At 38.0% G+C, this 144,179-nt stretch overlaps 2 protein-coding genes and 3 pseudogenes across 15 annotated transcripts; 1 reads left to right on the forward strand and 4 right to left on the reverse strand.

The window, feature by feature from the left end:
• The first annotated feature begins 8,625 nt into the window (after positions 1 to 8,625).
• Positions 8,626 to 116,946, forward strand: LOC306637981 (uncharacterized protein). 11 transcript variants are annotated; one of them, XM_079100987.1, is made up of 5 exons: positions 73,614 to 73,765; positions 74,346 to 74,454; positions 74,718 to 74,875; positions 87,286 to 87,412; positions 99,940 to 101,642. In XM_079100987.1, exons 3-5 carry the CDS (start codon positions 74,842 to 74,844, stop codon positions 101,315 to 101,317), a joined length of 1,539 nt encoding a protein of 512 aa, XP_078957113.1. In that variant the 5' UTR covers positions 73,614 to 73,765; positions 74,346 to 74,454; positions 74,718 to 74,841; the 3' UTR covers positions 101,318 to 101,642. The 11 variants fall into 11 exon arrangements, 8 of the variants coding, with proteins under 8 accessions (XP_078957115.1, XP_078957113.1, XP_078957110.1 ...); XM_079100984.1 differs by lacking the exon at positions 74,718 to 74,875 and adding an exon at positions 99,177 to 99,255; XM_079100986.1 differs by lacking the exon at positions 74,718 to 74,875.
• LOC306670819 (polyadenylate-binding protein 4-like) lies at positions 20,148 to 23,351 on the reverse strand (annotated as a pseudogene). The gene is made up of 2 exons: positions 21,178 to 23,351; positions 20,148 to 20,726 (listed from the first exon to the last, which is right to left on the reverse strand). The product of its transcript is annotated as a polyadenylate-binding protein 4-like (transcript).
• On the reverse strand, positions 56,069 to 56,827 carry LOC306670439 (vomeronasal type-1 receptor 90-like; the record flags this gene model as incomplete). The annotated part of the gene is made up of 1 exon (XM_079155084.1): positions 56,069 to 56,827. The coding sequence occupies one exon, from the start codon at positions 56,825 to 56,827 to the stop codon at positions 56,069 to 56,071; it is 759 nt and encodes a 252-aa protein (XP_079011210.1).
• LOC306670440 (ankyrin repeat domain-containing protein 46-like) lies at positions 94,496 to 97,854 on the reverse strand (annotated as a pseudogene). Its single transcript has 3 exons — positions 97,841 to 97,854; positions 95,679 to 96,239; positions 94,496 to 95,437 (listed from the first exon to the last, which is right to left on the reverse strand). The product of its transcript is annotated as an ankyrin repeat domain-containing protein 46-like (transcript).
• Positions 116,947 to 136,038: 19,092 nt separating the features above from the next.
• On the reverse strand, positions 136,039 to 139,117 carry LOC306671144 (BTB/POZ domain-containing protein 1-like; annotated as a pseudogene). Its single transcript has one exon. The product of its transcript is annotated as a BTB/POZ domain-containing protein 1-like (transcript).
• Positions 139,118 to 144,179: the final 5,062 nt, after the last annotated feature.

Genomic DNA, 144,179 nt, shown 5'->3' on the forward strand with positions numbered 1-144,179 from the left:
CTGTATAGGCTCTATGGCCTGAATATCTTCTGTGGTCTCCATAGACTCTGTGAACTGAGTACTTTCTAAAACCTACATAGCCTGTGTAATCCGTGTACCCTTTTTTATTCCTGTATGTCCTAAAGTGCTTGCACAACCATCTTATCCTTTAATACTAGCATAGCCTCCATGAATTCCATAGAATTTGCAAGACCTGAGTAGCCAAAATGACCTGAGTATCTTCTATGGTGAGTGTTCTCTGTGGTGTGTGTATCCTCTATGTTCTGAGTAGGTTTTATGAATGTATACCTTTGACCTTTGCCAACACTGAAGTGCAGAGCTTATATGTTCTTCACAGACTCTGAGACCTGCAAACCAGTTATAGGCTTAGTAGCCTAAATGACATTAGTAGCACCTATAACCCAACTTGCTTCTATGAGCAATAGAGTCTATGGCTTATTAACCTCTAGTATTGCATATGTTATACGACCTCTGTAACCTCTGTGGGATGAGTATATTTGGTGGCCTCCATGCCATCCATGGCTTAGGTAAACTCTGTGACCACTCTAGTCTTTCATGTCCACATATAGTTTATGGCCTCAGGGGTGTAAATGACATGAGTAAGAAATGTGACCTTAGTAGGCCAAATGGCATTATTAGTCCCTATGATCTTCATTGCCTTTATGACCTAAATAAACACTATGGCTTTCATGACCTTAATAGCCTGAGTAGCCTCTTTGACCTGTGCAGTCTCTTATGACTACATATCCACAAGGACATGAATAATCCCATGATCTGAATATCACCTATATACTGACTAGCCCCTATTGCCCGCATATCCTCTGTGACCTGAATACCTTCTATAAACTGAGTAGTGTCTAAGGCTTGAGTGCCACCTATGAAATCTGAAACCTCTTTGACTTCTGTATTCATTATGACTTGGGTATCCTTTGTGACCTGCATGAACTCTATGACTTGAATAGACTGTCTGACCTGCAGAACATCTATGAACTCCAAAGTCTCAGGCCTCAGTCATCACTAAGATCCTCAAAGCCTATAGGCCTGAGTATCCCCTGTCTGAGTAGCATTAGTGACCTGCATAATCTCTGTGATCACATATCCCCATGACCTACCTATATTCTATGTTATTAGCCAACACTATGAACTTTTCAGTCTGTATGATCTGTATTGCCTGTGGTATCTGGTTTGTCTTGATGACATAAGTAGCCTCTATTGTATGAATAACCAAAATGACCTTAGTAATTCCTCTGAACTATGTAGTCTTTATGACTTTGTAGCTTCTGTGACCTACATATCTATGGACCTAGCTGACTCTTCTACCTGTAATTCCTCTGTGACCCAAGTAACCTCAATTAACTGAGTAACCTTTATGATCAGGGTGATGCTATGATCTGAGAAGCTTATATGTTCAGCAAAGCCTCTGTGGCCTATGTAGCCTCTAATACCTACAAAGAAGCTTTGAATTGAGCAGTTATTTGTTCTGCAGAGACTCTGTGTCCTGTGTAAAATTTGACATGAGTAACCCCAATGACATTAGTAGCCTTTGTGAACTCATGAGGCAATATGACCTGCATAGATTCTGTGACTGAGTACCCTCCATGAGTGATGCATTCTCTATGTCCTGAGTATATTCTATGGTCTGTGTATCAACTATTGACTTAGTAGCCTCTATGACATGTGTGATTGTTATGATCTTCATAGTATTTGTGGCCTGACGTTCTTAATTTACCTAACCTCTGTTATCATTGAGCTGAATGACCATGGTTTCATCTATCATCTTCACATCCTCTATTGCCTGAACAACATATAAGAACTGGGAAGCCTCTTATGCATGAGTATTCTCTTTGGCCTGTGTAAATGCCATGGTATAAGAGTGTCTATGAGTCGAGTAGCCTGTATGGATTGCACAGCCTCTATGGCCTGCATAACCTCTATGGCCTTGACAGCCTCATTTGACTGAGTGGACTTTATGACCATCTTATATTCTTGCACCTACGTGGCACAAATGGCCTGAGTATTGTAAATAACTTAAGTGGGTTCTATAACCTGTGAAGAGTCTATGACTGATATAGTCTTTATATCCTGATTTGCCAAAATTATGAGAACACTTTATGACCTAAGGTGTCTCCTACCTGCTGGGTCTTTATGACCTAGGTAGTGTCTATGTCCTATATAGCACCTATGACCTGGATAGCCTCTATTGGAAGAACAACCTCTAACAACTGCATTGACTCAATTACCTGAGTGATCTGTGTTACCTGCATAGACTCTATTGTCTGCACATGCTCTATTTTCTGAGTAACCTTATGGCCTGAGGCAATTGTATGATTTGAGTCTCCTGCTAGCAGCATAGACTCTGTGTCATGTATTGCCTTCTATCCTAAATAGATGAATAAATTGAGTAGCATATAATGGCTAAGCAACTTCTGTGGCCTGCATACCTCTTTTTCTTGAGTGAGTCTATGACCTGACTAGCAATCTTGGTGTAGTTTCTATTACTACACTGGACCTGAATAGCCACCATAATCTGTATAGCCTCTATGAACTGAGTAACTCTGATGTCCCTCATAGTATCTGTGTCCTGCAAAATGTGTCTTGCCTCTGTACTTTCTGTGATCTGAATGGCATCTTAGAACTGAGTAACTATGTGACCAGCAAAACCAGTGATCTCTCTAGCCTCCATGATCTCTGGTGCCACTCAGACCTGTAAAGAAGGTATGACCTGAGTAACAGCTCTGACCTGCATCTCATCTATAACATACATATCTTCTATGACTTGAGCATCTTCTAAGATCTGAGTAAACCTTCAAGTGGCATAAAGTACGTTGCCTGACTGGTCTCTATTTTCTGTGTACCATCTATACATTGAGTATCCTCATTGTACCGAGTAACTTCTCTGACCTTGATAGCCTCTATGAACTATAAAACTTAATGACCTTATCAACCTTTGTGACCTGCATAGCCTTTAGTTCTGAGCAGACCATATGACCTTTATAGCCTTTATGACCTTTCAAAGTTTCACCACCTGTATATTATGCTTAGTCTTTAAGTCTGGACACATCACCATCCCATGAATTATCAGGATGACCTCTATCACCTGTATAGGTTATATGACCTGCATGATCTCTTTGATCCCAGGAACTTCTACGACCTGCTCACCCTCTGTGATTGAGTAGGCTGTATCACCTGACTAGCCTCTAGGACATGTGTGATCTCTTTCCAAATCATTGCCTCTATTGTCTATATGCTCTCTATGGTCTGAGTAGTCCAAACTAACTTAGCTGATTTTTGACCTGAAAAATCTCCATGACCTAAGTAGTCTTTGGAACCTGTTTAGTTTATATGATCTGAGTTGATCCATTAAAATTCATAGACTCTATATTTTATTAAGCTTTTATGAATTTAGTAGTCTCTATGAACTCAATAACTCAATAACCTGTGTAGTATTTAAGAACTGTTTTATGTTTTATGGATATCTCTATGATCTGCAAAACACCGATAGAGAGTAGCCTTTATGATCATGATTACCGCGATGAGCTGAGTAATCTAAATGATTTCAGTATCCTATATTACCTCAGTAGCCACAATAAACTGACTAATATATATAATGAAGTAAATTCTGTGACGTGGATAGTACCTATGACCTGAGTAGCCTCTGTGGAGAGTTTGATCTTCATAATCTGCATAACCTTTATGGCCCTAAGTAATTTAAATCACTTAAGTAACACCTATGGCCTTATAGCCCCTATGACCTGTGAATAATTTATGAAATAAATATCTAACATTATTTGAGATTTTTTTTGATTTTCATAGATTATCCTTCATAAACATACCATAAACATACTGCATTCTATGATCTTTGTTGCTTCTGTAACCCTAGTACACTCTAAGACCCATACAGCCTGTATGGCTATAATAGTCAGTACAACTGACATAGCTTGTAACATTTGTGGTGCCTCTATGAACTGAATATCCTCTATAACCTGAAGACTCTTTAATGAGCCTAGTATGACCTTAGTAGCCTTGTTTCCTGTGAACTCTCAATGACTTGAGTTTCCTCTCTGAACTCTTTACACTTTATGATCAGTATGACTTATAAGACTTGCATAGATTTTTTGCCGTGAGTATGCTCCTATCTGCATATATTCTCATATATTCTATGGCCTACATAACTTCTATGTAATGAGTTATTTATGTGACATACATAGCATCTATCACTTAAGTTTCTTTCATGATGCTGTAGCATTGATAACATGTATAAACTACACACCCTGCACAGTATCAACAACCTTCATAGCATTTATGACTTGAGAATTTTTTTAATTTATTAGGCAGTATGATCCTTGTAAGTTCTCTTAGTTTCTACTGTCTATGAACTGAGCAGTGTAACTCCTATGACAACTAGATCATATATACCCTACCTTTTCTTTTCTTTTCATTTTTTTTATTAAAAATCATAAATTTACATAGGGCAATGTTGTTTGATTCATTCTGCTATTTTCCCTTCCCCCCACCACTCCCACGCCTCTTTTCCCTCTATTCAGTCCTTCCTTCCTCCATTCTTAGCACCCTCCTTATCCCTAACCCTAAACCTAACCCTAACCCTAACGCTAACCCCTCCTACCCCCCATTATATGCCCTCATCTGCTTATCAGAGAGGTCATTCGTCCTTCAGTTTTTTGAGATTGGCTTATCTCACTTAGCATGATATCCTCCAATTTCATCCATTTGCCTGCAAATGCCATAATTTTATCATTCTTCATGGCAGAGTAATATTCCATTGTGTATATGCGACAGTTTCTTTATCCATTCATCAACTGAAGGGCATCTAGGTTGGTTCCACAATCTGGCTATAGTGAATTGAGCATCTATGAACATTGATGTGGCTGTATCTCTATAGTATGCTGATTTTAAGTCCTTTGAGTATAGGCCAAGGAATGGGATAGCTGGGTCAAATGGTGGTTCCATTCCAAGCTTTCTGAGGAATCTCCATACTGCTTTTCAGAGTGGCTGCAATAACTTGCAATCCTCCAGCAATGTATGAGTGTACATTTTCTGCACATCCTCGCCAACACCTATTGTTGCTTGTGTTCTTGATAATCACCATTCTAAGTGGGGTGAGATGAAATCTTAGGGTAGTTTTGATTTGCATTTCTCTTATTACTAAAGATGTTGAACATTTTTTTCATATATCAGCTGATTGCTTGTACATCTTCTTCTGTGAAGTGTCTATTCATTTCCTTAGCCCATTTGTTCATTGGATTATTTGTATTCTTGGTGTAGAGTTTTTTGAGTTCTTTAAATATTCTGGAAATTAGCACTCTATCTGAAATATGAGTGGCAAAGATATTCTCCCACACTGTAGGCTCTCTCTTCACATTACTGATAGTTTCCTTTGCTGAGAGAAAGCTTTTTAGCTTGAATCTATCCCAGTTGTTGATTCTTGCTTTTATTTCTTGTGCTATGGGAGTCCTGTTAAGGAATCTGATCCTAAGCCAACAAGTTGAAGGTTTGGACCTACTTTTTCTTCTATAAGATGCGTGTCTCTGGTCTGATTCCGAGGTCCTTGATCCATTTTGAGTTGAGTTTTGTGCTGGGTGAGAGATAGATTCTTAGTTTCATTCTGTTGCATATGGATTTCCAGTTTTCCCAGCACCATTTGTTGAAGAGGCTATCTTTTCTCCATTGCATATTTTTGGCACCTTTGTCTAGTATGAGAAAATTGTATTTATTTGGGTTTGTGTCCATGTCCTATATTCTGTACCATTGATCTACCTTTCTATTTGGTACCAATACCATGCCATTTTTGTTACTATTGCTTTGTAGTAGAGTTGAAGATCTGGTATTGTGATACCCCCTGCTTCACTCTTTCTATTGAGGATTGCTTTAGCTATTCTGGGTTTCTTATTCTTCCAGATATATTTCATAATTGCTTGCTCTATTTCTGTACAGTACACCATTGGGATTTTAATTGGAATTGCATTGAATCTGTATAGCACTTTAGGTAGTATGACCATTTTGACAATATTAATTCTGCCTATCCAAGAACATGGGAGATCTTTACATCTTCTAAGGTTTTCTTTAATTTCTTTCTTTTGTGTTCTGTAATTCTCATTGTAGAGGTCTTTCACCTCTTTTGTGAGATTTATTCCCAAGTATTTTATTTTTTTCGATGCTATTGTGAATGGGGTAGTTTTCCTAATTTCTCTCTCTGAAGATTCATCACTTATGTATAAAAGTGCATTGGATTTATGAGCATTGATCTTGTAACCTGCTACTTTACTGAATTCACTTATGAGTTCTAAGAGTTTTCTGGTGGAATTTCCAGGTTCCTCTAAATATATTATCATGTCATCAGCAAACAGGGATAGTTTGAGTTCCTCTTTTCCAATTCATATCCCTTTAATTTCTTTGGTTTGTCTAATTGCTTTGGCTAGAGCCTCAAGAATGATGTTGAATAAAAGTGGTGAAAGAGGGCATCCCTGCCTTGTTCCAGTTTTTAAGGGGAATGCTTTCAGTTTTTCACCATTTAGAATGATATTGGCCATGGGCTTAGTGTAGATGGCCTTTACAATGTTAAGGAATGTTCCCACTACGCCAATTTTCTGTAGTGTTTTGAGCATGAATAGATACTGTATTTTATCGAATGCTTTCTCTGCATCTATTGAAATAATCATGTGATTCTTAACTTTTAGTCTGTTGATACGGTGAATGACATTCATTGACTTCCGGATGTTGAACCAACCTTGCATCCCTGGGATAAAACCCACTTGATCGTGGTGCACTATCTTTCTAATATATTTTTGTATGTGATTTGCTAAAATTTTGTTGAGAATTTTTGCATCAATGTTCATTAAGGATATTGGTGTGAAATTTTCTTTCCTTGATGTGTCTCTGTCTGGTTTAGGTATCAGGGTGATATTGGCTTCATAGAATGGGTGTGGGAGGGTTCCCTCCTCTTCTATTTTATGGAATACTTTGAGAAGTATTGGAATGAGCTCTTCTTTAAAGGTTTTGTAGAACTCGGCTGAGAACCTGTCTGGTCCTGGACTTTACTTTGTTGGTAGGCTTTTGATGACCTCTTCTATTTCATTGCTTGAAATTGATTTATTTAAGTTGTGTATGTCCTCCTCGTTCAGTTTAGGTAATTCATATGTCTCTAGAAACTTGTTGATGTCTTCGAGGTTTTCTGTTTTGCTGGAGTATAGATTTCCAAAATTGCTTCTAATTATGTTTTGTATTTTGTTCGTGTCTGTTGTGATATTTCCTTGTTCATTCCGAATTTTAGTAATTTGAGTTTTCTCCCTCTTTCTCTTTGTTAGTGTGGCTAAGGGTTTATCAATTTCGTTTATTTTTTCAAAGAACCAACTATTTATTTTATTAATGTTTCCAATTGTTTCTTTTGTTTCAATTTCGTTGATTTCGGCTCTGATTTTAACTATTTCCTGTCTTCTACTACTTTTGGTGTTGGTCTGCTCTTCTTTTTCTAGGGCTTTGAGCTGTAGTGTTACGTCGTTTATTTGTTGATTTCTACTTCTTTTGTTGAATGCACCCCATGAAATATTCTTCCTCTAAGTATGGCTTTCATAGTGTCCCAGAGATTTTGATATTATGTGTCTTTGTTCTCGTTTACTTCTAAAAATTTTTTTATTTCCCTCCTGATGTCTTCTGTTATCCATTCATCATATAACAGTGTATTATTAATCTCCAGGTATTGGAGAAGTCTCTGTTTTTTATTATGTCATTTATTTCTAATTTCAATCCATTATGATCTGATAGAGTACAAGGTAGTATCTCTATCTTCTTGTATTTGCTAACAGTAGCTTTGTGGAATAAGACATGGTCTATTTTAGAGATGGATCCATGTGCTGCTGAGAAGAAAGTGTATTCATTCTTTGTTGGATAGTATATTCTATATACGTCGGTTAAGTCTAAATTCTTGATTGTGTTATTGAGATCTATGGTTTCCTTATTCAATTTTTGTTTGGACGATCTATCCAGTGGTGAGAGAGGTGTGTTAAAATTGCCTAGTATTATTGTGTTGTGGTCTATTTGATTTCTGGAATTAAGAAGGATTTGTTTGACGTAAATGGATGAGCCAATGTTCAGGGCATAGATATTTATGGTTGCTATGTCTTGCTAATTTATGCTTCCATTAAGCAGTATGTAATGTCCTTGTTTATCCCTTCTGACTAGTTTTCACTTGAAGTCCACATTATCTGAAATGAGGATGGATACTCCAGCTTTTTTGCTGTGTCCGTGTGCATGGTATGTTTTTCCCATCCTTTCACCTTTAGTGTATGTTTATCTCTTTCTATGAGATGAGTCTCTTGCAGGCAGCAAATTGTTGGATTTTTCTTTCTAATCCATTCTGCCAGTCTATGTCTTTTGATTGATGAGTTCAGGCCATAAACATTCAGGGTTATTATTGTGATATGATTTGTATTCCCAGTCATTTGATTCATTTTTGTTTTTTGACATGATTTGGTTTCCCCTTTTTTCACTATTCCTTTAGACTAGTTCCTCCCTTTGCTGATTTGCATCGTTGTTTTTCATCTCTTCCTCATGGAATATTTTGCTGAGAATGTTCTGTAATGCCAGCTTTCTTTTCATAAGTTCCTTTAGCTTTTGTTTATCATGGAAGGATCTTATTTCATCGTCAGATCTGAAGGTAAGTTTTGCTGGGTATAAGATTCTTGGTTGGCATCCATTTTCTTTCAGGGCTTGGTAAATGTTGTTCCAGGTCCTTCTAGCTTTTAGGGTCTGGATTGAAAAATCTGCTGATATTCTTATTGGTTTCCCCCTGAATGTAATTTGATTCTTTTCTCTCACGGCCTTTAAAATTCTGTCTTTATTTTGTATGTTACATATTTTCATAACAATGTGCCTTGGTGTGGTGGGTCTGTTGTAATTTTGCATATTTGGAGTCCTATAAGCCTCTTGTACTTGGTTTTCCATTTCATTCTTCAGATTTGGGAAATTTTTTTTATTATTTCATTGAATAGATTGTTCATTCCTTTGGTTTGTTTCTCTAAACCTGCCTCAATCCCAATAATTCTCAAATTTGGCCTCTTCATGATATCCCATAGTTCTTGTAGATTCTGTTCATGGTTTCTTCCCATCTTTTCTGTTTGGTCAACTTTGTTTTCAAGATTAAATATTTTGTCTTCAATATCTGAGGTTCTGTCTTCCAGGTGTTTTATCCTATTGGTTATGCTTTCTATGGAGTTTTTAACTTGGGTTATTGTTTCCTTCATTTCAAGGATTTCTGTTTGGTTTTTTTTTTTTCAATATCTCTAACTCCTTATTGATATGATCTCTTGCTTCCCGTATTTGCTCCTTTAACTGTTGATTGGTGCGATCATTTAATGCGTGCATTTTCTCTTTCATCTCCTCGTTTGCTTTTAATTATGTACATTCTGAACTCCCTTTCTGACATTTCTTCTGCTGTGCTGTCATTGGGTTTTATTGATATAGTATCTAGGTTTGTTTGGGACATTTTCTTCCCTTGTTTTCTCATATTGGTCCGATGTCAGTGGGACTCTGTGATATTGCAGATTTCCTCTATTGGCTTATAGTTTCCCTGTAGATTTCCAGTGTATCACCTTCCTGCCTTCAGTAGCCTGAAGTCTTGGATTAACTTAATAATGCAGTGCTTCCAAAGAACACTGCCCCTAGCCCGCTACTTTTTCCAGGGAGAGAGACCTGGAGAGGTCTCTGGCTGCCCTACCCTGGTCCCAGAGGCTGCTTGCAGGTCAGAGGTCCCCTTGGCTTGAGGACTTGTAGCTGGCTCTGTTTAGAAAGGCTGTCACTGGGCGGTCTGCTCTGAGAAGCTAGCCTGGAAAGGCGCTTCCCGCCGGTGGGGGCCAGGCTGCTTGGGGAAGTCCCTGGCTGCCCTGTGCTAGTGTCTGAAGCAACCTGTGGGCAAGCCGGAGCTGGCCACAGGGTGGGCCGGAGCTGGCCGCCCACTGGTTCTGTGTAGAAAGGCTCTCACTGGGGGGCCTGCTCTGAGATGCTGGAGAATCTGGCCCTGTGGGAGAAGCCCACTGCCACAGTGCTCAGGGCTGCCTGGGGGAGACTCTATCTGCCCTGTCCTACTCTAATAAGCCGTCCAAATCTGGGTCTGCTGCCCAGCTGAACTTCACTGGGTGGGGGAGACTCACCCTGTGGTTCTATTTTAGTCTGAGTCTCTCATTGCCTCCCCTTCTTGAATCCTGGGTTCTGGAGTGTCTGGAGATGCAGTCACCCTCTAGTCTGCCAACTTAGATCGTCCCGTGGAAAAAGCCTGCAGCTGGAGAGGGGCAGGGCCCCCCTGGAGAGGTCTCTGGCTACCCAACCGTGGTCCCAGAAGCTGCTTGCAGGTCAGAGGTCTCTGCTGGCTTGGGGACTTGTGGCTGGCTCTGCATACAAAGGCTCTCACTGGGCGATCTACTCCGAGAAGCTAGCCTAGAAAGGTGCTTCCCACCAGAGGGGACCGGGCTGCTTGGGGAAGTCCCTGGCTGCCCTGTGCTGGTCTCTGAAGCAACTTGCGGGTCAGCTGGAGCTGGCCACGTGCTGGTTCTATGCAGAAAGGCTCTCACTGGGGGGCCTGCTCCAGGAAGCTGGAGAATCTGGCCCTGTGGGAGGAGCCCACTGCCAGAGTGCTCAGTGCTGCCTGGGGGAGACTCTATCTGCCCTGTCCTACTCTAATAAGCCGCCTGAATCCAGGCGTGACGCCCAGCTGACCTTCACTGGATGGGGGAGACTCACCCCGTGGTTCTATTTTAGTCTGATTCTCTCAATGCCTCCCCTTCTTGAATCCTGGGTTCTGGAGCGACTGGAGATGCAGTCACCCTCTAGTCTGCCATCTTGGATTACCCATATATACCCTACTTATTGCTATGAACTTTGTAGCCTCTTTGACTGACATGGCCTATGCTGCATTACTGTCCTTTGCATTGTCTTTAATCTGGGTCCCTCTACAATCAGCATAACCTCTATTATATTGAATAGCCTGATTGGCCTGAATAGCCACATGGCATTAGTAGCCTCAATTACAAGAGTAAATCCTATGGTCTGCTTAGCTTGCATGTCCTAATTAGTCTTTATGGCCTGAGTAACCAAAATGAACCTAGTAGGACCTAAGCACTGCATAGCCTCAATGCTCTGTGTAGACTACAAGGTCTAAGAATACCCTAAGATTTTCACAAATTCTGCATGCTAAATAGCCTCTGTGACCTGCATAGCTTATATGAATACTATAGACTTATTAACTGAGTATTCTGTCAATTTCCATACTCTACATAGCTTGAGGATACTGTATGACCTGTCTCACTTTTATGATTTATGTTTCCTTAATGATCTGAGTACCATCTAAAATGTTTGTAGCTTCATTGACCATAGTGGCACTTATGACAGTGTATTCTCTATGATTTTGGTAGCCTTTATAATTTAGTAGTCTCTAATGCATAAGAATCCTCTATGGAATTTGTAGACTCTATAACCTGATTACTCTATGGCATGAGTAGCCTTTATGACCTTCATAACCCCTATCACCTGCATAGATTCTATGGTCTGATTAGCTTCTATGTTAGCCTCTATGAACCAAGTAGACTCTAACATTTTCAAAGACTAAATGACTTGTATATCATCAATTTTATGATGTGTATATCTGTATTTGCAAACTGTAGAGCCTCTATGGCCTCCATAACCTCTCTAGACTGAGAAGCCTCTATTGTCTGCATACCCTCCAACAGTGGAGTACTCTCTGTGAACTGAATATCTTCTATCACTTCAGTAGAAATTATGGTCATATAGCCTCTATAAGTAAATGACTTCTGTAATCTGCTTAGCATCTATGATACGAGCATTCTCTATGACAAAGTAGCCTATATTATCTTAGTCACCCAATTATGTTTTTTATCTGTGTGAACTGAAGAGTTCCTTTGACCTAGTAGTTTCTATGCAACATGTACAACTTATGACCAGCATAGATTTTAAGAACTGTGTACCCTCTATGACTTATGTAGTCTCTCTGATCTGCATAAGCATTTATAAATTCATTAGCTTAAAAGATTTATTAATGACTTTGACTGGCATAGTCTATATAACTTGAGTGAACTCTATGTCCTAGGTGCCTCTATAACCTGAAGTTTTTATGAACTTAGTAGCATCTATGGTGTGAATCATCTATGTTTCTAAAAGTGCTAAAATTTCAGATAATAAAGGAAATATCACCATGGTCACCACTGAATTACAGATGAAAATCAAACTATTTTAAAAATTTATATGGTAAAAAAATAGAAAATTGTGAAGATATTGAATTTTCTAGAGACAGATAATCTACCCAAATTGAATCAGGAGGATATAGAAAATTCAACAGATCAAATTCAAGCAAATAACTTGAAGATACCACCAAGTGTGTCAACAAAGAAAAGTTGAGGACAAGAGTAAATCTCTACTGAGTTTCACCAATTATTCAAAGACGAAATAACACTAAATCTTCTTGTATTATTCCATAAAATTAAAAGGTAGGAAATCTTCCAAACTCATTCTATGAAGCTGGATTTACCTTGATGTCAAAAACAGACAAAAACCCATAAAAGATAGAAAACTTCAGAGCAAAATTCCTGATGAACATATATGCAAAAATTCTTAATAAATTACTGGCAGTATCTGCATAAAGAACTGCACCATGATCAAGTGGTTTCATCCCAGGGTTGCAAGGTTGTTTCAACCTATGGAAATCAATACATATAATTCATTACATCAATAAAATTTAAAAATTGAATCTTATGATTTTCACAAGATGCATTAGTAGCATTTGAAAGAAAAACAGAATCCATTCATTTTCAAACACTAGGAAAATTAGGGATAACAATAAACTTTGTAAAAGCTATATATTCTAAACCCAAAGCCAACATTATCCTAAGTGTAGAAATTTTCACAGCAGTTCCTCTCAAAACTGGAACAAGACAGGTATATCCTCTTTCACCATTTCTGCTCACCAGATTTCTGTAAAATCTAGCCAGAGCAATAAGACAAGAGAAATAAATTAAAGGGATATAAGTAGGAAAAGAAGAACTGAAACTTTTCCTATTTTCCTACAATATGATTCTATATTTAGAAAACCAAAAAACTAGAAAGCCTCTAGACATCATAGGTTATTTAAGCCATTTAGCAGAGTATAAAATTAACACCCATAAATTAATGAGTTTCTATACATCACTAATGAGTAATATGAAAGAGTAATTAGTGAAACTATCCCACTTATTATAGCCATCATAAAAATATTGGAAATCAATCTAACAAAAGAAGGGAAAGTCCTCTACATTAAAAACTGGAGAACACTAAAAGAAACTGAAGATTGGAAGGTACCCCTATGTTTTTGCATAGGCAGAATTAATATTGTCAAATTGGCCATAATGCTTAAAGTTTTAAAGCAATTCATATGAAATTTTAAATGACATGTTCCATATAAATAGAAAAAGAAGTCATTAAATTAACTTGGAAAAATAAACCCAGTGTAACAAAAGAAATAATTATTGGAAAAAGTGAAGTAGGATGCATCACAATACCAAAACTTAAATAATAATACAGACCTATAGTAACAAAGTAGCATGATATTGGTAACAAAGCAGACATGAAGTCCAATGATACTGAGTAGAAGACACAGAGGCAAATTCACATAAGCATGTTTATCTCATAATAGACAAAGATGTCAAAAACATATATTGGTGAAAAATAGCCTCTTCAGTAAATGGAGCTGGGAGAATTGGAAATTCATATATAATAAAGTAAATTATAACCCCTATATCACACCCTGCTCAAAACCAAATTTAAAGTGCATCAAGGATATAAGCATTAGAACAAAGACCATGGGCCTACTAGAATAAAAAGTAGGCTGAAATCTTCATCATGTTGGCCTAGGAACTGAATTCCCCAACAAAATGCTTAAAATTCAAGAATTAATATCATAAATAAATAAATATACTGTTATCAGACTAAAAACTTCCTCTCAACAACAAAAAAAAAATCAATATTATGTACATAGAACCTGCAGAATGGAAGAAAATCTTAACCTTCTTCACCTCATATGCAACATTAATTTCAGGATATAAGAAGAACTAAAAAACTTCCAAACAACTAATAGCCCAATAAATAAATGGATATAGGAACTCAAAATGTACTTCACAGAAATATGAATATAAAAATATATTAAAAACTATTCAAAATGTCTAGCAATTAGAGAAATAAAAATTAATAATACATTGAGATTCCAACTCATTTGAATCAGAATGGCAATTATAAAGAATACACATAAAAATAAGTGTCAATGATGTTGGGAAATGGTACGCACTTACGTTGCTGTTGGGATTGCAAATTTGTGTAAACACTCTTCAGTGTGGTGATTACTCAGGAAATATAATGGAAACTCTGTTTGACCAGGGTATTTCACTTCTTAGCATATACCCAAAGGACTTAAATCAGCATTCATAGTGACATGGCCACATCGATGTTTACAAAGTTATGGAACCAATATAAATGGCTTTCAGCAGATAAATAAAGAAAATGTGATACATTTACACTATGACAATTACCCATAAAGGAGAATAAAATTAGAGAGAGAGGGAGGAGTGAAGTTCTTGCAGATTGGACAGGAGGTAGTGAAGGGCAGGGGAAAGGGATGTGATTGGGGCACACAGTAGAATAAGTCATAAATAATTTAATTCTATTCATATAGGAATACTTGGCCAGTGTAACTCCATATCTTATAAAACTGTAAAAAATGGGAAGTCAAATTACACATATGTACTATATGCCAAAATACATTCTACTACCATGCATAACTAAAATAAATAAGTACAAAAATTTAAACAGAATGTATGGTGAGTATTCTCAATGGCCTGCTTAGCATCTAGTTCTTAATATTCTCTATGACATGCATAGCCTCTATGAGTGTCAAAGACCTGCATAGTCTTATGGTCTTCTAAAGTAAATGATGTTAATTTCCTGGAACCATTGTAGCTTCCATGGCATGAGTAAAAATTATGATGTCAGTATTCTTCATGACATTTTTTCCTCTGTGACCTGAGTAGCCCCTATGACTTTTATAGTATTTGTATCCTGACCCTCTTCTATCTGCACACCTTCTGTGATCTGTGTAGCCTCTATAAAATATGCACCACCTACAAACTTACTTCTATGACCTGCTAGAGTCAGTTGCCTCAGCAGCCTATAAAACCTGTGGAACACAGTGGATAAATAGCCTCTATTGCCCATGTATCTTCTGTGTCCTGAATAGCATTGATAAACTGATCATTCTTTATGGCCTGCTTACATTTTATGACCTCCATATCCTCTATGGTCTCAGAAAACTCTGATATATGTAAAAATTATGGACAGAATAACCTCTTTAACTTTACTATCTTCAACTTTAATATAACTTCTATAATCTGAGTATTCTCTGTGATTTACATACTTGTACTTCCTGCAGAATATTTCTGACCTAAATAGTCTCTATTACCTGAGTAGTCTAAAGGATTATAGTAAACCATATAAACTGCTTAGCCTCTAAGGTTTGAGTTGACTATATAAACTCTGTAGCCTCCATGACCTTAGTAGCCTCTGTTATCTATGTAATATCTATACCTGAGTGTTCTCTATTGCCTATATACACTCGGTGACCTGCATGACCTCTATTTTCTGTGTGTTCTCTCTGACATTCATAGAATCTATTACCTGTGTATTTTCAATAATTTGCACAGTTTCAATAAGAGTATCCTCTATGACCTACTCCACCACTATGACTCTCATAGTTTTTTATGGACTGAGTAGTTTAACAGTCCTATATTGACACCAGAGCCAGTGAACCCTCCATGACCTCTTAGCTTTTATCAACTATGTAACCTCCAAGACCTGCATATCTGATATGAACCACTTAGTCTCAGTGGCTTGTATTTCTCTATGAATTGCATAAACTTATTGCCTGAGTAGTCTTAATTACCTGAGTACTTCCTATTAATACCATACACTCTATGGCCTGTATAGTATTTAGGATAAATTATTCTATAGTCACTATATAGCCTCTATGATATTCATGTTCTTCAAATCCCCAGTGACCCACTCTCTTCAACCACATCTCAGTTTTCTACAGTTAACACAGGGTAAATCCATCAAGGCATTACACTACCACTCAGATTGCAACTATCATAATCTAATCATTTTATGACAGATCATTCTTATATCCTCACACGTGTGAGATTTTGGGGCACCTCATACCTAAACCATAACTTTCCCCTCTTGCACTCCTACAAGCTTATACCTATCTCACATTGCAAAGTACTTCTAGTTTATTTCCAGGAGTCTGCATATTCTTAAAATTTCCAGCATGCAAGTCCAAAGTTTCCTGAGGTACAGGTGTATTCTCAGCAGGCATTGCAGTAAAAACCAAAAGCCACTTACAAATGTCCAGTATATAATGACACAGGGTAAACATCTACATTCAATAAGGGAGATACCTCAATATATAAAGAAAGAAAGAGACTAAAACAAAACTAAGGAAGGGATGGGACCAAAATAATACTAAAACCTGGGCACAGTGGTGAATGCCTGTAATTTCAGAGACTCAGGGGACAGAGACAGGAGGATTGTGAGTTCAAATCCAGCCTCAGCAATGGCAACTTGCTAACCATCTCAGCAAGACCCTGTCTAAATAATACAAGATAGTGCTGCACATGTGGCTTAGTGATCGAGTGCCCCTGAGTTCAATCCCTGGTATCCCACCCCAAAAGGACTAAAATCCAGCTGGAGTAATAAGACTATAATTCCACATCCAGGATCTGGGACACATGACATTGTGTTGTTCTCCAAAGAACTGTGCAGCTTCTACACTATAGTTTTTCGGATTGCAACCCACAAGGTCTCTCCCCTGCCATGGTTCCTGTTCAATTTTTACAGCTTTCCTAAGGACACATTTTATATGATGAATATTTTTTAATCTTGGGCGTCCTCACCTAAGTTTCTGTTTTCTTTTCAAATCTTCATGCATCACCCTCTCAGAAGCATCCAGCAGAGTGTTTGACCCTGAATCACTTTTCCTGGTCTCCCAGGTTCCCCATTGAGACCTCAATGGAAGCCTCCATGACCCTGTAACTCCAGGATATTACATTCATGCAGTATCAGAACAGCAATGTTGATGTCAAGTTCTGCAGCATCTTTGCCAGAAGCAAATTCTCCTGGTACAAAAACTGTACCAACTTATGAATGTTGTGAATGGCCCAGCATGGTGTAAAAACATCCACAGTTCCCTCAGAAGCAGGGTCTCCATGGTGTCCCTTCAAAGAAATTTTGACATTAGAACTCTTGAGTGTGAGTTAAGTGTGATCTTGACAATTCATGAGATACCCTCATGCCACCTTTTCAACATGCACCAAATATTCTTTATGGCATGCACTTTGACCTTTTTCACCTTTATGGCTAAAATATCCTAAATGATATGTGCATTTCCTCTATGTACAAGGGGTCCAAAAATTTCAATTGTGCTTCAATTAGAGTCCTATAAATAACATAAAGTATTTCATCTTATTATATTTGAGTGATTTAATCTGAATTCAGAAATTATTTTCAGAATGTGAACAAAAAGAGGCCAACAGAGAGAAAAGAATATTGATTGTTTCAGGTATGGAAATATATTTAGTAGAAGGAAAAAGAAAATGTTTCTGGGAAGGCCTGGGGCCTAGCAGTTTGTGCTGTGTTCAATGTAGGCATGGAAGCACAACTGGTACTGTATGGCCTTGGCAGCAGTCACAACTGGATTCTCAATGTCAAGGTCTCAGGCTGGAGCTAGCTGGTGCCTTGGTGCAGACACTTGTAGCTGAGAGCCTGGCCCTGGGTGGCCCACAGCTGGGGAGGCCAGAACCAGCAGATGATATCTGCTCGTGACCTTTTGTCCACTACAAGCTCTCAGGAGGACCAGCCTGTGGTGCCAGTGGCAGTGGCAGTGGAGCAAATGTCACTGATGATCATGTTAAGCCAGTCAACAGAGTAGTGGCTCCCCACTGAACAGGAGAGGGCAAGTAGGTGGGGAGGGCTGCCACTGGCTTGGGTATACAGGAAGAGCCATCACTGGGACTGGTGATGAACCATAGCATTTGACAGGTGGCTGTGCCCATGTAGCTGCTGGCACTGCACTTGGCACACAAGGCACATGGACTCTGGTGGCCCCTTTGGTAGCGAGTCTCTGGCCAAGAATGTCTGGGAGCTGTTGGTCATGGCCCACCTGGGGAAGAAGCCACCCCCACCCAAGGAGAGCCCCTGGACCAAAAAACCTTACCAGCATGCATATCCTGCTGCCACTTATGCCAGACACCCTGCAGGTAGAGTTCAGTTCCCCCAAAATTAAAAAAGCAGAAAAACTCAAGACAAGAAAACCCAATAGGACCAGTGATTTCAGCAATATGGCAAACTGCCCGGCATCACAAGACATAGTGAACACTGAAAAAAATATTTTTGAAATTTCAGAGTGTCATTTGCCAAAAAAATGAAGCCACAAATTAGAAAAGAAATAGAAGAGAAGGTTGAAAAGAGGAGTAACTGTGAGAGCAAAGAAAACGAGGACAGAAAATTAGACTGTCCTATTGAAAAGTTAGTGATGTGAGGACAAGTCCAGCAGAAAGCAATGGCAGTTCACATATCCACCTCTGGGCTTTTTTGAAATAAAAAAATTTCAGTATCTGGTGGGCATATTTTTATAACAGAGGAAAAACTGATGCATTGGATATCTTCCATGTTCCAATTTTTGTTCATTGTCCTCAGGTTTGGAAAAAATCTGGGACAAGAGGAACAGCAATTTTTGTCAGTAATTTCTTTTTTAGGTCTCTGGGGATGGAATGGAGGTTCCACAGGAAACCTGTCCAGTCCCTAATCTAAGCCCTTGGGGCAGAGTCAGCTCTGAGTCCTGTCCAGGATCACTCACTTCACAGAAGGTTCACATAGAACAAGTCTCTTTCCTCTGGATACCAGCACTCAAGTCCAAAATGTCAGGGCCCAAGTGGCTCTCCTGAGCCCTCTCTCTATAACAGGTGAACACTGGTCCAAATCTCAATTCCTGCACTGATGGACCATGTGGAAAGTGACTTTGAGCAAGCTTTGCTTTTCCCATCTCTACAGTGGGGCTGTGCCAACTAATGACTTGAACCTAAATTAAGGCAGAAATAAAGAATTCAGGGTCCCAGGACTAGAAGTGAGTGATGCCTCCTCCTATGACTTGATGAAATATCCAAGGGAAGGGAGGTGGCAGGTAAATTTACAGATTTTGGACTGAAAACCACAACCTGAAGGCTAAATGGTGGGTGTGGGTATGAACAAATGTGTGATGGACTAACTTTCAGCCTCCTCCACAACAGAGAAAAACAAATGCTAAAATTGAAATTATGTAATTGAAGACAATAGATCCACAAGTTTTTTTGTTATGTTGTTTTATTTTCTTTTCCTTTTTTTTTTTTTTTTTGGTGCCAGGAACCCAAGGTGCTTCACCACTAAACCATATCTGAACATTTTCAAAAATATTTTTAAATTTATTTTGAGACAAAATATTAATCACAACATCGAGATGATCTTATATCAAATAGGTGTTTTGGACAAAAAAAGAAATGTGTGAAGTAAGAAAATGCTTCTTTTTTACCTGAATTCATTCTTCTTTTCTTAAATTCAGGTGATATGCTTTATATACAAAATTAAATAAATAATAATAAACATTTGACCTCATTTTAATCAAATTCTTTTCCTTCTTTCTACCCCTGGTCCCTCTCCCATTCTCCCCTCCCTCCCTCCCTTCTATGTGGCTAGAAGGGCTTCTGGGATTTTGTGGCTTAATGCTAATTCTGGTGTCTGGGACAATAATTTTCTTTTTCTTGCTTCCTGTCTCCTGCCCCATTTTGCAGTATTCTGCTGTATACTTTGAATTTTTTATGAGAATATTTAGCATTTTTAAAAAACAATGCATCCAGTTTTCAAAAAAAAGCACTATTTTTGAAGCATTTTGAGCATGAAGGACATGATGAGGAAAGCACCTGGAATAGTGTGGCAGCATGATTCCGAGAGGCCCCCAATGCCTTTGTGAGGACATACATGCTGTTCTTTTCTTTCTTTTTTTTTTTTTTTTTTTTTGTGGAGATTTTTTTTCTTTATTGAGAAACTTAAGACTTGCGTACATCAACTAAAACCAATTTCTGGGGTTGGGGATGGAGGGACACGACCAAATCCCACAATAGAAAAGAAAAATTAACACTGTCTGGGCTATAGCAGAACCCAGATAATATATTCTTATAATTGAAAAATTCTAGGTATTTTCATAATTGACCTTTTGATACAAAATGACCTAATAAATTTGCAACTTGTGGTTCTTGATGTTGAGGTCCATAGCACAAGCTAGGAAGTCTTCAAACCTTGAGCTGATTTCCATCAGGGGTTATTTGGCTTTTGAACCAGTTTTTCCTTGTCTAAGAGGTAGCAGCAGCAACAATGCCCACCTTCTGGGCAGCTTCTTTCTTGGCATGATGAGCCTGTAGAACCGCCACAGCTTCATCCACCTTGGAGTGGAGAGACTCAGGAGACTCCAGCATGTGTAGCAGTTCAGAGTTGTCAAACTCCAGCAGCATTCCTGTGATCTTTCCAGCCAGGTTTGAATGCATTGTTTGAATAAGCGGAAACAAATGTTCTCCCAGCATCTGCTTCTGTTCTTGGGGTAGTGTTGGAGGCCGCTGCCCTGTAGGGCCCGCAGTGATAGCTGGCATTGCCCTAAGATGGTGCCGAGAATCCCAACCGCAAAGAAAAACAACTTTAAGGAAGTGCTTTCTATTGGCTGACTGATCTCTTCCGCATCCGTGCTTAGCTCGTGATCAGTACATGTCCTCATTACCCACCAGTAAGTGTCCACGAGCCATACGCCTGACCTGTTAGGTGATTGGCTGTTACATCCTATAAAGCTGTGTATTTTCTCTGGCGAAGAGAGAGAGCTGTGCAGTGAGAAGAAGAAGAAGAGAGAGAGCTGTGCGGCGAGAAGAAGGAGAAGAAGAAGAAGACGGCGGCGGAGAGAGAAGAACCAGGCACTCGGCTCAGAGCTCTCCCATAAAAATAAAGACCTTAAAACTCCATCTGAAAGCCAAGTCTTCATTGTACTCGCTGGACGAGACAGTGTGGTGCTGCAGCAAGCATAGAGGCAGTTAGGGGCTCTTGCCCTTGCACATGGACTGCAGGCTGAGGTGCCTGCAGAGGCGGGGTGAGGGCTGCGGACACTGGAGGCATACTTGTATGGTGCCACAGCCCGAGGAGCAGCAGCAGCAACTGCAGCACACGGTGCAAGGTTTGGCACAGCTGTGGGAACACCTCCAGACTGGCAGCTGTCAGTCAGCCCTTGCTGGGTGGCACCAGCCCCACCAAAGTCCATAGCCAAGCAGTCCGGGCACTCAGACCCGACTCTCTGGTAGTAGGAAGGCCACGAGAGGCCGGAGCATCACCAGTTGGAGCCAGATGGTGAAGAGGTGGACGAGGCCCAGACTGGCGTATAGCACTTGGCATTCCTTGGAAGCCTTGAGGTCTCCCACCTTGCTGCCAGTGAGGATTAGGCCTCATCTGTGCTAACTGGTTAGGTGTATAATATGGAGGTCTTCCTTGAGCCTGTGGAACTGCTGGCACAAAGTAGCCACCAGCTGCAGGCTGGAACTGATTTAAGATGGCATTGGCAGGGAGTGCTCTCATCCCAGCCACCCGCTGCATATACTAGTTGGTCAGGTGAGCCTTTCTCTCTTCCTTCCTCTGGGCCAAGGCAATATACAGTGGCTTAGAGCCCACAATGTGTCCATTTATTTCAGTGACTGCTTTGGTTGCTTCTTCAGGAGATGAGAAGCAGATGAAGCCAAACCCTTTGCTTCTTCCATCCTCCAGCATTACCTTAGCACTGGTGATTGATCCAAAAGGAGAAAATTCTTTCCTTAATTTCTCATCATCAATGGTGTCATCCAAGTTCTTAATGTAGAGATTCACCCCCTGGTATCGACTTTGTCTCCTGTTTCAGTTGCTCAAATTTCCGTTTTAATTCAGCCTGGCGTTCTACTTCTGTGCACGGCCTACGAATATGACTTTCCCACTGATTTCTTTTTCATTCATCTCTTCCACCGCCTTATTGGCATCCTCATGTTTTTCATAACTCACAAAGCTAAAGCCTTTGGACTTCCCACTGGAATCTCTCATCACCTTGACACTTAGGGTCTTACCAAACTGGGTGAATAGTTCTTTCAGACTCTCATCATAGATCTCTTCCCCAAAGTTTTTGATATAAACATTGGTGGATTCCTTAGACTTGGCTCCAAGTTCAACTTCCGCTCTTTGCGGGACTTGAATCTGCACACAAACACTTTGCGGTCATTGAGGAGCATGCCATTCATCTTCTCCGTGGCGCTGTCGGCAGCCTCTTGGGTCTCGAAGTGGACAAAGGCATAACCCTTAGATCCGTTCTCATCGCACACTACCTTGCAGGACAGAATGTTCCCAAAAGCAGAGAAAGTATCATAAAGTGCCTTGTTATCTATAGATTTGTCCAGATTCTTGATGAAGACGTTTCCCACACCAGATTTTCTCAGAGTGATCCCTCTGAGACCACACGATATGGATTGGCTTTCCCTTAATCACATCAAAGTTCATGGTGTCCAAGGCCCTCTCAGCGTCGGGCAGGCTGCTGGAAGTTGACATAGGCATAACCCAGGGAGCTGCGGGTGATATCTCGGCAGACCCGGATGGACAGCACAGGCCCCGCAGAACTGAACTTTTCATACAGCATGGACTCGGTGATGTCGGAGTGCAGGTCACCCATGTACAGGGAGGCCATGGGATAGCTGCTGGCGGCAGCGTTCATCTCCCCGCCCCCCACCACCCCGAGCCCCTCCAGGAGAACTTCTTACAGGGCCCACCGCAGGACAAAAGGGGCTTCTCTCGGAGCCGTGGCCCACGCCCTGGCTCACAGGTGGCACAGAACGAGGCTGGGAAAAGCTGCAGTAGGGAGGCTCAGAGGCAGGACGGGAGAGTTCGGGCAGCTCACTCGGGACCGCAAAACCTCAGACAAAGGCTCTCAAAAACAATATGGCCCTTTCCAGGAGTTTGTAGTTTCCAGCTGTCCTGGCTCGAAGCTCCAAGTCTCAGAAATTAGGAAAAAAAAAAAAAAAAAGTGTGGAATCCCCTTTCTCAGGGACAAAAATTCTTTAAGAGGCAGCCAGATGCTACCCACGGCGGCCTTGGGGACACGCGTTTCTCAATAAATATAGGCCCCGGGCTCCCGGCGGTTTAAGATTACAGGGAAGGGGGAAACCGAATCTTTGCGGGTGCCCACTCGGCCAGCCCCGGGCGGGAGGCAGCCATAAGGGACAGCGCGGACACGTGGTGTGCCGCCGCTGGCGGGGGCGGGGGCGGGGGCGGGGGCGGGGGCGAGGGCGAGGGCGCGGGGTTGCCAGGCCGCGTGGACGGACGGACTGACGGACAGAGGCGCGCGGACGCGGCAGGCCAGCGCGCGGGGGGGGGGGGGGGGGGGGGGCGGGGGGGGCGGGGGGAGGCTGCTCACCACCTGACCGACGGACAGACACAGGCCGCCGCGAGCGGGCGGCAGCGGGCGCGGGCAGGCCAGAAGCGTGTGAAAGTGACTTCCCCGCAGGGCTTTCCGAGGAGGACTCGCTTTTTCTTTTCCTTTTTCTTTTCTTTTCTTTTCTTTTAGGTTTTGAAGCGTTTTCAGTTTTTTTTTTTTTTTTTATCTTTTTCTCTTTTTTGCTTCAGGTTACTGAGCCCAAAAGCGGCGCTGCCGGCGACCCGGGGCGGAGACTACATGCTGTTCTTACCTGGAATGTCCTTCCTTTGGTCTTTTATCAAGTTTCTGCTTATCCTTCAATACCAAATTGGATGGGAAGAATTTCAGATGCCTACACCCAGCCCATCAGGCCCTTTCTCTGGAGACTTTAAATCTGAGCAATGATAAAGGGACAACAGAAAGTCCTACAGGGTGCTCACCTTGCAGCAGCATCCAGGGAGGGCTGTGCAGAGTTTTGGGCACTGTGATCACCTGGCACAGCCCAGCTTCTCACTGAACTTTACCATCAGGTTCCCATCATGTCTCCAGTGTCCTCTAACTCGTTTTTATTTAAAGAACCCAGTTTATTTTCTGAAGCTTGTAACCCAAGTCCCCAAATACTGTCTCATCTCCGCAGCATTGAGTCAAGCCTTCAGAATGAAAGCTATTTACATGGTTATAAAGAAGCTCTCCCCCCAAGACCCAGTCTTGAGAAAGAGGCCATGGTCAGACACCTGGGCTTCCTTATTCTGAGATGTGTGGGGCTGGCTGGTCAGGAGAGCACAGATGACTCTTGTTTGCCAAGGAGCTGTGCCCATCTTGTGCTCAAATGCTGAAAGAAGGTGATGAACACCACAGAGCTGGTTCCACAGAGAGTAGCAGAAGGCCAGGTCCTGTGTAAACATGCTCCTTTAATCCCGCTGGACTTCTCCACATGCAGGGCAGGGGCCTTGCTCTTTTGCTCACTGGTCTTTTCTGCTTCCAGTATCTGCTTGACACACAGATGGCACTGAAAACGTCCTTGCTCTCATGCTCATCAAGAATTATCATCAGTTGCATTGTGTAAATGGAGAGGCCATGGCTCAGGTGAACAGAGTTGTCCAAGGGCATCATCCCCTGGGCTGTAGGGGTCCCAATGTGACCAGACCCAAAGTCCAGTTGTCTCTCAGCCTGAGAGTTATCTGCAACCATGGGCAACACTGTAGGACAACTTTCATTCATTTTGGAGGGAGTTCTTAAGGAGCAGTGGAGTGGCAGAGCAGCGAGGTGATGAGTGGGAGTAGGTGTAGGAGCGAGCTTGATTGAAAAGCATGGCTGATCAAGATGTGCAGAGCCATTTGGGATGCTGCTGGATGTAGGTGGAACTGACCAAGCCAGTCCACAAGAGGTCCAGGACTAGGGGAAAAGACTTTCAATCCCAGTGAGTTAAATAGGCCAGAAGAGGCTAAGCCACGTGGGTGGAATGCAGGGGAGCAAGTGAGTGGAGTGGGCGTGGTGCTGCAAAGCAGTACAGAGAGGAATCCAGATGTAGGGCAGAGCCTATGGGAGGAAGTTGAGATGGCCCAGTGGAACCAGAGTGGTGGGCAGAGCTGGTAGGCGAAGCCAGCTGAGCAAATGGAGTCAAAGGCTTAGAAGCAGTGGGCAAGGCAGGGCAAGGGGAAGCACGTGGGAGGGGCACCCCATCCAGAGCTCCTCAGTGAGATAAGCACTGGAACCAGGAGTCCTGCAGGTGAGTGGTGGGTATTGTGGGGATATCCACAGGAGGCAAGGGAGTCGTGAGAGGTGCATATGTCTGAAAATACTGTCAGAAGTCACTGTGAACCCAGCGAGGAAGCAGGCCCCTGACATCTTGGGCCGGGAATGTTATTTCAGGCTGTTCCACTGGGGCCTCAGTTTCCCCACTTATACAATTAGGCAATGGAGTGGGGCTCAAGACTCTGAGGCACAGCCTTCCTTAGTCCCTCCTTCTCATGGGATGCTGCGAACTTTCCATGTACTCAGTTGCGTTGGGGTCTGTGGGTTTCCTGGAATGGGTCCTGGGGATGTCGCCTTAGACACTTTGTTTTTTGGGAGCGACCATTGTCCCAGTGTACTCAGAGAGATTTCTGGTACCTGCTGTGTAGACGGTGAGACCTAGAGGTCCAGAGAGGGTAAGCCTGTGAAGCACCAGAATCTGGATGGAGTCTGGTCTGGATCCCACATTGTACCTCACTCAGCCACCTGCAGGGGCTTCCTGGCACCTGGGCAGTGAGAGAAGCATAGATGGGGAAGGTGGCCTTGACCCTTGCCAGGGGCCATCTTGTGGAACCCACTGCCTGTGTAAAGAAAGAGATCTTTGCCTGGCAAAGAAAGAGATCTGCCTCTCAGGCTGTTGTGAAGCCAAGCCCCAGCTTCATGATTCTCTAAAAGGCTATTTGGCATGGATGGGGTGGGAGATCTGTGTTTTGACAGTGCTATCATTTAGTTTTATATATGGAAACATACCTCTGTTGCATTTTTTTTAAAAAGAAGTATTTGGTATGAAGTTCTGCTCTAGGTGAGAGGATATAGATGTGAACAAAAGAGTCAGGAATCCCTGCTCCCACTCTGGTGTGGGCTGCTGTTCCACTGGTCTAGCCCAAGAATTCAGGCACTAAAATAACATGGAACACTGACCCCTTTAGGCATGTGATCTAATGTTACCATCCACAGCAAAGTTTCACCTGCTTCTTTATTCTAAAGTACACCCCACATGTCACTTAGCTACTCCTAATACTTCCTACCTGTAAGATGAAGGACTTCTAAGGAACTATCCCTTCACTAGGTTGCCAGAGCACCTGTCTCACCAATACCAGTACATACCTCTCTGGTTGATGTGGGTTTTCTCCTTGTTAGAAGTGCTAACTCCTGATTAGACGCTAGATGGTGCCAGAACTGCACATAAGACTTTTTCTAGATTCCACCAGAGCATCTGCCTACATATTCATTGGCTTGATTACTGGAAGTTTGAGAAAGCCCTTCAAAGCTGCTGTTTTAAAAACATCCTTTATTATACTTTATTTTTTATTTTTTGGGTATAACTCTTAATGAGTTTTTGTACAGAATTAACTGTCCAGCTGTGAAAGGGAGTATTATTACACTCAGTACCCACTGCAGTGTTCATTGTCATCAGGAGAAGACAATGCAGATAGATAGATGATAGATAGATAAATAGATAGATAGATATTCAGGTATTTTTTTTCTCGAAATTTTATTGAGAAGTGAGGAGGTTAGTGTCTCAATTCAGTCATGGCCTCTTCCACAGCTGCTGTTCCTGGGATGCTGCAGGAATCTTTGCTAATGTTGGAGGCATGTTGTGTTCTTTTCTAAGCTTTGATTATTATAAGACATTATATATATGCATATATATAGACATGTATTTACACACATGTATGTGTAATTATATATGAGAGATGCCAAGTTATTTTGTTTTTATTTACTCATTGGGCATCTGTAGACCCCAGTGAAGAATCAGAGGTTTTTGGCAAAAGCAGCCTTTAAGTCCCTCTGATATGAGAAGAATTTGTGGCATTTAGCAGAACTTGCCACCATGGGCATGTGTATAAATCACATATAAAATCATATTTTTTTCCCTCTGAGGCACCCTTTGGAGGTGAGCACTTGCCAAAATGAGTGATTTCTTCAGTCCCTAGAATATATATTATATAACATGATGGCATAACTATGTAAGGGAATGAGAGTGGTTGAACCTGATTTATTTATAACTACAGATATTTTATATACATATAACTACATGTAATTGCATAATTTATATGTATATAATTTTGTACATATACACATACACATGTGCTTATAATTTTGTCTCTAGAACAAGCAGGGATTGGTGATGGATTGGGGTGGGGGGAAAGGGCCAAAAGACCAATGACAATTTCTGAATTTTTTTCTTTAAGCAACCTAGGGGGTTGTTAACTTCCAGTACAGGATGGGTCTGAAAGATGATGTGAGTAGGAATAGAGCACTGGCTTTGAGGAAGGCTCTTGTGTTGTTTGCAATGACTCCTAGATATCCACATGGAGAGGTCTGCAGGTGAGAGCAGAGGGTTGGGAAGACAACGGACACTTGGGAGGCAGGAGAGGTGAATACTTCCTGCCATGAGACTGTGGTGACCTAGTGTGAGATGAAGATGGAGAAGCTCAGCAACCTTGCTCTGAGCTGGGGACATGCCTATATTTAGCAAAGGAGAAGAAGACCATGAAGGAGACAGAGAGCAGGGGCCTCCAGTTGCGGGGATGGAAAACCAGGGAAATGGAACAACCTGGATTTCTGGGAAGAGACAATTATAAAAAGAAAGGTGGGACCTCTTGTACTAAAGACCACTCAAAAGTGAACTAGTGGGCGACCAAGGAGGGACCATTAGATTTGGTGCCATAGATGTTTCTGATGCTCTCAGTGGCACCAGTGTCCACAGGTGGTGGGAACTAAAATCATCTGGATGACTTATGGAAGAATAGAAGGTGGCACAGTGAAGGCAACAGCTGAGGACATTTTTCTGATTTTGGGCAGTGAGCTGAAGGAAGACTCAGCCTGGCATTAGCATTGTTGTTCTCTGAGATGTGGGGAGGAGGTGATTCCAGAAAGTGCATTTTTCTCTTGTTTGTGGCTGCAGAAATCTCTTTCTGTTATTATATTTACCAACTGTATACTAGAGGTTTTTTCCTTTAAAATTTGGAAGGACAATAGTGAATACTAGTGTCTGAGATTGCTGCTGGGACAGGGTATGGGGCGAGAGTGGAAGATGGGTGATTAGATGTAATTTCTGTGTGCCATGCATTTGGAAATATCAAGCTTGATCCATTAACATGTGCAATTATTATGCATGAATTTAAGAACACATGGGACTAGCGATACTCTTCTATCACTGAGTGGTAGACCCTCAACACTAGGGGAGGATATTTTTATGCTCATACTTTAACTCCTGCTTGTGAAAGTGGTCACTGTCAGTCACCTGTGAAGAGAATTGTATCAGTCTTTTCTTATTTATTGAGATCTTCAAAATAATGGCCAATGCTGGCCATACATTATTTATCTTATGTGGTGTTTGGTGGTGGTGGTGGTGGTGGTGGTGGTTAAATAATTTAGGAAGGAATAGGACAGAGGTGAAGTGCCTTCTTGTCACAGCATGACAGGGTTACCTGATGTTCACTGAAATCCTTAAGATGCTACCATCCGCCCATGGTCAAAGTGGTTTTTGCCAGATTTATCATTTGAGAACTTCCTTCTCTTCTCTTTCTTCTATACTATCTTTTGTAATCAAGCCACCACTGAATCTGGCCACCCTGAAATGGAGAAGGAGAGTAAACTTGGTCTGAAGGTGGGGTGCTATCTACCTGTGTGGTTTTCAACTCTTCCATTAGATTTTTCTGTCCCCTCACTTATTATCTATGTAGCCATTTACTTATTTATGTCAGTAAACACATATTCAATTTTTACTTTCAGTTTTATTTCAGTATTAAAGCTATTTATTTTACCAATCATGTTCTTTGATGTTTGGCTCTTAAAACATCTTACAACTTTGTTCTCAGGTCATTTGTCAGATGTCCACACTTGGGACACTTTCCTCTCCTCCTCCCTCTCTTCTACCTCCTCATTCTGCTATGTTCAGGCTTATTTTTATTTCCTCACCAGATCCTAGAATCAGGCATTTCTCCAGGGAAAGACAGTCCTTGTTAATGGTAGCTATTAGGGCCAGCTGTGTAATTGACAGGTCCAGTGCAAAATGAAAACGCAGAGTCCTTGTTCACAAAGCAGGTAACTTGTGCCATTAACATCATGCAACAGAACTGTATTTCCTCAGTGGTGTCTTCATAGTTCCTGTGTATTTTATTTGTCCTTTAGAATCCTTCTGATTACAGAAAAATCAGGACTTTTAAATTATTAGCAAGACTTTTAACATTATCTTTAATTATGCAATGTCAATTCTAAATGCAAACTTAAAAGCAACTCATAGTTTGCACCTTGCACACCCATGTTGAGTTCATTCATACCAGAACAGTGAAAATGTTACACACAACCACTGTGATTCTTTTTCACTATACCTCAATAACAGCTAACACATTTTTCCACTGGTTTGTTAGTGACTTAGAAAGAACTGAAAGGAAGACCACTGTAGATTTCCCTGGTTTCCCTTTCCCTTCACATCCTCAGCTGGAGAGGTGGTTAACACAGTGAAGTACCATTAGTGACAAAGGACAAGGGAGGTGTTCTTGGCCTTAGGGAAAAAATTCACTGCCTTCTTTCTGCACTTGAATGTAATTCTGATTGGAAACCAAGGAGTGGCCTTCCTGGGCTTCAGTGCCCTCCCTCTGTGTACTTATATATGGATAGGACACATTTATTTTGTACCACCTCTCTCCCAGTTCCTATATTTGGTCACCCCTCCCACACACTTCTGTGCTGTTAGGAATTAAAACTCTTCAATGTGCATGAGGTGGCCATATGCAGTATACATGCAGATTTCATATGTGTGCTGTGTTCATACATGTGGTCCATATTCTTTTTGAAATTCACCTAGAAAACTTAAGTACTAAGATACAATTAAAAAATTTATGATAGCCAGAGCACAGTATTTAGCAAGGACAGGGCTACATTGAGCAGGAATTTGGACTGTGTTGGAGGAACACCCATGAAGCTAGTCCTTTTTTGACTGAATGCCTCCTCCTCCTCCTTCTCCTTTTGTCTCTGTCTCTATTTCACTCTCCCTCTCATACTTTCTTTCTCACTTTCTCTCTCTCTCCCTCCCTCCCTCCATCTCTCCATTTCTCTTTCCCATCTCTTTCTTTCTTCCATAGTTGTGAGAATGCTAAGAAGGATATCTTTACTCTTAAAAATTTTATAACTCTGCATTATAGTATTGTAAACAATAAGTACAGAATTGTGCAAAAATACTAGAATTTGTTTATCCACTGAATAAGTGCACCTCACTTTATTCTAACCCCATTTCTTGGCAAACCAACATGTTACTTTCTGTGTGTGTGTATGTGTGTACGTGTATGTGTATTTTCTGGTACCAGGAGTTGAACTCAGAGGAATTTAACCACTGGGTCATATCCTCAGTCCTTTTTTGTGTTTTATTTAGAGACAAAGTGTCATAAAGTTTCTTCAGGTCTTGCTAAGGTTCTGAGGTTGTCTTTGAGCACACCATTTTCCTGTCTCAGCTTCCCTGGCCACTAGAATATTTCACTGAATTTGACTATTCTAAATACCTCAGGTAATTAGTATCATACAGTATTTGTTCTTCACTTAGCATAATTCTAGACTTTTTAATATTGTCATAAATGCCAGGATTTATTTCTTTTTTTCAGGGCTAAATAATACACTCCTTTAATTATTCATGTGTCATGGGCATGAAGTGTTTCTATACCTTGGCTCATATACAGGATGCTGTTATGGGCATGCAAGTAGTGACATCTCCTAGAGATCTTGATTTCAGTTCCTTTGGATATGTACCCAGAAAAGGGGTGGTGGTAACATCTAGTTGTTCTGCTTTTCATTTTTGGTGCAAATTCCATGCTGGTTTCCATAATTGTAGTACCATTTTACATTCCCCTGATAACATGAGCATGGCAGTTTCTCCATATCTTCTATAGCCATTCTGTTTTCAATTTTGTTGATAATCATCATTTTTACAAGTGTGTGGCAATTGATCATATTGGCTTTCTTTTTAGTGTTTTTTATTGAGAAATTAACAGGTGTATATATTCATGGATAGGAGCCATGTACTTTTCAAATGCAGTGTGAAATTATTGAATTAATTGGAATGTTTATTGTGGTTTTGATTTGTATTTCTTTGATCATTAGTTGATAAAAATCATCTATTATTGCCTGTGGACCATTTGTATGTCTTCGTTGGAGAAATATGTTTGGATCCTTTGCTTGTTGTTTTGTTTTTGGCTTTGGTAGTGGGGGTTGAACCCAGGGCGCTTAACCACTGAGTCACATTCCCAGCAATTTTTATATTTGATTTTGAGACAGGGTCTCTCTCAGTTGCTTAGGATCTCACTAAATTGCTGAGACTGGCTTTGAACTTGTCATTTCCCACCTCAGGCTTTTGGACCACTGGATTCCAGGTGTGTGCCACTGTGCTTATGGGGATTGTGAAGATGAGCTAGAAGGAGCAGTGAGGAGAAGAGGTAGAAGATTCCTGGCTGGAGGGGCAAGCAGGGTCAAGAAGGATGGAGAGGCTCACCTACTAGTTTCTATGCACAGGGAGCAGAACCAGCTCAGTTGCAAGCTGGCATTTACCCACTCTGCAGAGATGGGAAGAAGCCACACAGGGGTCTGTGAATTTGGAACTGCAGTGTTATGAATAAAGTGGGCTGTGCTTTGTGGTACAGTAGAATGGAAACTTTAGAACTTCAGGTGCTGACAGGCTATGGCTTTTGGGGTTGACACACAGCAGCTTTGCTTATGGACATTTCACCATGGAGGCTTGCAGCAGATGCAGGTATCTGTGACAAGAGGATCACAGTAGAATAAGCATGTTACCCTCACTGTGATCTCTGACAATCAAACGCTATTGTCATTATGGCCCCTGTGTTGAAAAAAAAATATTCTAATTGTTGCTTCTGACACTCACATAATACCCTCATTCTGACCTCTGACACTCACATACTGTCCTCTTTGTGGCCTGTTATACACACACAAAACCTAATTCTTACCTCTGTAACCCATGTAACACCCTCATTATGGCCTCTGATGCTCACCTAACATCATCACTGAGTTATCTTACATTCATATAGATATCATCCTTACTGCAGCATCTCACACTCCCATAATACCCTCATTGTTACCTCTGATGTTCACACAATATATTAACTGTGCCCTCTGACCTTCATGTAATATCTTTACTCTGGCCTCTGAAATGCACATCATATCCCCAATATGGCCCATGACATTGACAAAATATCCATAGTGATGACTCTGTCACACATATACTATCTTGACTTGACCCCTAATAATCATTATATCTTCACTATGATACTCACATACTACCCTCACTTTGACCACTGACTCATAATGCTTTCACTGTGACCTCTGACACTCACATAGTACTCTCCTGTGACTCTGGCACTTAATATTATCACTGTGACCTATGATAGTCAAAAGTTACCCTCACTCTGACCTCTAATGCTAACATGCAATTTGTGTGACCTCTGACACCCACAAATACCCTCACTGTGGCCTGTGGTACAAAACACCCTAAATGTTTCCTTTTTAATTCACATGCTACCCTCATGATGTCACCTGACACTCACCAAATATCCTCACTGTTTTATCTGGCATTCACTTATTATACTCATTGTAGCTGCTGAAAATCACATAATACCATCACTCTGGACACTGACACTCACATAATATTCTGACTGTGGCACCTGACACTCTCATGATAACCCTGATATGACCTCCCATATTTACTCAATATCTTAAATGTGCACTCTGATCTTCACTTAATATCCTCACAGTGGCCTCTGATACACACATAATATCCCCCATATGACCTGGACATTGGCAAAATGTCCTAAGTGAGGCCTCTGTCACTCACATGATACCCTCACTGCAACCCCTATCAGTCACATAATATCCTCAATATTGCCTTTGATGCTCACATTATATGCTCCCTTGGCCTCTGACACTCACATACTATCTTCAAACTGTGGCCTTTTACATTCACATAATAGCCTCAGTGTGGCTTTGACACTCAGATAATACCCTCACTGTGAACTCGTAAACTCACATAATATCTGTACTGTGATGTCTGACACTAACTAAATATCCTCAGTGTGGCATTTGACCTTCATGTACTACCCTCAGAGTTAACCTGGTATTCACACAATACCACCACTGTATCCTCTTACTTTCCATTAATATTCTCACTGTTGCCCCTGAAATTCACAAAATATCATCACAAAACACTCACAAAGTACCTTATTGCAGTTCCAGTTTTGAAATAATATTCTCACTGTGCCCATAAACATTGACAAATATCCTGTGGCCCCTGACTGTCACATAATGCCCTAACTTTGTCTTCTAACACTTATATAACATTCTTTCTGGGCCTGTGACACTAGAAAATATTCTTACTGCATCCTCAGACACTCATATGATATCCTCACCCTAGCCTCCAATACTTACATGTCACTCATTGTAATATGTGATACACATTTCCTTGTCTGTGACCCCTGATGTTCACATAATATAATCACTATGCCTCTGGTGGTCAAGTAGTATTCACACATGACTCCTGATATTCAAATAGTATCCTCATTTTGCCTCTGACATTTACTTAATAGCCTCCACATGGCCTCTGACATTGACATATTATCCTCACCTGGCCTGTGACACTCTTATAATACCCTCACTGTGGTCTCTGAAACTCACATAATATCAATAATGGTCTCTGACACATTATATAATCACTTGGCCTCTTGCACTTATATAATATTTTTACTGTGGCTTTGGACATTAATCTAATAATATCATTAATGTATACTTTGTTCCTCACCTCATATCCTCATTGTGCCCCATGAGACTCACATAGAACCCTCACTGTGACCTCTGACATTGTCTTTATATCCTCAATGTGGCCTTGGTCACCAATATAATATCCTCACTCTAGCCTCTGACATTCACATATCCTCACTGTGGCCTCTGGCACTCACATATCTTCACCATTGTCCTGGATGTTGACAAAATATCCTAAATATGGCCTCTGACATTCATAGAAAATCCTCACTGTGGCCAACGATGTTGAAAGAATTTCATAAGTGTGACCTCTGACTCTCACATAATACCCTCACTCTGTCTTCTAACACACACGTAATATCCACAGTTGGCCTCTACTACTAACCTGATATCTACACTGTGTCCTCTGGCAATCACATAATATCCTCATTTTTACCTCTGATAGTCACATAAAATCCTGACTCTGACCTCTGAATCTCACATAATGTCTTCATTGGCATCTAACCCTTACATAATATCCTCACTTGGCCTCTGTCATTCACATACTATCAGCACTTTGGTCTCTGACACTTAATATATAGTCTCAATTACCTTTGTCACTCACAACAATGTCGTGTGGCCCACAACATTCACATAATATCCTCACTGGGACCTCTGAGACACTTAATAACCTCACTATGACCTCTTATACTGAATACCTTCTCTGTGGCCTGAAACACTAACATATTATTTTCACTGTAGCACAAGACATTGATGAAATATTGTAAATGTGGAATATGACATTCAGCTAATACCTTCACATTGACCACTGGCACATAATATTCTCACAGGGCATCTGACACATGATATTCTCACTAGGCCTCTTACAGTCTTGTAATAGCCTCATTTGGTCCCTGAAACTCACACAATCTTCTCATTGTGACCCCTGACACTCACATTATATCCTCATTATGATCTCCCTACTGAGTTCATATCTGCATTGTGGCCATTGACACTCATATAATCCCCTCACTGTCACCCCTGAAACTCATATAATATCTTCCTTGTGGTACTTGGCATTCACATAATAACCTCACTTGGCATCTTACATTCACATAATATCCTCAGTGTGGCCTGAATAGTGACAAAATATGCCATCTGTTGCCTCTGACTTTTATATTATACCATAACTGTGTTTTCTGACACACACATAATATCCAAACTTGGCATCTGACACTAACTTGATATTCTTACTGTGGCTTCAGACACTCATGTAATATACTCCATATGGCCTCTGACATTAACAAAATACCCTCACTGTGACCTCTGACACTCACACTATGTGTGCTCTGTGACCTCTGAAACTCATAATATCTTCAATGTGGCCTTTGACACTCATGGAATACCCTCAGAGTTGCCCCTAATATTCATAAAATATCCTCACTTGGTCTCTGACACTCACATAATATTATCTCTGTGGCCTTTGACACTCACATAATATCCTCACTGTGGCCTCTGATTCATATAATACCCCTACTCTAAACTCTGGAACTAACAAAATATCCTCATGGAGCCGTCTAACATGCTCATAATACCTACACTGTGATCACTGATTCCCACTGTGGAATTGAAATTCACACAGTATGCTCACTTGACCTCTGATACTCACATAATACTCTCACTTTGACTTCTGATACACAATATCTGAACTATGACCTATGACCTTCAGTGGCCTCTGACATTTATATCATGCCTTCACTGTGGTCCCAGAATTTGACAAAATACCCTAACTATAACCTCTGACACTCATAGAATATTCCATGTTGCTTCTGATGGCCTCATTTTGATCTGACATTCATATAATACCCTCATTGTGGCTCATGACACTCACAAAATGTCCTCACTTTTGCCTCTGACATTCATATACTATCATCAATGTGTCCCATGACATATATAATATCCTTGCTGTGACTTCTGATATTCACATAATGTCCTCATTTTGGCACCTGTCACTCACATAACACCCTTACGTGGTCTCATACTCATATTATCCAAATTGTGAACTCTGACACTAACTGTCCTCAATATTGCCTTTGACACTTATGAGAGACACTCACTGTTGTCCCTGACGTTCTTTCCAGCCAGGCATTACTATTGCCGAAGTCTGAGATGTGGAGAGGTGGTCATTCCAGAAAGTGCTTGTTTGTGACTTCAGAAATCTCTGTTCTATTACCATGTTTGCCACCCACAAACTAGAGTTGAATTCTTTTAAATCTAGAAGCACAATCATGATTCCTGGGGACTGGGAAGAGCGCTGGGGCAGGTCATTTGGTGAGAGTGAAAACAATGGATAATGAGAAAGTTCACCACTTACCATGCATTTGGAAATATCACATTGAATCACATTAACATGTGCAATTAATAAGTGTTAATTAAAAATACATAGAGCTAATCATTCTATTTGAACACTGAGAGGTAGGCCTTCAACACTGGGGGAGCACGTTTATATCCTTATGGTTTGTTTCTTGCTTGTGAAATTGGTCATTTTCAGTCTCCTGTGAAGATAACTGTAGCTTGCTCTTTTCTTATTTATCATGGTCTTCACAATAATGGCAAATGTTGGCCACACATTTTGTACCATGTGCCTTACATGTTTTTTGTTGGTTTTTTTTTTTTTTTTTTTTTTTTGGTGTGTATTTTAAGACAGTGGTGGTTAAATAGTTTGGAAGGAATAGGACAGAGATGGAGTGCTTTCTTGTCAAAGCATGATGGGGTTACTAGATGGCACTGAAATCCTTGAGGTGCTACTGTCCATACATGGTCAGTATGATTGAATTTGATGAATTTGACAGATTCATCATTGGGAAATCACTTGTTTTTTGCTTTTTTTCTACACTCTTCTTTGCAATCAAGTCACTGAATATGCCCACCCAGAAAAGGAGAAGGGTACCTGCAAGAGGGGATGCTGTCTACCTGCTTTGTTTTCAACTCTTCTGTTACAAATATTTGTCTGTTCCCCTCACTTATTGTCTAGGTAAATAATTATTTATGTGAGTAAACATATTCATTTTTGTTTTCAATTATATTTCACTATTAAAGCTATTTATTTTCCTGCTCATATTCTTCCAGCTTTGGTTCATTGAATATCTGGTACCTTTGTTCCTAGGTTATTTGTCAGACACCCATATTTGGGAGACTTTATACCTCCTCTCCTCTCCTGCTTTTCCTTCTCCTTTCTTGTTTCTTCCTTCTTCTTTTTCCTCTTCTGTTTCCTCCTCTTCTGCTTCCTCCTTCTCCTTTGCCTCCTCTTCCTCCTCTTTCATTCCTATTCCTCATTCTTTCTTCTTCCAGGTTCATTTGCATTCACTGTTCCAGATCCTAGAATCATCCATTTCTCCAGGGAAATAGGCCTCTTTTTACTGATATTTACCAGGGCCAGTTGTGTAATTTTTCAAGCCAAGGGCAAAATGGAAACAGAGTTCTTGTTCAAAAAGCAGGTAGCCGGTGACTTTAACATTATGCAACAGAAATCTATTTCTTTCTTCTGTGATCTCTTCACATGTCATGTGCATTTTATTTGTCCTTTAGTATTTTTCTCATCACAGAAAACTGAGCATTTTAAATTGTTAGGAAAACTTTTAAACATTCACCTTTAATTATGCAATGTCAATTCTAAAGGCAAATGTACAAGGTAGTCATATTTCATAGCCTGCATACCCACATTGAGTTTATCCATACCACAGTAGTGAAAATGTTATACACAATCAATGCAACTGTTTTCATTACACCTCAAAAACAATTTACAGTTTATCCCATTGATTTGTTAATGAGTTAGAACTTAAAAGAAAGTGACTAGATTGTCCTAGTTTCCTTTCCCTTCACATCCTCAGCTGGAGAGGTGGGCTAACAGTGAAGTACCATGAATGACAAAGGTTAAGACAGGGCTCCTTGGTCTTGGAGAAGAATACACTGCCTTCTTTCTGCATTTGAATAAAAAAAAACTTAAACAGAAATGTCAAGCATTTCTCAATATGAAAAAAATTTGAAAAATAAAGATCTTAAACAGTATACTATTGTAAACTAGGCACAAAGTTATTCTGAAAATATCTAGAAATTATATATCTTATGTAATAGAAAGTTTATATCCATTAAAGAACAGCACCCTACTTCCCCCAACCCCAAACAACATGCTATCCTTTTTTTCCAAGAATTTATACACATAAACACACACACACACACATATACACACACACATACATATATATTTCTTTTGTACTGGGAATTGAAGCTGGGGACATTTAACCACTGAACCACATCTCCAGTCCTTTTCTGTATCTTAAGAAGAGATACAGGGTCTCACTGTGTTGCTTAGGGCCTTGCTGAATTGCTGAGGCTGACTTTGAACTCTTCTTCCTCCTGCTTAAGCCTCCTGAGGCACTGGGATATTTTCATGTTTCACTATTTTAAAAAATTCACGTACATGATATGAAACAGTAATTGTCCTTTACTTAGTGTAATTTCAGACTTATTAATATTGTCACAATTGTCAGGATTTAGTTCTTTTTTAAAGACAAAATAACACACTCCTTTAGTTATCCATCTGTCATTGGCATGGAGTGTTTCTGTACCTTGGCTCTTGTGCGGGATGCTATAAAGAGTGTGCAAGTGTTGACATCTCCTAGAGAGCTTGATTTCAATTCATTTGGATCTACACTTACAGGAAGGGTGGCTGTAGCATAGTCATTCTGTTTTTGATTTTTAGAGCAAATTCCATACTGATTTCCATAATTGTGATAGCATTTTCCATTTCCAAAAATAACGTATGAGCATGACGTTTGTCCATATCATCTGTAGCAGTACCTTTTTCCTTTTCTGTTGATAATGACCATTCTGACAGGTGTGTGGCAACAGATTGTTTTCTTTTTAGTATTTGACAAATTACAGCTGTATATATTCATGGGTAGGAGGTGTTTAATTTTCAAATACAATAAAATTATTGAATTAAATTGATATGTGAAAAGCCAGGAGGAGAGAGCATGGGGGAAAAAATGGCGTGGGAGCTATCCTTAAGCAGTCAAATTCCACGGGGTAACAGGGGACCAATAAAGGAGAAGGATACTTGAAAGCTGACTGATGAACCAATAGCTAGCTAGGATGTTCACAGACTGACAAGAAGTTGGGAGGCGAGGAAATGACTGCAGCATAAAGGGCAGGGGAGCAGCTTTATAAAATAAACACGGTGTAGTGATCAAAGCAGAGTGATCATATTTGTACTCTTAGACTGATGGAGAGAGATTGGTAAATGGGGCCCCAGTATTTTCTTATAGGAATTTTAAAAATTCAAGTCTCACATTTGCATTTTTAGTTCCCTATGAGTTGATGTTTCAGTAAGGTGTAAGACAAGGTTATGATTTCTTTACTCCCTACATAGTTATCCAGTGTCCTCAACACCATTTGTTAGAGATTATCCTTTCTTCATTGTGTATTCTTGGCTCCCTTCTCAAAGATGAACTGACAGCATATGCATGGGCTTATTCTGGTTTTGTTTTCTGTGCATCGGTCTGTACATTGCTGCAATTTTACAAACACAGTTTTAATTCCTATAGGTCTATAATATATTTTAAAATCAAGGGGTGTGATTCTTTCAGCTATGCTGTCTTGAGGTTTCTTTGGCTGATCAGGGTCCTTCTTAGCCCATTTGTGCTGCTACACCAGTACAACACAGAATAGGTAACTTATGAAGAATAGAAATTAGTTTTCATAGTGTTCCAGATACTAGGATTCCCAAATCAAGGCACATTCATTCAATTATCAAGAGCACAAGTAACAATAAATGTTGGTAAGAATGTGGGGAAAAGGTTCACTCATGCATTGCTATTATGAGTGCAATGTGGTGCAAACCCTCTGGAAAGCAGTACAGAGATTCCTCAGAAAAAAATTGAAGTGGAATTACCATTTGACCCAGTTATCCCACTCCCTGGTATATATCTAAAAGACTTAAAATCAGCACACAACAGTGACACAGCCACACCAATGTTTATAGCAGCTCAGTTCCCAATAACTAAGCTATGGAACCAACCTAGGTGACCTTCAACAGAAGAATGGATAAAGGAAATGTGGTACATATATACAATGGAATATTAATAAACTACAAAAATAATAAGTTTATGACTTTTGCTGGTAAATGAATGGAAGTGGAGACTACCATGCTACTGGAAATAAGGCAATCCCCTCAAAATAAAGGCTGAAAGTTCTCTCTGAGATGCAGATGCTAACACACTATAAGATGGAGAGGGAAGAACAGATTCCAATGGATTAAACAAAAGGAAATGAAGGGAAGGGAGGGAGAATGTGAGTAGGAAAGACAATAGAAAGAATCAGACATAGCATTCCTATGGTCATATATGTATCAACGATCAGTAAAATTCCACATCATGTACAACCAGAAGAATGGGTTCCTAATTGTAATAACTTATTCTCTACTCATTCAAATCTCCTGATGGTATATATCAAAATACACTCTATTGTCAAATAAATAAATAAAATTAATAAAAAGATGCCACCATCTGGGGAGGGCTTTCTTGATGCAGCAAAAGACACACCCACTCAAGAGGAATACATCTTCATCTTCTGCAACTTCTTTCTTCTTCCACTTTTTCTTCCTAGTTCCTCATCCTACTGAATAGTACTTCCAATATTTAGGGTGTTTCCCCCTTCAGCCTGCTCTCCCACATGCCAATCATTTCTGCAAACACTCTCACAGTTGAACCCAAATTTATCCAATCCTAGGCATTTCCTAGGTTTCTATCAATCAAACTGGAAATTCAAGAAGTTGTAAACATTTGCATGGAGGTTTTTTGGTGGACATCAGCTTTCAACTCCACTAGACAAACACAGAATGTGTTTGCTAGAAATATGATTAGACTGTGTTCAGCTTTGTAAGAAATGCCCAACTCCTTTAAAGTAGCTGTACAATTTTTTGATCCTGCTGGCAATGAATGATAATTCCTATTAAATCTCTTCCTACACACAGGAATTTACATTGTCAAATTTTGGATTTAAGCCATTCTTATAGTGTAATTAATTGCCATTTCCTTATAAGCCATGATGTTGAGCATCTTTTTCTGTGTTTATTTGCCATCTTTATATATCCTTTTTTTTTTTTTTTTCACTTGGTTTGTCCATAGCACTATTTAACAGATCAGCTAATAGTTCTTGAGTATTTTTCTGCCAGGCATTGTTCTTGGTGATTAACTAATTTAATTTTCATTTTCCTCCACATTATCCCTATTAAGTGGTAGGATTATTGTCATCATTTTGTAAACATTTGCATGGAGGTTTCTCGGTGGACATGAGCTTTCAACTCCACTAGATAAACACATAGAAATGTGTTTGCTAGAAATATGATTTGAGATTTAGGAATGTGAAATATTTCACTCAAGGTCTCCCAGCTAGCAAATGTTCCAGATAGAATCAGAACCCATGGAATCTATGTCTAGTACAAATGTCCTAATTTTTATATTCTGTGTCACTTTGAGATAGAGTCTGCTTTTTTCCACATTTTTTATTGGTGCATATGGTTGTATATAAGGGTGGAATATGTTGTTATATATTCGTGCATACACACAATATAACAATATAATTTGGCCAGTATTATTCCCCACAGGCCCCTTCTCCCTCCCCTTACCCTGTTCCTTTCCACTCTTCTACTGATCTTCCTGTTTATGGGATGTCGCTGCAATTTTCATAACCTTCTTCCTTTCTAACTTTCACATATGAAGGAAAACACATGACCCTGACCTTCTTAGTTGGCTTACTTCATATAATGTTCTTATATTCCATCCATTTTCCTGAAAATGACATAATTTCATTCTTATTTATTGCAAAATGCTAATCTATTGTGTATAGATGTCACATTTTTATCCATTAATTTGTTGATGGACATCTAAACTCATTCCATAGTCTGCCTCTTGTGAATTGTGATCCCATAAGCATGGGTATGAGTGTACCACTATTGTATAATTTTAATTGTTTTGGATAAATACTGAGGATTTGTATAACTGGGTCATATGGTGGTCCCATGTCCAGGCTTTTAGGAAACCTCCATACTTATTTCCATAGTGGTTGTCTTAATTAACAATCCCACTAAGGAAACCTCCATACTTATTTCCATAGTGGTTGTCTTAATCAACAATCCCACTAACAGTGTAAAGTGTTTGATTTTATCCTCATCCTCTCCAGCATTTACTATTTTTTAAATTTATTTGTTCTTTTTAATTATATGTGACAGTAGAATTATTTAGATATATCATACATATATGGAGTGTAACTTCCCATTTTTGTGATTGTACATGATGTGGGGTTTCACTGATTTGTATTCATATATGAACATAGAAAAGTACTATGATTCATTATACCCTTCCCTCCTCCCTCTTCCCAATTTGGTGAGCCTGCCTTCTTCTCTGCCTGCATTTACTGTGAGTCAGCACCACATATCAGAACATTTGGCCTCTTGTTTCTTGGAATTGGCTTATTTCACTTAGCATGATAATCACCAGTTTCATCCATTTACCTGCACATGCCATAATTTTATTCATTGTCTGAATGATGTTCCATTGTGTATATATACACCACATTTTCTTTATCCATTCATCTACTTTTTAAATTTTAATTAAAAACAATAAATTTACATAGGGCAATATTGTTTGATTCATTTTGTTATTTTTTCCCTTCCTCCCACACCTCCAAACCCTCTTTTCCCTCTATACAATACATTCTTACCACCCTCCTTGTCCCTAACCCTAAACCTACCCCTAACCCTAACTCTAACCCCTCCTACCCTCCATTACATGTCCTCATCCACTTATCAGCGAGATCATTCATCCTTTAGTTTTTTGAGATTGACTTATCTCACTTAGCATGATATCCTCCAATTTCATCCATTTGCCTGCAAATGCCATAATTTTATCATTCTTCATGGCAGATAATATTCCATTGTGTATATATACCACAGATTCTTTATCCATTCATCAACTGAAGGGCATCTAGGTTGGTTCCACAATCTGGCTATTGTGAATTGAGCATCTATGAACATTGATGTGGCTGTATCTCTGTAGTATGCTGATTTTAAGTTCTTTGGGTATAGGCCAAGGAGTGGGATAGCTGGGTCAAATGGTGGTTACATTCCCAGCTTTCTGTTCCAGAGTGGCTGCAATAACTTGCAACCCCACCAGCAATGTATGAGTGTACCTTTTCCCCACATCCTCGCCAGCACCTATTGTTGCTTGTGTTCTTGATAATCACCATTCTAATTGGGGTGAGATGAAATCTTAGGGTAGTTTTGATTTGCATTTCTCTTATTACTAGAGATGTTGAACATTTTTTCATATATCTGTTGATTGCTTGTAGATCTTCTTCTGTGAAGTGTCTGTTCATTTCCTTAGCACATTTGTTGACTGGGTTATTTGTATTCTTGGTGTATAGTTTTTTGAGTTCTTTATAGATTCTGGAGATTAGTGCTCTATCTGAAGTATGATTGGCAAAGATATTCTTCCACTCTGTAGGCTCTTTCTTCGCTCTTTCTGATAGTTTCCTTTGCTGAGAGAAAGCTTTTTAGTTTGAATCTATCCCAGTGGTTGATTCTTGCTTTTATTTCTTGTGCTATGGGAGTCCTGTTAAGGAAGTCTGATCCTAAGCCAACAAGTTGAAGGTTTGGACCTACTTTTTCTTCTATAAGATGCGTGTCTCTGGTCTGATTCTGAGGTCCTTGATCCATTTTGAGTTGAGTTTTGTGCAGGGTGAGAGATAGATACTTAGTTTCATTCTGTTGCATATGGATTTCCAGTTTTCCCAGCACCATTTGTTGAAGAGGCTATCTTTTCTCCATTGCATATTTTTGGCACCTTTGTCTAGTATGAGAAAATTGTATTTATTTGGGTTTGTGTCCATGTCCTCTATTCTGTACAATTGATCTACCTGTCTATTTTGGTACCAATGCCATGCCATTTTTGTTACTATTGCTTTGTAGTAGAGTTGAAGATCTGGTATTGTGATACCCCTGCTTCGCTCTTTCTTCTGAGGATTGCTTTAGCTATTCTGCGTTTCTTATTCTTCCAGATGAATTTCATAATTGCTTGCTCTATTTCTGTACAGTACACCATTGGGATTTTAATTGGAATTACATTGAATCTGCATAGCACTTTTGGTAGTATGGCCATTTTGAGAATATTAATTCTGCCTATCCAAGAACATGGGAGATCTTTACATCTTCTAAGGTTTTCTTTAATTTCTCTCTTTTGTGTTCTGTAGTTCTCATTGTAGAGGTCTTTCACCTCTTTTGTGAGATTTATTCCCAAGTATTTTATTTTTTTGATGCTATTGTGAATGGGGTAGTTTTCCTAATTTCTCTCTCTGAAGATTCATCACTTATGTATAAAAATGCATTGGATTTAAGAGCATTGATCTTGTAACCTGCTACTTTACTGAATTCACTTATGAGTTCTAAGAGTTTTCTGGTGGAATTTCCAGGTTCCTCTAAATATATAATCATGTCATCAGCAAACAGGGATAGTTTGAGTTCCTCTTTTCCAATTCATATCCCTTTAATTTCTTTGGTTTGTCTAATTGCTTTGGCTAGAGTCTCAAGAACGATGTTGAATAAAAGTGGCATAAGAGGGCAACCCTGCTTTGTTCCAGTTTTTAGGGGTAATGCTTTCAGTTTTTCACCATTTAGAATGATATTGGCCATGGGCTTAGCGTAGATGGCCTTTACAATGTTAAGGAATGTTCCCACTACCCCAATTTTCTCTAGTGTTTTGAGCATGAATAGATACTGTATTTTATTGAATGCTTTTTCTGCATCTATTGAAATAATCATGTGATTCTTAACTTTTAGTCTGTTGATATGGTGAATGACATTCATTGATTTCCGGATGTTGAACCAACCTTGCATCCCTGGGATAAAACCCACTTGATCGTGGTGCACTATCTTTTTAATATATTTTTGTATGCAATTTGCTAAAATTTTGTTGAGAATTTTTGCATCAATGTTCATTAAGGATATTGGTCTGAAATTTTCTTTCCTTGATGTGTCTCTGTCTGGTTTAGGTATCAGGGTGATATTGGCTTCATAGAATGGGTGTGGGAGGGTTTCCTCCTCTTCTATTTTATGGAATACTTTGAGAAATATTGGAATGAGCTCCTCTTTAAAGGTTTTGTAGAACTCGGCTGAGAACCTGTCTGGTCCTGGACTTTACTTTGTTGGTAGGCTTTTGATGACCTCTTCTATTTCATTGCTTGAAATTGATTTATTTAAGTTGTGTATGTCCTCCTCGTTCAGTTTAGGTAATTCATATGTCTCTAGAAACTTGTTGATGTCTTCGAGGTTTTCTGTTTTGTTGGAGTATAGATTTCCAAAATTGCTTCTAATTATGTTTTGTATTTTACTCGTGTCTGTTGTGATATTTCCTTGTTCATTCCGAATTTTAGTAATTTGAGTTTTCTCCCTCTTTCTCTTTGTTAGTGTGGCTAAGGGTTTATCAATTTCGTTTATTTTTTCTAAGAACCAACTATTTATTTTGTTAATGTTTCCAATTGTTTCTTTTGTTTCAATTTCATTGATTTCGGCTCTGATTTTAACTATTTCCTGTCTTCTACTACTTTTGGTGTTGGTCTGCTCTTCCTTTTCTAGGGCGTTGAGTTGTAGTGTTAAGTCGTTTATTTGTTGATTTCTACTTCTTTTGTTGAATGCACCCCATGAAATATTCTTCCTCTAAGTATGGCTTTCATAGTGTCCCAGAGGTTTTGATATGATGTGTCTTTGTTCTCGTTTACTTCTAAAAATTTTTTTTATTTCCCTCCTGATGTCTTCTGTTATCCATTCATCATATAACAGTGTATTATTAATCTCCAGGTATTGGAGAAGTTTCTGTTTTTTATTATGTCATTTATTTCTAATTTCAATCCATTATGATCTGATAGAGTACAAAGTAGTATCTCTATCTTCTTGTATTTGCTAACAGTAGCTTTGTGGAATAAGACATGGTCTATTTTAGAGAAGGATCCATGTGCTGCTGAGAAGAAAGTGTATTCATTCTTTGTTGGATGGTATATTCTATATACGTCGGTTAAGTCTAAATTCTTGATTGTGTTATTGAGATCTATGGTTTCCTTATTCAATTTTTGTTTGGACAATCTATCCAGTGGTGAGAGAGGTGTGTTAAAATCGCCTAGTATTATTGTGTTGTGGTCTATTTGATTTCTGGAATTGAGAAGGATTTGTTTGACGTAAATGGATGAGCCAATGTTCGGGAAATAGATATTTATGATTGTTATGTCTTGCTAATTTATGCTTCCCTTAAGCAGTATGTAATGTCCTTGTTTATCCCTTCTGACTAGTTTTCACTTGAAGTCCACATTATCTGAAATGAGGATGGATACTCCAGCTTTTTTGCTGTGTCCGTGTGCATGGTATGTTTTTCCCATCCTTTCACCTTTAGTGTATGTTTATCTCTTTCTATGAGATGAGTCTCTTGCAGGCAGCAAATTGTTGGATTTTTCTTTTTAATCCATTCTGCCAGTCTATGTCTTTTGATTGATGAGTTCAGGCCATTAACATTCAGGGTTATTATTGTGATATGATTTGTATTCCCAGTCATTTGACTCATTTTTGTTTTTTGACATGATTTGGTTTCCCCTTTTTTTCACTATTCCTTTAGGCTAGTTCCTCCCTTTGCTGATTTGCATCGTTGTTTTTCATCTCTTCCTCATGGAATATTTTGCTGAGAATGTTCTGTAATGCCAGCTTTCTTTTCATAAGTTCCTTTAGCTTTTGTTTATCATGGAAGGATCATCCATGATCCTTATTTCATCGTCAGATCTGAAAGTAAGTTTTGCTGGGTATAAGATTCTTGGTTGGCATCCATTTTCTTTCAGGGCTTGGTAAATGTTGTTCCAGGTCCTTCTAGCTTTTAGGGTCTGGATTGAAAAATCTGCTGATATTCTTATTGGTTTCCCCCTGAATGTAATTTGATTCTTTTCTCTCACGGCCTTTAAAATTCTGTCTTTATTTTGTATGTTACATATTTTCATAATAATGTGCCTTGGTGTGGGTCTGTTGTAATTTTGTGCATATTTGGAGTCCTATAAGCCTCTTGTACTTGGTTTTCCATTTCATTCTTCAGATTTGGGAAATTTTCTTTTATTATTTCATTGAATAGATTGTTCATTCCTTTGGTTTGTTTCTCTAAGCCTGCCTCAATCCCAATAATTCTCAAATTTGACCTCTTCATGATATCCCATAGTTCTTGTAGATTCTGTTCATGGTTTCTTCCCATCTTTTCTGTTTGGTCAACTTTGTTTTCAAGATTAAATATTTTGTCTTCAATATCTGAGGTTCTGTCTTCCAGGTGTTTTATCCTATTCGTTACGCTTTCTATGGAGTTTTTAACTTGGGTCATTGTTTCCTTCATTTCAAGGATTTCTGTTTGTTTTTTTTTTTTTTTTTCAATATCTCTAACTCCTTATTGATATGATCTCTTGCTTCCCGTATTTGCTCCTTTAACTGTTGATTGGTGCGATCATTTAATGCCTGCATTTTCTCTTTCATCTCCTCATTTGCTTTTAATTATGTACTTTCTGAACTCCCTTTCTGACATTTCTTCTGCTGTGCTGTCATTGGGTTTTATTGATATAGTATCTAGGTTTGTTTGGGACATTTTCTTCCCTTGTTTTCTCATATTGGTCAGATATCGGTGGGACTTTGTGATATTGCAGAATTCTTCTATTGGCTTATAATGTCCCTGTAGATTTCCAGTGTATCACCTTCCTTCCTTCAGTAGCTTGAAGTCTTGGAGTAACTTGATAATGCAGTGCTTCCAAGGAAAGCTGCCCCTAACCTGCTACTGGTTCCTGGACTTGGAGCTGGCTCTGTGTGGAAAGGCTCTCACTGGGGGGGTCTGCTCCGAGAGGCTAGCCTGGAAAGGTGCTTCCCGCCTGAGGGGGCTGGGCTGCAGGCTGCGTGGAGAAGTTCCTGGCTGCCCTGTCCTGGTTCCTAAGCAATCTGTGGGCAGGAACTCACTGCCCTGGTTCAGGGACTTGAAGCTTGCTTCTGTGCAGACAGGCTCTCACTGGGGTGCCTGCCCCGAGATGCTGGAGAATCTGGCCCTGTGGGAAGAGCCCACTGCTGGAGTCCACAGAGCTGCCTGGGAAGACTCTAGCTCCCCTTGGCTACTCTAATAAGCCACCCGAATCCGGGCCTGCCACCCGGGCAGCGCTTCACTGGGTGGGGGATACTCACCCTGTGGCTCTATTTTAGTCTGAGTCTCTCAATGCCTCCCCTTTTTGAATCCTGGGTTCTGGAGCAACTGGAGATGCAGTCACCCTCTTGTCCGCCATCTTGGATCGCCCCATGGAAAAAGCCTGTGGCTGGGGGGGCCGGGGACAGGTCCGCATGGAGAGGTCTCTGGCTGCCTTGCTCTGGTGCCAGAGGCTGCTTGTGGGCCGGAGGTCTCCGCTGGCTTGTGGACTTGTGGCTGGCTCTCTCCATTCATCTATTGATGAATGGTTGTTCAATAATTTAGCTATTGTGTATTTAAGTGCTACAAACATTGATGTGACTGCATTACTGTAGTATGCTGATTTTTAAGTCCTTTGGGTATAGACCAAGAGTGATATAACTGGGTCAAATGGTAGTTCCATTCGAAGTTTTGTGAGGAATCTCCATACTGCTTCCCAAAGGGGTTTGTTGTCCCACCTGTGTTTACTCATTTTTACAAGCAAATATATAGTATTCTTGAGGGATTGTGAAAAAAAATATTGCTACAAGACAGTTCCCCAAGAAAAATGGAAGGACTGTGTGCCTCAGGTGCAGGGAGAAAAAATTGGTCAAACTTAAAACCTCTCCCAGCAAATCCTTTCCTAATAACAATGGGAACTAAAAGAAAGGGGCAGATACTGAGTTCTGGGCCCTGAACTTTGATCTTCCCCCATTGCAAATTATCCCTAAATGGAGGCACAGCAAATATTGAATCTCTGGGAAGCAGTAGATCCCAGAGAAAGTAAAACTATGGTCAAGATTGGAGTGCTCATCCCTCAGGATATGAGCTTCTCTACCCCCAGATAATAATGAGTTTCAACCTTTTGACTTTCTCAGTTAGTTTTAAACTGTACAGCTAGCCCCTGAATGTCAAAACTTCATGTTCACAGTCTCCAATGAAAATATAAAACCCAGAGTCCTTTTGTAACTCCTCCATATCCAGAAAATGGGCTCTCCTGTGCCTGACTGATGGACTTTGCTGCAGAATAAAGGAAAGCTTGCTGAACCAAGGTTTGCTTTGTATCTCCTGCCTCTGTCATTTGTGGGTCATGAACTTACAAAGTGGACCACTGTTACATCCTGGCCTAAGAGGTCATGCTGTCAGATCTTAAAAGGGGAGACTATTTTGTCCACAGGCCATTATTTAATACTAGTGGAACCCATTTCTGAGTTTTTTATGACTGGCAGCTTTGATCCCCACCCTCAATAAGATAGGCTACTTAATTGCTAGAAATGACTGTAATGGGCCCCAAAAATGTTTTTTTTTTTTTTAATGTAAAGGTAATCTGTGAGTTTAAGCATTTTATTTTACTCCTTTGTCCCAGAATGGCAGGAATATGGAAATGTGTGTGGACCCAATTGAAGGTTACCAAAAATTTAGACTTAAGGACTAAAAGCACACAGTCAAATATACAGTCATGGGCCTTGGTACCTTCACATCTGTACAGCATGGATTCCAACAATTAGCCCAATTAGCATCAAATGCTTTTTAATGTCTGTTCAGCAAGGACTCTGTTAAATGATTGTTGTATTAAAACATCATCTTTTTCTTAGGTTTATATCCATAGGTGGCCCATTCTCCTAGAATATTTCCCAAGAAAGAATCTATAAGATCAATACAGTATTACCCACATCTTAAAGATCCAGAAACAGATACAAGCAAAACATCATAGAGACAGACAAAGAAGATCCCACAAACTGTAGCTAATAGTTGGAGCCTTTAAAGCAGACCAGATAGGGGAAAATACCCCCAAGTTTCCAACTCCAAATTAGCCATAACTTTTACACCAGTAGTACCACAAATGTCCTGAGGAAGAAGGACCAAATGTGTAGAATCAGGGTCTTGATATGTATAAGAAAAACTTGGCTCAGTTCAGGTCCCATGGTAGCTCAGACCCTTGAATTCATGGGAGCAAGCACTCTGGGATGCCTGGTCTGAGTCACGGCCCCAATGGATGCACACAGAAAACCACTCCGGACACAGGAACTCATACAAGAGATTCTATTAGGTAGATGACCAGAGTGTCTGCTCTCAGGGCTGGGAGAGAGAGAGAGAGAAAGGTGGAAGCTTCTCTTAAGTGGTGGAATTTCATGGGCTAACAACAATTGGGCCAATTGCTGATGACAAAGTTCACAGGTTAATGATGGTCGGAGCAGTGGCTGCAGAGAATTTTTGCAGACTGACAATTTGGGTTGTAAAATGGTGTGTGTATGTGGGGGGAGCAGCATAATGGTGGCAGCAAAATGGTAGCTCTGATGCCAATAGTAGGTACACAGAGGAGCTTAGGAAATGGCCAAGCTGTGGAGACTTACTGTAAGGAATCTGGCTTCCCCCACCACCTGTCAATCTGTGTTCGCCCTCCTCTCCAGTTACAGGAATTTCCGGCCTCCCCATCACCTGTCAGTCTGCGTTCTTCCCACCTCTCATGTTACAGGAATTTCTGGCTTAGGCTGTCATAATCTTTCTGCCTCCCACGTTACATTCTAATATGTCATTGGTCCATCAGTCAGTCTGTAAGTATTCTCCTCCGTGATTGGTTCCTCTCAGCCCACGAAATTCCTATGTCTAAGAGAAACCTTGCACCATGCTCTCTCTTTCTTCCCTTTTCCCCCCTGAGCAGATGTGAATCATCTGCATAAAATAAAAGTTCCTTGTGTGAGACCTGTATCTGTGGAGCATTTTCTGGGAGCTAGCGATGAACCATAACTGCCCTTAACACTTACTGCTTTCAGTTTCATTTTTTTTTCAAATTAGACCACAATGGAACAATCCATAGGTTTTCAGGAAAGGAAGGTGGGTATTCCCTGTAGCAAAAGGGGCTCTGGAAGTTGCTGGGATGGTCTCTCTATATTTCCCTTTACTCCCAGAAGGATTCCCTCTGATTTAACTCAAGGCATACTAGCCTGTCTCCTAGCATTCCAGCAGTCTGCTCTCAAAAAATTAGCCTTACCTCCTCAGCATGGAAGTGTGATTGCATGAGGTGCCAGTCCTGCCCAAGAAAGCCAGAGTAGTGGCTGCTCTCAGGTCTCATCTTGGTCTCCAGTTTTGTTACTGAAAACTTGGTCCGTGTCACCAATGTCAATCCATTAAAAAGGACATGATTTTGAAGTTCTATTTATTTGTGAGCAAAGGGGAAACACAGGGACTCCTGACCCAGAGGCAGTAGTTCTACACTTCAGGAAAAACAGAGCTATTTTAGAGAAGGTATAGAACCACTGCATTCCAGGTGGGCCCTGGCAGAGGGTCTCAGGTGCACCCTGATGGTGTATTAAAATTCACTTATAATTTGGGATTCAGCCACTTCCTAGTTCTTCTGGTGACATTGCCTTCCAGTGGAGAATATAAAACTCAAGGAAATCTTGTTCCCTGCCCCAAGGTTAGGGAGGGGGAGAGAGAGAAGAGAAAGATACAAACAAGTCACTTTTAAAATAAGCAGCAAAGGTTTGTTTAAAAGTCACAGTGGACCTGTTATCCTCTCACTTCCATTTTGAAGTTTTTCTTTTATTTCCCCACATTAGAGTTCACTCTGTATAAAATGAATTCCACTGTTTTGAAATGTGGCAGGCATTAATTTATGTTTCAACCCAGCAGAGGATAGGAAAGTTCCTTCACCTTTAAAATAACCTAGGTGTGTGTGTGTGTGTGTGTGTGTGTGTGTGTGTGTGTGTGTCTGTCTGTCTGTCTGTCTGTTATTGTTGTCCTTTTTTGCTTTTTTGGGGAAAGAGTCTTGTTGGGATGCCCAGGCTGTACTCACTCTTTTGGGTTCATGCTGTCCTGCCTCAGCTTCCTAAGCAGCTGGGACTGCAGGCAGAGGATGCCATGTCACATCTACTTTTTATCTAAAGGGAGTATTTTTTGTCTAACCCTAAAACCCAGTAGTTTCCAGTCTACTCTATATTGTCTCCTTTTCAGGAATGTCATGTAAATGGAGTGAAATAAGTACCCTTTGTATTCTGGTATCTTTGACTTAGCAAAATGCATTTAAGTTTCATTCTTGTTGTAGAGCTAATCAGTAGGCTACTCTTTTTTGACGCATACACATTTCTTGGAAGAAGTACATTTTCTTCTCCATGAATTTGCAAAAGAATGCCTGCATTCTTTCCAACTTACCATGCCACTGAATGAAGCTGCTGTCAACACTTGCATATGCAGCAGTGGTCCACCTAGGGCTTTGGATATAGTCCATGCCAGGCTACCACTGAGGTTTCTTTTAAAATGAACAAGTTTTCTTTTCCTCTTCTCCTTCTCCTCCTCCTTCACTTGGGGGCAGGGAACAGAATTAAATTTTTTCCATTCTAGTCCCAATTATCTGTCTTTGAGCACTCACCCACCAATGGAAACAAGTAATTAAGACATCAAGGATGGCACCAGAAGATCTCAAGAATTGCTGTCTCCCAAAGTAACATGTGAATTCCACTTCCCCCACAGGGATTACCTGCCATGTAGTCTCTGAATAGCTTCCAAAAAAAAATTACCAGTTCCCTTCAATGAGCAGAATCACAGCCTCTGGGTCTGGAGTTCTCTGTGCTTCCCCTTTGGTAGCAAAGCACTAAACCTACATTCTTTGTTTTTCTCAAACCCATGACCTCCTTATTAAATTTGCATTCAGTGACATGACTTCAGTAACATACACTATTTCTGTGGGCATCAGTTTACAAATAATTTGGGTAAATAATCACTGTGTCATAGGATAACTTTATTAAGAATAAAAACTCAGGGCCCCTTCTCCAGAAGAACATATTTGATTTCCCAACAATAATCAAGGAGACTTCCTATGATCTGCAATCAACCACTGTTTGTTATTCTTGTGTTTTGTGTAAAGTCCTGTTACTTATGAGTTGTTAGTGGGATCTTCCAGTATTTTAAATTTTATTTCCCCAGTGGCATGTGCTGTTAAGCATCTTTTCAGATGTTGATATGATGTCTATAGAGCTTGTTTGGTGAAGGATCTTTTTTTGTCTCCATCTTTCCCCTCCACTCTTGTCACTTTCTGCCACACTGTGGCACAGTATCCTATCATTTTAACTAGTTGGACATGACCATGAATCTAGGCACTGCTATTGTGGATTTGATAATTTTATCATTTAGAAGGTATATATGCTGCAACCTATTTTACAACTTACCTCTAATTTTGGCTATTTCTCTACATCATAATTTTGAAGACAAAATTACCAGAGAAGAGCAGTGATACCATAAGTCAGTAGAAGATATATGATATTGTAATATTTCCCACAGTTTATCTGCTGAAATATTCTGTGACATATAATGTGCTCCTCTATTTAGAAATGCAACTCTATTTTTTTTCCTTTTTCTAATTTGAACAATACTACAAATGCATACTTTCCACGGCATGAACTATCAAGGACAGCAATTTTCCATGTATTCCTCTATAATTTGAATTTGACATTGTGAACTCATGTGAAACACTTTCCCAGAAAATGAAATGACTCTTGATACGTAAGGCAACATACCCTTTTGTAGCTGCTGCTTACATGAATCCATAACAAGAATTCTTCTTCCTTTTCAGATACCTTGCAAGGTGGCCCACACTATAATCCCAGGGACATAGAAGAATGATCCAGGATGATCACAAGTTCAAGGTCAGGCTTGGAAAACTTAGGAAGGGGCTAAGCAAATTATTGATAACCTGTCTCAAAGTAAAAAGGTCTGGGGACATGTCTCAGTAGTTAGTCAATGCTGGGTTCAATCCCTGACCCCAAACAATGATAACAAAATGATTTGGACCCAATTTTCTAAAATGCAATGAAACATTTAGAAATTATATTTTGGCATTTTTAGAATCATGCCATCAAATCACTTTTATTTTTGAGAATATTTTATCTGTTCATGAAAACACTGAAAACTATTTTTAAAGATATATTTATACATGTGCATTTTTATGGGGTACCTTATGGTAATTCAGTACATTTGTATAGGTTGTAGTATTCAGATCATAGTAATAAGCATTTCCATCTCTTCAACTATTAATTATTTTTATGTGTTGGGAATTGAATTTTGAAACATATTTTAGATTGTTTTAACCAATAGTTACTGTGCTATGCCAAAGAAGTACCAGAAGGGATTCCCTGACTCTGCTCCTGGTGCCCCTCACTGATCTCTTTCCATCTGTCCTCTCTCTCTTCTTCCCATTCTCTGATGACCACTATTCCTTTCTCTTCTACTAGATTTATTTATTGCTTTTCACAAATAAATAAGAACATGTGATGTTTGTCCTTCTGTATATGGTGTATTGCATGTGAAATAATGAAGTCATTGGGCACTTTTCATTATGGTCAGATGCACATAACAGAAAATTTACAACTTTGATGCTTTATTATAGTGCAGGTTAGAGGCAGCTAGCATATCCATACTATTGTGAAAACAATTATCATCCATCTCCAGCACTTTTTCTTCTTCTCAAACTACCCCTGTGTATGTATCAAATAGGAATTACTCACTGACTCCCTCCCTCAGCCCCTGGTAAATATTCTATTTTTCTGTCTATAAAATTTTCTACTCATATTTCTACCTTCTACATTAAACTATTATAGCATTGGTTCTTCTTTTAGAAATTATTTTTAGCTGAAGATGGACAAAATATCTTTAATTGATTAATTAATTTTTATGTGGTAATCAGGTTACAAACCAGTCCCTCACACATGCCAGGCAAGCACTCTACTACTGAACTATAATTCCAGCCCCAGCATTTGTTCTTTTGTGATTGACATTTCCTTGTGATAATGTCATCAAGGTTCACAAGTAACTTGCTCAAAAATTTGTTCTTCTGTTCCAAGCTGAATAATATTCCATGGTATGGCCAGGCTATGTTTGGTTTGTATATTCAGATGCTTTTGGACATTGAGTTGTTTTTTCATTGGGCTATCATAAATATTGCTACTAGAAGCACTGATATTCATGTGAGTTGAGTTCCTACATTGAGTTCTTTCAAACAGATCAATAGAAGGACAATTGTGGTGGTGAACACATGTAACGCCAGTGGCTCAGGAGGCTGAGACAGGAAGATTAAGAATTGAAAGACAACCTCAGCAAAAGCAAGACACAAAGGAACTCATTGAGACTCTGTCTCTTAATAAAATACAAAATAGGGCTGGGGAGATAGCTCAGTTGGTAGAGTGTTTGCCTTGCAAGCATAAGGCCCTGGGTTCGATCCCCAGCATCGCAAAAAATAATAAAAATAAAAGAAAAGAAAATACAAAATAGGGCTGGGGATGTGGATCAGTGGCTGAATCCCCAGAGTTCAGTCCCTGGTGCCCCCCTAACATGAACACAAAAAAATAAAAAGAGAATTGATGGATCAGATGACAATTCAGGGAATAAAATATTGATATATTTGGTTGGGCAAAATACAACTCACCGAAGCACTTTTTAAAAAGTGCTGTACACTCTTAATGTTTTATAAGTGGCTACCCAAGGCCAAGAACATGAGACCCACCTCATAAAAGTCACTTGATGACCCCGAGCAGACAGTTTGGGCCCTTACGTGATTTTAAAAAAGTAAATGATTGCTGTTTCTGTTACATATTTTTTATCCTCTTGTCTCAAAGTAAACAGATTTAACAAAACATGCATATATCCATATTCACTTAACCCAGGGATCATATACTCTCTGCTGTGATATACTGTTCAGAAGCCAGTGTTTTGGTACATTCAGAGAAATTACCTATCACTCTAGTGAAACATGTTTTGTCTTTCCCAAAAAGGATTTAAAGAAGTTAATAATTTGTTTTTCAGTACCAATTAGCAACAAAGGACTGGTTGTGGCATAACAATTAGCCACCATCTTCTGGATAAAGTGACAAAGAGGGTTATTGTTCCACATAGTTCTTAAGGAAGACAAGATACAGTCCAAACAATACATGAGCATGAAGAAACTCATGAGCGGCAGAATGGTCCTGGTGGCCCTCTGTATAGGAGATATTTTGGGAGAAAGACTGGTGGTATGAAGTTGCTGGAAGTGCCTCTTATGCCTGCACAAGAGGGCCACCATGTATCCACTTGAGAGGGTCATGAGCCCTATAAGGAATCCATCCCAGAATATACCTAATATGGAAGTTAAATGTCTGAGGAAGTAACTCATTGATAAAATTATGCAGGGTTCAGTAATAATTATAAGACCATGTGAGGTCACATTGGGGATGGCAGTAGGAAAGATTGAGAAGTGAGCACTCAGGGACATGTAGAATACCCACAAGAACACAAGGGAGCACAGGCTCTTATGTGGGAACTTATGTTTGAACTTTGCCAGGCAGGAGCTTCTGGGGCTGAGGGTGATGGCCTGAAGGACACTTAGCAGGCAGGTGGCACAAATGGAGAAGTCCCTCAGAAACCTGTAAAAGTAGACAACTGATTTATAATTGTTGTCATCCCACAAGATCTGAGGCACAAAAATATTTGTAGCAGTATACCCAATAATTAGCAACATCCCTATGTGGATTAGTGCCAAGAGCCAAATGATGATGTTGGTAGGCTTCAGCTTATGCTTGAGAAGGCACCTGAAGATGTGGGAGAGAAGAAGGAAGGTGTTGGTTTAGATCCCAATGCCAACTTCAGAGAAAAATGCATTTCTTATGCTAATATGATCATACAGTTGGTTGGTCATTTTCATCTTTTGGGCTTGGAATCACATTATATCTTAGGAGAAAAGGAAGAGAAAGTCTTTATTTCAAATAGGAGCATCATCATCAATCTCTGCCTCCACTCTTATCATCAGGAAATGTGTTCAATCACCCCAACACACCCTTTTCTCCTTCACTACTCAAGTCTGTCTGACACCCTCCAGTTGCCATTCCCATATTATTACCAAATGAGATTTCGATTATACAACAATTGTTGGTTTCTCACTGTACATCACCTTTTGTATCCATTCACAATTACCATATGCTATTGAAAATAGTTCTAGGTAATAATTTTATCTTTGTTTTTTCTGGGGTATTACTAGGTTTATATATATATATATATTTTTTTTTTTCTCAGTTCTGGGGATTGAACCTGGGGGCTTTGTGCTTTCAAGGTAAGCACCCTACCAACTGAGTTACATCCTCATCCCATATTTATCTTTCTCATCTTGATAAAGCCCCAGGTACATATGAAAAGCTCTACAATATGTTTTGAATTCAATTGGGAGGAATACATAGTAGTAGAGAATCCCAAATTTGTAAAGAACTAAATGTCAATGGAGTAGGTTTACAACTAATATAGCATTTCAGTGTTGTCTTTATTCTCATTTATTACCAGATGTATATCTTAAAAATATGAACTGAGACAAAATTAAGAAAAATACACTGTAAGACACATTGAATTTGCATCTGTGATCTTCCATTGAGTTCAAGAATGACCTTGATCAGTCTATGATGGTAAACACTGATCATCTCATCTATGAAATATGGGCAGTCAGATGACATATATTCTACAAATATATGTTAAAGTAGATGAAGTACCAACTGTGGAAATGTTTCAGAAATATAATGACCTTAAGAAATATTTGTCATTATGATTTAATTATACCATTCCTCATGCATGTGACATGGGAGGTTTAATTTATTTCCTTTTACAATGACTACTTCTGTTCCTTTCTCAAATTTTCCATGATGTTAGAACATTTTAGCAGTATCTATAGAAATATTTTTGGTGGTATTTTAGTACTGTCTTTAAATTCTAGTGTAACTATCTGTCTTAAATTCTGTTATTATTATCACCAGAATACTATCCTAAGTGAACCAAGTCCAGTTATCAAATATTAGTAGGAATATATTCTAATATTTTCTATTCAATCATCTGTACTTTGGGTGGTAATTAAAGTCAGAGTTAAAGTAGATTCAGAGTCATTCCATTATAAGGTTTGCATTAAAGAAACAGCATGCCACCCAAACCTGAATGGACCTCCTAAAGAGTTCCAATTTTCTTCTCCATGAAGGAAACAATTTTTCACTTTGAAGACCAAAGCACAAAAGTGCTACTGAAAATTTTATATCAAACTACTGATGGAATATTTTTCTATAGAAGGCACATTTGTGCTGTAACTCAAATGTCTTAAAATACACATGTATGTTAAATCATTTATAACCACATATTGAAAAATGACAATCATAAGAAAATCATGTGTGTGAGACTAAACCATTTCATGATGCTGTAGAAATGTTGCTCTAAAAGACAAGATACTACAAAAAACCAGAAAAGTTAAATATTGATGAGCATGGAGTACTATTTAAAATACAAGGTGATGTAGATACTTGGTTAAAACATTGAAGAGTTGATTCTTGTTTATTTCAATTTTTAATTGAAGTCTACTATTTATATTTGAATATGGAGCCCAGCATTATAATTCAGTATGTGTATAGAGTATGTTGTGATCTTATCAGTGTACTTTCCATCTTCTCAAACATTGTCATTTTTATGTTTCAAACCTGCCAACACTTCTCTGGTTATTTTGAATTGTGTAAGTAGTTATCATATACTGCCATCATGCTATTGTGCTATTGAACCCAAGAGTTACTTTGCCCTCTTAACTGTTTTTGGCACCCCTCATCCATCATCTATCTCATTCTCATTCTTATAATAGGTTTAGGAAGTTTTCTGATTTTGGTCTTTTTGTGATCAACTGTTTCATGTTCAATGCATGAGAGCCAACATGCAGTATTAATGGAAAATGAAAACTCTCTACCATCACTAGGGAAGATGATCTTTTCCCCAAGCAATGATCAGGTAAAGTGACATAATTTTCTCCATTCACTCATTCAATGTTTTGGGGTTGTCTCCCATAATGTCTAGGAAGAAGAAAACAAAGATATAAATCGAATGTCCATATGTGTCCAAGATTTTGTGGGTCGCATTTGATTAGTTCTTTTTGTAAGATCTATGTACTTGTAAATACTATGTGCCAATTCTAATAAATTTACTTCACATTGTTAAATATTATATGGATTTTTCTATGGGATAAGTTGAAATAATCCATATTACCATGTAACAACTGACTTTAAAAAATTGCTTTAGGCCAGGTGCAGTGGCGTATTTCCATAATACCTCTGGCTTAGGAGCTGATACAGGAGGATTGCAAATTCAGAACCAGCCTCAGTAATGTAGCAAGACCCTAGGAAACTTAGCCGTACTCTACCTCAATATAAAAAATAAAAAAGCCTGAAGATATGGCTCAGTGGTTAAGTGCCCTGAATTAAATCCCTGGTACAAAAAAAAAAAAAAAAAGTTTTAATATTACCTTTTCTCAACAACAACAAAATGTGTATTATGAAACAAAACAGAAGAAATTACATTCTTTCACATCATTTCTGTGACATACAGACTCTTATTTAATTCATTTAAACATTAGAACCTTACCAAAACAAAGTTTTCTAGCACTCATTGAATAACATGTTTTAATTACCTGTGTCCTAAGGCTACTGGATGATATTAACTTCACTTTCATTGAGGAGTCTGCAGTCCTACAACCTGGACTAATGAAAAGCACAGTCTAGGAAATCAGGCAACAGACACAAGCTCTCTGCCATCAGTGGGGTGTTGTCAGAAACACTCCTTGAGTTAGGGTCTCAGGAGTGTTGCTGCCAGTATAGTACCTGGATGTCCTCTTGTACCAGGTGCAAATATTGTACCTTGCAACTGGAGAACGGAAGCTGCCCCCAGACTTGATATTCTGTGTGTAAGAATGTGTAAATCACAAAGAGTTTAATATAAATTTCTAAAATAGTTCTCACTTACAGAATCCACATCTGATAACAAGAAGGAAAAGCTAAGTCAATAGATGAGTAAAACAGATCACATATGAAAAATAGAAATGTCCCAAAAAATTCAGAACTTTTTTGTTGTTGTTAGAGCTGATAGTGAATATTGGGGTGTCCTCATAGTTACAGCTCCCTTTATATTCAGCTCCCTTTATATCTACATCAAGGAAATATTTAGGTTAGACATTGTGCCATCCTGCTGTCACCAACATCATGGGCAGTCATACGATACATACATCATCATACCTGTTCCCCCAAACCAGTGAGAATGTCTCAGGCAGTGGACATGAGCTGGATGCCAGGACAGAAGTAGAGAGAATTACAGGAAGAAGACACCCCTCAGCAGTCCCCACTTTGAGTCTGGGTTCTTAGGATCTTTGGGGTGGGCAGATTCCAGGATGAAGGAGTGAAGGGAACACGCATCTGTTCTATCATCTGCAGTGTGAGCATCTTCCTGCCTCTATCTCAGGGATGAGATGACAGATAAATCCTATTATTTATTCACCACTTAGCTTTGCATGTGCAACCTCATGTGCTTTGGACTGTCATTATCACAAAGCTCAGCTTCACCACTGTTGCCACTCTCCCCCTTCCCCCCTTCTATTCACTAAGGAAAAAGTGGACAAAAGGGATTTGGGTGGTGAGACTGGTCTTGTTTCAAGCAAGTGGGTTTGTGACTGAGGTCAATGTTGGCAGCACCCTCTGCCTTTTAGCACCACTTGTGGTGAAAATCTATGAGCACTAGAGAGAAATGGCTGGCACCTCAGGGAAGCCAAAGCCATCACTAAGCAGGTGTGAGTCCTGCAGGTATATTTGCTGGGAAATACACAAATTCCAGTAATGTAAGGAGCAAAACCAGGGACAAATATCTGGACAAATGAATGATAGTTATTTGTGACTAGTCAAAGTGACAATTATTGGTTGCTTTTTAAATTGTTTGGGTTGTAAAGTACATCTCAGGGTTCACACTTACAGCTATGATATTGATATTACAACTATTTTAAATTTCATCTGAGAAAAACTATTAGAAAAAAAAGTGTTCTTTTAAAGTAAAGAGAAAGGAAGTCCCCAAGGTGCTTCTTTGCAGACCCCAAGCTGTCATTACTGGAAAACTCAAGCAGTTCTGCAGGAAAGTCTATCTATCTGATTGATGTGCTGTAAGATTTGAGTCCTGCTTTCCTGTGTGACAGCTTTTCCTATTCTGTCTCATCTTGTACTTTGTGTCTTAGTGAAAAAAAAGGAGCTATGTTCACATTTATCTGCTCAAGCTGATGACATGGAAAACCAGGTTTTGTTAAAACAACAACAAAAAAAAAAAAAAAAAAAAAAAAACTGAAAGCTAAGTACAGTGACCAGGGCAGGCTGGGATTTGAGTGACCTACATGATCTTCTAAGCAAAATCAAATCCAGGCATTTCCATTGTGATAGAAATTGCAAAGGGTACTTTTATTTTTTAGTGACTGAATTTTAAAGAACTAATGAACATTAATACTTTTTCTCAAAATTGTGAATTATATTCTTGGGTGGTGTGGCTCCACGAATGGAAAATTGCCACTATGTTCATTAGATTTTTTTTTAAAATGTTTAATGTATGTCCAAATCTTGTCATTTTGATTGATTCTCTTATTTAACATTTCCTAGCTGATACAGTACAGGGTAAGGAAATTTTTAATTTGTAAATTTAATTTGAATGCAGACTTCACCACAAGATATAAGTATATATTTTATACCAGTGCAAGTTTCCACTGTATGAAATGAGGTTTTGATCACAGAACCTCATTTTCTTCTAAAGAATGCAAACCTTACAATTATTCAAACTATGGAAGTCACTTACATTAATAATAGCTCTTTTTTATTTTTAAACATGACAGAAGCAATAAATAATAAAAATATTAAATTAAAACTTACAGCTTTCTTGATAATATATATCCAAATAAGTAATGTATAAAGTCTGTAGCATAGATACCTTATGTAAGCTGTTTCACTAGATGTCATTAAACTTAAAAAAGTGGAAAATTAAGATTAATTGATATTCCCTATGCAAAAACTTGACTAATTTTAGGAGGTTTTAAATGAGAGACTAACATTCTTAGAAGAAGGACTGTTGGATCTGATATCTCCTCTGCAACTAGTGAAAACCTCACTAGCAGGCTCAAATTTTCTCCTTCCATAGCCTCTCTAGGACCCACCTGCATTCTATTCTGCATCTAAGGAAAGAGCAGCATAGATCCAGATGGCTGAAGCAGGGGAGGATTCCAAGCAACTGAGAAGAAGCCAAAGACTTGTAAGTTTTTAGGAAAGGGTGTTTTTATGTCATGTATCTCCAGGCCTGTAATTTTAATGTCTGTAGAGAGGTGACAAGATCCCACTAGAGAACACAGAACTGTGGCTTTCCCAGTGGAACATTGCAGGGGCACCTGGCTCTCCTTGCAGTGCTTGACAGAGTTCCATTCAAGGATGATTGCAGAGACTCATCCTAAAAGGATTGTATACCAGATGTATGCCTCCCTAGCTTGGATGTTATTCTGTGGAGTTTTCCTAATATTACTCACTTCAGTCTGAGGATCTTGCTAGAGGTGATAGGAATAATTCTACAAATTTCCAGAAAAACATCACGGAGACAAAACACATGTTGAAACCCTGTGATGTTAACCTCACTACAGGAGAATGTTTTTATTGTGTTAAAAATCAAGCACTGCATTTACTGGCACAGCCAGAACCTGTTGGGGCACAGAAACTTATATATAACAATGTTTCCCCAAGTTCTAAGCACAAAGCACCTCCCACAGTAGCTACTAGATATGGACTAGCTTATTTTATCTATGGCAAGCCCTGGTACCCCCCCCAAAGGCAAGCCCTTAGAGAAGGTAGATATAGATCTCCCCCTGTCTCCTACAGGGTGGTTTAATCCAGATGATGGTTGTGTTTATGTGTGGTGGTAAGGTAAAAGAATAAGGTTTCACAACATTCCCTCCTTCCTACAAAGAATATGTCACCCCTATAATAAAAGTTGGTACATAATAACCATTGGGACCGCGGCCCTCCTGTAACCCTTAACTCAGCAATTTAGATATTAACCAGAAGGACCTAGTAGAGATGGTCACATGACATTATTTGTCTATCGCTTTACCGCAAAAATAATAAAAATAGTCTTAGGTCATATAGAGTTTAGATATTAAGGAAATAAACATTGTATTAGCTCATTGACATAGTTAGATATTCTTAAAATAATTGTGATTAAGTAAGGATAATTTGTAAGGTTACTGTTTTCTCATAATCTTTCAGTAAAAACAATATCTGCCTATGCTTTGGAAACTTCTTTGATTTTATTAATCACAAGCCTGTTATCAAAGCCTGAAGAAAAATGTATATAAACCCAGCCTTCCCCAGAATAAAGTGGGATTGATTGCACCAGAACTAGAGTCTGTGTCTTTCATTCTCCATCCATCGCCGACGCTGTCTCCTGCACCCCGTTTACCAGTGTGGAACCCATGGACTCCTGCTAGGGCTGGACCCTGGCAGAACATGTCACCCCTCTCTTAATTTTACTTTATTCTCTTGTTGATAACAGCAGTCCTGAGAGACCTGGGTTCTGAACATTTTGCTAAGTTCTCTGGACACATCTGGAGAGGAATCCTGTTTGGTATTATGTCCTGGTAATGTTGTGACCTTTGTTACTCTCATTCTTATCCTAAGATCAAATTAGCCCAAACCCATTCCACAGTTTACATAGCCTCTAGTTTGGGGTGGGCTATTTCTGGCAACTCCCATGGTTTTGAGTGGCTCTGAGAGTCTGCTTCCTACAGTGGGTAATGGACCCATATTCCCTAGTCTGTTCTCATATGGAGCACCTGGTTTCTGGGTTGTGTTGGTTCTGTATGCCACCATTTTAAAACTTGTAAATGTGTTATAAGCTCCAAGTAATATACTAAAATTAATCTAGTATAAAATGGGAAATAAGCAAGTAGAGGCAAATTTAAAGGTCACAGGTTGAGGAGATCCCTGGCAGATTGAACATAGAGCTGAGGCAGAGCACAAGCAAGTGTCTGCTCTAAGGAACTTACATGATAAGCCCTCATCTTCACTAATAGAGGCAGGTGAAGTCCTGCATTTTCTCTGTGAGAATCCATGTAAAATTAGTATCAGTCTCCTGGTACTTTATAGGAAATTTTATAAAACATTAAAGACCAAATTGAGTCCTGTGACCTAGACTCAAAGCAAAGTAAAATCAGTTGAAGCAGACCCACTGATGTTCCAGGTATTGGAATCAGAAGAGAGGTCTTTATGACCACAATTATCAATATGTGAAGGGTTAAAACAGGTATGATAACAAATAAAAAATAGTTATTTCTAGAGAGAATTGGAAATTTGAACTAAATTGAAATATATACAATGAAAAGTGTAACATATTTAGGCTAAAATTCCATATGGATGGAAAGTTACAACAAATGCCAAGGCATGAGACCTCCAAAGCCATATGAAAAGAAAATATAAAACAGGAGAAGAGGACTAGTGAACAAGATTTCCAGCATATGTGCAACTGCAGTATGCTCTTCTGGGCAGGAGGCAGCCCAGGGCTTCATGAGATATAAAAACATTTATCCCCACATGCAGCCCAATCCTGGCTCAGCTTCACCTCTTCCTTTGGTGACCTGGACTCTGCCCTCCTGTGTGGTCTGGTAGGGGTCATTGATCATCAGTGCCTCCTGGAATCCTTTCCTTCATGTATACTCTTCCCCTGGGAGGCTTCTGGGGTGAGCCATGGCTCAGAAATGGCCACTGTCCCCCTAACTTTTTGGAGTCTCCTTTTTTGTGGAACCAGAAGGAGCCCTCTGGAGAGGTAGCGAGGTGTAACAAACATCCTTGTTCCGCTGTGGACTCTGTGTGACTTTGGGCAGGTAAGTCCAATCTCTATCTATATTTCCCTAATTTTTAATAGAAAAATGACTCCATCCCTAATTGTGAGCATGAGGGATAGATACACTAATAAATGTGCTGTAGCTCCAACCAGCTAAACAAGAATCTATAGGCATTAGGACTCAGTCTTTGGATTTATAAATGCTTTCTTGGAGGTTCTAAGATGTAGTATCTAGTCTAGAGTAAATGTTAATGGACCAAGCTCTGGAATGGATCAGCATGCATTTGAATTCTGGCTATTTATATATGTACAGTCTTGAATAGATTTTTAAACTCTCAGAAGCTCTGTTCACTCATCTGAAAGATGGGGCTGAATCACAGTAGGTACTTGGTATACAGTGAGTGTTCCCTAAGCCAGGGAAGGACAGGTATTTTTTTCCACTTAACTGGTGGAATACGTGGTGGTAGCTCCATGCCTGGCCCAGCATTGGCACTTCAAACAGATACCTGTAAGTGAGTAAGTTAAACTCAGATATTTGTTTGGACATAAGTGTGAGGAAGTATTATCAGTTACTAAAAATAAAACTTGTATCTTTTGTATAACGTTAGAAACTACATTTCTCATCCTTCTTTGCAGGTAGTTGTAGTCATGATTATGTTTTGACTAAAAATACTTACATGGAAGCCACATCTCATTGGTCTTCAGCTTTTGGCTTCCATTAAAAAGAAAGTTAATTGGTGCACTACATTATTCATGTAGGATTCATTGTGTCATATGTTATGTACACATAACATAATTTTGTCAATTTAATTTTCTGGTACTTTCCATAGCTTTCTCCTTATTCCTCCAATTTCCTTTTCTACTCTACTTTTCTCCCTTCTGTTTTTATGAGCTCCTTTTATTTTTCTTCTTTTTTCCTCCCTATCTTCCATCTTTGGGAGAAAACATTTGACTGTTGACTTCCTGAGTTTGGTTTTTTTATTTAACATGATACTCTCCATTTCCATTTATTTTCCTGCAGATGACAATATTTTCTTCTTCTTTCTGGCCATGTAAAAATTTATTGTGTACACATGCCACATTTCTTTATGTGTTCACTTTTTGATGAGCTTAGACTTCTTCCATTACTAGGTTATTGTCAATAACAGTGTTATAAAAATGGTTCTGCATGTATTTCTATAATATGTTGACTTGAGATCTTTCAGACAAGTAGGGATGTAGTGCTATTATGGGATAATTCCATTACTAGACTTTTGAGAAAACAGTATAGTGATTTCCATATTAATCATACTAATTCAAAAAGCCAGCCTCTGCAACTTAGGGAGGCCCTAAAAAACTTAGCGAGTCCTGTCTTAAAATAAAAAATTTTAAAAGGGTCTGGGGATGTGGCTCAATGGATAAGTACCACTGGGTTCAAATCCTGACACCGAAAAAGAAAAATACTAAAAAGATCTGGCATATTTATGAGATCCAAGATGGCGGTCTAGAGGGAGGCTGCGTTCCTTGTCACTCCACAACACTGGATTCAAGCAGAGGATATCTGTTTCTCAGTGAGGCAGGTTTGCTGCTTATCGATCCCCTGCTCTTTACCCCATTTGTCTGCTGTGATCACCTGCAATCTGCCATCATATGAACACCTTTTTTGAGAGCAGATGGCTCACTGTCAGGCATCTATCATCCACCATTTGCCTGCCTCTCACCTGTCCATCGCCTGCCTTACCCTATCCATTACCCACCCTTGAGGTTCACCTCCTGATCATCCGACAGCTGCCAGCAGATTGACCGCAGACCGCCAGTGGAGAACCAGCTGCCTGCTGCTGCCTGGAAGTTCACTGTTACAGAACCTACAGGTTTGATTACACATGGCTGCCGCCATTTTGAGACAACAGCCAGGCCCTGTAGGACCCCTGGCTGGACTGACTGAGTCCTGTCTCCAGGATCCCTCAGCCCAACTGATCACTCCCTGCCTCTGGGGCCCTCACATCAACTGACTGCTCCCTGCTGCTGGAACCCCCAGACCAACTGACTGCGCCCTATCACCGGGACCCCAGACCGACTGATTGCACCCGGCCTCCAGGATCCCACAACCACACCAAACACACCGGACCTCCAGGACCCCTGCTGGACCAACTGCTTCCTGTCTCCAGGACCTCCAGCTGACAACATCCACCCCTGAGCTGCACCTCTCCATTTGCCAACACATTTGGAAGCCAGAGCAGACATCTTGGATAATCCTGGAAGCAGTAGCTTCGATCTTTGGGTGGGGCAAATCCCATCCTGCGACTCCTGCTGGAGGCTTGAAGCTCATTGTCAGGTACCTCTTATACATCAGGATATTGAACACTGGGAGGTTTCATTAGTATATGACTATTATACAGTAGATTTTATTTTTTCACCTTCTTTAAAAAAATATTTGTTTTTATTTCTTTATTTTTCTTGCTTTCTTTTCCTTCTGCTTACCTGTTCCCTCAGAGTCACATTCTCCCTTATTTACATGATGTTATTGTCCCCATAGGGGCTATTTGGTCTAGGATTGCATAGTGTCTGGTTTGGACACTGCTAATATTGATCTCCCCTTAAAGAAAGGGTTTTGGAAACCCACGGAGCCACTATAAACTTATAGGGGAAATCTGCAATACCCCAGATCTGCACTGCCAGAGGGGAAGATACATGAACAACATGAAAAAACAAGGGAAGAAAATGATTCAAACAAATCTAGATTCTATAGTAATAGAATCCAATGACAGTATGTTAGAAGAAATGTCAGAAAAGGACTTCAGACTATACATGATTAAGATGATTTGCGAAGCAAAGGATGAGATAAGAGAGCAAATGCAGGCAATGAATGATAATACCAATAAGCTGAAAGAGCAAATGCAGGAAGCAAAAGATCATGTCAACAAAGAGATAGAGATTCTCAAAAAAAAAAAAAAAAAGAAAGAAAAAAAAAAAAAAAACCAAATGGAAATCCTTGAAATGAAGGAGACAATAAACCAAATAAAAAACTCAATGGAAAGCATCACCAATAGACTAGACCACTTGGAAGAGAGAACCTCAGACAATGAAGACAAAATATTTAATCTTGAAAATAAAGTCGCCCAAACAGAGAAGATGGTAAGAAATAATGAACAGAATCTCCAAGAACTATGGGACATCATGAAAAGACAAAATTTAAGAATTATTGGGATTGAGGAAGGCACAGAGATACAAACCAAAGGAATGAACAACCTATTCAATGAAATAATACCAGAAAATTTCCCAAACCTGAAGAATGAAAGGGAAAATCAAACACAAGAGCCTTACAGAACACCAAATGCACAGAATCACAACAGATCCACACCAAGACATATTATAATGAAATGCCTAACATTCAAAATAAAAATAGGATTTTGAAGGCCGCGAGAGAAAAGCATCAGATTAAATATAGGGGGAGACCAATACGGATAGCAGCCGACTTCTCAACCCAGACTCTAAAAGCTAGAAGGGCCTGGACCAACATATTTCAAGCTCTGAAAGAACATGGTTGCCAACCAAGAATCCGATACCCAGCAAAACTAACCTTCAGATTTGAAGATGAAATAAAATCCTTCCATGATAAACAAAAGTTAAAAGAATTTACAAATAGAAAGCCTGCACTACAGAATGTTCTCAACAAAATATTCCATGAGGAGGAAATGAAAAACAACAATGGAGATAAGCAAAGGGAGGAACTACCTTAGAGAAAAACGACCCAAAGGAGAAACCAAGTCAAATTAAAAACCAATAATAAGCCAAATGACTGGGAATACAAATCATTTATCAATAATAACCCTAAACATTAATGGCCTAAACTCATCAAACAAAAGACATAGACTGGCAGAATGGATTAAAAAGAGAGACCCAACAATATGTTGCCTGTAAGAGACTCATCTCATAGAAAAAGACATCCACAGACTAAAGGTGAAAGGATGGGAAAAAAACCTACCATGCACATGGACACAGTAAAAAAGTGGGGGTTTCCATCCTTATTTCAGATAAAGTGGACTTCAAGCCAAAGTTAGTCAGAAGGGATAAAGAAGGACATTTCATACTGCTTAAGGGAACCATAAATTAGGAAGACATAACAATAGTAAATATTTATGCCCCAAACAATGGTGCATCCCTGTACATCAAACAAATCCTTCTCAATTACAAGAATCACATAGACCACAACACAATAATTCTGGGTGACTTTAATGCACCGCTGACACCACTAGATAGATCTTCCAAACAAAATCCAACCAAAGAAACCAATAACACAATAACTCAATAAACACAATAACACAATAAACTCAATAACACAATCAATAACCTAGATTTAAAAGACATATATAGAATATTCCATCCATCAACGAGCAGGTACACTTTCTTCTCAGCAGCACATGGAAACTTCTCGAAGATAGACCATATGTTATGCCACAAAGCAGCCCTTAGAAAATGCAAAAAAATAGAGATTCTACCTTGTGTTCTATCAGATCATTATGGACTGAGAGTACAAATCAATGACAAAGTAAAAAAAGGAAATTACTCCAACACTTGGAGACTAAATAATATGCTATTGAATGAAACATGGATAACAAAAAACATCAGGGATGAGATTAAAAAATTCTTAGAGGTCAATGAGAATGATGATACAACATATCAAAATCTCTGGGACACTATGAAAGGGGTACTAAGAGGAAAATTCATTGCATGGAGCACATTCCAGAAAAGAATGAAAAGTCAAAAAGTAAATGACCTAACATTACAGCTCAAAGCCCTAGAAAAAGAAGAAAAGAATAACAGCAAAAGTAGTAGAAGACAGGAAATAATTTAAATCAGAACTGAAATCAATGAAATTGAAACAAAAGTAACTATTCAAAAAATTGACATAACAAAAAGTTGGCTCTTTGAGAAAGTAAACAAAATAGATAAACCCTTACCCACACTAACAAAGAGAAGGAGAGAGAAGACTCAAATTACTAAAATACATGATGCAAAAGGAAATATCACAACAGACACCACTGAGATACAGAACATAATGAGAAGCTACTTTGAAAATCTGTATTCCAACAAAATAGAAAATAACGAAGACATTGACAAATTTCTAGAGACATATGCTCCTCCAATACTGAACCAGGAGGACATACACGATTTAAACAGATCAATATCAAGCAATGAAATAGAAGAAGCCATTAAAAATCTACCATCCAAGAAAAGCCCAGGACCAGACGGATTCTCAGCCGAGTTCTACAAGACCTTCAAAGAAGAACTCATTCCAATACTTCTCAAAGTATTCCAGGAAATAGAAAAGGAGGGTACCCTACCAAACTCATTCTCTGAAGCTAATATCACCCTCATACCCAAACCAGGAAAAGACACATCAAGGAAAGAAAATTTTAGACCAATATCCTTGATGAATATAGATGCAAAGATCCTTAACAAAATATTGGCAAACTGTATCCAAAAACATATTAAGAAAATTGTGCACCATGATCAAGTGGGGTTCATTCCTGGAATGTGAACTGGGAGACCACTACAGGCATCATCTCTCAGCTGCATGCACAGGGCTGGAGTTCATAACTCACTCCTGGGATAGAAAATTAATGGAGATTAAGCCTCTTGGTTGGGGTAAAGGCATAAGTCTCTCCCAGGACACTGAGAGGAGAAAAAAGACAGTAAGCATTTTGACTTTCCCAAGTCAAGAAGAAGGCATTTTAAGGAAGAACCAGTGGCCAACAGTGACCTCACAGCAGATAGACATAAACACCAATTATTTCCAATCACTGGAATTGGTGAAGTGGGTGTGACTAGTGACATGGGGGAGACAACTCTGGTCAGAGAACAAACTAAGTTTCAGCCAGAGTGTTCTGAGAAGACAGTTAGCAAGACTCATGTGGATTCTGGAAGCAGAGAAGAAACAGAAGAACAGGAGGGGTTGAGGCTTAGCAGGACTGTGAAGATGAATTGGATGAGCAGGGAGGAGGAGAGGCACAAGATTCCTGGCCAGAGGGACAAGCAGGGCTAAGGACAGTGTGGTCCAACTACTAAGACCTATGTACAGTGAACAGCAACAGCTCAATAGCAAGCTGGCATCTGTCCACTCTGAGGGAGATGGGAAGAAGCCACACGGGTGTCTTTGAATTTGGAACTGCAGTGTGATGCATAAATCTGACTGTTGTTTCGGGGCAGAACAGAATGGAAATGAGCAGTTTAAGAGTTGACAGGTTGTGGTTTTGCAGCCTGACACAGGAATGCTTCTTATGGCTATTGAGCATAGAGGCTTGCAGTGGATGCAGGTACATATAGGAAGTGAATTACAGTAGAAGAAGCAGGAGCTAAATAGAAGGGACAGAGCCATCCCTCTTTAGGCTCAGTGCAGAAAAAGTCCCTACTATATATGAGCTGAATTTTCTAAGCTGTTGACACTCTTCTACCTGTACAAGGAATATAAATTGAACTGAACAGCACCATGTCCCTTGCCTTGATGTGCTCCAAAATTGCTTATTATAACACTAAAAACCCTGCTGTGTATAGGGCTCATGCTGTGGGAATTACCTCTCTGAGCCTTGGCACCACTAATAATCTTGCTTCCACATCTTGGTGTTCTGCTCCTCATTTCTCATGACATTTTCATACTTCAGTCTTTATTGTGAGTGGGGAGGCAAAATGACCTTCACAGGAAGCACAGAAGGGCCCACTGGGACTAGTTTCCTCTATACCCACCACCTAATTCCATGCCTGGGACACAGATAGCAAGTACATTCATTTGACTTTAGGGGTTACTGTGCCCTTAATGCAGTCATTCATTACAAGCAACCAGCAATGTCTTATGTTAATTACCAGGGAATATAGGACCTGTCCTACTCCCCAGAATTCCCTATGTCTTGTAGGTCTCTCTTTAGAGAGCAAGGTTTAAGACTCAAGGTTAGTATTCTAGTCAATAAAATAAAATATGTAATTGAGTATTGTGATATCTAATGATTTTGTATTTATTGAATAGCCTCCTAAATGATATGCAGATAAATTCATTTTCACCTTTTTCCATTACATCTGAAGTTCATACCTGTGAGTTAACCACCCTTATTCATCTAGTTAATATGCTTCAGATATTTTCCTCCATTTATATACATATATGCATTTCAGACTGCATCATGCATGAGGAAAGTCACATTTGACGAGAGTTTGAACACAGAATCTAAAATGTTACACGCAGAACTTGACTGAATATAAACATCTGAAAGAGCTTCATTGTGACATAATTCAATTATTCTAAAATTCAGCAGGTAAAGTTGTACAGTTCAACTTGTATATTCACAGATTTTGAAACCATCACATATCAATTTATGAATTAATCCATTATTTCAAAAAACATATCCTTTGTTCATGTTTCTCTAACACTATGCACCGTGAAAATCAGTTGCTCTCAGTTTCTATAGATTTTCCTGTTCTGGCATTACATATAATAAATTATGGGGTCAAATATTCTCAGCAGTACTATCCCAATGTGTGAGAGATTTGAAGATGCAAGGGAGTCAGGGTCTTACCTCTCACATGGGGACACAAAAGAGCAAACACTCAATGGAAATTTAAAGTAATTTCAGAAAATTTTATTCATGAATAACACACAATAAATTAATATGGTGTTTTAATCAAAATTAAATGCAATTACCATCTTGGTTAGTCTAAATCCTACTACTGCAAGAAAACCCAACATTAAAATAGCTGCAGTCTGAGGCTCTGGGTTCAATTCTTAGCAACTCAAAAGTGAAACACACGAAGAAATAATAGCCAGGTGTGGTGGGGTGTGCCTGCTCTGTCAGTGACTGAAAAGATTGAGACAGGAGACCACTGTGGTGATGCACTCCTGTAATTCCAGTCACTTGGTTACTAAGGTAGGAGAATTGCAAGTTCAAAGCCATCTCAACAACTGAGCAAGACCCTAGGCAACTTAGCTGACAGCTTGTCTCTAAATAAAATATAAAAAGAATTGGGGATGTGGCTTAGTGGTTTACCATTCCTCTGACCACTCCCTGGGTGCTGCACCCGGCCCCCCAAATAAACAACCGCAGCATTCCCATAAGACCAGAGATCAGAGACATTATTTGGAATTTAAAGTAATTTTCATTATATCATTTCCATTCATGAACCATATTTACATATATATTTCATAAGTCATTATGACCATATATACAATGATAAATACAAACTTCCACTACTGCAAGAAAATCCTGCCTTAAAGTCGCTGAAGCTGAAGCTCTGGGTTCACGTCACAGCAAGTCAAACACAATAACAAAAGCCAGGTGTGGTGGTGCGTGCCTCTGATCCTGAGGCCAGCCAAGCAAATTCATGAGACCCTGTCTAAAACATTAGAAAGGAGTGGGAATTTGGTTAGTGAAAAGTGCCCTTGGGTTGAGTTCCTAGTATAGCAAAAACCAAAAGCAACAGCCCAAAGTCTGATCTGTTCTCATTAATTCCTGGATTGGCCACATTGGATTGTCACTCAGAGGTGGTTCACTAGGCTCAGAGTCAGGGGGCGGGACCTGAGCATCTGCCCAATCAGAGGCACCTGGGTGAGAACTGCCCAATTCGCAGGCAGCCAGCGAGGAGGGCGGGCTTCTAAAACCTAGTACTGGCCTTTGCCTCGGAGCCGCCATTCTCCAGATCCACATGTGGCCTTTCCTCCTGTGTTCAGCAGCCCCAGGTTTCTGTGTGACACAGGGAAGGAGAGACTCAGAGGGAGAACGAGGGGCAGAGTGAAGACCAGGAAATGGTGAGTGTGCTTCAGGCAGCTGGAGATGGGGCAAAGCCCAAGCCCTTGGGACAGGTGGTGGCTGGAGTGGAAATGGTGGCGGGGCTGCTCCTGCTTCTCTCAGTCTGCCGCCATTGTCTTCCTCTGTGGGGCTCAGCCCTCAGTCCCCACGTCTACATCTCGTGCATCTGGTAACTGGACCCTGTGCATCTTGTCACATGCGTGCACGGTGTTTTCAGCCTCTGCCTGAAGCCCCATGAGGACATCAGGGTGCTAGCAGCCCAGCGTCTCCTGGGGGGTTGAGAGCAGAACACGTGGAGGGTTATTAGAGGAGGATGAGGGTGTCCCTGTGCTGGCAGCCCAGCATCTCCACAGGTGGTGTGCTGAAGACTGAGAGGATGGTGAAAGGAGGACCCCAACTCCATGGTGTTCCTGCATGAAAGGAGCTGTGGTCTCTAGAGGCCTCAGTTCCTCCTTCCTGCTGAGCTAGCTGAATATTCAGGAAGCAGCATCTCAAATCCAGAACCGTGGGCTCCATCCCTCCTATTCCTTGGTCTATGCATGAATTACTAAATTTTCTTTTTTGATCGGTTCTTTTCAGTTGCTCATGATAATTCATTTTGGTATGATTATTGAAGCATGGAATATATCTCTAATTAGGTTCCATTTCTTGTAGATGTTCATGATTGTGAAAATACTATGGTGTATTCCTGAGTATATACAGGAAAATTTTCTAAATTTTCAGCTACAGTTCACATTCCCAATGCCAATTTTCCCTCTCAACATTATCAATTTGTTTCCCAGGCTATGTTTCAATTTGACAAAATATATTGTTACTTCTTCAAATACTGAATGACACATGTTGAAATTTTTGTTTCATGTTTGTGAACAATTTATGTGAGAAGGAAGCAGGGAAGTATCACTTGAGCATTTGAACAAACTGTGTGTGCCTCTCATCCCTCTGTCTTCCAAGGCACAGACACATTATCACAATATTTTGTGTTGAGATTCACCAGTGAAGAATTGACTGTGTAATCCTTGTTATCTCAACCTGTCAAGTCTTTCTAGTCCTGTCCTTCAGAAATGACTGATATAACATGCCCACATCTGCTATGTCCATAACTCCATGGGGTATGTAGTGCATATCAGCCTCTGAGTCTTGTCCTCTTGGAGAGCAGTTTGAATTGTTGGGTGGAGTCTCTCAAGAGAGTAGCTGGATGCCCTAGAGCCTGGAGAAATCTCTTGACATTAAGTGACTCTAAATATTATTCCATTGACCCAGGAGGCTGAGGCAGGAGGATCACAATTCAAAGACAGCTGCAGCAACTTAACCAGGCACTGAGCAACTCAGCAAGACCCTGTCTCCAAATTAAACAGAAAAATGTGCTGGAGATGTGGCTCAGTGGTTAAATGCCCTTGGGGTTATTCCTCTGTATCAAGAAAAAAAATTTTTCTAAAAAACTTTTTTTTTTTAATTTTTGCTACCATGAATAGTGATGCAATGAAAATGGAGTTCAGCTATTTCTTTGACAGAATGATTCCAAGTCTTTTAGATGTATACTCAGAATTATAACTGAATCACATATTTCTGATTCAATTGTTTTTAAAATGATTTTGAAAACTATTTTTGAAAAAAAAGTTACCAAATTTATACTCTCTTCAACAGCTGTACAAAGGTTTCCTTTTATCCATTTTCTTATAATCTAGAGCTTGTTTTATTTTTCATGTGTTTTATAATATCAATTCCTACAGCTCTGTTCAAGCTACAGGAAATCTGTTTCCCTGTTATCTTTAATCTGTAATGCAAGTTTGTTAGATCCCAGGCCTCCAAGAAGCCACTGTATGCTGTAAATAAACAGGAATCTCTGATATATACCTTTTTTTCTGCAACTGCTGTTGGGGATTTTCATCCACCTATGTGCTTGCAAGGCAAGGCCAATTGATTTGATTGCAATCTATGGAGATTTGGATGTGTTCAGTCACATTTACTCCAGAGATTGGAGTTTAAGATTGTAGTCTTTTGAAGGAAAAGTATTAGTTAAGCAGTCAGTTCCTGTATAAATTCTAGGAGTAATTGTTAGACCTGGAGGTATTCCTGGGGTGAGTAGTGGAAGGACAGTAATCAGGAACTGAATTGTCACTCAGGCTATCAGTGGCATACTGTATTTCCCCCAGTTAAATGCATGAATCAAGCTAGATAGAAACTCTGGTCAGCAATAGTAGATGGCAAAATATTCTGTCAAATTTCTTCTAAGGAAAAACTCACACCTTTGACATGTAACTCCTCTTCCCTGATCCCTGTTGATGAACTCCATGGATATACTTGAATACTCATAGAAAATCTGCACATTTTGTGGTTTGATATTGTATATACTAGTTGCTTCTCTTTTTTTTCTGATAAAGGGTCAAAGTTTCAATACTAAAGCTGAGAAGGGGAAAACAAAGATAAAGAATTGTTGAAACTTGCAGAGGAAAATGAAAGTAGCAGCATTTGGCAACAATTCAGAAATCAGGATACATCCAAGTTTCTTTAGAAAATACCCCCAATGACTTAGTTAAACCAAGGTCGATTTCTTGGTCACACTAATTGCTAAGTGTGTGTTGGGAGGAGGCACTTCTTATTGTGTTCACCCAGGCACCCAATGTGAGAGAACTCCACCTTAGCATCACTCTTTCCAACCCGGAGGCATGACATATACTGTATGGAATGATCTAGTCTATCTTGATATTATGGGCAGTGGTGCAGAACATCTGTTCATGGTTTGTTGGTCAAAGTAAGTCTCAGATCACTGTCTTAACCTCTTTTATTTTCTATTATCAAAACCCCTTATTTGGATCTTTGGAGATTTGAACATACTCAGTGAACTTTGACCCACAGCTTGGGAGTTCAGCATGTAGTCCACAGAATGAAAGATGTTAGAGATGAGCTATCCAGTGAATAGAAAACTTTCTTCTTGGATGAATTGGCAGAGTTGCAGTTACTACAGATTAGAGCTTGGAGAGGCAGCTCAGTAAGTGCCACCCACTAAGGCTGAAAGTGAGCCATGTATTTTCCCTTTGAACTCATTGATGTAGGAGAGGATAGAGAGTGGCCCAATTGTCATCTGATGCCCAATTTGACCCTAGATTTTCTTCCACATTTGATGGCAGATATTTTCTCTGTGGTCCAATGTACATAAGTCTATTGACTCATTATTTGCCAAGAGGTACTTGAAACAATATGATTATACTATGTGTTCCTGGAGGAGGAATGGTCAGCAGCACCATATGGTGTTATATTTCCAATGTTATCTCCCTCTACTCTGAGCATAAGCCTTTTATTTTTGTGCTGAAGTTTAAGCCCAGGGCCTTGCACATTCTGTATGCACACTTTCAGTGAACTGTGCCCCAAGCACAAACATCTTTCTTTAGATTTGGTAGTATCATGCCTCCATATTTAATGTTAATCTCAGTGTCATTGGATTTACATAGTCCCTTCTATTTCTATTTAAAATACAAATAGTTTTTATATACCTATGGATTCATTTATGGATTTCTTTGTTTCATGATTGCTTGGTTTATATTATTGCAAATTTATACTTTAATAATACACATTGGTATCAGGAAAGGATAATGACTTTTTTTCTTTAGAATTTGAAATTTCTTGGATAAGCTTATTGCAAGATCTTCCATCTCTGGTTTGATGCTGCCCAGACCCTGTGCAGTTTGAGGGTTGTACCATGTTGTGGGTAGTACTATGATCTTTGTAAGGGTAGATTATGTATCTTCAACTTTTCATGGCTACATCATCACAAAGGGAAGAGAAGCATTTATGAACATAAGTCAAGGAGTGCTAGTAGCAACCAGAAGGTTGAATGATTCCCCCCTGACTTTCTGAAGGCAGTGTGGGTCTGCTAACCCTTTGACATTGGTCTATGGCACTGAAAACATACGTTTGTGTAAAAGAATAAGCTTCTGTTACTTTAAGCTTTGATATTTTGGGTGTTTCCTTTCATTAAAAATAAGAATAAAGGTTTTTCTGCACCTTAGACTATGTGACCAAATTGAATCATGTTAATGTGGTAAATGTCAAAGATAAGCCATAGTTGTCCAGATTGTGAAAACATTTGGTCATCATGAGGGACAGGTGACTCCTTACTGTCAGAAATAGCAACACCTTGGCCAGGCAAATTCTTCAGTGTGAACTCTTAATAAATTGTGATCCTAAACTGCAGTTTCCTCATAATGCCATCCATCACTGTGCATCTCTGTATCTCCACAGTTTATGTAGAGTGACTAAAATGGTCATGAGGCAAGACTCCGGATAGACATAAGTGTTTCCTGTGTGGGAGGATGTGTTTTCCCATAGGACCTCAGTTTGTTCTTTCTCCTCAGGCATCACCTCTTCTGAGTCTTTCACAGTATAAGAAGGGTCTCATATCTAAGATACACTTTCCTCATTCTAGCTCCTCATGGATGTGATAAATTTTCACACTTTAAGTTCCCTCACCACATTTTCAATTGTCTGTTTTCCCTCTCCAGTTCACAGGATTATCAACTATTTTTCCCATGCAACACTGAATCAGACACAGCATATTCCCATTTATCTCCAAGTAATGAATGGTAGTTTAAAAAATATTTATATTCAGGTGATTAATACTCCACATGGGAGTTTAGCAGATAATAATTATCTGACTGTGATGGCAAAAGATTTTGTACCTCTCTTCCTTCAATCTTCTGTAGGCACATTCATATTATCAGTTAGTTTTGGAAACTGTTTCTATTTGAAATTGGACTGTCCTCCAAATAATATGTGTTGGTAACCTAGTCACAAGTGCAGTGAGACTCAGAGATGGGACTTTTAGGCTAATATAGAATCAATAAGGTTCTACATCTTCAGTGGATGAATGTGTCAATATCTGCCTGTCATCCTGGGAGCTAGAACCTACTTAGAGGAAATGGTCACTGGGAGGTGCACTGCACAGATTTACCTTCTTCCAACCTCTTCCTGCCTCTCTCTACTTCCTAGATTCCATGAGCTCAGCAGATTTTCTCCATGTCTTTCTTCCATGATGTTGATGTCTTGGAGACAGCCAAGCATGGATTGAATTCTTTGAAGTTGCAATTCAAAATGAATAAATTCTCTTTTAAATTATTTTTGTCAGGTATTTTTGGTCACATAGATGAAAAGTTAACTAATACTGAAAGAACCTAAAGTAGTTTCCTCACCCACTATCATTCTTTTTTCCAAGCAATAAATATCACAGCTGCCAGGGCATTAAACTTGATGCCCACAGGGGTGATTTCTCTTGGCTTCTGTAGAGCCTTATTGGTGTCTGGTCATCTCTTCTTAGATGACAGTCAGAGGAATGGGGAGATGATTATCAGGAGATAAGGTGGTTGTCTGTGGCTTAGAAGCATTTCCTATTATCCCTTTGATCTACATAGGAAAACTTTTGGGAAATGAATATATAAAGATTTTTTTCCACTTCTTCCTTTTTATGGAGATTTTTGATAGCCTATAAATTGGACACTGGTATTAAAGGGAAAATACAGTATTTATTTTTCCCTCTGATATGTGAAAGAAGGGAAATTAGAACAAACTCTAAGGAAAACTCATACATGTTCTTGTGTTCCAGAATACACAATGTCTTTCAGTAAGTAAAAATAGGTATTGGAGAATACCACAGGTGACACCATGTGTGGACTTGAAGAGTAGGTCTAGTAATTAGTATGTTCATTTCTTGGTTTATAATTCAAGATTTTTCACTTATTTCAAGTTCCATTTTTAATAATTGCAAAATAGATTTTACTTGTAGAGCTTCAAACACTAGAAAATATATCCAAAGAAGAAGGACAGAGCTCGATTTTAGAAAAAATATTGTCCTTACTTTACATTAATCAAAATTTTTCTTCACCATATTCTTTTCCCTGAATGCTGATAATAAGTTTATCACATCTTTTCCAGTTTGGGAGGTGATTTTAAATCAAATTCCAGAGCTGAACTTTGTAAAATCTATCAGAAAAATAAAAAGAAAACAAAATTTTCCTCCATTGTGACTGCATAAAAATCAGTACATTTCCTCAAGTTTGTGTGTCAGATAAGTTGGTGAATTATGGCTTTACCACATCAGATTTTCTCTCCTAAGGTATTGTGACTGTCAATCATATATCCTATTCTCTGGATATTGCAGTTTAATGCTAAATTATTGTTATATTCTGTATGTAAGGTGACCCCCAAAAGCCCATTTTTGAGAAAGTGCAAGAGGGTTAAGAGAAGAAGTGATTGGGTTGTGAGAGTCCTAACTCCCTCAGGTATTTAAGGCCCTGATTGCAATTAACTGTGTTAACTGAAGGGGTTGGTAGGGTGTGGGTGGAGGAGATTGAAATTGGGGTATGACTTCGGGGTATGTATTTTTATTTGGAGAGTGGAGACTCTCTTTTTTTGCTTTCTGATTGCACTGTGAGCTGTTTCCCTCTGCCACACTCTTCCACTGTGATGTTCAGACTCACCTCAATCCCTGAGGAATGGAGCCAGCCTTCTATGGACTAAGACCTCTGAAACCATCAGCCCTTAAATAAACTGTTCTTCCTCTACAATTTTATGGTCAGATCTTCAGCCACAGCAGCAAAATAGGTGACTAGAACAATTATATATATCATAGTGCTTTGCAAATCCTGAGTTGTTCACATAAGATTCATTGTCTACTAAGTAATTATTACTCTGGAGGTATGACGGGTTTCAGCCCTAATGGTCAGAGGTCCTAGGTAGATGGGAGGCTTCAGAAAGGTAGAGTAATAGCACACAGAGACACCAGACATTCGGAGGCTGAATCTGTCTTTATTTTCTCTGCCAGCCTTTTTAATAGATATTTTTCTTTACTGATGATCATATAATTTTATGGTTAGTTTAAAATAAGAAGAACCTTCAAAAGTGCACTGTACACTTCTTCTCAAAGTACACATTCTCTCTGTATGACAGCCTAGACTAAAACAACCTCATCTCCCAGCTAAATTGAGGGCACCATGATCTGCCAGCCTTGAAACTTCAGAACAAACACATCACTAGATTTTCTAAGAAACTATTCCCACCATGAACTCCAGTGTTTAACAGTGAGAAACTTTTACTATTATTAAAGGACAAAGAAATCAACTTATAGTTAATATTTATTCTATTCCAATTTCATATAATAGCAGACTACAATCTTGTTCTGATTCTTAAAGAATTACACTAAACACAGGAAAAGCACCAATTATATTTATGACAAACAAATGTTTTTATTATGTAAATTATCTCTAGAATCAAGTATTGAAACTAAGAAAGCAACAAAGTCTAAACACCACATCCAAGTTCAGAGGAATGCCTCTTTATCCATCTATTATTATACTAAAGCAATCACAGCCTCCTTTTAACTTGAGCACAGCTACAATTGTTTATTTTCATATATTTTATCTATGTACTACTACCAATTTTTTATTATGCACTATTTTGCATCCCAATACAGTAAAACCTTCCCAATGTTTTCCCAATAAGTTTCTAAATAATATATTGAATATTAATATTAAAAAGCAAGCACACATGGAGACATGCCACACCTATGGTGTCCAAGAGGGAGGATGATAAACAGAACAGTGTCAAGTGTTGAGTCCTTTATTCAAACAGACCGTGTCAAGTGTCAGAGTGGCAGGAAATAGATGCAGCCTATGTGTAACAAAATACATATATATTTTCTGAAAAATCTTGATGCTTGTGCTTTTCCTCTTGAGGAATATATTGTAAGCAACCTACACATATTTTTCCTCTTGTACACATAAGCATTGAGTTTCGCAGGCATGGTCATGCACACTGTAATCCCAGCTACTCAGGAGACTAATGCAGGAGAATTAAAGTTTGACCTTAGCCTTCACAATTTAGTGAGACCCAGTCTCAGAATAAAAAACAAAAATATAAGGAGAGGTATCAATGGTAAATCAGTCAATTTCCCCTGGGTTCAATACCTAGTACAAAGGAACATAAGCAAAACCCACTGAACTTGAATATTTTTATTCACATCAGAGTGGGCAGTTTCTCATTCAAACTGTATCAATACAATTGGGTACAGGGAAGACCTGAGCTCCATGACTTCCAGCTAAAACTACTCTTGACAATATTAATTCTGCATATCCAAGAACATGGGAGATCATTTCATCTTATAAGATTTTCTTTATTTCTTACTTTAGTTTTCTGTAGTTCTAATTGTAGAGGTTTTTCACCTCTTTTGTTAGATTGATTACCAAGTATTTTTTTTTTTTGAGGCTATTGTAAATGGGGTAGTTTTCCTAACTTCTCTTTCTGAAGATTTATCACTTATGTATAAAAATGCATTGGATTTATGAGCATTGATCTTGTAACCTACTACTTTACTGAATTCACTTATGTGTTCTAAAAGTTTTCTGGTGGAATTTCTGGGTTCCTCTAAATATATAATCATGTCATCAGCAAACTTGGGTAGGCAGAATTAATATGGCCAAAATGGCCATACTAACAAAAGTGCTATACAGATTCAATGCAATTCCAATTAAAATCCCAATGATGTACCTTACATAAAAAGAGCAAGCAATTATGAAATTTTATCTGGAACAATAAGAAACCCAGAATAGCTAAAGCAATCCTTAGCAGAAAGAGCAAAGCAGGGGGTATCACAATACCAGATCTTCAACTCTACTACAAAGAAATAGTAACAAAAGTGGCATGGTATTGGTACCAAAATAGAAAGGTATATCAGTGGTACAGAATAGAGGACATGGACACAAACCTAAATAAATACAATTTTCTCATACTAGACAAAGGTGCCAAAAATATGCAATGGAGAAATTATAGCCCCTTCAACAAATGGTACTGGGAAAACTGGAAAATCATATGCAACAGAATGAAATTAAACCCCTATCTCTCACCCTGCACAAAACTCAACTCTAAATGGATCAAGGATCTCAGAATCAGACCAAAGACCCTTCATCTTATAGAAGAAAAAGCAGGTCCAGATCTTCAACATGTCATCTTAGGCTCAGACTTCCTCAACAGTACTCCCATAGCCCAAGAAATAAAAGCAAGAATCAACAGCTGGGATAGCTTCAAACTAAATAGCTTTCTCTCAGCAAAAGAAACTATCAGTAATGTGAAGAGAGAGCCTACAGAGTGGGAAAAAATCTTTGCCGCTCATACTTCAGATAGAACACCAATTTCCAGAATATGTAAAGAATTCAAAAACTCTACATGAAGAATATAAATAACCCAATCAACAAATGGGCTAAAGAAATGAACAGACACTTCACAGAAGAAGATGTACAAGCAATCAACAGATATATGAAAAAATGTTCAACATCTCTAGTAATAAGAGAAATGCAAATCAAAACTACCCTAAGATTCCATCTCACCACAATTAGAATGGCGATTATCAAGAACACAAGCAACAATAGATGTTGGAGAGGATGTGGAGAAAAGGTACACTCATACATTGCTGGTGGGGTTGCAAATTAGTGCAGCCACTCTGGAAAGCAGTATATAGATTCCTCAGAAAGCTTGCAATGGAACCACCATTTGACCCAGCTATCCCACTCCTTGGTCTATACCCAAAAGACTTAAAATCAGCATACTACAGAGACACAGCCTCATCAATGTTCATAGCTGCTCAATTCACAATAGCCAGATTGTGGAACCAACCTAGATGCCCTTCAATTGATGAATGGATAAAGAAACTGTGGTATATGTGTACAATGGAATATTACTCAGCCATAAAGAATGATAAAATTATAGCATTTGCAGGCAAATGGATGAAATTGGAGAATATCATGCTAAGTGAGATAAGCCAATCTCAAAAAACCAAAGGATGAGTGATCTTGCTGATAAGCGGCTGATGACACATAATGGGTGGTGGGAGGGGTTAGTGTAAGGGTTAGGGTTAGGGTTAAGGTTAGGGAATGGGGCAAGAATGGAGGAAGTAAGGACTGTATAGAGGGGAAAGAGAAGTGGGAGGGGTGGGGTGGAAGGGGAAAAAATAACAGAATGAATCAAACAATATTACCCTATGTAATTTTATGATTACACAAATGGTATGCCTTTACTCCATGTACAAACAGAGAAACAACATGTATTCCTTTTGTTTACAATAAAAAAAAACTAGTCTTGAGCCTACAAAAGTTGTTCTATGAAGGTCCATGTGTTCTGATACATGTAGAAGCCAATTTTTAAGAGATAGATTTGAATCGTAGGTAATCACTCCTGAGAAAGAAGTCTAGGGAAGAAGAAAGCAGATGTAGCTGGTTTTCAGGTGTGTTCCAGGTCTGGGGCTGCATTTTTCTTCCAAAATAGCATGTATTTTAAATTTGCAAACTTCCTTTCCTACTATTTATTTTTTTTGGTAACATGTCTTAAACTACTTTATTTCCTTTACAAAAGTTAATTTGTAGCCCTTTATTATAGGAGCACCCCCCTCAATTTGCACACTTCATTTTTATTGATGTGATGGATTCATGACCTGTAGTGTTGAACATATTTTCTTTTTGACATTTAAATGTAATAGTACCATAGATTTGCATTTGCTATTGTAGAGTCATTAGATATTGCTAAGGAAGTAAATCGTGCTTATTATTTTTACATTCCATCTGGATACTCCATCAAATTTAAGAATTAACAAAATGCACATTAAAAGAGGATTCCATTCATTGCCTATGGTAATTAAGTTTTGAAAGAGAATAATTAGAAGAGAATCACTCCCCATTGCATTCAGGGAGCCTGAATCTATCTTTTCTTGGTCACTTTTCACCCACATGAGTCTTGGCAAGGCCTGTTTTTTTTGTCTTCCCTGCCTAGAGGAGTCAGGAAGGAACTTCCTCATTTGGCAAATCAGGCCAAATTTATAGCACTGAATCATGGTTCCTATCAGACCAGTCATGGGCTCTGAAGTCTCTGGAAATCCCTATCCATCTACTCCTCAGCTGATATCTCAAGGAAACCCCCTCCCCTACCATACCACAACTGCCCAGTCTCACTAGAGGAAGATTTCCAAAGTTCTTAGCCAGCAAGATGTCCTGCAGCTTTGTGCATGTCCAAAGTCTTTCAGGGATGGAGATGAATGAGCTCACCTCAGAAACAAGATGGATCCTGTCTGTCATGCTGTCCTGAACAAAACTGGGCTACTTTGTCCACCACTCTCCCAAATTTCCCACCATGTGCTTAATGGGGCTGTGTCAGTCCTATGTGAGAGACAGGTTAGGGAAGTCCTTGTCTTTCTGCTTCTACTCACTCAGGCATAAGGAGGTTTGGACTGCTGTCCCTTGTGTGGGCTTTGCAGACTGTCATGGCCATAGGAGTTTATTGCTCTCCAGGCTTGTCCTGCCACCTGGGCCTCTGGCTCCTCTGAACTTTCCAGCACCCTGTGCCATGCCCTCACTTGGTGCCAGTACCTCTTTGCCTCTGTCCATCTTCCTTGGAGGAGCACTGTCCAAGTGTGACATGGAAAGATTTCCAACACTGCTACTGGGTCAACCCATCACTTCCTTTACTATGACAAGCATGATGTGTACCATACTAACCTAGACAATCAGTCTGAGAGGACTGGGAGAAAAAGTTGACATAGTGAGCACGGAACAGTTTCCAGCTGGAAACCCATGCTCTAAGAGTCCACCTTTCTTCATCTTTCCTATCAACATCTGTAGACTTGACCCTTACATCTCCCATGGGGGTAAAATTCTTTGAGCCCAATTCAGTGATCTTTCCCTCAGTTTTACATGCTCATAATGGATGACATTAATCTTGAATCTTTTGGCATCCCTTTCATTAAATCAGAATTGTTTTCTCATAGTTCATATTAGAAAGATGTTTATTATACTAAAGCAAACCAGGAAAAGAAGACACTCAATAGAATATTAAAGTGTCTATTCAACTACCCTTTAGCACTTCTATAGCATGAAACACAGATCAAACATCAAGTAAAACTTTTATCAGAAGAAGGTTGTCATTATGCTCTACTTTTAATTTCATTTTGCTTCCTTGTGGCCACTCATATCGAAATCATGATGCTGTCCTTTTGTGTGCATTGACACTTTACATAAAATCTATCTGCCAGATTTTTCCCAATAATGATAATGAATTTGACTTTATTAAGTATCTCCTTAGAATTTTTTTAAATGCTCTATGTAAACCACCATGTTTTATACAGAAAATTTTTTTTTAATTTTTCTTTACTTGTGACTTGCTTTGGAGAAAAAAAAAAACTCTCATGTTTGTTTACTACACGTTGGCTTTGTAACTGGAGGCTTGAAGGAAACCATAGCTTTGTATGTTTTCATTTTATTCTACCTCAAGGTCAAAGGCATACACATTCAAATCTCCTTACATTTTCAGTAAAAGAAACAGCTTAATGAAGCCTATTTCTCAGTACATTAATATTCTAAAGTATAGGTCATAGATGATAAGTGAAAACTATAAAAAAAGACTCAGAAATTCTCACTTTTTTATTCTTTTCTTCAATGTTATATCTCAGTAGTGTCTTCAACAAAGCATCAATCCCAAGTTGAATTATAATTTTAAAAAACTGAATATTTTTATTTTTATTTACATGAAAGGTTGTCTTGTTTTAGTGCATAAAAATTTGCTCTTTTCCCATATGTACTAAAATGTAAAATTTAATCAATTTGATTTTGTTGCCTCCTTAATATGTTTGCATTACTCTCCTCAGTTATAACTGTCAATAACTTCTATGAAAATTCTTTTAATTTCAGACCTTATTTTGATATTTATGTACCTTTTTATGAATTGTAGGCAAGGTCAACTTGCAAAAAAAACAGGAAAAGCATTAATTGGATGTTTGACAATATGTCCTCAAAGATTACAAAAAAAAAAAAAAAAAAAACTATAACCGCTGTCAATAGATTGTTTTGGGTGTATGCATTAAGATATGACAAATTAAAAGAAAAAAGTTATGACAAATTCTTGGAGTGACAGGTGTATATTTGAAATGATATAAAAGGATTCTTGTTGCTATTTGATATTGTAGCAAAATGTACAAACTGCTTAAAATATTTGAATTCAGATTCATGAATGAACTCTTCTTTAGTGTTCTACCTCATTGTTATTCTTGGACTAGTGCAACTGACATCAATAGAGAGCTTGCTACATACTCAGAAACCTAGATCCTGTCCCAGGACTAGTGACTCCATCTATGCATTAGCAACACATCCAATCCATGTTTGTGCTCATTACAATTTGGGAAGCAATCATCTAACTCAGTATAATTTTCTCATCTCAGAAATACACAAAATATACAAATATATTCTTTTATTTTAATTTTACATTTTAGTTCACAAAAGTATAGATATACACTTCTTTTGGACTTCTATCTTCCTCTTTCCTCAGAGTTACATAATACATTAGACAAACAAGCTTTGTTAAAATATCTTATTGAATCATTGAGGTTCCTCACCTTTTTCAGAACCAGTTCTCTTAACACTCATTGGGTTAAGTTAAAACCTCTGTGAATGATAATATGGTCAAAGTGTCATTTATATGTTTATTCTTATTTTAGAAACCATTGACATTCATGGATGTGGCTATTGGTTTCTCTCAAGAGGAATGGGAATACCTGGACCTGGCTCAGCAGAAATTATACAGAGATGTGATGTTGGAGAACTACAGAAACCTGGTCTTTCTGGGTGAGTGAGCTTCCCTTCAGAATCTTGATTCACTAACAGTATTAAATGTCCTTCCTTTGTAGAGTATCTCTTGGTAGGTCCGTGTACACAAATCAGTTTCAGATACATACTTTCATGGGAATATATTGGAAAATTATTGATATGGACAGTAAAATATTAATTATTTCTTTTTATGTTTAACCTCATTCTTTCTTGATATGATGTACATCCCTCACTTCAGATTTGTAAAAGAAATTTTACATCATAATATATTGTGACATACCCCTTAAGTCCAATGTATTTTCTTATCTTTGATTCATTCCCTTTACAGTTGATAGTTGGAAATTGTGCTCTGGTTTTCAAGAGTGAATTTTTTTTTTATATATATAATTTAATGAGTCTGTCAGGAAACAATATTTGGGGAAATAATTTTCCGGAATCTGGTCTTACTCTAATGAACACAGTACTAGGACATAGACATCAGTAATTACACAGAGAATTCCCAACAGTCAATCCATTTTCCTGTATATAGTCCTCACTGTCTCCAAGCCATTCCTAGTCACCTATATGGACCAAAGGAAAGATCCATGGAATCTAAAGAGACAAGAGACAGTAGCTGTTTTAAATAGGTTTTTATTGTTTTCTGCTGCTGTGACCAAAAGATCTGAAAAGATCATTTTAAGGACAAAAAGATTACTTGTAGCTCAATGGTTTCAAAGGTCCTTCTCCATAAATAGCCAGCTCCATTTCTTGGGGCTTCACAGGAGGCTGAACATCATGCTGAAAGGGTTTGGTGGAGGAACGTGGTTCACATGATGATTGCATGCTGAGAGGTACAGAGTCCAGAGACCAGATAAAGAGACAAAATATGTACCCTAGAGGTGTGCCTCCAATGACCCACCTCCTCCATTCAACCCTACAAGACCACAGCTACCTAGAGCTCAGTTAACTTTATCCAAGGATTAATTCTCTGTTTGGGTTAATGCTCGCATAACCCAATCACTTCACCCGCAACCTTTTCACATTATCTCACACATGAGCATTTGGGGATACTTCACATCCAAAATATAAGAGCAGCCATATAGACAGGTAGGTAGATATGAATAAAACCAAAGATTACTGAAAATAGGTGCCAAGGTGAAGGAGGAAACCACATTTTAATATGTTAATTGAGAAACTCTAACCCAACAGAAATTAATTTCAGAAACCTAGTTTTATCTGTCTTGCAGTCATAAAAGCATGCCCCTCCCTATGCTTATCATAATTTCAAATCCTTTTAGGGTTCTTCTTTCCCTCAGTGATCCCTGAGTATATTCAAAGCAACAGCCAAAGTACCCCCCTTTGTCTATTAGGATCTGCATGGTCTGACATCTCTATTGATTTTGAAGGCCACTAGAATACCTGTTTACATTTGTGAATGTCTCTAGGTTAAATCATTGCAATATATTAATATCCTAAAACAGTTTCTCTAATATGATTTAAATAGTTATTCACTTAAATTTTCACCTCAGGACTCTTTATTGATCTGGGTTTTCTGTTAATATTCTCTGCCATGTAATGAGTGTTTCCTTCTCACAATTCCAGTTCTTTGTGAGTGCATAGTTGTGACTAAAAATTAGTACTGTAAACAAGATTTTTAAAATAATATGGTTATTGATGATTTTATGGATTAAATTTTCTATTATTCTGGTGCCCATTTGTGTTCCATTGTTTAGAATAGGTTCACTATTGAGACGTAGGTTTCCTCCCATCAATAAATAATGTGTTTATTTTTGTAATGTTATACATTATGATTGAATATAAATTGCCTACTTCACATTTTGGAACAATGTAAGTAGAAATATGCATGAGGCATGTGCCTGTTCTCTTAGAATTACATGTTTTACTTGCTTTTATATACATTGCTCCTGATTTGTTTATGATTGCATACTGTCTTTTGTTTCTTTTCCCCATCTTGGTATTTGTATAGCTTATCTAATTAAAACGTAGATATATGTACATGTACTGAGGTTTGTACTCAGAGGTGCTCTAGTCCTTAGTTACATTTATAGCCCCATTTTATTTTTATTTTGAAATAGATTCTTGCAAAAGTGTTCAAACTGGCTTCAAATTTGCAATTCTTCCTCAGCCTTCCTGTCATCTGGAATTACTAGCATGCCTATCATCTATGTATTATTAAAACTCTTCTTTTGTCCAGGATAAAGAATTTGGCATTTTAAAGTAGGACTTTCAAATATTTTTACATTTCTGTTTATCTTTTATGTATTTTCAAAATTTAAATGCAATCAAACCACATAAAACTAAACTGACTGTTTCAATATTTCAAGTATTGTGTAGTAGTTTTAATTCAAGTTGTTTTCCAACATGTTTCTTGGAAGTTTACATCTCCCACAATAAAGTTGGATTTTTACAAAAAACAAGTGCTCCTTTGTCTCCCATCACCAACACCATTCCTTCTGTGCAAAGGGTTTGATTCCTTTAGATGTCTCATATGAGTAGAATCACATAAGATTTGGCTTTTGATGAATGGTTGTTTCAGTAAGCTTGATGTCTTTAAGATGAACATGATAGATGGTATGCAGTTTCTCATCTTTGTAAAGTTGAAAAACATTTTATAGTTTTTTTTTTTCCATATTGCCCTCATTCATGCATATGAAAGGACATTTATTTTTGCTACCCATGTTGGCCCTCTTAAATGATTTAATGATTGCAAGTGTGTAAATATGTCTTAAATCACACATATAAGTGATGATTTACTCTGTTGTGTTCCATATGGCTACTTTTCTGAGTCCTGTCCATATTAATCTATTGAATACTGTAGCTTTTATTCCCTGATAAATCAGAAAGCATTATTCCAATTTGTTTCTATTTTGAATAATTTTGAATTATTTAGAGCACTTGTAATTCCACAAGATTTTTAAACACAGTCTTTCTGTGTTTGAAAAAAGTAATATTGAAATTTTGATAGCTTATACCAGGAGTCTCTAGATCATTTCAGTAGTACAGACAATATCTAATTTTATCTTTCATTTCTTAAATGAGCCCATGTTTAAGAGTGCACCATTGCCACACATTTTTGGAGTTTAAATGTCACTTCCCCTTTTGATTTCTAATTTACTAGAGTTTGTTTATAAAGTCATTTAAATACTGTCATTTCTTAAGGTACTTTCTGCTTTTAAGCTGGTCAATCTAGAATATTTCATGAGCTATTGAGAAGATTGGGTCTGAAAGTCTAGTTGATTTATACTAGTTCCTGAAGTCTTCTAGTCCCTGTTTACCATTTTGCCCGGTTTTATTCTCTGTTTCAGTCATTGGGGATTGGTGTCTCCAAATATTACTGTGTCACTATTTCTGTCAATTCTCTCAAGGTGGCCTCTCTATATTTGTAAGTACAATGCAAGTTAAACATGTATTTACTATTATTTTAAGTTTTTAGAGAGTGATGTTTTCTATCTTTATATAATATTCTAGTTTTCTCTTTTCATAATATTTGCACTTAGAAAGCCTTTTATCTCACATAACTTTTTGCTTAATTGTTTTACATAATTATGGCCATCTCTGATTTCTTTTTTTTATCTTTGCATGCAATATCCTTTTCATCATTTCCCTTTTACTAAAATTGATCATAAATTTAAATAAAATTTCATGTAGAAACCAAACAAGAATTTTGAGATTTAATCTCATTTGTCATGTTTTGCGTTCTGATTGGTGTTTAATAATAATCCATTTATACTTAGATAAATTACTGAAAATAATGAACTTATTACTGTTACTTTGTAAGTTGTTTTCTCTATTTCTTATGAAGTTTTTCCTACTTTTTTATTTGTGTTAATTTTTGGTACATAGATTATTATTGTGACATGCTTTGAAGTCTCACCATATTCTCTTTATATATTTTATGGTTATTTTGCCATTAAATTGGGATTATATAACTACATTATGTATTGATACTTAATTTACTAAAATTCCATATAAAAATCAACATCTTTGCATGTCCTCTTAATGTTCTTATTGATTTCACAGCTATTTTCATATTGTATGCTAATAGGTTTATGATAGCCTTGCTTTTGTCTTTGAAATTCTATAAGAAAATTGTATTTTGTATTATCATTACAGTGTAATAGAATTCATATTTGTGTGTATTTGTTCTTTTTCCAGTAAGTTTTCAGATTTTAAATGATTTGTTTTTTGAAGATTTATTTTACTTTCAATTGAAAAGATTCTCTATAGAATTTCTTGTAGGATAGGTCTAGAAGTCAGAAACTTTTTCAGCATTTGTGTATCTTGATATGTTTTCTTTTTCTTTACTATTGAAGAATAGTGATTTTGGATATACTATTTATGGACGTTAGTTTTTTTCTTTCTTTTTTTTTTTTTTTTGTTCATTGAATTATATGTTCCAATTCTTTTCAGGAAGTCTTCCAGTAAAAAAAATCAACTAATAATTTTGTAGATGTCCTTGTAAGTGATACATCTCTTATCTTTTGATCCTTTCAAAATTTGTATATGAATTTTGAAACTTTGATAATATGTGCTTTATTTTGAATTTTTTATGTTTACCCTTGTTGGAAATCATTGTGCTTCTTAATGTTTGATATCTTTTCTTCCTCACATTTTCAATTTCCCTTACCTGATTTCTTAAGAAACATTTTATGTACATAATTTCTGCTGATTTCTATTGGTAATTTTTTTCTCTCAATTTCATTTACTTTACTTCTGTTTTAATTTTAATTTTTAATTTTTATTAATGTTTTAAAATTTTTACAGACTGCATTTTGATTCATTGTACACAAATGGTGTACATCTTTTTCTTTCTATTTGTGCACAATGTAGATTTATATCATTCGTGTGATCATATCTGTATATAGGGTGGTAATGTCTGTCTCGTTCCACCATTTTTCATACCCCCTTCCTCTCATTTTCTTCTACATAATCTAATGTTCCTCCATTTGTCTCTCACCCACAACCTCCCCGCCCCCATTATATATCATCATCCCTTATCAGGGAAAACATTCAGCCTTTGGTTTTTTGGGACTGGCTTATTTTACTTAGCATAATATTCTCCAATTTTATCCATTTATCTGCAAATGTCATAATATTTTTCTTCTTTATGGCTGAATAATATTCCATGGACTATATATACCACAGTTTCTTTATCAGTTTATCTTATGAAGGACATTTAGTTTGGGTCCACAATCTAGCAGTCGGGAACTGAACTGCTATAAATATTGATGTCTTTGTGTTACTCTAGTATGCTAATTTTAAATCCTTTGGGTAAAAACCAAGGCTTGGGACAACTGGATCAAAACATAGGTCCATTTCAATTTGAAATTCCACCAGCAATATAAAAGTGTGCTTTTTTCCTCAAATCCAGGCCAACTTGTATTGTTATTTGTATTTTTGGTAGTAGCCATTCTAATTGGACTAAGATGAAATCATAAAGTTGTTTTAATTTTTATTTACTTTAATTCTTGATCAGCACATTGAATATCACAGAAATGGTTATTTAGTCTTGTTTAGAAAATTCATAACTTTCACATTCTTATGGTCTCTTTCTACTAGTTTTATATTGTTGCTTTGATTGATTCGTTTCCCTTTTTTCCTTGTGTGCTATTATTTCCACTGAGATTTTTCTACTTAAAAACAAGTTTACAGTAGATGATTAGAGTTCTTTTGAAAATGTTTGGAAATTACTAAATAAATAAACAATAGTTCAGATAAAAAGACATGTGCCTACAATTCCAGATAAGTGAGATAAGTGGGAATCTGAGGCAGAATGACTGCAAGTTTCTTGGTGATATCCTGTCTCAAAAGTGAACAATCTAGAAAAGGCCTGGGGGGACTGTGGTTGAAGCTCAGTGCTAGAGCAGTTTCCTACCACGTGTGATCTAGTGGTTTCAATCATCAGCACCCCATAAAATCTAAAAAGAATAATTTGAAAAAAAAAAAAAGTAAAAGGGACTGGGGAAATAACTCAGTGGAAAACTTCCCCTGTATTCAATCCCAATTACACTCCCCTCATAAAGGAAAAGGAGGGAAAAAATAAGATAAAAAGTTAATTCTTACATCACTTTACTCATGTGAAATCTGAACAAGTTGAATTTAGGAGCTAGGATTAGAGAAATATTAGAGGTAATGTCAAAGTTTTTATTTTATTTTATTTTTCGTGATGCTGGGGATTGAACTGAGGGCCTTTGCTTGCAAAGCAAGCACTCTACCCAGTGAGCTATATCCCCAGCCCTGCAAGTAAGTGTAATGTAGTTACATATATTAACTGGTTTTGTATGTTTAGAATTACAAACAAATGTAAAGTTTTTATTCTGAATATACTTTGAATTGGAGGTGTTTTTTTTGTTTTGTTTTGTTTTGTTTTTGCTGTAGTTATACCAAGTATGATTAATTTTGTTTGTATCTAACCTAAAAGCAAGACTTTACAAGATGATCCTGAAACAAAACAGTATTCAGGTATTTTAAAACAGCTTTTTAGGGGAGAATAAAGCCACCCAAAAGAAAAAAAGTTTCAATACCAGATAAATATATGTAAAGGAGGAAATATCAAGGAGCAAAAAGAATCACAAGTACCAATTTTACTCTACCAGTGATTTCTAATTCTAACAACAATTCAACTAGCAGTAACTTAAATCCTGTTGTTCTAGAAAATAAAACCATTAATACTTTCACTACAATTTTCAGACTTCACTCAATGAACATTTATTAAGCATTCAGATTCTTTTGTAATAACAGAAGAAATGATTTATACATATAGAAACATTAACAAAAGAGGTCTTCAAACACACTGCTGAAACCTGCAATATAGTTTGTGAACCAGATTTCAGTGATCATAATGTTATGAGTCAAAGAGCTTATGACAGTACAGTACAGCTTAGGTCTGTTGACTGAGTACTCCACCTGTTCCTATCATTCAAGAGTCACCCATGTGGAAAGGGCTACAATGACAAGTCTGACAGGCCTCTAAATAGAACTGCACATTAAATAATTATGTTACAACTGTGATGCACAGCTAGCTTATAGAAATGATGCTTCCACTGTAGTAGCACTAGAGAATTCTAGTGATATTAAATATTAGAATTTTTCTCCCTGCTAACTATTAAGCAGAAAAGGAGTTTTCTGACCACATTTTAGAGGAAAGGACACCTCTAAAATATACACAAGGGGAAAGTAGAAAGTGAGCAAAGTGAACTCCTGAAGCTGATTTTTCACAGACACTAACAAGCAAAGCAGTTTGCAATAAATCAAAGTCACCCTAAAGCAAAGATTAAGTCGATCAGTTCTGAAGAAAATATAGCTCATTTTGAAAGTTTTGTTTGGTTTGTGATCAGACTTCAAAATGTTAAAATAAACCAAACAGATTCTAGCAATATTAAAGTGCCATACAGGATTTTAAAAATGTACTCTAAGTTCAGAGGTTTTGTCCTCTCCCCAGAGAAAGTAAATAAAAAGAAAAAAGGAGCTCTTGCAAAAATAAACAAAACTAAACCCACCACTCAAAACATTCATAAATGGAAGGCTTTTTTCCTTTTGAATACTTCAATTGGTCCAAGATCAGTGTAAGGTTTTCATCCTAAGAACTTCTACTCTCTTCCTTTAGCTTCTATTCTCTAGTCATTTCCGTGTTTTTATTACACAAGGCTATGGGCACATTTTCTTAAGAAGTCAGGTTGAGTCAGAGGTAGCATTAGGATGCACTATAGTTGACTACAGTATGAAGTTCAAGTGAACACATTATTCTTCTAAAAGAATGACAGTAGGTAAAAGTGCATAAAGAAAAATGTTCAGCCCTCACTGCCTTGCACTAAGAAAAGTTCTGAGAAACTGGGAATCAATATTGGGAGTCAAGAAATAGGCATTGGCCTCACCTCTTTGAGCTCCTTTAATGCACCAGTTCAGGCTGGTTTTTCCATGAAGGGCAGCACTCCACTCACATAGTAGGCAATGCCAAGAGACAGCAAAGCAATGGCAAAGATCAGGAGCAGGACCCTCCCAAAGCCCAGATCCTCTACAAATTCCTGCCAAGCGGTTCAAAAGCTGGACAGGGGGGGGAGGGAAGGGTTAGTGTTAGGGTTAGAGTTAGGGTTAGGGAGGGGGGCAAGTATGGAGGAAGAAAGTACTGTATAGAGGGTAAAGAGGGGTGGGAGGGGTGGGGGGAAGGGGAAAAAATAACAGAATGAATCAAACAACATTATTGTATGTGGATTTATGATTACACAAATGGTATGCCTTTGCACCATGTACAAACAGAGAGGCAACATGTATCCCATTTGTTTACAATAAAATAATAATAAAAAAAAAAAGCTGGACAGGACCCCTTCACCTGGCTGTAGGGTGGGATTGAGGAGAGAATGGCTTTCTGTGGTACTTTTACTCTCAGCCATCTGCATGGTCTCCAGTTTGAGTGGTTTCCTCTGTGAAAACCTTTTATCTCCTGTTCTTCCAAAGATTCCAGCAATCGGATCACATCTTTATTCACTCCCCTGCACTTTGCCAGAACTAAAGGAGTTGCACCTTGATGATTGCATATATCAATTTTGAGTCCATTGAAAGCTAAGAATTGAATGGAATCCACATGGCCACAGAGGTGAAGAGCTGTGTTTCCTTGATGATCAGTAGTCAGCAGATCAGCACCAAATTTATGCAAAATCTGGCTGATGGCTACATTCTCTTGGGCTGCTGCAAGGTGAAGGCCTGTTCTGCCTCTGCTGCCACAGATATTTGAGTCAAAGTCACTTTCCTGAAGCCTCTTAGTGTAGTTAAATTCTCCATCAATAGAAGCTTGTAGCAAGGACACATTAGTTTGAGAAGTATATTTACAAAAATGTAGGACCTTGTTCTAATGTGGATGGAATATGCATCAGCTGTCAGATTAGACCTTTCCTCCAGTAGTCACTCAGCAGTTTTTTCTGAATTCTTAAGCAGGTTCAACAAAAATACTCAGTAAAATGCCAGGAAGCATCTGCAAGACAAGCAGTAGTGATAGCAACAGCACCTGTCTGCAGGTTGCAAAGGGAGGAGGGCCCAGCCACTCGTATATTGTTTTTAATGAGTACTACTAGAATGTATGTAAAGTTTACTAAAAATAAATCTTATTACATTGCTGGGGTCCAGCTCTAGCAGGAGTCCATGGGTTCCACACAGGTAAATGGGGCGCAGGGAGACAGCGTCAGCGATGGATGGAGAATGAAAGACACAGACTCTAGTTCTGGTGCAATCAATCCCACTTTATTCTGGGGAAGGCTGGGTTTATATACATTTTTCTTCAGGCTATAACGGCAGTCTTGTAGTTAATATTAAAGAAGTTTCCAAAGCATAGGCAGAAAACAGCAACCTTACAGATTATCCTTACCTAATCACAATTGTTTTAAGAATATTTCACTACGTCAATTAGCTAATACAATGTTTATTTCCTTAATATCTAAACTCTATGTGACCTAAGACTATTCTTATTATTCTCACGGTTAAAGCGATAGACAAGTAATCTCTTGTGACCATCTCTACTAGGTCCATCTTGTTAATATCTAAATTGCTGAGTTAAGGGCTACAGGAGGGCAGCAGTCGCAGTGGTTCTCATGGCCAAGTTTTTTTTTTTTTCTTACTGAATAAATTACATTGTCTTATATAGCTCTTTTTTTCCAGAACAGGGCATTGTGCACCAACGTTTATTATAGGGGTGACCTATTCTTTGTAGGAAGGAAGGAATGTTGTGAAACTTTATTATTTTACCCCACCACCACACATAAACAAAACCATCATTAGAATTTAACCAGCTTGTTGCAGACAAAGGCAGATCTATATCTATTTTCTCCAGAGGCTTTCAGGGACTCATTGCATGGTTGCAAAATTATTTTTTACTTTGTTAGTGGTAAAGACCTAATGTTTTTCAGATTATAGGTAATATTCTCTGGAATTTCTGTTGTATTCCCCTCGTCCCCTTAAGCAATCCGTTCAGACTGAAATGAGTAATATATTACCAGAAAAACACATCAGAAAAAACACCATGCTCCAGAGCAAAACATCCGGCAATTCCCTTTAGGATGAGCCTTTGCAAACATCCTCCAGAGTATCTTTGTCAAGCACTGGATGAAATTCTGGATGCCCCCGCATTTCATAAAATAATGCATGTATTAATTAACTATATTTTGTCATTTTTGTGCCATAAAACATGATGTACATAAAAGTTATGTGTAATCAGTTAATAAATAACAAAAAGTATGAACATTAAAAAGTCCGTCCTTTTTGGTGATTTGTATGGTTTGACTTCATTCCGGTCATGCTGAAATCAGCTGTGATAGGCTTTTGTTGCCCCTCAAGCCAGTTTTTATGCTGTATCTTCTGTAGATGTGTGTGTGTGTGTGTGTGTGTGTGTGTGTGTGTGTGTGTGTGTGTGCATTTCTCCCACTATAAATGCCCATATTTCTTCTTAAGAAGCAATACTTTTTTGAACCCATGATCAATGTCTTTGGCACTCTATTTCAAAATCTACCTGTTATCTCCAGGTCCCTGTGGAGACAAAAACTAGTTTGCATAAAGTTGTCAAGAAAGTCATAGCTGTTTGTTTTTTTCACACTTCCTTTTTGGTCTTGGGAGAATAAAGGGGTTGATAGTCTTTTCTTATTACACAATGACCTACTGTGGTTTAGGAATGACTCTGTTGATCAAAGTAAAACATTTTCTTTTTCTCTACTATGTGACTCACTCTAGTGTGCTCCTCTGAGGTTCTATAAAATCTAAGATGGTTTTGGAAGTTCTCACAAGTCAATTTTTTCAGTACAATTTTATGAAGTTTATTTTATGTTTTTATTTGTTCTTAGTAATATATGACATTCAAATCCATTTTGATAAAATTATACAAGTATGGAATATATTTTATTGTAATTAGGGCCAATTCTTGTGGGTGGTCATGCTGGTGGAATTCACTTAGGGATTTTCATATGGGTACATAGGAAGATTAGGTTAGATTTACTGTATTTTCCATTCCTACACTCCCTATACCATGATTTTTTTATTCATTCATTTGTTGATGTGCTTCTAGCTTTGTTCCATACCTAAGCTATTGTGAATTGTGCTGTTGTAAACATTAAAGCAACCGTGCCGTTGCACCATGCTCATTTTAAATACTTTGGATATGTAACTGGTTCAAATGGTGGTTCCATTCCTAGTTTATTTTTCACTGGGAATTGAACCTGGAGGTGCTTAACCACTGAGTCACACCTCCAGCCCTTTTAATGATTTTCTTTTTAATTTAGGGGCAAAATATCACTGAGTTGCTAAGGGCCTCACTATGTTGCTGAGACTGGTTTTGAACTCATAAACCTCCTGCCTCAGCCTCCAATGCTCATTCTTAATTTTTGAGGAATCTCCATACAGCTTGCTCCAATTTTCCACAATATAAGTGCATCCCCTTCTCCCCTCATCCATGCCAACATTTGTTGTTACATGTATTCTTGGTAATTGCCATTCAGACTGGAGTATGGGGGAATCTCAGTATAGTTGTATTTTGCATTTCTCTAATTGCTAGAGATATTGGCCTGATTTTTATATACTTGATGATCCTTCCTGTTTCTTATTTTGAGAAGGACATGTTAAGATTTCTTGCCCATTTATTGATTAGGTTTTTTGGGTTTTTTTAATCTATGGATTAATTACTATCTTAGATTTGCTTTGCTGTTCCCTTTTTGCTGTGCTCACATTGATAATAACTTCATTTTTTGCAAAGAATGTTCACAAGAGTGCAGCAAGTAAAATAATTTATTTCTTTGATTTCTTTCAGTTTTGTATTCTCATCAAACCCAAGAATTTTCATCAGAGCTGGGAATAAAATGTTCATTCCATCAGGTGATAAAGGGAAGGTATGGAAACTGTGGCATTGAAAATGTATGCTTAAAGAAAGAATGAAATGTGTGGAGGAGAGTAATGTTCAGGACAATTGTAATGATGAATATAATAAATGTGAGATAACTACACAAAATTTTTTATCATGAATCAATATCAAGAATATATGAAGTCTCAGAAACCACCTCAATTTTGCTAGTCAGTTTTGAGGAAGGTTTTGAGTGTCTTGAAAATTTATCTCCACTGAATTTTTGATAACATAACCTTGCTGTGAAATAAAATTGGAGAATATGAAATAAAATCTATTACATGCTTCAGTTCGTAACAACAAATATTTGAAATGTAGAATTTGGTTAAATTCTTAAATATATTTGTAGTCAAGAGATTTAATGATATAAAATAAATTACTATGATCAGTTTTTTTAACTTAATGAAGCATCTTTTGTTCTACATTCAACAAACACTCCTTCCTTGGGTCCAAATGTGACATTTTAATGAATGCAGGAGAATCTGTACTTATCCATTGTTACTTAATCAAAAATCAGATATAGATATTTGGTGAGAATTATACATTTATCATAAAACTTTCAAGACCTTTTATCCAGATCTGTACCCTAAATAAATGAGTGCCTTTTTATTGGTGAAAAATGTAAGAAATGCAGTGAAACTCACAAATATTTAATATTTTTTTCAAATCCTAGAAAATATCATTGTGATCATTTTACAAAGAAGCTTTACAAAGGCAACAAATGTGAACAAGTATTTCATCAGTGCTCAAAATTTATCATTCCGAGCATCCTTATTCAAGGAAAGAATTGCAACTATAAACAATGTGGAAGAACTTTAAATAAAATCACAAGAATTATTCAGTGCAAGAAAACTCATGTGGGAAGAATGCTATACATATTTAAGAAATGTGTTAAAGCATTTAAGGACTTCTCAACCCTTTTTCATAGTAGTGATACACCCTACAGATGTGAAGATTGTGGTAAGGCTTTTAATCAAAGGTCAGTCCTTACTAAACACAAGAAGAATCATGCTGGAGAGAAGCCATATATTTGTAAACAATGTGGAGAAGCATTAATTTACATCTCAAAACTTACTGAGCACCAGAGCATTCATATTGAAGAGAGACCATACAAATGTATAGAATGTGAAAAAGATTTTAAATATACCTCAAGCCTTACTCAACACCAGAGGATACATACTAGAGAGAAGCCCTACAAATGTACAGAATGTGGGAAAGCATTTACACGAATTTCAAACTTCACTGAACACCAGAAGATTCATAGTGATGAGAGACCATATGAATGTAAGAAATGTGGCAAAGGCTTTAAGTATAGTAGTGCCCTTATTCAACACCAGAAGATTCATAGGGATGAGAGACCATATGAATGTAAGGAATGTGGCAAAGGCTTTAAGTACAATGCAGCTCTTAGTCAACACCAGAGAAGTCATAGTGATGAGAGACCATATGAATGTAATGAATGTGGCAAAGGCTTTAAGTGTAATGCAGCTCTTAGTCAACACCAGAGGATTCATAGGGATGAGAGACCATATGAATGTAACAAATGTGGCAAAGGCTTTAAGTTTAGTAGAGCTCTTTGTCAACACCAGAGGAGTCATAGTGATGAGAGACCATATGAATGTAAGGAATGTGGCAAAATCTTTAAGGATAGGACCACTCTTTTTAGACACCAGAAGATTCATAGTGATGAGAGACTTTATGAATGTAAGGAATGTGGCAAAGGCTTTAAGTATAGTAGTGCCCTTATTCAACACCAGAAGATTCATACGGATGAGAGACCATATGAATGTAAGGAATGTGGCAAAGGCTTTAAGTATAGTAGAGCCCTTATTCAACACCAGAGGATTCATAGGGATGAGAAACCATATGAATGTAACAAATGTGGCAAAGGCTTTAAGTGTAGTGGAACCCTTATTCAACACCAGAAGATTCATACGGATGAGAGACCATATGAATGTAAGGAATGTGGCAAAGGCTTTAAGTATACTGCAGTCCTTATTAGACACCAGCGGATTCATAGGGACGAGAGACCAAACAAGTGTAAAGAATGAGGCAAACGTTTTAAACTCATCTTAACTCTTACTCAACACCAGACTATTCATACTAGAGGGAAGCCATATAAATGCAAACATGTGTAAAAGCATTTATTCAGAGCTCACATCTTATTCAACACCAGAGGATTCTTAATGGTGAATGTAAAGAATGTTGCAAATGCTGTAAGGATTGTCCAACCCTTTTTAAACTTCACAAGGTTTATACCAATGTATACATTGTGGCAACGATTTTCAAGAGAACCCTTTCTCACTGCCAGAGAATTCATATTGGAGAAAATTCATATGAATGTAAAGAAGGAGGCAAAGCTCTTAATAAGAGTTCATTTTTTTTTAACTTGACCTGGTTTCCTCTTTAATTAACTTTTTCTCTACTGTAGTTTCTCCCCTTCATTGTTTTTCATTTCCTCCTCATGGAATATTTTTCTTGGAATGTTCGGTAGTCCATGCTTGTTTTTTTTTTTTATTTTTTGCATATCACTTATTTTAATGTTATTTTAATTCATTTTTGTTTTAAACAAATGGGATACATCTTGTTTCTCTGTACTCGAACTAGAGGCATACAATTTGTGTAATCATACATTTTCCTAGAGTAATAGTTTTTGATTCATTGTTATTTTTTCTTTCACCCCTCCCACCCCTCTTATCCCTCTATACAGTCCATCATTCCTCCATTCTTGCCCCCCTCCCACCCCCATTATGTGTCATCATCCACTTGTCAGCAAGTTCATTCGTCTCTTAGTTTTTTGAGATTGGCTTATCTCACTTAGCATGATAGTCTCCAATTTTATCCATTTGCCTGCAATTGCCTTAATTTTATTATTTTTATGGCCAAGTAATATTCCATTGTATATATATATACCATAGACTCTTTATGTATTCATCAATCAAAAGGCATCTAGGTTGGTTCCACAATCTGACTATTGTAAATTGAGCAGCTCTGAACATTGTAGTGGATGTATCTCTGTAGTATGCTGATTTTAAGTTTTTGGGGTATAGGCCAAGAAGTGGGATAGTTGGGTCAAAGGGTGGTTCCATTCCAAGTTTTCTTGAGGAATCTCCACACTGCTTTCCAGAGTGGCTGCACTAATTTGCAGCCCCACCAGCAATGTATGAGTGTACATTTTTCCCCACATCCTAACAACACCTATTGTTGCTAGTCATGCTTTCAATTTGTAAATTCTCTTAACTTTTATTTATCATGGAAGGATTTTATTTCATCATCAAATCTGAATGTTAGTTTTGCTGGGTATAAGATTCTTGGTTGACTTCCATGTTATTTTAGAGTTTGAAATATGTTGTTCCAGAACCTCCAAGTCTTTAGTGTCAGGACTGAGAAATCAGCTGATGTTCATATTAGATTCCCCCTTTATGTAATCTGATGGTTTTCTCTGACAGCCTTTGAAAATTCTCTCTTTATTTTGTATTTTAGACATTTTCATTATAATGTGCCTTAGCATGGATCTTTTGTAATTTTATACATTTGGTGTCCTGTAAGCATCTTGTAATTGATTATCCATTTCATTCTCTGAGGTTTGGAAAATTTTCTGACATTATTTTATTGAACAGATTTTTCATTCATTTGGTTTGTATGTCTGTGTCTTTTCATTCCAAATCTTAAATTTGGTCTTGTCATGTTATCTCATAATTCTTGGAGGTTCTGGTCATGATTTCTTTCAATCTTCTCTTTGTAATGAACATTATTTTCAAGAAGAGATATTTTGTCTTCATTGTCTGAGGTTCTGTCTTCCAAGTGATCTAGTGTGTTGTGAGGCTTTCCGTTTAGATTTTCATTTGGTTTGTTGTTTCCTTTATTTCAAGGATTTCTGCTTCATTTTTTTAAGAATCTCCATCTCTGTATTGAAATAATGTTTTGTTTCTTGAATTGGTCTTTTAACTGTTTATCAAAGTGATGGCTTATTGCTTGGATATGCTCTCTTACATTCTCCTTTATTTCACAGATCATTTTAATTAGTACATTCTTGTCGCTGGCTCTTTGCAGTTCCAAAATCCATGAATATTTGTCACTGCCTGCAGCAACAACTTGCACGGGTCTTATGGGTGGTGGAGTGGAAACTGAGGCACATCTATCTTTCTCTTTAGTGCACTGCTTTCTTGTTTGTTTGTTTATAGAGGATAGAGGAAATGAGGTTTACTTGCTTTGAGAGGAGAGAGACTTTGCTTATCAGAGAGAAAGAGACTTTGCTTAATAGAGACCTTGAGAGGACAGACTTTGCTTAGAGCCCAGAGGAAGAGAGCTGCTATGCCTTAAAGTCCTGCATCCTGTGAACTAAAGGTATGTCCACCCAAGGTGCCCTAGTGATGCGTCTCAGTTCTCCATTCCGTGATCTGCCTTCCGCCGCTGCCCCTACTCGCTGCTGTGTTCTTTCTTCTGGCTTTTCTGCTTATGGCTGCTGTAGCGTGTTTTTCCCTCTGGCTGCTGTCGTGTGTGTGTCCTTCTCCTGCTTTTCTTCTGCTAATGGCTGCTGTGTCTCTCTCGCTCCGCCTACACTTATATCACCTCCAGGAGGTGGAGAGCAGGGCCACGCCTCTTACACAAAGATTAGGCGAGACGCTCCGAGCAGGCAATTAGTGCTCGAGAACACATGCACATACATTGTGTGTGTGGACGAGAAAATCACCTGAGTGTGCTATGTCAACTAACCTCCTTGCTGCCGATGTGATCAGGCGCCATCCCGGCACCACCAATATGGCACAGCCCCCAACACATTCTGAATTCCATTTCTAACATTTCTTGTACAGTGCTGTCAATGTATTCTATTAATATAGCATTTTTTATTTGTTTGGGGTGTATTTTTCCCTTGTTTTCTCATGTTGTTCATGTGTCTTCCCTCTTGCAGTGCAGATCTGAGGTTTTATATTTCCACCCTAGAGATTTAAAGTGTCCCTGCAGGTTTCTAATACTTGACCTTCAAGGAAGAGATCAATAGTGACATTACCCAAGGCAAATAGTAGGAATCTTAAAAAAAAATCCCTTCTTAAAATGTTAAGTGTTTTGTCACAATAAGCAGACATGATATGTTCATTTATCATCTAGAACATAAATATGAGGTTTGGAATAAGGTCTACAATTTCTAATGGTGGAGATTAAGTAAGGGGTGTAGGATATGATGTTAATGAGGTAGGAAATGAGATTATAGTGGTGTTTGATCATAGAAAGTGTGAAGGAAGAAACAAAAGAAGTTGGTTGTTAGTAGGAGAAAAGAGAAGGAGTCTCCAAGGAAACATAAATAAGTGGAAAGTAGAGTGAGTAAAAAAAGAAAAAAAGATAAATGTGAAAAAAATAAAAGAATATACAACCAAATTATAATACTCTATTACAATTTCCCAGTCCCAATGCATGAAAAGAACTTGATTTCATAAATGTTGGGGATGTGAGAGGAGGCAATGAGAAATAAATTAGGGGTAATAAAGGAGCCTTGAAGGAAGATTGAACAGTTATTTCCATTGGAAATCAATATCTTCTGCTTTTCTTGTCATCTGAGTAGCGTGGTTCTCTGAAGTTTGTTGGTAACTCCACCCTTAGGATGGTAAGAGTTACTACAGTGGGAGGACTAGACTTGGAGGTCTGACACCTGGAGGTGGGGTGTAGCAATTGCCTGTCACACTGGAAGACTTCACCCAAGGACTCTTCTTTTGGGCCAACTCATGTGATGCAGGACCCTGGTCTTAGCCCTTTACCTCACTTGTAGTCTTCAGAGTTCCTGGTCTCTAATTTAGTCTCTAAATTGTATCTCTCCTGCCTCCACCCTTTTGATTACTAACCAGAAACTTCTCTCCCTAGACATCCTGGGGCCTGAGTGCTGGGATCTGGGGTGCCTGTACAGGAAAATTTTTCTGTCTTGGGCAGATCAAGACCAGGTATGAAGAGCTATGGACCAGCCACATAGCTGCGAGTGCTGGGCCAATTTAGTGTCTAGGGGGTGGTTGGGAGCCTGGGGATTGAGGAGCTGGAGGGCCCTGTTTATTGCCAAACCAGTGGGATCAGGAAATCAGTGGATGCTGTACTAGGGAAGAAGTTGTGGAGCAGGTTCATGTCAGGTCCCAGCAAGTACTCCCATGTTGTCTGGAATTCCAGTGGTGCTGGGCAGATTGGTTGGGTGAGCTGGAATCAAGATGCCCTGATACACTCTTCCAACCTACTGAGACCTTGGAAGGCTCTCTCCTGCCTCTGCCACATGATGGTGGCTATTGGCACACCTAGCAGAGATATCTCAGATGTAACAAGAACTCCAGCGACCTTTGTGATACTATATCAGACCCTGTTATCCCCAGATGGAAGCAGTCACATCCTCTGAAGTCACGGGGATTACAGGTATACACCACCACACCTATTTTGTTTCTTTTAAAATTTTTCCTCAGACTTAAAATTTTTTGGGAGGGGCTATGTAGGTCAGTAATAGAGGCATTGCCTAGCATGTGCATAGCCCTCGGTTTCAGCACCAGCAGCACAAAAACAAATCAATAAATGCAATATAAGATAAAAAATAATCATTGATGTGATTGCATCACTGTAGTATTCTGATTTTAAGTCCTTTTGCTAAAAACTGAGGAGTTGAACAATTGAGTCAATTGGTGATTCCATTCCAAGTTTTCTGAGGAATCTCCAAATTGCTTTCCATAGTGGTTACACCAATTTGCATTCCTACCAGCAGATGTATGAGTGTAGCTTTTACCCCTCATTTTCAGCAATGTTTATTATTGCTTGTATTCTTGATAATTGCCATTGTGATTGAAGTGAGATGAAACCTTAGAGTAATTTTGATTTGCATTCTTACTTCCTAAGATGTTGAACATTTTTTTCTTATACATGTTGATCAATTATATTGCTTTTTCTGTGAATTGTCTTCAGTTCCTTAGCCTGTATATTGGGTCTTTTTTTTTTTTTTTTTTTTTTTTTTAGTGATGCAGCTCAACTCAATAGCTACACTATATAGCTATGCTTGGTGTCATTCAATACATGAATAAAGATAATGAAAATGTGTGTGTATGTGTGTGTGTGTGTGTGATGGAATATTACTCAGCATTAAGGGAAATGAAATTATGGCATTTTGTGGCAAATAGATGTGATTGGAAAATATCATGCTAAGCATAATGAGTCAAACCCAAAAAACCAAAGGTTGAATGTTTGCTTGAATATGTGAATGGGAATTCACAATAAGGGAGTGTGCTAGGGAAAAACAGTTTCTTTAGATTAGGTAGAGGTGACTGTAAGAAGGGGAAGGGGTGTGGGGGTAGAAACAATAGTAGAGTGAAACAACATTGCCTCTGAGAAAATGAGAAATTATACTCCATTTCTTATGATTTATCAAAATGTATAAATGTGTACTGCTGTCATGCATAACTAATTAGAATAAAAATTGAAAATATATTTTGGATTGACCCATAATAATAGCACCTATTTATAATATGCAATGTGATATTTTCATACATTTATACATTGTGTAATTATAAAACCAGAGTAATTAGTACATCTAACACCTTAGGTGTGAAAAGATGGTTAGAGATTGATAAATGTATCCCACATATTATTATAGGAGTATTGTAGATTTAGGTACCTCATGTCAATCTTTAATTTGTTTTGATTTCTTGTTTAGTATGATGTAAGATAAAGTTCTAATTTCTTCTATATGTGGATATGAAGTTTCACAAGCACCATTTGTTGAGTAGATCATAAAAGGTGTAAGAGGATCACCTTTCCCATTACAGATTCTAGTCATCTATAATGAAAGGGTGATGGTGTATGTGTGGATGCATTTCTGGGTAAAATAAATTAAAATAGTGAAAGAGTGATTGTGAATGTATGGACTTCTTTCTGGGTTTTCCTTCCTGTTTAATTTGTCTGTTTGTTTACTCTTATTCCAGAATCACAATGTTCTAATTACTACATGTATGTAATACCCAGGAAACTTGATGCCTTCTTTGTCCTATAGAAGTCCTCATGGCCTCCTTCTGTAGATTGCTTTGAATAGTATGGACATTTTAACAATATTGTTTCTTTCAATCCATAAACATAGGATGTCTTTCCAACTATTTGTAACTGATTTAATTTCTCTCAACATAGTAAGATTTTCAGTGTTAATGCCTTCCACTTCCCTTGTTATATTTATTCCCATGCATTTGATTATTTTTTTATGCTTAAATTCTTTTTCATACTTAAAAGATTCACTATTGGGAAGTTTTATCACTGAGGTACATCCAGTGTCATTTTATTATTTCTATGTTTATTACAGAAAGCTTATATGATGTAAAAGTAATCCTTTTAATTTTTAGTGCTATTAACTGCATTCATATTATTGTTCTAACTGCAATTACCAGCAATACCCAGTACCTTTTTTCTTTCAAAATCTAACTCTATGTCAATCAAGCCAGAATTTCCCATTGCCCTTCTTTCTGAGTCTCTAAAACCTGCCACTCTGTTTTCTGACCCTAGAAATTAGAAGAATCTAACTCTACTTTCTACATGTGAAATATTACAATTTTTTTTTCTTTTGTAATACATTTAAGTTGACACAAGGTCTTGAAGTTTCATTTGTGGTGAACCATATGCCATAATTTCCTTCCTGTTGAAAGCCAGATAATTCCAGGCCAGACTTTGATTATAGATTTATCTACTTGGGACATTGTGTTGTTTTTAACATGGGCTACTGTAAGTGATGCAACTGTAAGAATAGGAGTACAAATACTAGTTTCAATCCCTGAATTTGTTTTTTTCTGCTGAGCACATAGAAGTATAGTTAATGGACCATATATTAATTTATAGTGATAAATGTTAACATGTTAGGTAAATTAAAAAAAAGACTAATGAGACTTGAGTTATAAAAGTGCTGTACATTTTAATGTATGTATCAGTACAGGCTAAATTAAATTTAGACCCAGCTCCCAATTATCTCTTCCTGATACCAAGCAGATATTTAGATTTTTGTGTCAACTCAGAGGTAAATGAAACCCTGTCTCAAAATAAAATATAAAAAGGTCTGGGAATTTGACTCAGGTTAAGCATACCTACGTTTACAAACAATTTATCATGTGTCAGAAAATATTTTCCCATTTTTACCTCATCTTGTGTTTTTCAGAGGCTGTATCTTATTTGATTTTAATTTTTGTCATCTTGTGAAGGGTCAGATACATATTCCATGCTCTAGAATTTTTGGTAAATTCAAAAGGGAGTATTGTATAACAGTAAACAATTCCAGCCTTCCTGTAATTGTTAATTTGAAATTTCACCTTGATTAGATTAATAGATGCCAATGATTAAGAGGATTTGGGTGTGTCCATGAGAGCATGTTTAGAAATGATTGGAATGTGGGATAGTTAACTGAAGGGAAGATGCTTTTGTAGCATGGGCAGAAACACCCAATAGGATGGTAGTTTGGATGTAATAAAAGTGGGAAGAAAAAGGAAGTATATGCAGATGCAATGTTGACTCTTCCTGAATGAGTTATGGATTGCTGCTTCAGTTATCTGAGCATATTGGACACTTGATTATTCACTCTTCCAAAGTGGACTCTTCCAGTGATTCTCCAGATAGCTTCTAGAAGCCTTGGTCTCAGGCTAGGGTAGTACTGTTTCTCCCTCATGTTCTGGGACTTCCACTACTTGGACTGCACAGCTACAGGTTCTTCCAGCTCTCCAACCTGCAGACGGCCATTGTGGACTATTCAGCGTGTAAGCCAATCCCTTTTTACACTCGTACTTTCTGTTTATTCTCTTTCTGTAGAGATCCCTAACTAATACACTTCCCAACCAATGAGTCTCAATGAAGTAGACAAAACATAGATATGTAATTTCAGAGCTGTCTTCATTCAACTTTATTACTATAGCAAGTATCTTTATATAGTAACTCTGCAAATGTTGATAAATGTGCATTCTAAGGACACATTGTTTGAATTTACAGGTATGATCTTCCATTTAGTACAAGTGTGAATGTGAAGAGTCTATGATAGTAAACTGGTCGACTTATGTATAGAATATCTATATCCTAGATGCATTATATATGACAGAAGATGAAGTGTATATATGAAATATATATACTTTAGCATTCTAAATGGAGAAAAATTGAAAGCATTCCCTCAAAACACTGGAACAAGATAGGGATGCCCTCTTTCATCACTTGTACTCCACATCATCTTTGTAACTCTATTCAAGGAAATTAAAGAGATATGAGTAGGAAGAAAAAACTCTTATTACCATTTGCCAATGACATAGTTCTGCAAATAGAGGATCCAAAAAATTCCCTCATAAAACTTCTAGAACTCACAAATGAATGCAGAAAAGCATCAGGATATAAAATCAACAATCAAAAATCAAATTCATTTCTATTCATAAGAGATGAATTTCTGAAAGAGAAATTGGAAAAACTACCCCATTCACAATAGCCTCAAACAAATAAAATACATGGGAATCAATCTAACAAAAGAGATGAAAGACCTCTACAATGAATACTTCAGCACACTAAAGAAAGATATTAAAGCAATCCTTTGAAGATGGTAAGATCTACCATGTTCTTGGATAGGCAGAATTTATATTGTCAAAATGGCCATACTACCAAAAGTGCTCTACAGATTCAATGTGATTTTAATTAAAATACCAAGAGTAAAAAATATTACATGGATTGGGCAGCAAAACAGGCAGGTAGACCAAAGGTACAGAATAGAGAAAACAGAGCCAAATCCACATAAATACAGTTATCTCATTGTAGACAAAAGCACCAAAAAAAAAAAAAATACATTGGAGAAAAGGTATCCTCTTCAACAAATGGTGCTGGGAAAACTAAATCAATATGCGGCAACATACAATTCAACTATTCTCACCCTGCACAAAACTCAAAGTGGATGAAGTATCAAGGAATTAGACCAAAGACCCTGCACTGAACAGAAGAAAAAGTAGGCTCAGATACTCATCATATTAACTTAAGAAATGTACTCCTTAACAATGCTCCCAAAGTGCAACAAACAAAAACGGAATCAATGTGATGGATTCAAACTAAAAATCTCTTGTCAGCAAAGGAAATAAAAGGCTGAAGAGAGAGCCTATCCAGTGGGAGAAAATCTTCACCACACACATTTCAGTTAGAGCACTAATCTCCAGAATCTATAAAAAAATCAAAAATCTTAACACCAAAATTATACATAACCCAATCGATAAATGGGTAAGGAACTTACCCAGAAACTTAACAGAAGAAGTTAGACAAATGATCAAAGAACATGAAAAAAATGTTCAACTCTCCAGTAATTAGAGAAATGCAAATCAAAACTACCCTAAGTTTTTATCTCTCTCCAATTAGAATGGCTATTATCAAGAATAAAAGCAAAAATAAGTGTTGGTGAGGAGGTGGGGAAAATGGTACACTCATACATTTCTTGTGGGATTGCAAATTGGTGCAACCTCTCTGGAAAGCAGTATGGAGGTTCCTCAGAAATCTTGGAATGAAAGCACAATTTTACCCTCATATCCCACTTCTTGGCCTATACCAGAAGGACTTCAAATCAGCACACCAGAGTGATGCAGCCACATCATTGTTTATAGCAGCTCAATTTCCAATAGCTTAGTTATGGAACCAACCTAGATGAATGGATAAAGAAACTGTGGTATATATACACAAGGGAATATTACTCAGCCATAAATAAAAATAAAATTATGGCATTTATGGGTAATTGGGTGGAGTTGGTGAATATCATGCTAAGTGAAATAAGCCAATCCCACAAAGCAAAGGCCAATTGTTTTTTCTGATATGTGACTGCTTATGCATAATGGGGGAGGACAAGGGAAGAATGGAGGAACTTTGGATTTTGTAGGGGCAAATGAGGGGAGAGGAGGGGCAGTGGAAAGGAAAGACATTAGAATAAGACAAACATCATTACCCTGTGTACATGTATGATTATAAGAATGGGTGTGACTCTACAACATGTACATTCAGAGAAATGAATAGTTGTACTCCATTTATGTACAATGAATCAAAATTTATTCTTCTGTCATGTATAACTATATAGAGCATACAATAAAAAGATACTCTAGAGTGGCAAAAAAAAGCTATTTCAGAGCGGGGTGTGGTGGTACATTCCTCTAATCTCAGTGGCTTGGGAGGCTGAGGTAGGAGGAGTGTAAGTCCAGGGCAGTGTCAGCAATTTAGAGAGGCCCTAACCAGCCTAGCCAAATCCTGTCCCTAAATACAATATAAAAACAGGCTGGAAGATGTTTAGCACCCCTGGGTTAAATTTCTGATACACACACACACAGAGACAGAGAAAATATCCACCTCAATTACACCCTGTAACCAATAAAATAATGTTCTTGATATCTGACAAAATTTATGGTAATTCAGCAGTACAATTCATGTAACTGAGGAATGCATTAAAAACAACAATGTCTAATACCATAAACATTTGTTGATATTAAGAGTACCTAATATTTGGCTTTTGGGGTATTCCAACATTTTTCTCTATTTTCCTAACAATATGACCCTTCTCCCTGTGGTTTATCCTTTTCTGAATTTTGGTGGTGACTGACACTATTAATCAGAGACAGGAATCAGTGCCTGTGAATCAGTTCTGGCCAGCTCAGCTCCTGTGTCTTCACCATAGGTGGACACCACCAGGACCAATCAAAGTTAACAGCAAAGATGTTCCATTTTTGAGGTAGTAAAGTGGAAATGAGAGAGTCCTGGGGTGATGGCATCCATGGTTCTTCAGCACAGAAGCTGCAGAAAATATTTCTATGAAGAGTCATGGTCCATAAAACATCCTTGGTGTTTTTGTGTTCAATAATGAAAACAGATCTGCAAATTCAAGCTTGACTTGAATGAGAGAAGTGAAGGAATGGACTAAAATGGGAGATTAACTGAGGACCCAGAGTTATTGAGGGAAGTTACAATCATCTGAATGCATACAAATCTGGCTCACTCATGAAGGGGGCCTGTTTAGCATATCTCATGGCCAAAGTTGAACTTTCTCTACCAATTCTACGAACTCTACTTTTAAATTGTCCTTAAAATTGAACACCTCATCAGACTCAGGACACAACTTTGGCCATAGTACAAATTAGATAACCAGTACACATGTCACAAGAATGGAATTCTTCATAATGAATTCTCCAGACTTTGGGAAAATATTTAATATACAGTTGAAAATGGTTTGAGGTTCCCTACCTTCAACCTTTGAGTTTCCTACACTCAATTACCAAAAAAACCACCCTACACCTTCACACTTTTTTTTTTTTTTTTTTTTTTTTTGTGCTGGGAATGGAACCCAGGGCCCTGTGCTTGTAAGGCAAGCACTTTACCAACTGAACTATATCCCCAGCCCCCACACCTTCACACTTTTAATGATACTATCTCTCTGACCAATTTATCAGTGGGCCTGTGCTTGATAACATAAAAAAACATGAAGAGAGAAGGGCACCAAGTCTTCCCAGAAGCAATTTCTAGATACTGCTTTCAAGACCTGTAACAATAAGGAAGATGAGGCCACACAGGAGAAGGAAATTCATCTTAAACTAAACACCAATTCTGAGCCTCAGCCATTAATAGCCCTAAAAAATTTACTGCTGATTTTGTCCCCCACAGTCCCTCTAATACACCCCCTGAGCCCTGTTCTGATGTGGGTGGACTGCACATTGGGAAAGTCTTGTTATAACTCAAAACCCCCATGAAGCCACATCCCCAATGTGGGCAATGGAGATGATGGAAAGAAGACTGTCCCAGGGGATAAACAACCCTTCCCTGAGTGCAGCCAAATTTCCAAGTCCCATAAAACATCTGGGAGCTCCAAGTTGTAGGGATGGTGAACTCCCAAACAGCAAGTTAATATTACCCTTCTGAAAACATTTTAAGGGTAAAATTGCCTGGCAAATGTTCTGCCATACTTAAAATAATTATCAAAAGTGTAATTACTGCTCTCCATTCTGAGTGAGATCTCAACCTCAAGTCATGTGAAAAGGACCCATATAACATATGACCCATATGAGCCCCTACCCTCAGCTTACACAGCTGTCTCTTCATCAAAAGTAATGGGGGATATTTCATAATTGTCTGCTCTCAAATCTGGCCAGCAGGATTACCACCCAAGGTCAAAAGTGTTAAAAAGCCCTAGGCATCAATTTCCCTAGCCAGACAATGCTGAAGTTTGCATTGGAATGTAGACAGTAGAGACCTGCAGGCTCAGCAAGAGACTGGTCTGAGACAGAAGCAACCAAAATGTCAGTTTAACTTCTCTTTGGCTTCTCTCTTTCACTCTTTCTATCCCTTTCTTTTTTCGCTCTTCTTCTCTCACTCTCATTCTCTCATGCTGCTTTACTAAAATAATTAATGGCCATGCCATTTTTTTCTCTATGATTCTTGTTAATTTGTGTACATACATACACACACACACACACACACACACACACATATTGATTTTAATCTGGAATACCTAGGTTAATGTATTTTTTGGATCAGAACTATTTTATCCAAATATAAAAGTTTTTTTACACTCTGCTTTGTTCAAATGCCAATTTTCAAAAGTTAGTTCTCAATCTGATAGATTTTAAAAGACTATAAGGCCTTTGTGGAGCTTGAGGGCAGTCAAAGAACAGAAGAGTGAGCAAAGTTCTCAGGACAATAAAGATCTTCTGTTGGAATGGCTTAGAAACACTCTGCAACAACTCTGTCCTTGAGGCCTGGAGACATTACCTTATTAGAAAAACATTTGGTACTAGTGAACTCTGAGTAGCAAGCAAGTTATATGATCTGCACATACAAAAGTTAACTGCACTAATGTAACCTAATGTATGTGTATATAACCCTGGAATATTCTTCATTTTATTAAACTGTCTTAACTGACATTTTTACTTCCTATTGCTTTCAATGCAACCCTGGATGAATGCCTTTCCTTATTGTGTCAAGTATTTCATGATCCTTCTTCTATATTCTCCATTCCACTTCCCAATGGGATTATTGTCTATACTGATGGAGGAAAACATTGAGGTGTGATGTACATATTTCCTGATAAAAAATTGACTGAGTACACATTGCCTCAATCATCTCCTCAGTGAGCAGAATTAGCTGCAATTATTTTGGCTCTTTGTATATTTCCCAACATCTTAAACATCATTTTAGTCTCTCAAACTGATGCCACATATTTCCTCTGCAAGTTTGTCACCTCATTTGGATCCCTGTTTATCAATCCTTAATTTCTTTTATAGGATCATATGGCTCCAATATTTCTTGCTCACATGTATAGTCACACTAAAATTGCTGGACTGCTTACTGAAGGAAAAACTCATACTGCTATAAAATCACTTTATCCTCTTTTCAGATGCCATGGAATCACACAATTTTTTTCATCAAAATGTTCACTCTTTAATAAAGATCTTTTCTATTTCCTCTCAACAGGCCTGTTTCATCATTAATAATTGCTCTCATTGCACATTCTTTCATTCTTCTACTTGGGAAAACATGAACTCTCAAGGTTTATATTCTAATGCCCTTTGGCAGATGGATGTAACTCATCTTCCTCCCTTACACACCTAGTCTTTCTTCCATGTTATCATAGATACATCCTCAGGCATTGTATGGACAGTGTACATCATTCAGAGAGGGTCTCAGCCTGTATCTCTGTATCTCTCACTTGTTTCTTTGCATTCCCACCATGGGTAAGCATCATTTAAAAACTGGCAATGTCCCTGCTTATACATCTAGTGCCTTTGCTCAGTTCTGTAATCAAAGGGATATAATTCTAAGCAATGGAATTCCCCAAAATCTTACTGGACAGGCTTTAGTTGAACATGCATATCACATATTTAAAGTGGAATTAAAAAATGGGGACCAGACTTGCTTTTATTAATAATGCTCTCAATATTGCCTTGTTCACAATAAATGATCTTAATGTACTATATAAAAGTAATGCTCATTTCTGGTCCTCTGCCTTGGACAGACAATTTACCCCTAAGGTACCACTATGAAAGATTTATGTAAAATATTGAGTTCCACCAGATCTGGTATGTCAGGATCTTATGCATTTCAATACATGGGAGACGGGATATTCTGCTGTTTTTACTCCTACAGGTTCTGTCTGGATTCCTGCCAGGTGTGTGAGACCCATCAATCATCATGAGTTTGCATCAAGGACTTCACAATTTGATTCCCAAATTCCATTCGATCCTAGATGAAGAGGACTGTGATTCAAAGAAGGAATCTCTGACAACAAGAGGCTCAAGAGACCCCTGGTCTTTGAATCATCTATTGGCTTGGGGAGATATAAAGAGTTTAACAACATCTGCTCAAAAATTGCTAATGCAGGTAGGTTTAGAATGTACCCCAGAAAATTTGGCTACATCTCTGCAAAATTTATGCAAAATTGCACAACTATGCTGGCTACTATTGTGTTGTATCCCTGTTGGAGGTGACGCTGTATAAAAATACTGTTCCCATTTTGGCTTCCTGCACTCATTATAATATTTGGGTCTGCTCAGTGGAAATTGTTAATTCTTCTGAAAATTTGATTTCATCAAAATATTCTTGATAATAGAGCTGCTATTCATTGTTTGCTGTTGTTCTATCATAAGGGGTGCCATGAATTTAATAATATGCATTGTTTTAATTTAAATGATAACAATACTCCCATTCAAAGAAATTGGATCACTTAAAGACACTATGAAAAGGTGCAACAAGATGATGGAGGTTGGGATTTATTAGATTGATTAACCTCATGGTTACCAAATTTTTTATGGATAAAACAGCTTTTCATTGGAGGATGTTCACTGATACTTGTCTTATTTTGTAGTGCTTATTTTTGTCAATATCTGCCTTACTTTCTCCTTCCACCTTCCTTACACAAAAGACATGTCATGTCTATTCAAAATGCCATACAAAACAAAAAAGGGGAATTGTAATGGTTCAGGTCAGTCAAAGTACAGAGGAGCCTGTCCTTCGAGTGTGCATACTCCACAGAACATTTAGGGCTTTCTGTTTGAATAGCTTAGAAACACTCTGCAACTCCTCTGTCCTTGAGGCCTGGAGATTCCTGGCCAGAGGGGCAAGCAGGGTTAAGGACAGTGCGGTCCACCTACTAGGATCTATGCACAGGGAGCAGCAACAGCTGGATAGCAAGCTGCCATTCATCCACTCTGAGGGAGATGGGAAGAAGCCACACAGATGTCTTTGAATTTGGAACTGCAGTGTGATGGATAAATTTGGCTGTTGTTTTGGGATAGAACAGAATGAAAATTTGAGCAGTTTAAGAGCTGACAGTCTGTAGTTTTGCAGGCTTGACACACAGCAGTGCTTCTTATGGCTATTGAGCATGGAGGCTTGCAGTGGATGCAGGTACATGGAGGAAGTGAATCACAGTAGAAGAAGCAGGAGCCATACAGAAGGGAGAGAGCCATCCCTCTTTCAGCTCTGTGCAGTAAAAGTCCCTGTTGTATATGTGCTGAATTTCTTAGGCTGTTGACAGTCTTCTACCTGTATAAGGAATATAAATTGTACCCTCCAACTGAGCAGCACCATGTCCCTTTCCTTGGTGTACCCCAAACTTGCTTATTATAACACTAAAGGCCCTGCTGTGCGTGGGGCTCATGCTGTGGGAATTACCTCTCTGAGCTCTGTCACCACTAATAAACTTGCTTCCAGATCTTGGTGTTCTGACCTCATTTCTCACATTTTCATGCTCAAGTCTTCAATGTGATTGGGGAGGCAAAATGACCTGCACAGGAAGCCCAGCAGAGTCCACTGGAACTAGTTTCCTCTATACCCACAACCTAACCCCATGCCTGGGACACAGATAGCAAGTACATTCATTGGACTTCAGGGGTAACTGTGCCATAATGCAGTCATTCATTATAACCAACCAGCAACTTCTTCAGGTTAATTACCAGGAAATATTCTGCATGTCCTACTCCACAGAATTCCTTATGTCTTCTTGGTCTCTCTTTTCACATTGTTACCAATGTTTAATTACAAAGAATAAAATCCCACTCCCTGCAAAAATGTGGCAGAACAACAGCAGAATCCAGAATTTCTAGGTGGACTTTGACAGACTGGATGGAGCAGCACATGAGCAGAGGAAACCTGTAAGAGCTGTTCCCAGGGTCATTTCTTGTGACATTGCAGAAGCTGTAAATATATTTCATAAGAGTCTGTGTAAGGGAGGTTTAGGTACCAGTTTAAGAGTTGTTAATGTTAGTTACATATTCACTGAGTTGTCAGAATAGCTGTCACGAGACCAAGTTGGGATACATAACAACTAGTCTCTACCCATATGACCACCACACATAATTTGACTTCATTTTCAATTCCTGGCTTTACAAACTAAAGAAGACTTGTTTTATGTGAGTAGAATATTTGGTAATATTTGATAAAAGATTTACCTGTTTGTTATGATTACTCTATCAAGTTTAAGTCACACCTTTTCTTACCACAGATGTTCCTAAAGCATCCAAATTTCACAATCACTATTTTACTTTCAAATGCTTAAAGAATAAATGAGTATTGCAAGTCAATGGTATTAACCCTTAGACCAGTAAAAATATTCTTAATTCCACCAATTAATTTGTGACCCATAAATCTATTTTGTGCAACCATTGGAAAAATGATTTACTTTTATACAGTAGGATAGAATATTGGGGCATGGGGTGTGTGCAATTCAAAATGATAGTTCAGGCAGTCACAGTGGTACATGTATGCAATCTCAGCAACTTGGAGGCTGAGGCAAGATAATCTCAAATTGGAGGTTAGTTTTGACAACTTATTGAGACCATATCTTAAAATGAAAATGACCAGGAGGGTTGCTCAGTGGTAGAGAACCCCCAAATTCAATCTCCACATGCATAAAGATGGTGCAAATTTAAGTTTCACCACCTGATAATTTCTTATGAAGAAACACATATTCAGATGTAATAGTCTTTTCATCTTTCCACCAGTCCATCTATGCATCTGTTCTTTTAAGAATTCATTATTTTTTTCTGAGAGCTGTATTTGAATTGCACACTTTTCTTCCTTGTTTCTCCTCATTGACAATAAATTCACTGAATTCTTGCCTTCCATCACTGCTCCTCTAAAAATTAGAATCATACATGACCCTGTGATCAGAGTAGATGTGGGCTTGAGTGGTGGCCAAATAGTAGCACTGATCTTTATCCCATCATCTATTCCTGGTTTTCTTTCTGCTTAAGGCATGATCTGCCCATTTCAGTTTCCTGAAACCTGCAGTTGCCACTGAGTGAAATTATTTTGCCAATCAAGGAAACTCAACCTGAATCTTCTATAAGTATCTCCATCCCAGGACACAGAAGAAATTGTGTTCTTAATATATAGGTCTCCAGGTCATATTCTCTGAAATAAAAAATGCCCTTGCAAAAATAAAGGAACTAGGTTGGTACACTCTTGTAGCCAATCTTAATATCTTTTCCACAAATTGTTGTTATTGTACTGATTATCACTGGGATGAATGTATATATAGCTGTACCAAGAGGAAGTGTTCATACTGAGATTGAGACATTGATTTCATGAGGAGAATACTCCTGAGAAAAGGCAGTGGAAATATTATACCAGTTGATTTTTGGATAACCTTTAAGAACTCATTTTCTCTCCCTGAGTCTTACTTATATATTCTGTGCATGGATTGATCATAATTTTTAGCACCTATTCAGTGACAGGGGTCCCAAATGTTAACTTGTATTGAACACATGTAGTAATATAGTCCCTGTGGTAAAGATAAAGGCAATGATGAGAAGCAAGTCAAACAAACAGGGCTGGGGATATAGCTTAGTTGGTAGAGTGCTTGTGTCACAAGCACAAGGCCCTGGGTTCAAATCCCCAGCACCACAAAATAAATAAATAAAATGAAACAAACATAGAAATAATAGCCAGGTGTCGTGGGGTGTGCCTGCTCTCTCAGTGACTGAAAAGATTGAGACTGGAGACCACTGTGGTGATGTACTCCTGTAATTCCAGTCACTTGGTTACTGAGGTAGGAGAATTGCAAGTTTAAAGCAAGTCTCAGAAACTGAGCAAGGCCTTGAGCAACTTAGCAGACACGTCATCTCTAAATAAAATATAAAAAGAATTGTGGATGTGGCTTAGTGGTTTAGCATCCCTGGGACCACTGCCTGGATGCCCCCTTTCCCTGCCCCAAAAAGAGAACAACCGCAGCATTCCCATAAGACCACAGATCATAGACAGTATTTGGAATTTAAAGTAATTTTCCATTATATCATTTCCATTCATGAACCATATGTACATATATAATTCATAAGTCATTATGACCATATATACAATAATAAATACAAATTTCCACTACTGCAAGAAAACCCTGCCTTAAAGTCGCTGAAGCTGAAGCTCTGGGTTCAAATCACAGCAAGTCAAACACAATAACAAAAGCCAGGTGTGGTGGTGCGTGCCTCTGATCCTGAGGCCAGCCAAGCAAATTCATGAGACCCTGTCTAAAACATTAGAAAGGAGTGGGAATTTGGTTAGTGTAAAGTGCCCTTGGGTTGAGTTCCTAGTATAGCAAAAACCAAAAGCAACAGCCCACAGTCTGATCTGTTCTCATTAATTCCTGGATTGGCCACATTGGATTGTCACTCAGAGGTGGTTCACTAGGCTCAGAGTCAGGGGGCGGGACCTGAGCATCTGCCCAATCAGAGGCACCTGGGTGAGAACTGCCCAATTCGCAGGCAGCCAGCGAGGAGGGCGGGCTTCTAAAACCTAGTACTGGCCTTTGCCTTGGAGCCGCCATTCTCCAGATCCACATGTGGCCTTTCCTCCTGTGTTCAGCAGCCCCAGGTTTCTGTGTGACACAGGGAAGGAGAGACTCAGAGGGAGAACGAGGGGCAGAGTGAAGACCAGGAAATGGTGAGTGTGCTTCAGGCAGCTGGAGACGGACAAAGCCCAAGCCCTTGAGACTGGGGGTGGCGGGAGTGGAAAGGGCGGCGGGGCTTCTGGTCCTCTCAGTCAGCGGTCAATTGTCTTCCTCTGTGGGGCTCAGCCCTCAGTCCCCATGTCTACATCTAGCGCATCTGGTAGCTGGACCGTGTGCATCTTGTCACATGAGTGCACAGTGTCCTCAGCCTCTGCCTGAAGCCCCATGAGGACATCAGGGTGCTAGCAGCCCAGAGTCTCCTGGGGTTGAGAGCAGAACACATGGAGGGTTATTAGAGGAGGACGAGGGTGTCCCTGTGCTGGCAGCCCAGCATCTCTGCAGGTTGTGTGCTGAAGACTGAGAGGATGGTGAAAGGACGTCCCCGACTCCATGGTGTTCCTGCATGAAAGGCGCTGTGGTCTCTAGAGGCCTCAGTTTCTCCTTCCTGCTGAGCTAGCTGAATATGCAGGAAGCAGCATCTCAAATCCAGAACCCTGGGCTCAAACCCAGCTATTTGGTGGTCTGTGAGTGAATTACTAAATTTTCTTGTTTAATTGGTTCTTTTTAGGTGCACATGACAATTCATTTTGGTATAATTATTCAAGCATGGACTGTATCTTTAATTAGGTCCCATTTCTTGTAGATGTTCATGATTGTGAAATACACTATCATATATTCATGGCTATATATAGGAAATTTTTTAAAATTTTCAGCTCCAGTTTGTATTCCCAATGTCAATTTTCCAACTCAACATTATCAATTTGTTTCCCAGGCTAGGTTTCAATTTGACAAAATATTTTTTATTTCTCAAATACCATGTGGCACATGTTGAAGTTTTTTTTTTTTTATATTTGTGAATAATTTATGTGAGAGGTAAGCAGAGAACTATCACTTGACCATTTGAACAAACTGTGTGCCTCTCATCCACCTGTCTTCCAAGGCACAGACAAATTATCGCAATATTTTGTGTTAAGATTCACCAGTGAACCAATACTTTGCCAAACCACAAAACCACAAAACCACGGTGATTATGGTGGTTCCAGCAGCAGCAGTAGCTATGGCAGTGGCAGAAGGTTTTAGTATTGCCAGGAAACAAAGCTTAGCAGGAGGGGAGAGCCAGAGAAGTGACAGGGAAGCTACAGGTCAGGACAGATCTGTGAACTCAGCCTGCACAGTGGTGGCAGGGCCTAGCTGCTACATAGATGACATGGTTTAGACAATACTCATGTGTATGGGCAAAAAAACCTCGAGGACTGTATTTGTGACTAATTGTATAACAGGTTATTTTAGTTTCTGTTCTGTGGAAAGTGTAAAGCATTCCAACAAAGGGTTTTAATGTAAACTTTTTTTTTTTTGTACCCATGCTGTTGATTGCTAAATGTAATAGTCTAATCATGATGCTGAATAAATGTGTCTTTAAAAAAAAAAAAGATTCACCAGTGAAAAATTGACTGTGTGATCCTCATTATCTCAAACTCTCATGTCTTCCTAGTCCTCAGAATTGACTGATATAAGATGCCCACATCTGCTGCATCCATAACTCCATGGGGTATGTGTTGAATTTCAGCCTCAGTCTTGTCCTCTTGGAAAGCAGTTTGAATTGTTGGTGGAGTCTCTCAAGAGAGTAGCTGGATGCCCTAGAGCTGGGAGGAATCTCTTGACATTAAATGACTCTAAATATTATTCCAGTGGCCCAGGAGGCTGAGGCAGGTGAAGCACATTTTAAAACCAACTGCAGCAATTTAACCAGGCACTGAGCAACTCAGCAAGACCCTGTCTCTAAATAAAATGGAAAAATGTGCTGGAGATGTGACTCAGTGTTTAAATGCCCCTGGGTTTATTCCTCTGTACCAAGAAAAAAATAATTCTTCTAAATGACTTTTTTTTTTTAAATTTTTGCTACCATGAATAGTGCTGCAATGAAAATAGAGTTCAGCTATTTGACAGAATGATTCCAAGTCTTTTAGATGTATACTCAGAATTATTACTGAATCACATATTTCTGTTTTAATTTTTTAAATGATTTCGCAAATTATTTTTGAAAAAAAATTGTTACCAAATTTATATTCTCATCAACAGCTGTACAAAAGTTTCCTTTTATCCATTACCTTATAATGTAGATCTTGTTTTATTTTTCATGTGTTTTATAATATCCATTTCTACAGCTATAGTCAAGCTGCAGGAAATCTGTTTCCCTGTTATCTTTAATCCCTAATGCAAGTTTGTGGATCCCAGGCTTTGAAGAAGCCACTGTACGCTGTAAATAAAGAGGAATCTGTGATATTCAAATATTTCAGATATGCAGATATTTTTCTGCAACTGCTTTTGGGTATTTTCATCCACCTATGTGCTTGCAAGACAATGCTAATTTATTTGATTGTAATCTGTGGAGATTTGAACATGTTCAGTCAAATTTACTCCAGAGATTGGAGTTTAAGGTTGTAGTCCTTTGAAGAAAAGGTGTTAAAGTTAGACTTTCACTTCCTGTACAAATCCTAGGAGTAATTGTTAGACCAGGAGATATTAGTGGGGTGAGTAGTGGACGGATTGTAATCAGGAAGTGAAATGTCACCCAGGCTATCAATGGCATACTGTATTTCCCCCTGTTAAATGCATGAATCAAGCTAGATAGAAACTCTGGCATCAGCAATAGCAGGTGGCAGAATATTCTGCCAAATTTCTTGTAAGGAAAAACTCACACCTTTGACATATAATTCCACTTTCCTGATTCCTGTTGATGAACTCCATGGATATTCTTGAGTACTCATAGAAAAATCTGTACTTTTTGTCATTTGATATTGTGTATACTAGTTGCTTCTCTTTTCTGATAAAGGGTGAAAGTTTCAATACTAAAGCTGAGAATGGGAAAGCAAAGATAAAGAATTGTTGAAACTTGCAGAGGAAAAAGAAAATAGCAGCAGTTGGCAACAATTCAGAAATCAGGATACTTCCAAGTTTCTTTAGAAAATACTCCCAATAACTCAGTTAAACCAAGGCCAATTTCTTGGTCACACTAATTATTCAGTGTATGTTGGGAGGAGGCTCTACTTATTGTGTTCACCCAGGCACCTAATGTGAGAAAACTCCATCTTAGCATAGCTGTTTCCAACACAGAGGCAGGAAATATACTGTATGGAATGATCTAGTCTATCTTGATATTATGGGCAATGGCACACATCATCCATTCATTGTTTGATTGTCAAATAAGTCACAGAGCACTGTCTTAACTTCTTTCATTTTCTATTTTCAAAACCCCTTATTTGCATCTTTGGAGGTTTGAACATACTCAGTGAACTTTGACCCCAGTGCTTGGGAGTTTAGGATGTAGTCCACAGAATGAAAGATGTTAGAGATGAGCTATCCAGTGAATAGAAAACCTTCTTCCAAGAGGAGTTCGCAGGGCTGCAGTTACTATAGAGACAAGCTGGGAGAGGCAGCTCAGGAAGTGCCAAACACCCACTAAGGCTGCAAGTGTGCCATGAATTTTCCCTTTGAACTCTTTGATGCAGGAGAGGACAGAGAGTGGCCCAATTGTGATCTACATTAGTTGCTTAAGTACCCTAACAAATCTCTTTGGGCATATAACACGTCCCTTGTGATTTAACTTCCCTTCTCCCCTGATCCAAGATGTCGAAGTCCATGGAAGTACTTGCATAACCATAGAAGACCACCACTCTATCTGTGGTCTTGATACTTATTACTGTCTAGATTCTTCCCCTTAACTACTAGGTAAATTGAGATCTCTACCACAGGAAACTTTAGATTTAGGGTGTGTACATATGGTCACAATGTTTCTCTCCTCTGGGTGACAGTGACTATTGGTGATTCGGTTCCAATTATGCAGTATTTTGCTAATCCTGGGCTAATGCCCAAGGTGACCCTAGGTTTTCTTCCACATTTGATGGCACATATTTTCTCTGTGGTCCAGTGTACCTAAGTCTATTGACCTATTTATTATTTTGCCAAGAGGGACTTGAAGCAATACGTTTATGCAATGTGTTCCTGGAGGAGGAATGGTCAGCAGCATCATATGGCATTATATTTCCAATGTCATCCTCCCTCTACTGTGAGCATAAGACTTTTATTTCTGTGCTGGAGTTTGAGCCCAGGGTCTTGCACATTCTGTACACACACTTTCAGTGAACTGTGCCCCATCACAAACATCTACCTTTAGATTTGGTTGTATCATGCCTCCACATTTAATGGTAGTCTCAATGTCATTGGATTAACATAGTCCCTTCTATTTCTATTTAAAATACAAATAGTTTTTATATACCTATGGATTCATTTATGAATTTCTTTGTTTTGTGATTGCTTGGTCTTTTTTTTTTTATTTTTTATTTTTTGTATTTCTGGGGATTTGAACCCAGGGCCTTGTGCTTGCAAGGCAAGCACTCTTTGTTCTTTATTATTGCAAATTTACACTTTAATAATACACATTGGTGTCAGGAAAGGATAATGAGCTTTTTTTTTCTCTTGGAATTCAAGGTTTCTTGGATAAGCTTATTGCAGGACCTGCCATCTCTGGTTTTATGGTGCCCAGACCCTGTGCAGTTTGAGGGTTGTAAAATGTTGTGGGTACCACTATGATCTGTGTAAGGGTAGATTATGTATCTTCAACTTTTCATGGCTACATCAACACAGAGGGAAGAGAAGTATTTATGAGCAAAAGTCAAGGAGTACTAGTAGGAACCAGAAGGTAGAATGATTCTCCCCTGAGTCTCTGAAGGCAGTGTGGGTCTGCTAACCCTTTGGTATTAATCTACAGCAATGAACACATACATTTCTGTAAAAGAATAAGCTTGTGTTACTTTTAGCTCTGATGTTTTTGGTGTTGTCTTTCAGAAAATATAAGACTAGAAAATTTTCTGCACCTTAGACTGTGTGACCAAATTGAAACGTGTTAATGTGGTAAATGTCAAAGATAAGCCATAGTTGTCCAGATTGTGCAAACATTTGGTCATCATGATGGACAGGTGACTCCTTAGTGTCATAATAACAACACCCTGGCCAGGCAAATTTTTCAGTGTAAACTCTTAATAAATTGTGATCCTAAACTGCAGTTTCCTCATAATGCCATCCATAACTGGGCATCTCTGTATCTTCACAGTTTGTGTAGAGTCCCTAAAAAGGTATTGAGGCAAGACTCTGGATAGACATAAGTGTTTTCTGTGTAGGAGGATCTGATTTCTCATAGAACTTCAGTTCATTCTTTCTCCCCAGGAGTCACTTCTTCTGAGTCTTTCACAGTATAAGAAGGGTCTCAAATCTAAGATACTCTTTCCTCATTCTAGCTCCTCATGGGTGTGATAAATTCTCATATTTTGAGTTAACTCACCACATTTCCAATTGTCTGTTTTCCCTCTCCAGTTCACAGAATTATCAAGTATTTTTTCCATGCAACACTGAATCAGACACAGCATATTCCTGTTTTTCTCCAAGTAAAGAATGATAGTTTAAGAAATATATATATTCTGATGATTAATACTTCACATGGGAGTTTAACAGGTAATAATTACCTGACTCTGCTAGGATAAGATTTTGTATCTCTCTTCTTTAATCTACTGTAGGCACAGTCATCTTATACGAGTGGATTTGGACACTGTTCTTATTTGAAACTGGATTATCCCCCAAATAATATGTGTTGGTAACCTAGTCACAAGTGCAGTGAGACTCAGAGATGGGACTTTTAGGCTAATATAGAATCAAAAAGGTTCTGCATCTTCAGTGGATGAATGTGTCAATATCTGCCTGTCATCCTGGGAGCTAGAACCTACTTAGAGGAAATGGTCACTGGGAGATGCACTGCACAGGTTTATCTTCTTCCAACCTCTTCCTGCCTCTCTCTACTTCCTAGATTCCATGAGCTCAGCAGATTTTCTCCATGTCTTTCTTCCATGATGTTGATGCCTTGGAGACAGCCTAGCATGGACTGAATTCTTTGAAATTGCAATTCAAAATGAATAAATTCTCTTTTAAATTATTTTTGTCAGGTATTTTTGGTCACATAGATGAAAAGTTAACTAATACTGAAAGGACCTAAAGTAGTTTCCTCACTCACTGTCATCCTTTTTTTCCAAGCAATAAATATCACAGCTGCCAGGGCATTAAACTTGATGCCCACAGGGATGATTTCTCTTGGCTTCTGTAGAGCCTTATTGGTGTCTGGTCATCTCTTCTTAGATGACAGTCAGAGGAATGGGGAGATGATTATCAGGAGATAAGGTGGTTGTCTGTGGCTTAGGAGCATTTCCTATTATCCCTTTGATCTACATAGGAAAACTTTTGGGAAAAGAATATATAAAGATTTTTTTCCACTTCTTCCTTTTTTTATGGAAATTTTTGGTAGCCTATAAATTGGACACTGGTATTAAAGGGAAACTACAGAATTTATTTTTCTCTCTGATATGTGAAAGAAGGGAAATTAGAACAAACTCTAAGGAAAACTCATATATGTTGGTGTGTTCCAGAATATACAATGTCCTTCAGTAAGTAAAAATAGGTATTGGAGAATACCACAGGAGACACAATGTGTGGACTTGAAGAGTAGGTCTAACAATTGGCACTGTTCATTTCTTGGTTTGTAACTTCAACATTTGTTCACTTATTTCAAGTTCCATTTTTAATATTGTAAAATGCATTTTGTTAGTAGAGCTTCAGACACTGAAAAATGTATCCAAAGAAGAAGGATAGAGTTGGATTTCATTAATCATTAATTAAAATTTTACATTAATCAAAATTTTACATTAATCAAAATTTTTCTTCATCATTTTTTTCCCTGAATATTGATAGTAAGTTTATCACATTTTTTGCATTTTGGGAGGTCATTTCAAAACAAATTTCACAGCTGAACTTTGTAAAATCTATCAGAAAAATAAATAGAAATAAAAAATTCTCCTACATTGTGACTGCATAAAAAACAGTACACTTCCTCAAGTTTGTGTGGCAGATAAGTTTGTGAATTATGACTTTACCACATCCAATTTTGTCCTGAGAAATTGTGACTGTCAATCATATATCCTATTCTCTGGATATTGCAGTTTGATGTAAGGTGTCCTCCAAAAGCTCACTTGTGAGAAAATGCAAGAGGTTTCAGAGAAGAAGTGATTGGGAGTGAGAGTCTTCACTCCATCAGGTATTTAATGCCATGATTGTGGTAACTGAGGGGTAGGGTATAGGTGGAGGAGATTGGAATTGGGGCATGACTTTGGGGTATGTATTTTTATCTGGAGAGTGGAGACTATTTTTTGCTTTCTGATTGCAATGTGAGCTGTTTTTCTCTGCCACACTCTTCCACTGTGATGGAGGAGTCTCACCTCAATCCCTGAGGAATGGAGGTGACAGAATATGTGGACTTGAATAGTAGGCATAACTATTAGCACTGTCATTCCTTGGTTTGTAACCTTCTGTAGACTAGAACCTCTGAAACCATCAACCCTTAAATAAACTTTTCATCCTCTACAATTTTTTGGGTCAGGTCCCTAGTCACAGCAGCAAAATAACTGACTAAAATAATTATATATATCGTAGTACCTGGCAAATCCTACAATTGCTCACATAAGATTCATTGTCTATTAAGAATTTTTTGGTATGGAGGTAGCAACAAAATTACATATATATCTTCTGAAAAGTATAAGTACTTGTCCTTTTCCTCTTGAATATATTGTAAACACCCTACACATTTGTTTCCTCTTGTACACATAAACTTTGAATACGGGCTGGCATGGTCATGCACACCTATAATCCCAGCTAGTCAGGACACTAATGCAGGAGAATTAAAAGTTTGAAATTAGCCTTCACAATTTAGTGAGTTTGAGTCTCAGAATAAAAAAAATATATATATATGAGGAATGCTATTGATGAAGCTCAGTCATAACTCAGTTTTCCCAGGGTTCAATACATAGTAGAAAAGAACATAAGCAAAACCACTGAATTGGAATATTTTTACTCACATCACAGTGGGTATTTTCTCATTCAAGCTGAATCAATAAAATTATGTAGAGGAAAGACCTGAACTCCATGACTTCCAGCTAAAACTAGTCTTGAGCCTACAAAAGGAATTCTATGAAGGTCCATGTGTTCTGATGCATGTAGAGGCAGATTTTTAAGAGATCCATTTGAATTATAGGTAATCACTCCTGAGAAGGAAGATCAGAGGAGGATAAGAAAGCAGATGTAGCTGGTTTTCAGGTGTGTTTCAGGTCTGGGGTTGCATTTTCCTTCCAAAATATCATGTATTTTAAATTTGCAAACTTCCTTCCTTTACAGAATACTTAATGTGTAGCCTTTTATAATATAAGCATCTCCTCAATGTGCACACTTCAGTTCTATTCATGTGATGGATTCATGGCCTGTAGTGTTGAACACATTTTCTTTTAGACATTTAAAAGTGTCATAACCATAGCTTTGCATTTGCTATTCTTGAGTCATTAGATATTGCAAAGGAAGTAAACCATGTTTTTTTTTTTTTTTTTTTTTTTTTTTTTTTACATTCCATCTGGATGCTCCATCAATTTCAGGAATTAACAAAATGCACATTAAAAGAAGATTCCATTCATTGCCTATGGTAATGAAGTTTTGAAAGACAATAATTAGAAGAGAATCACTCCCTAATGCATTCAGGGAGCCCGAATCTGTCTTTACTTGGCCACATTTCATCCACGTGAGTCTTGGAAAAGCCTGTTTTTCTCTTCCCTGCTGACAGGAGTTGCAATGGAACTACCACATTTGGCAAATTCGCCCAAATTTGGAGCACTGAATCATGGCTCCTATCAAACCAGGCATGGGCTCTGAAGTCTCTGGAAATCCCCATCCATCCACTCCTCAGCTGCTTTCTCAAGGAAGCCCTTCCACCCGCCACCACAACTGCCCAGCCTCACTAGAGGAAGATTTCCAAAGTTCTCAGCCAGCAAGACATCCTGCAGCTCTGTGCATGTCTGAAGACTTTGAGGGATGGAGATGAACCAGCTCACCTCAGAAATGACATGGGTCCTGTCTGTCATGCTCTCCTGAACAAAACTGCACTACTTTGTCCACCACTCTCCCAAACTGCCCACCATGTGCTTAATGAGGCTGTTTCAGTCCCACATGGGTGACAGGTTAGGCATATCCTTGTCTTTGTGCTTCCACTGGCTTAGGCATGATGAAGTTTGCACTGCTGTCCCTTTTCTGGGCATTGTAGACTGTCATGGCCATAGGAGTTTATTGCCCTCCAGGCATGTCCTGCTACCTGGGCCTCTAGCTCCTCTTAACTTTCCAACTCTTGTGCCATGCCCTCACTTCATGCCAGCACCTCTTTCCCTCTGTCCATCTTCCTTGGAGGAGCCTTGTCCAACTGTGACATGGGAAAATTTCCAGGACTGCCACTGGATTCAACCTGTCACTTCATTTACTATGACAAGCATGATGTGCACCATCTTAACCTGGAGAATCAGCCTGAGGGGACTGGAGAAAAAGTTGACATAGTGAGCAAGGAACAGATTCCAGGTGGAAACCCATGCTCCGAGAGTCCATCTCTATCAATGTCTGTAGACTTGACTCTTACATCTCTCATGGGGGTAAAAGTCTTTGAGCCCAATTCAGTGATCTTTCCCTCAGTTTTACATGCTCATAATGGATGACATTAATCTTGAATCTTTTGGCATCCCTTCCATTAAATCAGAATTGTTTCTCATCGTTCATATTAGAAAGATGTTCATTCTATTAAAGCAAACCAGGAAAAGAAGAGACACATGCTCTAGAATGTTAAAGTGTCTCTTCAACTACTTTTTAGCACTTCTATAGCATGGAACACATGCACAGATCAAACGGCAAGTAAAACTTTTATCAGAAAAAGATTGACTTTTGCTCTACTTTTTATTTCATTTTGCTTCCTTGCAGGCACTCATATCGAAATCATGATGCTGTCCTTTTACATAGATTGACACTTTATATAAAATCTACCTGCCAGATTCTTCCCAATAATGATAATAAATTTTTCTTTGTTATTAAATATGTCCTTAGAATTTTTTAAAATACTTTATGTAAACCACCATGTTTAATACAGAAAATTGTTTTTTTTTTAAATTTCTCTTTACTTTTGACTTGAAAACAAAAACTGTCAAGTTTGTTTACTACACATTGGCTTTGTAAAACTGGAGGCTTGAAGGAAACCATAGCTCTGTATGTCTTCATTTTATTCTACCTCAAGTTCAAAGGCATACACATTCTAATCTCCTTACATTTTCAGTATAAAAAACAGTTACAAATGCATATTTCTGAGGACATTATAATTCTAAAATATAGTTCATAGATGATAAGTGAAACATGTCAAAGAAAATAAAGGACACAGAAATTTTAGCTCTTTATATTCTGTTCCTCAATGTTATATCTCAGTAGTGTCATAAAAAAACAAAGAATCAATCCCAAGTTGAATTATAATTCTAAACAATTGAGTATTACTTTCATTTACATGAAAGATTGTCTGTTGTTTTAGTGCATAAAATGTTGCTCTTTTTGCATATGTACTAAAATGAATATGTAATCAATTTGATTTTATTGCCTTCTCAATATGTTTGCATTACTCTTCTCAGTTATAATAGCTATCAATAACTGCTCTGAAAATTCTTTAATTTCAGACATTTTTGGCTTTTATTTTTCTTTTTATGAATTGTAGGCCAGTTAGACTTGCAAAAACACAGGAAAAGCATTCACTGGATATTTGACAAAATGTCCTCAAAGATTACAGAAAAAAGAGAAGTGTTACCTCTGTCAATAGATTATTTTGGGTGTATGCATTAAGATATGTGAAACTGTTGGAGTGACAGGTATATATTTGAAATGATCAAAAAGGATTCTTGTTGCTATTTGCCATTGTAGCAAAATGTACAAACTGCTTAAAATATTTGAATTCAGATTCATGAATGAACTCTTCTTTAGTGTTCTACCTCATTGTTATTCTTGGACCAGTGCCACTGGCATCAATAGAGAGCTTGCTACATACTCAGAAACCCAGATTCTGTCCCAGACTACTGACTCCATCTATGCCTTAGTGACATATCCAATCCATGTCTGTTCTCATTACAATTTGGGAAGCAATCATCTACCTCAGTATAACTTCCTCTTTTGAGAAATATACAAAATTTATTTTATAAAATATAGTCCTCAAATATATTCTTATGTTTAATTTTACCTTTTATTTCACAAATGTGTAGAATATACACTTATTTTGAACTTCTGTCTTCCTCTTTCCTCAGAGTTACATAATACATTAGACAAGTATGCATTGTTATAAAGTATCTTATTGAATCATTGAGGTTCCTCACCTTTGTGAGAACTAGTTCTCTTAACTCTCATTGGGTCAACTTAAAACCTCTGTGAATGATCATGAGGTCTAAGTGTCATTTATATGCTTATTCTTATTTCAGAAACCATTGACATTCATGGATGTGGCCATTGATTTCTCTCAAGAGGAATGGGAATGCCTGGACCCGGCTCAGCAGAACTTACACAGAGATGTGATGTTGGAGAACTACAGAAACCTGGTCTTTCTGGGTGAGTGAGCTTCCCTTCAGAATCTTGATTCACTATCAGCATTGAATATCCTTCCTTTGTAGAGTATCTCTTGGTAGGTTCTACTGTGCATGAATGAGTTTCAGATACTTACTTTCATTGGAATATATTGGGGAATTATTGATATAGACAGGAAAATATTAATTATATTTCTTTTTATATTTAACCTCATTCTTTCTTGATATAATGTACACCCCTAACTTCAGATTTGTCAAAGAAATTCAACAGTATAATATACTGCCACCTACCCCGTAAAGTGCAATGTATTTCCTTAACTCTTTTTTTGTTCCCTTTACTGTTGGTAGTTTAAAGTTGTGCTGAGTATATGCAGATTGAAATGCTTCTTACACATTCTAATGGGCCTGTCAGGAAGCAATATTTGGAGAAATAATTTTCTAGAATCTTGTCTTACTCTAATGAACACAGTACTAGGACATAGACATCAGTAATTACACAGAGGATTCCCAACAGTAATTCCACTTTCCAATAAAGAATCCTCACTCTCCCCAAGCCATTACTAGTTACCTTTATGGACCAAAGGAAAGATCCACAATATCTAAAGATACAGGAAACACTAGCTGTTTTAATGAGATTTTGTTTTTTGTCTTTGTTTTTGATTTTTGCTGCTGTGACCAAAAATATGAAAAAATAATTTTAAGGAGAAAAAGTTTACTTGTAGCTCATGGATTCTAAGGTCCCTGTCAGCTATATTTCTTGGGGCTTGACAGGAGGCTGAACATCAAGCTTACAGTGTTTGGTGGAGAAATGTGGTTCACATGATAATCAGAAATCTGACAGGTACAGACTCCACAGACCAGATACACAAACGCCCTAGAGTCCTACCTCCAGTGACCCACCTCCTCCATCCAAACCTACCAGATCACAGCTACCTAGAGCTCAGTTAATTTTATCTAAGGGTCAATTCTCTGATTAGGTTAATGCTCTCATAACCCAATCACTTCACCCCCACCTTTTTCACATCATCTCACACATGGGCTTTTGGGGATAATTCACATCCAAAATATAAGAGCAGCCATATAGACATGTAGGTACATATGAATAAAACCAAAGATTACTGAAGATAGGTCCCAATGTGAAGGAGGAAACCACACTTTAATATGAAAATTGAGAAACTCTAATCCAACAGAAATGAATTTCAGAAACCTAGTTTTATCTGTCTTGCAGTCATAAAAGGGCATGTACCTCCCTATGCTTATCATAATTTCAAATCCTTCAAATATTCTTAGGCTTTTGCTTCCTCTCAGTGATCCCTGATTATATTCAAAGTGTCAGGTAAAGTACTCCCCTTTGTCTATTAGGATCTGCATGGTCTGACATCTCTTTATTGATGTTGAAGGACACTAGAATATCTGTTTACATTTGTGAATGTCTCTAGGTTAAATCATTGCAATATATTAATATCCTAAAACAGTTTCTCTAATATGATTTAAATATTTATTAATTTAAATTTTTGCCTCAAGGCTGTTGATTGATCTGGGTCTTTTGTTAATATTCTCTGCCATGTAATGAAAGTTCCTTTCTACTCCAGTTCTTTGTGAGTGCATAGTTATGACTGAAAATTATTATTATTTTTTGATTATTACTTTTTTTTATTAAAAATCATAAATTTACATAGGGCAATGTTGCTTGATTCATTCTGTAATTTTTTTCCCTTTCCCCCCACCCCTTCCACCCCTCTTTTCCCTCTATACAGTCCTTCCTTCCTCCATTCTTACCACCCTTCTTATCCCTAACCCTAAACCTAACCCTAACCCTAATGCTAACCCCTCCTACACCCCCTTATATGTCCTCATCCGCTTATCAGTGAGATCATTCATCCTTTAGTTTTTTGAAATTGGCTTACCTCACTTAGCATGATATTCTCCATTTTCATCCATTTGCCTGCAAATGCCATAATTTTATCATTCTTTATGGTGGAGATGACTGAAAATTATTATTGTAAACAGGATTTTTTAAATAATATGATTATTGATGATTTTATGGATTAAATTTTCTGTCATTCTCGTGCCCATTTTTGTGTTCCATGGTTTAGAATAGGTTCCCTGTTGAGACATATGTTTCCTCCCATCAATGAATAATGTGTTTACTTTTGTAATGTATACATTATGATTGAATGTAAATTGACTCTACTTCACATTTTGGATCAATGTAAGTTCAAAAATGCATGAACCATATGCATTTTCTCTTAGAATTACATGTTTTAATTGCTTTTATATACATTGCTCCTGCTTTGTTTATGATTGCATATTGTATCTTGTTTCTTTTCTCCATATAGGTATTTGTATATTTTATCTAATTAAATATGTGGATATATGTACATATACTGAGGTTTGTACTCAGGGGTGCTCTAATCTTTAGCTACATCTGTAGCCTCATTTTATTTTTATTTTGAAATAGATTCTTGCTAAGGTGTTCAAACTGGCTTCAAATTTGCAATTCTTCCTCAGTCTTTCTGTCACCTAGAATTACTAGCATGCCTATCATTTATTTATTGATAAAATTCTTCTTTTGTCCAGGATAAAGAATTTAGCATTTTAAAGTAGGACTTTCAAATATTTTTACATTTTGTTTATCTTTTATGTATTTTTAAAATTTAATGCAAGCAAACCACATAAAATTAAACCTAGTTTCAATATTTCAATTATTGTTTAGTAGTTTTAATTCAAGTTGTTTTGCAACATATTTCTTGGAAGTTTACAAGTCCCAAAATAAAGTTGGATTTTCACAAAAAAAAAAAAAAACAAAACAAAACAAACAAACAAAAAAAAAAAATACCAAATGCTCCTTTGTCTCCCATCACAAATAGTATTTCTTATGTGCAAAGGGTACGATTCCTTTAGATGTCTCATATCAGTAGAATCACACAAGATTTGGCTTTTGATGAATGGTTATTTCAGTAAGCATAATGTCTTTACGATGAATCTTTATGATAGATGGTATGAAGTTTCTCATCTTTGTAAAACTGAAAAACACTAATTTTTTTTTTCTAAATTGCCCTCATTCACACATATTAAAGGACATTTATTTTTTGCTATCCCTGTTGTCCCTCTTGAATGACTTAATGATTGCAAGTGTGTAAATATGTCTTAAATCACACATGTAATTGAGGATTTACTCTTTTGTGTTCCATATGGCTACTTTTCTGAGTCCATGTCCATATTAATCTATTGAATACTCTAGCTTTTATTCTCTGTTAAGTCAGAAAGCGTTATTCAAATTTGTTTCTATTTTGAATAATTTTGAATTATTAATAAGCCCTTGTAATTTCACAGGATTTTAAACACAGTCTTTCTGTGTTTGCAAAAAGTAATATTGAAATTTTGATAGCTTATACCAGGAGTATCTAGATCATTTAGGTAGTATAGACAACATCTAATTTTATCTTTCATTTCTTGAATGAGCCCATGTTTAAGAGTGTATCATTTCCACACATTTTTGGAGTTTTAAATGTCACTTCCCCTTTTGATTTCTAATTTAACTAGTTTGTTTATGAAGTTATTTATATATTGTCATTTCTTTAGATACTTTCTGTTTTTAAGCTGGTCAATCCAGAATATTTCATGAGCTATTGAGAAAGTTGGGTCTGAAAGTCTAGTTGATTTATACTAGTTCCTGAAGTCTTCTAGTCCCTGTTTACCATTCTACATGGTTTTATTTTCTATTTCAGTCATTCGGGATTGGTGTCTCCAAATATTACTGTGTCACTATTTCTATCAATTCTCTCAAGGTGGTCTCTCTGTATTTGGAAGTGATGTGAGTTAAACATGTATTTACTATTAAGTTTTTAGAGAGTAATGTCTTCTATCTCTATATAATATTCTAGTTTTCTCTTTTTAAAGTATTTTTACTTAGAAAGCCTTTTATCTCACATAACTTTTTGATTGTTTTACATAATTTTTACAATCTCTGATTTCTTTTTCCATCTTTGTTTGTAATATCCTTTTCATCATTTCACTTTTACTACAATTGGCCATAAATTTGAATAAAATCTCATGTACAGATGAAACAGGAATTTATAGATTTAATCCTATGAGTCATGTTTTGTGTTCTGATTGATGTTTAGTAATCATCCATTTATACTTAGATAAATTACTGCAAATAATGAACTTATTACTGTTGCTTTGTAAATCATTTTTTCCAGTTGTTATAATTGTTTCCTGACATTTTTGTGTTAATTTTTTTTTTTTTTTTTTCAGTGCTGGGGATTGAACCCAGGGCCTTGTGCTTGCAAGGCAAGCACTCTGCCAACTGAGCCTAATCCCAAGCCCCTTGTGTTAATTTTTTTTTTAATAATAAAAGGATAATAAACATTTTATTTTTTAAAAATTCCAGGTGATGTCCCAATGACAGTACACTGTTCCATTTCTTGTACCTGGCCCAGGCCAACCTACATTCAGTTACATTCAGTACAACACATGAAGCATGTGAAATGCCTCAAACATCAAAAACACTAACTTATCTCTGGCGTGCCACACTTTTTAAGGCAGAAGTACTTTCTATAATCACTACAGATTGTTTGCCAGTTAATCTTCTGTTAACCAGAGCTACACATTCCATAGGTATTCCAGTTAAGTGAAGTTTATATCCCTAAGAACACGGTATCAAAGAAAAATTTCCTTCAGTAATTTCAAGAAGCCTAAATAACGAACACATCTCACTACCTTCTTGAAAATATGAAATATTAATTTTGATGAAAAATTTTTATCCTAATTATTTTTAAAAAATTCTTTTTAAGTTGATACTTAAAAGAATTTTTATTTTTAATCATCTGCCACAATTATCTGATATACTTTAAGCTTCATGACACTTAAGTTTTTAAATAAGATAATCACTTTCAAGAGAAAAATGTTATTTCATTTGTATTTTAAAATTCTGCTTTACATAAAAGTATATGTCATTCTGCCAAATATACTTTGTGTCCACTCCTAATATAGATGTGCCTGTCATGTTAATGAAGTCACAAATATTAAACATTTTACTTCTTGGATAGAATTACATATGTGACAGAAAGCATACTTTTTCAGCAGGAGTAATCCTGTTGGATAGTTTTATAACTCCAAAGTAGTTGTTAGAAATATTCATGTTTTATTCCATTTCTTACTATATATGATTATCACAATGTTGAACTAATATCTGTTTACCCGATCATCACCACCATCATCATCTCAATCTTGGAAATTATCAGCAGCATTCCCCCATACAAATAGACAGGTACAGTGGTACAGTTTAGTGATAAAGGATTCAGTCTTAGACTATTCCTTTAGATCCTTTGTTTATATCACATTATTGTGAATTTATACAAACTCCCACTTATTGTTGTAAAACTGTATTATGTAATGCATTACTATACTATTACAAAATATACTTTTCTGTAAATACATTGAAAAATTTCCTGGGCATTTATTAGATTTTTTTTTTTTTTTTTTTTTTTAAAGCTTGTTCCAAATGCTAACAACACACATTTCAAAACTCCAAATATAAGGTCAGTTTTCTTAATTTTCTGAAACTAGTTACTTGAATTAAAAGGAATTCCATAGGAATACTGACCCACCTCATCTCATTTAACCTTCAAAATAGTTAAAACAGAAAAAACCAAACCTGTTTTTTATAACAAGAATCTTTCAATTCAAAACTATTGAAAGACCATAAGTTAGCAGATCTATAAAATTATACAAGATGAAGCTGATTAGTTGAGCTTTTTTTTTTTTTTTTTACACAATTAAACCCAGTTATCTTTTCTCCAAAGGTGATAAGAAAATTGAAAATCTGCCTTTTAAGTCATGCAGAGATTTAGATCAACATTTTTTCTATTTTCCCTAGGAAACTAAAATGTTTCTTATCTTACAATTATAAATAATCATGACACTCAAACTAATTTTTTGGTGGTCAGTTGTTTCTACTTTTGAGACTAGATTGCATGGTACTATTTAGTCAAGATGTATTATACTGCTACATTATGTATAAAATATTATTTCTGGTATCTGTCCATCTTCTATTGAAGTGTCATTATTATTGCCAGGGGAACTGAAAAAGAAAAAAACAGTCTTGCTTGCAGCAGGTGTCTCATGCACTACTTTCTTCAATCCTTTTGTGCCATAGTGGGAATCTGGACCTTTGAGTGTTGCACATGCTATGTAGCATATGTTGGGCAGGATCTCCATAGGTTCTTTGAACATGACCCTGAATGTGTTAGCAGTCTCATCACAACTAAATCCAGTATCATTCTGTCTGAGGGTTTGTTTCTTTTCATATTCGATGATCTGTATATTCACTTGGTAATCCGTGGGACCATGAATAGATCCATATAAGCCAAATCCAACTATAGAGATTCTTCTATTGACTGTGAACCTGATTCGATCACTTGTTCCTCTATAACCCCAATGGCTCTCTACTTGCTGAAATCTATTGATGCAGCATTCCTTTCCTCTAAGGCAGCACCGTGTTCGGTCAATGTATTCCACTCGGGGCTTAGGATTAACAGTAAAATGAAGAAAGAGGTTTACCACTTCATGATCTGACAACATTCCAGATTGAGCAGGACCTGCCACAAACTCCTCAATTATCATCAGTGGGAACCGGATTAAGGAAAGTGCTTTTCCTAGAACTTTCTGTTTGTTTGTAAAAGTAACAGGCAATTGTTGTCTCTGATATTCGGCTTCTGCCCATCGTACAACAGCTCCAAAAAGTCGACTTTCTCGAATACTAAGTGTGTCTCTTTCCAGAACAGCACAGAGTGTGTCTATATCAATATCAGTAAGCCCTTCTGCACTGATTGCATCCACTGTGCTTTTGTCTATAGTGTCCAGACAAAGACTAGCAAGCTGAGGTTCATCAAATAATCGAGCCTGAGTAAGTAACATAAAGGCATTATCTGCTCCAAGGTGCTTGGCGAGAAATTCCACACAATGTGCTTCCGGGCTGGGACTGCATATTTCTTAGCAGTATAAAGAGTGGTCATAACTGTTTCTGAGCCGATTTGAACTTCATCTGAATATAGAAACCTACCCAACGCCAGGAAGGCGGCAGGTTCCACGTCCGGCAGCTCGATCTCGCCGACGTGGTAGCCATGGCGCCGTTGAACATGGCGTCGAAGACTGCACTGCGGGCCGCCAGCACGAATCGGTGTGCAGGAATGCGCTGCGGCCCCGGCGGCAGCTGCGCCATGGCCCTTGCCGAGTACGAAGCGCACATCGCTCAGCTCCGAGTTGAAGAGGAAGGCGAAGCGCTCCTTTAGCGACGCCTTGGTCACCTGCCAGTTGTACAGCGGCTCCCGCTGCAGAGGAAGCAGGGGCCCCAGGGGCGGCGGCGGCGGCAGCGGCAGCGAGGCGCCCAGGACCTGGTCTCCTGCTGCGGTCGGCCCCATCGCGGCCATCCTGCTCTGCGCAGCTCCCTTGTGTTAATTTTTTGTACATAGATTTTTATTGTGACATGCTTTGAAGTCTCACCATATTCCCTTTAAATATTTTATGGTTATTATGCAATTAATTTGGGTTTATATAAAACAGTTTAAGTTTAAACTGCATTTAGTTTTGATACTAAATTTACTTCAATTCCATATAAAAATCAACACCTTTGGTTGTTCTCTTAATGCTGTTATTGATTTTACAGCTATTTTCATATTGTACACTAATTAAAAGGTTTATGACAGCCTTCCTTTTGTCTTTGAAATTCTATAGCAAAATTGTGTTATGTATCATCATTACAGTGTAATAGAATTCATTTTTGTGTGCATTTGTTCTTTTGCCAGAAAGTTTTGATATTTCAAATAATTTGTTTTTTGAAGACTTATTTTACTTTTAATTGAAAGAATTCTCTATAGAATTTCTTGTAGGACAGGTCTGGAAGTCAGAAACCTTTTCGGCACTTGTGTATCTTGCTGTTTTCTTTATTGAAAAATAGTAAAATAGTGGTATTGGATACAGTATTTATGGATGTTAGTTTTTTCTTTTTTTTTCATTCATTGGATTGCATATTGCAATTCTTTTTTGGAAGTCTTCCAATAAAAATCAACTAATAATTATATAGGTGTCCTTGCAAGTGATACAAACTTTGATTATATGTGCTTTATTTGGAATGGTTTTGTGTTTATCCTTGTTGGAATTGATTGTGCTTCTTAACATTGATAGCTTTCCTTCCTCACATTTTCAGTTTTCTGACCTTATTTCTTAAGGAATATTTCCTGTACATAATGTCTGCTGATTTCTATTAGTAACTTTTTTCTCTCAATTTCATTTACCTTAGTTCTTTTTTAAATTTTTATTACTAATTTTTATTAATTTTTAAAGTTTTTACAGACTTCATTTTGATTCATTGTACACAAATGGGGTACATCTTTTTCTTTCTATTTGTGGACAATTTAGATTTATACCATTCGTGCAATCATATCTGTACATAGGGTAGTGATGTCTGTCTCATTCCACCATTTTTCATACCCCCTTCTCTCATTTCCTTCTATACAATCTAATGTTCCTCACCCCCCACCTACCTCTCCCATTATATATCATCATCACTTGTCAGGAGAAACATTCAGCCTTTGGTTTTTTGGAATTGGCTTATTTCACAAAGCATGATATTCTCCAGTTCCATTAATTTATCTGCAAATGCTAAATGTTATTCTTCTTTACGGCTGAATAATATTCCATTGTCTATATATACCACAGTTTCTTTATCCATTCATCTGTTGAAGGGCATCTAGATTGGTTCCATAATCTAGCTATTGGAATTAAGCTGCTATAAATATTAAGGTGTTACTGTGTTACTGTAGTATGCTAATTTTAAATCCTTTGGGTATAACCAAGGAGTGAGATAACTGGGTCAAAACGTAGGTCCATTCCAATTTGAAACTCCACCAGCAATGTAAAAGTGTGCTTTTTTCCTCTAATCCAGGCCAATATGTACTGTTATTTGTCTTTTGGGTAGTAACTGGAGTAAGATGAAATTGTAGAGTTGTTTTAATTCTTGATCAGCACATTGAATATCAAAGAAATGGTTATTTAGTCTTGTGTAGTTAATTCATACCTTTCATATTCTTATGCTCTTTTCCTAGTAGTTCTCTATTGTTGCTTTGATTAATCCAAGTTTCCCTTTTATCTTTGAGTGCTATTACTTCCACTGAGATTTTTCTACTTAAAAACAAGCTTAGAATAGATGATTATAGTTATTTAAAAAATATTTAGAAGTTACTAAATAAATAAACAATAGGTCAGATTAAAAGACACATGTCTATATTCCCAGAGAAGTGGGAGTCTGAGGCAGTATGACTGGAAGTTTCTTGGTGATATCCTGTCTTAAAAGAAAACAATCTAGGAAAGGCCTGGGGGGACTGTGGTTGAAGTTCAGTGCTAAAGCAGTTTCCTACCATGTGTGATCCTAGTGATTTCAATCCTCAGCACCTCATAAAATCTAAAAAGAATAATTTTAAAACAAGTGGAAGGTACTGGGGAAGTAACTCAGTGGAAAACTTCCCCTATATTCAATCCCAAATACCCTCCCCCCATTAAAGAAAAGAAGAGGGAAAAATAGGATAAAAAGTCAATTGTTACATCACTTTACTTATGTGAAATCTGAACAAGTTGAATTTAGGAGCTATAATTTGGGAGATATTAGAGATAATGTCAGTCAAAAGTTTTTATTTGATTTTATTTTTATGTGCTGCTGAGGATTGAACCCAGAGCCTCATGCTTGCAAGGCAAGCACTCTACCAACTGAGCTATGTCCCCAACTTAGCAAGTATTCATTTAAATGGGCAAAAGTCAAGTGTTCTGTACAACATGGTGGGTGTTGCCTATAATATTATTTTTTTTTTATTTTGTATTGGGAATTGATCCCCGTGGACTTTACCATTGGTCAATGTCATCAGCTCTTTTTCTTTTCCTTTTTTTTAGGTAGTGTCTTGCTAAATTGCTGATATTGGTCTGGAATAGACCCTCCTTCTGTCTCAGCCTCCTGAGTCACAGGTATTACAATTGTGTGCAAGCCACCATACTTGGATAGTATTGTATTTCTTTTTTTTTTTTTTTTTTTTTTAGAATTTATAATTTTTTTTTTGCTGGGGATTGAACCCAGGGCATTCTGCATGCGAGGCAGGCACTCTACCAACTGATCTATCTCCCCAGCCCAAGAATTTATAAATATTTTGTTGGTGGTTTTACTTAATACTGAATGAGAGAATACAAAGAAATCAGCACTTAAAAGGTAACATTAGTTTTTATAAAAGTGTGATATATTTACATATATTGACCAGTTTTGTATGTTTAGAGTTATAAACAAATGTAAAGCTTTCATTCTGAATACACTTTGAATATGAGGTTTTTTTCTTTTCTTATGATCTATTTATACCAAGTATGATTAATTTTGTTGGTATCTAACATAAAAGGAAGACTTTGCAAAATGACCCTGAAACAAAACAGTAAATTGGGAATTTTAAAACAGCTTTTTAGGGGAGGATAAAGCCACACAAAAGAAAAAAGTTTCAATACCAGATATATATAAATACAAAGGAGGAAATATCAAGGAGCAAAAAGAATCACAAGTACGAATTCTACTCTAACTGTGATTTCTAATTCTAGAAGCAATTCAACTAGCAGTAACTTAGATCCTGTTGTTCTAGAAAATAAAACCATCAATTCTTTCACTTCAGTTTTCAGATTTCACTCAATGAACGATTATTAAGTGCCGGGGACCAGCCCTAGCAGCAGAGTCCAAGGGTCCCTAATGGCCTGAAATGTAAAAGCCCCCAATAGATTAGGCGGCGCAGCGTCGGCGATGGACAGCAAACCACACGGACTCGGGTCAGTGTTGGAATGCTGACAACTTTATTGAACTCCTTTACAGCTTATATACCCTTGCTCCCACCACCCAAAATATCTTGTGATCAAACATAAAGAAAGCACTTCTTTAGAAGTTTCAATAGATAACAGAAGTTAGGTTGTAAAGTCTGCTAACTGGCGCCATCTGGCATATCTATCTCACTTAACATTTCTCCACAATGGGCTCTTCTTGACCCGAAACCTACAGAACGCACATTTTTCTTTAAAATTTAACCTTTACCCAGTCTCCTGTTACTGTGATAAACCATGACCTCCAGTAACCTTCTACTATGACCCTAATCACATGCCTAAGCTATAGTAAATCACACAATACTATTAAGAGCTAGGCCATTAACTTTAAAACAAAATCTCTATCTTTAAAAGAACTAAGGCTTTTCTATTAGAACTAAATATAGTGTACTTCTATTGAAAGGTTATTACTTTATAGAGGGAACTAAATGTAACAGGTATTTAAATCATAGAGACTAAAGAAAATCACTTACGGGTAACTAGATAATTGGAAGTCTTGTAAAAGCTAACAAAAATATCACAAGACATGTTGCTTCAGAATGTTCACCGTTCCCCATAGGAAAATTAGTGTTTAGTGTGATCAATAGAACTTATTTTGTTGGAAATGATTTGACTCCTGTGAATTGTTTGTGTTCCTACCATCCCTCAACTGAGAAGCTTTATTGAGCATAATCACTCACTGTAGCAAGGTGAGTTTCCATTAGAAAAACAAGAAAGGGAAAAAGTCAATATTTTGAAGAAGGGGCTCCGGCTTTACTCAACTTACGATGAGTCCTTGCCAGCGTCTTCCAGGGAAAGCCTTAGCAGAGCCCAACTTACGACGAGTCCTTGCCAACATCTTCCAGAGGAAGTTTCCAACCTCTGGCATGGACTGTTATCTGCTAGGCACATTCCCTTGGCATGAGTTCTATACGCCAGGCGCCCCCGCAATTAAGCATTCAGATTCTTTAGTAATAACAAAAGAAATTATTTATACATATAAAAACATTAACAAAAGACGCCTTCACACACACTGCTGAAAGCCACAATATGTTTTGGAGGTCAGATTTTAATGTATATAATGTTATGAGTCATAAAAAGCTTACGACAGTACAGTATGCCTTAGGGCTGTTGACTGAGTACTCCACCTGTTCCTACCATCCAAGAGCCACCAATGTGGATGGGACTGCAATGACAAGTCTGACAGGGCTATAAATAGGACTGCCCATTAAATAATTATGATACAACTGTGATGCACAGCTAGCTTATAAACTGACGTTTCCACTGTAATAGCACTACAGAATTCTAGTGACATTAAATATTAGAATTATTTCCCCTGCTAAGAATTTAGCAGAAAAAGAGTTTTCTGACTGCAATTTTGAGGAACAGGACACCTCCAAAATATACACAAGGGCAAAGTAGAAAGTGAGCAAAATGAACTCCTAAAGCTGATTTTTCACAGACATTAACAAGCAAAGCAGTTTGCAATAAATCAAAATCACCCTAAAGCAAAGATTAAATCAATCCGGTCTGAAGATAGAAAGTTTTTTTTTTTTTTTTTTTTTTTTTCTGTGATTAGACTTCAGAATATTAAAATAAACCAAACAGATTCTGGCA

Source organism: Sciurus vulgaris (assembly GCF_902686455.1).
Source record: "Sciurus vulgaris genome assembly, chromosome: 10".
Taxonomy (NCBI): Eukaryota; Metazoa; Chordata; class Mammalia; order Rodentia; family Sciuridae; genus Sciurus; species Sciurus vulgaris.

Bases quoted from the DNA above. Each gene is read 5' to 3' on its own strand.
- LOC306637981 (XM_079100983.1), top strand. The intron at 87,413-99,176 runs GTGAGTGAGCTT...GATTTCTTTCAG, and splicing joins CAGAAACCTGGTCTTTCTGG to TTTTGTATTCTCATCAAACC. The intron at 99,256-99,939 runs GTATGGAAACTG...TTCAAATCCTAG, and splicing joins CATCAGGTGATAAAGGGAAG to AAAATATCATTGTGATCATT.